Source organism: Polypterus senegalus, chromosome 1, assembly GCF_016835505.1.
Source record: "Polypterus senegalus isolate Bchr_013 chromosome 1, ASM1683550v1, whole genome shotgun sequence".
Classification (NCBI taxonomy): domain Eukaryota; kingdom Metazoa; phylum Chordata; class Cladistia; order Polypteriformes; family Polypteridae; genus Polypterus; species Polypterus senegalus.
Window position 1 is genome coordinate 36706910 of NC_053154.1, and position 144179 is coordinate 36851088.

At 39.3% G+C, this 144179-nt stretch overlaps 2 protein-coding genes across 4 annotated transcripts; both read left to right on the forward strand.

The window, feature by feature from the left end:
• The first annotated feature begins 20245 nt into the window (after positions 1-20245).
• On the forward strand, positions 20246-71817 carry rabggta (Rab geranylgeranyltransferase subunit alpha). Of its 3 annotated transcripts, XM_039746361.1 has the most exons (18): positions 20263-20279; positions 26963-27002; positions 29517-29548; positions 34054-34164; positions 46579-46703; positions 46850-47037; positions 48226-48426; positions 48502-48585; positions 51109-51191; positions 52162-52263; positions 53686-53791; positions 55867-55918; positions 56035-56123; positions 59054-59142; positions 64155-64271; positions 64382-64495; positions 65882-65969; positions 71061-71817. In XM_039746361.1, exons 3-18 carry the CDS (start codon positions 29546-29548, stop codon positions 71207-71209), a joined length of 1701 nt encoding a protein of 566 aa, XP_039602295.1. In that variant the 5' UTR covers positions 20263-20279; positions 26963-27002; positions 29517-29545; the 3' UTR covers positions 71210-71817. The 3 variants fall into 3 exon arrangements, with proteins under 3 accessions (XP_039602288.1, XP_039602295.1, XP_039602302.1); XM_039746354.1 differs by lacking the exon at positions 26963-27002 and having other exon boundaries at positions 20246-20279; XM_039746368.1 differs by lacking the exon at positions 26963-27002 and having other exon boundaries at positions 20272-20293.
• A 42836-nt stretch (positions 71818-114653) lies between these two features.
• LOC120524576 (protein-glutamine gamma-glutamyltransferase K-like) lies at positions 114654-136343 on the forward strand. Its single transcript, XM_039746411.1, has 15 exons — positions 114654-114862; positions 117470-117720; positions 118402-118593; positions 123418-123669; positions 124359-124477; positions 125766-125873; positions 125952-126129; positions 126235-126373; positions 127722-127825; positions 127969-128057; positions 128151-128304; positions 130529-130810; positions 130905-131065; positions 133284-133420; positions 135172-136343. The coding sequence occupies exons 2-15, from the start codon at positions 117471-117473 to the stop codon at positions 135317-135319; spliced, it is 2313 nt and encodes a 770-aa protein (XP_039602345.1). The 5' UTR covers positions 114654-114862; position 117470; the 3' UTR covers positions 135320-136343.
• Positions 136344-144179: the final 7836 nt, after the last annotated feature.

A 144179-nucleotide genomic window follows, 5' to 3' on the forward strand; every position in this document is an offset into this window, starting at 1 on the left:
CACCAAATTGGTTGGATTAGCTCGTTAAGCCTTGAACTTCATAGACCGGTGTGTCCAATCAGGAGATAAGGTTTTTAAGGTGGTCAATTGCAAGTTGTGCTTCCCTTTGACTCTCCTATGAAGAGTGACAGACAGCATGGGATCATCAAAGCAACTCTCAAAAGATCTGAAAACAAAGATTGTTCAGTATCATGGATTAGGGGAATGCTACAAAAAGCGATCTCAGAGGTTTAAACTGTCAGTTTCAACTGTAAGGAATGGAATCAGGAAATGGAAGGCCACAGGCACAGTTGCTGTTAAACCCAGCAGGTCTGGCAGGCCAAGAACAATACAGGAGCGCATATGAGCAAGATTGTGAGAATGGTTACAGACAACCCACAGATCACCTCCAAAGACCTGCAAGAACATCTGCTGCAGATGGTGTATCTGTACATTGTTCTACAATTCAATGCAATTTGCACAAAGAACATCTGTATGGCAGGGTGATGAGAGAGAAGCCCTTTCTGCACTCACACCACAAACAGAGTCGCTTGTTGTATGCAAATGCTCATTTAGACAAGTCAGATTCATTTTGGAACAAAGTGCTTTGGACTGATGAGACAAAAATTGAGTTATTTGGTCAGAACAAAAAGCACTTTGCATGGCGGAAGAAGAACACCGCATTCCAAGAAAAACACCTGCTACCTACTGTCAAATTTGGTGGAGGTTCCATCATGCTGTGGGGCTGTGTGGCTAGTTCAGGCACTGGGGCCCTTGTTAAAGTCGAGGGTCGGATGAATTCAACCCAATATCAACAAATTCTTCAGGATAATGTTCAAGCATCAGTCACAAAGTTGAAGTTGCACAGGGGTTGGATATTCCAACAAGACAATGACCCAAAACACAGTTCAAAATCTACAAAGGCATTCATGCAGAGGGAGAAGTACAATGTTCTTGAATGGCGTCACAGTCCCCTGACTTAAATATCATTGAAAATCTATGGGATGATTTGAAGCAGGCTGTCCATGCTTGGCAGCTATAAAATTGAACTGAACTGGAGAGATTTTGTTTGGAAGAATGGTCAGAAATACCTCCATCCAGAATCCAGACACTCATCAAAGGCTATAGGAGGCATCTAGAGGCTGGTACATTTGCAAAAGGAGGCTCGACTAAGTATTGATGTAATATCTCTGTTGGGGTCCTCAAATGTATGCACCTGTCTAATTTTGTTATGATGCATATTGTATATTTTCTGTTATTCCAATAAACTTAATATCACTGCTGAAATACTACTGTTTCCATAAGGCATGTCGTATATTAAAAGGAAGTTGCTACTTTGAAAGCTCAGCCAATGAGAAACACAAATCCAAAGAATTAAGAACGGTTCCCAAACTTTTTCATATGAATGTACTCCTGTTCCAGCTGGTAATGATAATGTCCGCTCTGAAGTTTAACAATTAAGTAATTGTAGTGAATGCTTGCTGCACTTGCTTTTTCTTCTTGGCACCCAGCCTGCCACCTGATTAAGTTTTCCATCCTGCTCTTGAAATGGGACCACTGAGTAGAAGTAGATGATATCATCACCAGTGACATCCCAGCATCAGGCCTTCATCATGTTCTATCAAAAGCATGGACACCAACACCACAGAACACAGTAAAATATACAGGGAGGTGCTGGCAGGCCATTTGGCCCGGATCATTTTGTATTGCCATTTCTTAATGACTGTAAGCCCCACATTTCTACTTGGAATCTGTAAAGGCATACAGAGAGACGCTTAAAGAGACGGATGCAATCACACGGCTGCCTGTTCAGTGCCTGCCACCCACTCACTGTGTGACCTGGAGGACGTTAATTGATCTGCTTAACTGAGCTGCACTTTTAGAAAAGTAAATGTAAACACAAGTATGATAGCTCTGCACCAGTACCATACTTTGAGATGGTGTTCACTATAGAAAGGCGCTATAGAAGATAATGTGTGCATTTCAACTGGGGTCTTATTTAACCTCCACTCTAGAATCAGCTGATCTTAGGTTATTTTTATATTACTATTTACTGATATTGTTTTACTCCTTTACAAACCTAATTTGAAAGTGAAATATCTATACATATATGCTTATTTTTATATACACTGAAGTGGGGTGCCTTGCTAGGGTAGTGCCTCCACCATGATGGCACACAGTAGGGACAAGTCCCATAAAGAACCTTCTCTCCTGGCAGTAGAAGCACACTTCTGTATGTCAATGTAGGAAGACAGTGGCCATCAGTAGGCAAAGGACCCCATTCTTAAGAAATGTGTCCTGTAAGTGCTGACTCCAAGAGCACTAAGTGAAGAATTGATTAGAATTCCTAGGATACAAGAGAGAACTGCCAGGTTGGTCTTTGCTGATGGTGTCTGCCACTTTCAAAGAGAAAAGGGCCATGAAAGCTCAGCTGGAGGCCACTGTAATGCTCTGCAAGGCAAAATATAGCTGCGGCTGATGGGATTCTGCTGTCGTGAGGAAATGGAAGAATGCTTGGGAGTTACCATGAACTACACGGAGCACAGCGACAAAGGGGGTCATAGAGGAGAATCTGGCCTGGAGCATGTTTTGCCACAGTGGGATGTCTCTGACGCCTTGTTAATAATTAATGCTGCATCAAGCCAGAAACAATCTAATGTGTTAATGGAAATATGATATTGTATATAATAACGAGTTCAATTAAACTGAATTCCTGTATGTGGTTGAGTAAGTCAAGTTCTCCTTTGTCACACATTTGGCACAGAATTACTTTCTTGAAAGAGCAGATGTTTCTAGGCTTTGGTAGAGTATCACAACACAAAAAAAACGGTCTTATCGTGAGTATGTTTAAGGTGAAGATGATTAAAAAGAAGTCTAAAATCTGCCAGGCTCATACAACATGCAATGTTAATACGTACAACATGCTACCAACAAGCAAAGCACACAATGGTAACGAAAGAGAGAGAAGAGCGGGCAGATGAATTAAGCAGAAGTAAACACAACCTGTAAACTGGATAAGAGCACAGGAAACGCACAGCCTGATGAATATACACTTCCATTTTATTCATTCATTTTATCTGGTTAGGGCAGGGGTCCTCAATCACAGTCCTGGAGGGCCGCAGTGGCTGCAGGTTTTTGCTCCAACCCACCTGCTTAATAAGAAGCACTTATTGCTCAAGTAACACTTCTGCTTCACTGTAGTGGTCTTGCTCATTAAGATTTTGAACCCTTATTTCTTATTTTAGTCTTAAACAGCTGAATTTTTGGTTTTTAGTTGCTCCTAATTAGCAATAACATGCAAATGACAAAAGACAGCATTTCTCAATTTAGCTTGTTACCATTTACATCCGTGTGTATTCATCATGCACTATTGGGTTTAATTAAATACTTGGAAGGAAAGTGAAGAGAAAAAAGTGAAGGACTGAGAATTACTCGTCCATGTTAGTCTTCAAATCATTTGGATGATATCCTTAGAAAGGGGAAGAAAATCTAGGATATGAAAATGGCCTGACATAGCAGAGTTAAAGCACTAACAAGCCATAAAATTAAATTATTGTCAATAATTGTTTTCTAATTAAGCCACCGGGTTAGAACAAAAACCTGCAGCCACTGCGGCCCTCCAGGACTGTGATTGAGGACCCCTGGGTTAGGGTCATATAAGCCCAGAGTCCTTATGGGTGCACTCCTAAAAAGGGACACCAGCCAATGACAAAGCCCCCTTTATGCACACACACGCTCATTCACTAAGAGTAAATTTAGATCAGTGGTACTCAAAGTATTTTGGACCAAGGAAAACTTTGCTGAAGTGACATTTAAAAGTAGACCACTTGTGTCTGACAGACACCTGTTAGAGTAATTCAGTATTACACTTACCAAATTTATTTTATGAAGGGTATTCATGTGATAAATACTAAGATTCAACTCCAAAATTGCTACATTTGCATTTCAATGTATCTGGTGTTAGTTTGTGATCCATAATAACACTATTGGCCATGAAGATGTGTTCATGTGCGCATCACCGGTGAAATGGAGTTAAAGGCCTGCTTCGACCAGATGTGGGCCATCTAGGTTGACATCAAAGTGAGTTTAGAAGAGAATCCACTACAGTGATCAGCTGGAAAGGACAGACACTGAGATGGAAGAAGCATTACATGATAGACAAAGAATGAGAAAGACTGAAGCAAACAGGAGCAGGAATACTTGGAACTGAAGCAAAGTTAATACAATTCAACAGAAAGTAAGAAGTGTGCCCCATGGTGGTAGTTTTAGGTCAATTTCTCAAGTATCTAAATATATTGATTTAGTGGTGCTGATGTCAGCTAGCAGCCCTGATTGTTACAAATGGATGATTAAGTGTAAGCATAACGGACTAACATATCTGAGAGGTATAAAATTAATTTTGCCCTGATGACTGTCAGCTTGTGGACCACACGTTTAGAAGCACAGGTTTAGATTTATTGATGTACTCTGAGGTATCCTTATGAAATGTGGGAGGAAGACAAAATTTGAAGAAGACTTTGGGGGAAGTCTCTCCAGTTGGGAGTTAAACAAACTCTACTCAATCTGACATAGAAATTCCATCCAATGTGTCACTGAGATGTTATTCTGAAACACAGAGCACCCTACATAAGATTTAAAATTTCCATGCTCTAGCATTTCAGAAAAATGTTATTCAGTCATTCTAAAGTAACTTCCATAATTAGAAATTCCCATTCTTTATTACACATACTTGTGTACCCGAGTGGCTGGATGAGGCCAAGTGGACACCCATGATACATCTGGCTGCAGCAGAGGGTGGAAATGGACCACGTGTCTGCCTGGGGGGTTCCCAATTGGGATGCCAAGCTGTTTCGTTATGTGGTGGGCACAGCAACGTGCTATACCAGTGCATCTCCCCGACCTGACATGATTATCCATGCAAGTTCTATGTAATAACTTTTCAAAGAATTATATTTTATTTAGAATTTTAAACATTGAACAGCAAATTTATTCATATTTTTAATATTTACACAGTGAATAAAGATTTTTTTTGTCAATCATTCTAATTCTAATTTCTCCAGTATAGAGATTTACAACTTCAAACAGATAATTATGTTACAGCACTGTCCGGACAGAGCCGAGTATTAAATATCTTATTGACTGGCACCCTGATCCCGACTCTTTCCTACTTCTGTGGATATAAACTCCGATTTGGGACCCTGACTGGAATAATCAGGTTGTTACATAAATAGCCGAAATAACTACTGGTCACATTTTAGAACTGCATTAAGCCCAGCCACTCATGTACTAAAACTCTCAATCCAGTTTTAGTGTTGTGAGACATGTCCTTGAAAGAGCTTTGTATAAAATAAAAGTAATATGTTTTACAGAATGGTGTGGCTCATTTATAAGCCTTATTTTCAAAGGTTAATATCTCAATGAATAATGTTTTAGTGTTGACTGAGACATTTGTGTGACCTTTTCCAAGCCCACATGGCCTATGACACCTTATAACAGACTGATGTGTCTGCTCTGTTAAGGTAAAGGCATCATCTTTAAAATCCTTTCACAGGATGCCAGCGACAATAAATTGTTTTTACACAGATATTGTGTACCTTCAAGAAGGTAAAGCTTCCTCTTGCAAAGATCCTTGCAGATGGCACAGTTTGATGCTGGAGAATCTGTCTGCACGCTTTCCTCGTGAGAAGTTTCAGCTTTAATTAGCTTTCCAACACTTTTGAAAGGCTTGCCATTCCATACTTTTATAGAATTCTCAGAAGGTATTTATATCTTTGGATCCTGGCTTTTTGAAAATAATGTGCCAACATCTGATTTAACAAGTGAGGTTTGTTCATCATTTGCATTTAACTGTTCACTGCTTCTAAATATTTAGCCCGTTGGTATATTCAGGATGACTCATACATATCATTTTCAAAGCAGTCTACTTTAGATTATCTTAACGTGCTTTTTTGTTAAAAACATGTCATGATATTTTAATGCTGATGGTCTCCTAAATGTTAAGGGAAAGAAACAAATAAAAATATCTTTTGTCAGGGATGCCAGGGGAGACGACCCGGCCGGGATGCCATGAAGGACCGGAAGAGGGCGTGCGCCTACTTGGGATCACGTGGGGGCCACCACCCTGGTTGCTTTGGGGGCCATGGGTAGAGGGCTTGGAAGCCCAACCCTGTAGGGGCCCGTGGTCACCGCCAGGGGGCGCCCCAATGCCTTGGGAACCCTGGACCTCAGCACTTCCGCCACACCAGGAAGTGCTGCGGGGAAGAGAAGCAGGGACACCCGGAGTGCTTCCAGGAGTACAGCCGGCACTTCCGCCACACTGCGGTGTGTCGGCGGGTGATTGCCGGGGAGCACCTGGAGCACATCCGGGTGTGGATGAAAGGAGCTGCCTCTCTTTATTCGAGGCTGGAGTCGGGTGGAAGCAGGACGAAGCAGAAGAAGAGAGTGTGGAGGCGGCCCGAAGAAGAAGGCATTGTGTGGCCAGGACTTTGTGGGGTTTGTGTGTGCACTGATTTTTGTAAATAGACATTGAAAATAAACGTGGGGTGGTGGAAAAACAACATGTCTGCCTGTCTGTGCCCGGGTAACGTTCACACTTTTTAAGTAGAAATACAAAATTGTCCTTTAGATAGAAATGAAAGGCACTATGTTGGATTGTCAAATAAAGTGACTTTCTGATCTACTGTATTTTTAGTCTCTTTTGCAACAGTCACCATTCCTCGTTATAACAAGCCCAAATACACACCAAAATTACTGGAATTTTATCTACGCTCTCTTTTTTGTCCACTCCAGGCTTAGGGTAGAGTGTATGTGCCGGTTGAGGGATTCACAGAAAAGTTATAACATATTCTCAGACCTACTTAGTCCATTTCATGGTCACAAAACATCATTGTGTTTAATGTAGAAACAAACCCAGAATGGAGAACCAGTCCATAACAGGGTCTAATAATGTATACATTCACATTGAACCAATTTGGAGTCACCAATAAACCTACCATGGAGGATGTGAGAGGAAATCAGGAAGAAAAACCCACCCAGACAAGAGGAGAACATGCAGACTCCCTGGAGATGGCGACCAGGTGTAGGCGACTGCACTGTCTCACTAAGTAAACTTCACTCTTTCAAGGGAGCTTGAATGAGTGAAATGTCCACCATATTGTCAACAGGTTTTGGTCGCTTACGCTCTTCAAACGAGAATCCCTTTTAGCTTGTTTAGCACGATGTGCACCTGTGTCATACATGGTGCCTTCTTGCTATTGCTCTTCCTGGGCTATTATCCTTTGCTCCTCCTTATCCTCTAAACACAAGACTCCCACCAAAACATCATCCTGGCATTGTTTCATAACTAAAGGGGCTTGGTAGCTTTCCATTATTCTGGTTCAAATGCTGGTGGCATACGATCTTCCTTGGACCTGAGCCTCCCTCTAGAGATTCTGCTGGGGTCTCATCACAGTTGAGGCTACACCTTAATGAGCACATCATACTTGAAGATTTTAATGCAAATTACTGGACACATGAAGTGACAAAACAAAGAGAAGTGAACTTCCCGGTGTCCTAAAAAAGAGCTGCAATATATTTTTGTTTTAATTCTAGACTGTCCCACTGACAACACATTGAAAAGGCTATTAATTGAAAGAATGACTGCATAGGATCCTGAACAACTACACCATTATGGAAGCAAAATGTTTCTATTTCTGTTTTAGATGTATAGAAAATGAGTGGATGGCTGATTTGATGGAAGACATTGATTTGTAACAATAATCCGCAAAAGAACAGTCATCAAAGCTTGAATGCCAAATCTTCATTAACATTTCACAGTGCGATTATCATCACAAGCTTTGTGACTGGCAGGCATCTTTATTAGAAGTTTATTCATTCTTACCGACAGCAATAGTGTAGCAAATATTCATTTCAGGAAGCATCAAAGGATTAGCAGACTTCAGGCTGAGAATAAAGAAAAAAGAAAGAGCCTGAGCTGGTGATCCCAACACTCATAATACAATAGCAATCGTCAAATTAACAAGCACCTTATTTGTGTGCCAAAAGAAGGATATGGAAGCTGTAATAGTCCAGGTTACACACAGGGGGTGCTGGGAAGCAGCTCAGCCTGATGCCACACATAAAGAAGAGTGCCATTTGCAACTCAGAAGTTGTCCCTGACAGAGCAGTTTCTCCCTGATGTGAAAACTTCTACAGCCAATGTCACATTACACAACTTTTAGTCATGGAGTACAGTATATCAGATTTGTTGACTGCAGGTGCTGATCTTGTCCCCAGACCAAGTCAATTTAAACAACTGAAAATTGCTACCTATGTCACATCGAACAACTGAGTGCTGACCTGCTGGTCCCTTTATAAGACAGTCAGTAACGTGCCACCTGTTGGAAATGGCAATGAGCTATGATGAGTTCAGCAGTAATCTTGGCTCGTTGTTTCTTTTTTCCCATTCTGTTGTGGTAGTAAAGCATGAAACATCAGACTGACAAGCTTCTCTTCTGTTTGTGAGGTCCAAAACACCCACGTTCCATGTTGCTACATTAAACACATTTTGCTTCCGGATGAGCATTAATTGGGACTGCCAGCTCTCATGCACATAACCCAACCGACCATGAGTGACGATAAAATCAAACCTGTTTGATGGTCTGGGAGTAAGTTGTTGGGTTGTCACGTTAAGCAACTACCTCTGACTTACTAAGTTTAGGTAAATGAAGGCTACGACTGAAAATTGCTAGAAATGTCATGTAATGTGACATGGCCTTAAATAACCCAAAGGTCTCTTGTTTGCAAGTGGCAGGGACCACTTAGCCTCAACTCCAAAGAGCAAATTCCAGACTGGGACAGAAGCTTCTTACCATTTCACGGCAGACGCCAGGTCCTGCTTATGAGCTGATTCTGCTCTGGCCATGCAATACACTGCTTTTACATCCTTTTTTAATTATAGAATGACACTTAACATTCTTAGCTGGGTTTGTAGGTCTGAACACATCAGATTTTCTATTCATGTATTCAGACTGTATTCTCGTATTCCTCTTTCAAATTTGTATCCATGTTGTTACTCAAGGTGGACACCCGTTAGCATGCATTCTACATAGAGGCAGATATCAGGGATATTGGAATATTGACACTGGGACCACGCATTTGTTAAACACATCAGCAGGATTCTGCCCGTCTCCCACATACATCTTTCGGCTGTGGATGGGAATACCAGTGCTTTCACCACATGATGTGTGGCCTGCCGTTTTGTCCATCTGGAGTGATGACACTTCCGTCTAATGGCTAGCATCATACTAAGGGAAGGCATGTCTAGTGTGTCAGAGAGCTGCATGTGTTTACCTACCAGGTTAACAAGTAAGATGTCACCACAATTGCTGTTTAGAAAATGGTATACTGATGTTGGAAAAGAAGAAGCATAAAAGCAGTACAGTCATTATGATTAGTAATTAAAAAATAATAAAAAGAGGCCTATATCCTGGATAATCATATCTAATGCCAATGGCACAGTAAATGTCAGTTATTTCTCCTAACTGCCAAAGTCTTTGTCTTCAGCACAGCAGGCATACAGAACCATTTTAGATAGAAGTCAGTCTTGAATTGGCACACCATGTCTAGGAAGTTGTAAGTATTCTCAGATAGAAGCTATTTTAACATCTGTGGCACAATGACTAAGGAAACTGCACTCCAGGCCCCAAGGTCACTTAATATACATGCATCACCACCATAACAAATAAATGTAATCTTTAGTTGTTGTGACAGATTGGGGCAGTTTCACTCCCTTGAACACCTATCCACAACTCCAGACACCAGATAAAAGTCCAAATGATGACTTTATTAATTCCCCACAGTGCACAAAGCACCCTCTCTTCCACTATAAATAACAATAATAAACAATCCTCCACTCCCAGACGCGTTGCCCTCCTTCCACCCAGCTCAGCTTGCCGTCTGGGAGCTCCCACAGTCCTTTTATTCTCCCTGACCCGGAAGTGTTCCCAATCCCCAGTCCACGTGCTTTTCTATCACTTCCAGGTCAGGTACATGTCCTTTTCTTTTCACCCTGGACGCACTTCCGGGTTATAGGGCACAAATGAGTCTTCGGTCCTCCCTGCAGCTCCCTCTTGCGGCCCCTGTGGTATCCAGCAGGGTCTTGTATAAAAACTGCATAGTCTATGACCCCCTGCTGGTCTTCAGGGCACCTCCATACTGCAGGGAGGGCTCCATCTGGCGGCCTGGGGGTATTGGCTGGGATGACAAGCCGGCCAAAGAATAAATACAAAGATTAAATACATTGGTACTCCACAAAGAGGACGATTCTGGCCCAGATATGTAGTTGGAACCAAAGCTGTTATGGTGTAACTTAAACAACCTGATAATTAAACACAAAAATGTGGCACTCTGACAAAAGTGGGCTGACAAATGTGTTCTGGAAAAATGTGCACAAAAGCAAATACACGCAGCTAATATTCTGCTATCTCCATCTCGGGCAGTTTCTGTGGAGAAATGTGCAAAAATGTAATTTAGCGGACATGTATAAAAGCAACAAATGTCTTGCCTGTTAAACGTTATTAGAATTGTGTCTTTCAATGACATTCCTGATGCTTTTAAAGAACTTATGAATACTTTTAAACATAAAGCACTTTACATCACAAAAAGGAAATGGGAAAATGTGATTTTATGTGTTTGAGACCTGCAGCAGTTAATCCCAACACATGGACAAGTGCCACTTTTAGAAAGGTTGTGCCGGATTGCAGAGTACAGGTAGCTTTTTACTTACATGGATTTGGAGGCACACACTTGTACTGTGTTTCTCCTTGCATTATATGTCAGGCAACATATACATTTCATGTATATTATTTTATTAAAAAAAAAACTTTCCAGTGTTTCTGCATTAAGGGCCAGTGGGCCACAGCCCAACCGGGATGTTGTGAAAAATAAGTAATAAATTTCCCTCAGTAATTTAACTTATTATTAAAATGATTATAAAAGCCCTCAACTTTTTGTTCTTAATCATTTTTTTCAAAGTTTCTATCATATATTCAATGTAATTCTATCTACTGCTTCTTGTAAAATGCAGAATTGTCTTTGTGCAGGGTGATGCCACCTGTTTCTCGGCTGAGGTGCTGGATCAGTTGGCCCTGCAGTGTTCTCTATACCTTTGGGGGGAGATATGCATATACTTGTATGTGGGTTGAACTTTCCAGTTTAGCACTGGGGCTTGATGGTCATTGTCTGAATTAAAATTGGGACCACCTGTTGTTGATTTTTAAATCACGCATTTGTACTTCCACTTTGAGCTTTTCCCAGTTGTGGCCACAAAGCACAGACCAGCAAAAAGGTATGAAAAGCCCAGAGCCCGAAGGAGATAAATATCAGTTGTTTACAAGATGTTACGCTGCATCTTGATTATCACTCACCTTGCTAAACCTGAAATGCCTCCAGGGCAGCCAGCAGTATGATGCTCCTGTTTCTAGGAGGCACAGAATCCTGGTATGGAAAGAACAGCTATGTATGCATATATCAAATATTTTTTCAGTTGTTTGCCGGTCAATGTGACGCCACCAAACTCTTGGCCACACAGCAGTTACGGTTATATTTTGAGTCATGCAAGATGTGTAGTCCAGATATTTTTTCTGTGCTACGGTGGGTTGTCCTTTTTCACCTGACAGTCACTTGATTTTAAACTTGTGGTGTCACCATTTCAGTTTAGTCAGTTCATAGCCGATGAGATTGAGAGTTGTTGTAAGATTCTCACTTTACTTAGCATCTAAATGTATACGGCTGTATTTTTTTCAGATGATGATGGTGTCACAGGGTATAACCATAACCTGATATCAACTGAGTCAGACGAGACACAGGCAGCCCATTTTGTGACGTCAAAGGCTTGTGAATTTGTATGTTCCTCTAGTCATTAGCAAAAGAGGGACAGGCATTATTAGTTAGGTAAGTTAATGTTTACATCAAAGAAATCTGCTCACCTACAGGAAACTTCAATGCAGAAATGCTTCTGCCAGCAAATGAAAGTACCCCAAGGGGGTTACTAGTGCTGCACATTTGTCGTTGCATGCTCTTTTCCTGTACACATTTGTTGGCCCACTTTTGTTGTGCAACTGCAGTGAGGCCAGTCCCTGCGCAACACTCAACTGGAACGAGGGGGTTCACATAATGGATAGATGTTTTTAGCTGTAAAACATCTTGTAATGGTGTACAGCATTAAAAAAATGGAATACAAATAATGTTATTCTGTTTTTGCTTGTCAGTGCATTACGGAGTCTGTAACTATTGAATCCACATGTTTTTGAATTTGTGTTTTGTTTTAGGGCTTCTTATTTAACTAATTTTCCTGTGTAAAAACACTTTTCATTAGCAGAAAAAATAAACCCTTAATTTAGATAGAACAAACCAGCATGAATTGTGCATTGAAATTCAGTACTTGTGAAATGACTGTTAAATATATTGTAATACTGCGGTGGGCTGGCACCCTGTCAGGGGTTTGTTTCCTGCCTTGCGCCCTGTGTTGGCTGGGATTGGCTCCAGCAGACCCCTGTGACCCTGTAGTTAGGATGTAGCAGGTTGGATAATGGATGGATATATTGTAATAGAAAGGCTTTTTAGTTCATAACTATATATCTAATTCTAAAACAGGGATTTGTTTCTTTTCACATTTATGTTGTCAATACGTCATATACAAGAAGAGATTGTACGGGCCAAATTGCTTCGTCTGTTGTTTTACTTTTGACAATGCGCAATATTGTTGAATAATGAAGGGCAGGCTTTCAGTGCTGCTGTTAATACTTTATGTGTGCCAAACAAATGGTTACAGACCTCTGACTGGGAAGGTCTAACGTTCCTGAGCATATCATCAACGGTTATACTATAACCCTACGGGGATTTAGGAATTTCTCACTGCAGGGTGAAATCAAACTGTCCTCCTGCAGGAAAGGTGTGCAGGGCACATGACAGTGAATTAAGAAGGCTCCTTGCAGAGTTAATTATATCATAGATCATGCAGAAGGGGTGTAGCACTAATTGATTTATGTTTTTGTTGATTATAAATGAATGGCGCAAACCTCTGGTTCGACAGCAATGATGCTAGATAAATCAGCTATGGCTTCATTGAAGGGAAATCTAACTAACAGCAGATAGGATTTACATACCACTGTGATGAAATGGGTGAGAATGAGGGATATTTTCTTATATAATGTTGAAAAATATTGGTTCCTGCCTTGTAACAAGTTCTGTAGGGCTCTTGCACCATATAAGCCTATAGTGTAATGAGTCGTTTGAGACAATGACAAAAATCACAATCACAAAAGAATTACTGTTTTTTGGGAGCACTTTTAATTTTGTATTATTTTCACATTTTGCAGATTGTTAGGTGAAGGTGTGGTTTTCGCATCCATGCAATGCGTTCAAGTTGGGAAGTAGCCTGCATAACACATAGCACAGGACATACACATTCATTTATTTGTATCTTACTGTTTCATTTTGATCAAATTCTATCTAGTTTTTGTGTGTCCCCTTGGGATCACTGTATATATCTCTATATGTATCAACCGCAGCCTCCACAGAACATAGACACAGATGTAGAAAGAAACTGCAGACTCACCACAGGGGGCAGCACAAGTTGGCAGTAAAGCAGGGAATTAGACCTGTGATACTGCAAAGTGGTCCACTGCATCACGGATATCACAGTTTCAAATGACTTAATGGAGTACATCTTTTCATTTGAACATATTTTGTAATGATATACAGTGCCTTGCAACACTATTCCTCCCCCTCAGTTGTCCTGTTTTCTCACATTACAATCTTGAAATAGATATTCATTTGGATTTTATGTAATGGACTTAATACAGTATAAATTATAGAGGTGGAATGAAAATAAAATACCTTATACATATATACATAAATAAACTGCTCAAAAAGATTAAAGGAACACCTCTTAATCAGAGTATCAAGTCAATGAAACTTCTGAACTATTGACCTGGTCAGTTAAGTAGCAGAGGGGGTTGTTATTCAGATTCAGCTGCTTTGGTGTTAATAAAATTAACAACAAGCACACTAGAGGGGCAACAATGAGATGACCCCCCCAAAACATGAATGGTTTAAAAGGTAGAGGTTACTGACATTTTTCCCTCCTCATCTTTTATGACATTTTTTTCACTGGTTTTGCATTGCTATGGTCAGTGTCACTACTGGTAGCATGAGGCAATACCAGGACCCTACAGTGGATGCACAGGTAGTCCATCTTCTCCAGGATGGCACATCAATACGTGCCATTGCCAGATGTTTTGCTGTGTTTTCCAGCACAGTCTCAAGGGCATGGAGGAGATTCCAGGAGACAAACAGTTATTCTAGGAGAGCTGGACAGGGCCGTAGAAGGTCCTTAACCCATCAGCAGGACTGACCTGTATCTGCTCCATTGGGCAAGTAGGAACAGGATGAGCACTGCCAGAGCCCTACAAAATGACCTCCAGCAGGACACTGGTGTGAATGTCTCTGACCAAACAATCAGAAACAGACTTCATTGATGATGGCCTGAGGGCCTGACATCCTCTAGTGGGCCCTGTGCTCACTGCCTGGCACTTTGGAGCTCGATTGGCATTTGCCATAGAATACCAGAATTGGCAGGTTCACCACTGGTGCCCTGTGCTTTTCACAAATGAGAACAGGTTCACCCTGACTGGTTTGGTGGTGGGTCAGTGATGGTCTGTGGAAGCATATCCTTGGAGGGACGCACAGACCACCTCTACAGGCTAGACAATGGCATCTTGAATTGCCATTAGGTATCAGGATGAAATCCTTGAACCCACTGTCAGACACTGTGTTGGTGCAGTGGGTCCTGGGTTTTTCCTGGTGCACAACAATTCCCGGCCTCATGTGGCGAGAGTATGCAGACAGTTCCTGGAGGATGAAGGAATTGATACCATTGACTGGCCCATATGCTCGCCTGACCTAAATCCAATAGAACACCTCTGGGAATTTATGTTTTGGTCCATTCAACGCCGCCAGGTTGCACCTCAGACTCTCCAGGAGCTCAGTGATGCCCTGGTCCAGATCAGGGAGGAGATCCCCAGGACACCATCCGTCGTCTCATTAGGAGCATGCCCCGATGTTATCAGGCATGCATACAAGCACGTGGGGACCATAGATACTACCAAGTATGATTTTGAGTTGCTGCAATGAAATTTCGGCAAAACGGACTAGCCTGCTGCATCACTTTTTCACTTTGATTTTCGAGGTGTCTTTGAATTCAGCCCTCCATAGGTTGATAATTGTGTTGAATGAGCAGTTGCTCACCGAGTCCTGAATGGGGCACATTACCTGCACTGTGAGGGAGAGTCAGTTACAGCACTACGGCCATGTGATGCGATTCCCTGAGGGTGACCTGGCTTACAAAATCTTCATTGTTGAGGACCCAGTTTGTTTCGGCATGTGGTGGGTGCAGCAATGTGCTGCACCGGTACATGCTCCCCAACCTGACCTGACCATAGTTCCTGTAACTGTGTACTGGAATAAGTCTTTTTTGGAAAATGAATCCATATCTTTTCAGAACCACCAGATTCAATCATGTTGACTATCACTTCTTAATAGCTACTTGCTCTGTTCATTTAGTTGTCTTTTTTGTCAGTTTTTCCTTGTGACTTATCATGCATTCATCTTACTCTTCACTTTGCTTTGTTTCTTTGGACCATTTTCATGTTTTCTATCAGACAATGTTTAAATCCATCCAGGCTGGGAATCGCTTATTCACATCCCAGGGGTGTAAAGCGTCTGAGCCTATTTTTAAAGAATCTTGCACATGACAGTTACAGCATGATAAAACGAAAAACGCATACAATTAGAATAAAAATAATATAATTAGAAACAAGCTCAACTTTTGACAAGACATTAGCTATTTGTAGACTTCTCGTCAGCTTTTTAACACCATCCACCTGCACCTTCTTGCAGAAAGGCTTATAAGAGATTATAATTTGGACTTAAATCTGGTTGGGTGGCTGATTGACTTTTTAACAGGCAGGACTCAAAGAGTGAAAGTCAATGTGACAGGCCTGCTGAAAATTTTTCCATGTTTAGATACTTACAAAGCGCTATAAACAACCTCTCAAATGTAAAAAAATCATTTTGGGTCTAATTTTAAGACCAGCTTAATGAACTGTGGGAATGTCCAGACATTTCTTTAATTATTTTTCCTATATTCTACATGGTCTATTCTTTTTCAAAAAAACAAGTCTTAACTTTTCTTATGTGAATGTTTAATTTTTATTTTCCATTCTAAATATGGGTTAAATTCACCATTTATCAGTAATGCTAATCACCAAGTTCTTCATCACTAAGTTGGGTATACGATTAATGGAAAAAAAAAATCACAGAGGCTCATTAAGCACAACACATGAACAGCAGCAGCTTGATTTATCATTAAATACAACACTAGTTACAAATGAAATGTTAACATCTTAGTATTGCAGCAGCAGGAATACATGTGAGCCATTTATGGCTCAATCGAAGTGCAGAGTGAAGGGCATCTTTGTCTTTGAGATCAAGATGGTACTGTAGCACCCCCACCCCCGACCGATGTAGGTGCACTAAGCACTGCAAAGAATCGCTATAATGGCATCCAACAAATAATGCCTTTAGGTGGCCAATGGAAAGATCGTGCAGGATAGTTTGGATGCATGAAACATATCAGGATGTCTGATTCCGCTTCACTCTTGTCACAAATCACACCAATCCAACATTTTTCATCACACATGCACCCAACATAGCCTCCAATAGGACACTGGTCTAATGTGAGGGACACATCTGATCCATCAGGAGGATCTCTGCTGCTGCTTCAGTAGTGATTATTCAGAGAGTCAATTGACTGTCTTCACCAGACACCCGGCTGACATTGAATTTGTCATCTTCTGCAGGGATGTTACAGTGGCATTCTCAAGTACCAGGTACTCTTTTGGTCATGGAGAATCGTATTCTCTGTTCAGCAACATGAGATAGGACATCGTCATTTGATGTGAAAAATAAGTTTATAACATTTTTGATAACTATTAAAAACTCTGATTACAATCATTGACACATGGTACATTCAGCCTTTGTTTAGGATGAAAAATAAACATGAACGATTTGCATAAGAAAAATAAGGTTTAGAATTAATAAAAAATATTTTTTAAATTATCTGCACATTCCCACATGTCGTTAGGGTGCTATGAAAGTGAAATGTAAAATGATTTTTTGGATTTGTGGGGTCTGCTGTTAAAACCCTGATACAGTTATTTTTCTAGGAAAAAAAAAGTCAGTGTTGGTTACAAATATGCGTTTCTAAGGCCTAAACATAGATAAGCCAAAAACTCAAATTAATTTTTTTGTTAATTTCAAGGGTCTAATTTGACCATGCAGGGTCATCTGTACCAAAAGTTTTAATTTCATCACATATAATACCAATTAGTGTACCAGTGTGCAAAGTCTGGGCCTGCTCAGTGGTTTAGTTCTTGAGCTATGGACTTGTGAAATTTGATGAAAGAATGAGGCCCGATAAAATCGACATCCCTGTCACCTCAGTAAACTGGCTGTATCGTGGAAAGTATTGACCTTAAATCAAAAAAAAAAAAAAAAAAAGGATGTCTCCTGGTTAACTTGGGTACACCTGGTAATTTTTCCAGCATTTTTTGAGTCGAAAGTGTGTGGGCAATTGGTTGATTTGACATGGAATGACTCATATGTTTTTTTTACCAGTCTGTAATGACCACTGTATTTTTCTATGTGGTAGTGTGGTAGGGTAGTGGCATTAGTGCAGGTGAGGTTAACATATTAAATAAACTGACTAAAAAAGACTAGTCTAATCTTGAGAGTAACAGAGGTCTCTCAGGAAGCTGCTTACTATCCTGGACAATGACTCTCACCACTTTTATGAAGTTTTGGCTAAACAGAGGAACACATTCGGTAGCAGATGGAGACAACTGCGCTGCTCCAAGGAGCACCAAGTAAAGTCATTTCTACAATAAGGCTCTATAATGAGTCACCCCTGGCTGAGGTGGTCTTGTTTCCTGTTTGTGGAATGTTACTGAAATGATCTAGCAGGCATCTTAACAGAGGGACAATAACACTATGTGCAATATATTGTGCCAATGACTGACATCCTGTACTGTAAAATTTTTAACTTTTAAGTATGTTTAATTCTGATCACTTTACACTTATAAATACCTACACTTTTTTAATTTGCTTACAAATAATTCATGTTATATATGTATTTGTATGTTATCAGCATACTTTAGATTATTATAATTATTGTTATATGTATATCTATGGCTTTTTTTGTATGCTGCTATAACCCTGTAATTTTCTTCAGGATTAATAAAGTTACAAGATTTATAACTGACATAGGATAGGTTGAATTAGCAGATAGATAGATAGATAGATAGATAGATAGATAGATAGATAGATAGATAACAAGGTAAAACAAAATATATAAAAATAACACACACACATATATATATATATATGAGTCTGTCTTTGCTTATACTCTGCTAGCCTGATTAAGTAATCTCAATGATGGCAATAAAAATTTTAAAATGGAGGAAAATAAAAAAAGAAAGTGTAAGCAGTCAAATTTTCCAGAATAAATCAAATGTAAAATGGAGCCAAACTTCTTCTTTTGGCTGCTGCCGTTAGGGTTCACCACAGTGGATCAACTGTCCTCTGCATCTTGCTCTGTTACGCCCACCACCATCATATCCTCTCTCACCTCTTATGCCTTCCTCTTTTCTGGAAATCCTTAACATCCTTCTCCCAATATGTCCAGCATATCTCCTCTGCACATGTTCAAATCAACACAATCTTGCCTCTCTGACTATATCTCCAAACTGTCTAACCATAGCTGACCGTTTAATGTACTCATTTCTAATCCTGTCCGTCCTTGTCACACCCAATGCGAATCTTAACATCTTTGTAACTCTCAACAGTCAAATATTCCAGACTTGTTTAATAAGAAAGTATTCCGGAAAACAGCATGTATTCTGTTAGACAGGACTCATCCAGTACATTCTCTTTTTTAGTTGTTGCCATCAGGTTACAGGTTTAAGGTTCCAAGGATAAAAGGTATCAGGTTTAAATTCTCTTTCATGCTAATGACTAACAATCTATAAATAAGTAATATTTAAACACATCTACAGGCTTAAATCCTAGGATGAACAGTAAGCATTTGCATCATTCTTTAGTAAAGTCTAAATGTTAGTTTAATTGTTATGTGTAATATGTTTGATCTGAAGGTTCGCCGTAAGTATCGTGTTCACTGATATATTTATTTGTACTAAGTTTATATTTGTTGGCTGTATTCTTCTTGATGCACTTTTATTGTTACGTTGTGGTCTGTTTACAAATCCTGCTGATACACCGAAATTCCCTTGTGGGACAATAAAAAATTTAAACTGTAATGACTAAATACAATAGGTAAACTGAAAGCAAAAAGCAATCTACTGGCATGATATAGGAAAGACGTTATATGAAATAACGAATCAGTACGCCTGTCAAATATAAAGTTAAACGTAAACCAATGTGAACTAAATCTCTCCTTGCTGAGGACTGGCGCCCTGATTATCGCTGTTGCTTCATACCTCCATGGTCAAAGTTTACTTCTTCAACCTCTTAATTCAGTTTGTTGACGGGTCGTTCCAGCGTTGTCCACGGAGTCCTAATGTAGCTTTGATTACAGTGCCTGCGTTTCCTACTGCGATTAAAGACCTCGCAGAAGAGGTTTGCAGGTAGCGCCACCAACTGGAGGTCACAGCCATATGTTGCCTTGAGGGCTCTGACAGGGACAACTCGACCACGCCAAAAAAATGGTAATGTGCTTTCGATTGACTCACGCGCCAGCTCCTATCCGGCCTCATGGTTTGGCTTCTTATTGAACCACCACCTATCTTTAAACAAATTTACTCTTAACGAAAGCATATTTTGGACCCTGAGCTGCCAGCACAGCAATTATCCCCACATTACCGTTAGCGTCCCCCTTTACAAGTGCATTTTCCCTTTAATCAGGAAACGCCAGCATAGACAAAGTAACTGAGCAACTACCATTGTGAGACACGGGGAAGCGTTTGCACAATTAAAAAATAACTAATACATAAGTTACATACAGGAAAGCAATAAGTTTTGAGTAAGCTTCAATAAATGAATCATATATTTCAATCTTTACTTACAATGAAGTGTGAATTTTATTTTTAATATCGAAGTATTTCACCCTCTTCACGCAGAGTGGTTTGATCCAGGTCAGACAGGAAGCTAAGGCTTGTCTTGTTACTTACCGACGTCGCCTGCAGGTAAACCTTTCCTGGTTGGTTCAAGATTACGTGAATTTATTTTGTTGAATTTATTGACGGTTATATGTAAATCAATTTGGCATTCTTCTTATTGGCATGACAAACGTTACAGAAAGGCAGTGGCGCGTTATTAACTTTGTATATCGGCGAATTGTAGCAGTTGTCTCGTCAGTTACATCTTGTTCATTGATGACTTAAAATTACTGTATTGCGATATTACAGTCGGCATTAGAAAAATCCCAATACGTGATGCTCAGCTGCACAATACGTGCTTTTATGCCCTCATTGTGTCTTGCTGTTATAGCTGTCGCTGTGTCATGCCGTGTCCACAGCGTTTCATATTCCGACTCCTGCAAAGCGCCATGCGGTGGACCAGCAATCGGACCGAGGGAGGAACCTCGCGTCACGCTATCGGCATGAAACCAAGAGACCTACTCCCATCAGATTATTTTTAAAACACTTTTATCCATTACAAGGCATGCATTTGAAAGCAACAATGCTGCACTAACTCAGAAGTAAGTGCACAAGTTGTGGATCTTATGAATCAAACTTATTATTAATGTAGGATATTAATGATCAGCTAACCCAGTACGTTCTACGAATTTTAATGAGATTTAATGTAGCATATTTGTAGGTAATTTATTCATGCATGCAGGTGCCTTATGTTGTGAAGTTTGATTTTAATGATCATTGCTTTATGGAAAAACCGTTACTAGTCTATAATGAGTAATGAACACAGCCTGTTTAGTAATTAAATTATTAATGGCTGTAATCACTTGCTTTGATTAATAATTCACATAATAATGCAGTCACAAGTCCCTGGATTGCCATTATTAATCAACAGCATCAAGTTCTCTGTCTAGTATTTAATATATAAATGAAATCACTCTCTGATTATTAAAGAACTGTTAAGTGCCTTGGTCACAATCTCTACTTGTTAACTGACATCACACAATTGTATATAAATAATTTGCAACCAATGAAGCATTTTCTTAGTTGAAGGTTTTAAAATTAATGAACTTTGATTTGTGAAGAAAACATTATGAAGACGTCACTCTGATAAATAACTATTTACTAACATTGCAACAATCTTCATTTGATACTGAAATTATTAATAAATCATCAGAGAAGCATCCTCTCTGCTTAATTTATGGTGCTGAGGCCAGTTCTTTAATTGTAATTTTCTCGGAAAAGTAAATAAATGTATTATATCCCAGACTTCAAGATAAATTATTATTCACCACAGCTATGTTTTACTAAAAACTGTAAAAACTAATTAGTCCAGTAACAATTCATTTAGCATTTATATGATATATGATTTATGTGATAGGGCGGCATGGTGGCACAGTTGGTAGCGCTGCTGCCTCGCAGTTAGGAGACCTGCGTTCGCTTTCCTGGTCCTCCCTGTGTGGAGTTTGCATGTTCTCCCCGAGTGGGCGTGGGTTTCCTCCCACAGTCCAAAGACATGCAGTTTAGGTGTATTGGCGATTCTAAATTGTCTGTAGTGTGTGCTTGGTATGTGGGTGTGTGTGCCCTGCGGTGGGCTGGCACCCTGCCCGGGGTTTGTTTCCTGCCTTGCGCCCTGAGTTGGCTGGGATTGGCTCCAGCAGGCCCCCGTAACCCTGTAGTTAGGATATAGTGGGTTGGATGATGGATGGATGGATTTATTTGATAAAAGAAAATGATTGCTGCTTCTGACTTGTTCATTAATAATACATTATGAAGCATTTTGGTGTTTTGTTGCTTCATAGTAAAAGAATTCCTAGTTGTACATGGAATTTACATGTTCTTATGATTATGCTTTCCCATTAAAGTCAAAGTTGGGTACTCAATGTCATTAGGACAAGTGAATATTTTTATGCTTGTGTGCTTATGGTTTATTGCCTTGCATCTGTTTGTGTTCTGTCATTGTTCCATCCAAAAATCAGCAACTTTAGTTAGTCCAGTTCAGGTGGCATCAAACAGAAAGTCTGTTGTGGGGCACATGTGTGTGTACATTCATGCTTTTCAAAGCAGGACAAATTTACAGCTGCAAATGAATTAAATGTGTCTTTTGGATGTGAGAGGTGAGAATATGTAAATGCTACAAATATAATAATGTGGGATTCAAACCCACAGCTCTAGAACATTCTTCAGTGTATCTTGGTAACCGACATAAAAAGCACTTAAAACAAGAGGCATTAAGCTACTTTGAAGGTGAACGCTTTAGCTACAAAAACAGAAGTTTTTTTTTTAAACATAAAGCAGTAAAGCATAATAAGTAGAATAGCATTTTCCTGCATGATACCATGAAAAATGCACTGATAAACATATCACTGACTTCACATTATGTAAATCTTCTGTTAGATAGATAGATAGATACTTTATTAATCCCAAGGGGAAATTCACATAATCCAGCAGCAGTATACTGATACAAAGAAACAATATTAAATTAAATAGTAATAAAATGAAAAAAATTAAAATAAAATTAATGTTCGCATTTACTCCCGGGTGGAATTGAAGAGTCGCATAGTGTGGGGGAGGAACGATCTCCTCAGTCTGTCAGTGGAGCAGGACAGTGACAAAAGTCTGTCACTAAAGCTACTCCTCTGCCTGGAGATGACACTGTTAAGTGGATGCAGTGGATTATTCATGATTGACAGGAGTTTGCTTAGTGCCCGTCGCTCTGCCACAGATGTTAAACTGTCCAACTTTAATCCTACAATGGAGCCTGCCTTCTTAACAAGTTTATTGAATTATTATTGTTAATGAATAAATGTAACTTTAGCACAGTTGTTCTACCTAAATCTTAAATACTCTTAATCCATTTCAGTGTCGCAGGGGTCTGGAGCCTTACTAGACATAAGATGGGAGACAGCAATGGACAATTTGCCAGTTCATTGCAGACTACACATGTACACCCACACTCATTCATGAGGCCTATTTAGAATTGCAAATTAATATGTATGATTTGGGCGAAACCCATGCACACATGTAAAGAATGTGTAAATTTCACTCCAGCAACAACTAGTCAGCAATAAAGCCAGAATTCAGTTTAAGAATTAGTATTATACTGGTAGATTAGGTTATTTGGAATTTCTCAATTGCCAACCCCCTGGCTGTGGCCTCACCCATGACCCTGATTTAGAGTAAACACGATGGAGAATGTTGTGTTATGTTTTGTTACTAAAATTGTTAATGATACCAGACCCAGATTATAAAATAAAATTGTTAAGGAAAAATAGTGCTTTGTATGTATAGAAGAACTTATAGAAATTCTTACCAAATATATAGTTGGCCTCAGACAAATAAAATCTGATGATGGCAGGATTTAATGTAAGTAAATGTAGGTAATACACATAGGAACTCAAAATTACTTTCTCTGCTTATTGTTTGGAATAATGGTGGTTTGGGGGAGTAAACACAGTCTAAATTAGACTTGCAGTTTATCATAATATAGTAGTGTCCTTAAAGTAGCATTGTCACCTTTGCTAAATATTTCTTCTTAACTGTGATCCGTGGTGCTTTATCTTCTTACACAAGTCACCTACTGTTTATAACAGTTACATACGCTTTTATCCTTAGCATATGCATCAATGCTTCTTTGGGTGCTGTTGTCAACGACTGTTATTCATGTGTGTAATGAACTAGCACTAAGCTAGGTGCTAAAGCACCTAATTACATTAGTAGAGAAGAAAATTAGAGTTCTGAGATCAAAAGCATCATGGGTATACATGGAGGCAACGATGTGATACAAAGAGTTTGATAGCACACATTTTTAACCTACTTAAAGCAATGGCTTACAGTTTACTGTATAGTTGTGCGTAGAGATGGCACAATGGCACGTTTTATTTTCCAATACAGTTATTGAAATGTAGAATCTCTGCTAAAACCAAACTGATTTTTTCTTTGTTAATTACCAAGCTTTAGATGAGTTACTTTATTTGAATGAATGCACTTCATTTATGATGATAATATAAAAGCAACAAGCTAAAAACGGTCATATAATACTATACCAGAAGAAACATAACTACATGATTGCACAAAACTTGTGCAACTGAAATCTTACAGAAAATGTATTACTTAAAGTATAAATTTAGCATAAGTGTAGCATTTCAAATAAAACAAATGCAATTCTAGTATACTTAAGCAATGTCAAAAATGAATCGCAAGAAAAACATAATACAATCTCCATATACTGCACCATTTACAAAAAAATACATATATATGACTTTATAACTTTGACATGAAATTATTAGAAAGAATGCAATATAATTATGAAAAAAGACATCTGTGTATAACTATTACTGATTTATCTGCCTCGCCTTTAACAACTGTAAAAACACAAATGACAATTTACTGGCTTATCTTGCAGATCCCTCTGTCTACTCACTGTTTCATGAGGGTCAATTTTGTACTTTACATGTTTTTTATATTTATACTATTATAGCATACCTGGTGCTGCAAGCAGATGGGGCACCAGCTAAATTTTGGAACAAAAACATAGGCTATGGTGTTCTGTACAAATGAGGAATCTGTGCACAACTTTACAGAATAGGTCTCTCTTTTTATAAAAAAAAAAATCTTGGGGAGGCAGACTAGGGAGACGTGATCTTCTCAGAAGTGACAAGTAAAACACGCAGCTCGCAGTAGATGATCCGACCACTTCTCCTTGCGTGCATTCAGCCACCCATACCTCACCTCTTCACAACGCGAGCAGCAGAGACACGAAGTGGCAAAAAGGACAGTGCCTGTACAGGCTTCAAAATGATCAACGGGCAGTGCGAAAGCTGCTGCTCCCCCTTAACAATGTAAGCAGCGTTATATGTCCTGCGAGAAAGAGATTTAACCATGCCGAGGCCAGAAATAAAGGACAAGTATTGTTTTTACAATGTCACGCGAGACAAGGCAGTGAGCCATCATTTAAAACAAGTCCACGGACATCTAACCTAGCAGTTGTTGGATTGCTTTTGGCAGACACGCATCATGTGCTCCCAGCTCTTAAAACAACGACATGCAACAAGTAGAACAGGCAGCTCGCCAATAGCAGAAAGATAGCAGATGATCCAACGGCATCTTCTTAGCATGCGTTCAGTCGCCCCCACACCCACCCACTACCAACCCCCCCCAGAATGCAAGCAGTGTTATACATCCTGTGAGAAAGAGATGTAACTACGCCTGTGGTCAGAAATAAAGGACAAGTATTGTTTTTACAAAAATTTTTAAAGTAAAAGTGAAAATAATGCATATGTAACAATTCCCGTGAAAATAACAGTCTCTTTAAATTGTATATCTGGTAAACCAAACCAGCGAGCAAAGCGAGCAGGGGGCAGAGCCCCCAGTTAAATTAAATATTTAACTTTATTAATTTATTTAACTTTATGTTAGTGAAGCATAAAGTGAATATGACTTGTGAACTGTTGCTTAAAAGGAGAGCATGAAGACTTCTCAGAAGGGGCTAATATTGTAAAGGTTTCAGTGCTAGGAGGCCAATAATGTCCACTATTCCACCTTGTTTGCATGATATGTCTTGCTGTAGACATGTAGACTGCATATTCAATTGAACCTGAATGTGTTTTAGGCATGAATAAGCTAGTTATGAGTGTTAAAAACAATTTTCCAACTGCACGTCTTCTGTTATCGTTTAACTCATTTTGCTTATCTTTCACGGTATGTCGTGCTAGGTGTGGCTGCAGGCATTTTCGTGATTTTTTCAGAATAGACTTTTTTTGGAAAAGTAGTTCAGATTCTTACAGCATTTTTTGCCAGTATTGGCTCAATACTGATACTGTGCATTGGATTGGTGCTACCTCCAGCTGTGTTTAAAGTTAATTAATTAAGCAACACTTACTGTCAAGTCTTTAAAAATGTATGGAAAATGATGGGGCGATGTTTTATTTTAAACTCTTACGCATGTTTATGAGTGGTGCACAGCATGAGTCCTTGTGGTTTGCATTTCTTGTAAAATCTGCACAATAAGTTGTTATGTCTACATTATGCGTCATTAGAGTGAGTCGTCCTGGCTTCATAACATATGAAAAGAAATTAAATATCTGAGCTGGAGTACAAAGCTGAAAAGAGCTTACAAGAATGCAGTTTTAAGTGGTTATTATTAGTCTGTTCTTGAAATGCAACTTTTTCCATGTAATATGGTATTTAAATTATATAGGTAATTAGAAAAATGATATACATCATTTGTCTTAATACAAAAGAACAGCTTTTACCTTGGAATAGGTTCTTAAAGTGTCTGGAATTGTATAGTAGAATATAACCATTGTTTCAAGAGAAAACATGTTTTATATATTCATGCAGAGGTAGAATGAACAAACAATAAATACAACTAAATTAATTTTTCCCAAAAGGGAAATTTAGCCTTTTAGAGAAGCTCAATTAATATTATAAAAGACAACAACAACACCCCCCAAACACCCACAAGAATTACAAAAAAAGAAAGAAAAAAAACTTCTGGCTTGACTACAGGTAAAGGAGCAGTCTCAGTGAGGCAATATGAAGATGTATTGTCATTACTGTAACGGAACCCCAATAGCATTTTATGAGACGTGGATTATGTGACACAAGTAACGCAAGATTTTGTTTCTTTTTTTCAATGGACTTTTTCTTACTGTTTACCATTGTATAGAATTCGTCAACTGACTTTATAATATCATACGTATTTTTCTCTCTCTTCTCTGTGAAAACATGAGATTGAAAATTTTTCTTGGCCATTACTACAAACTTTGTGGGGTAAGTAATATACAAAAAAAAATATTTTGGGTGAAGTATTGCTTTAAGGTCAGCTGCCTGGTGTAGACAGAGTACATAGTGTATATAATTTTCCTGTATTGCATTCCTTGGCCAGTCATACCTTGTTAATGAGTGCATTTTTATCCTGAAAGTTCCACAGCCATTAGGATTACTTCATCATAAATATGATCACTCAGAAGTGCTTTGTATTTATTGACATTTACATTGCCCACTAAGCGAAGTAGTAGACATAAACCATACCAGAAAAATGTACATAAATTTATGCACTGTTACCTCTACACCAATGTTTATGTTCTTTTCATTAAATTTACTCTCTAAGACTGGTGTCACACTATAGGACTTGGCATAACTTCTAGCATGTCAAATTTCATAATGGAAGCTACTGAATCATGTTTCTTCAGATCATATAACAAAAGGTCCTAGCGATTGACTGATTACACGATTCCCCGCAGCTTTTCATCACAGTTCCAAATCTCATTTTGTGTTGAAATAGTACCTTAAGGTTGCCTCAATTTGGCAGCTGATTAATGTGGAGCAGACACAGTAAGGAGACCAAGGTTCATGTACTGGGTCCTCCCTGCATGTTCTCCCCATGCTTGTGTGGGTTTAATTCAGCTGCTCCAGTTTCCTCCCACAGACATGCCGGTTGGGTGGACTGTCAATGCTAAATTGGCCCTAATGTGTGCTTTAGTGTGAGTGTGTATGTTTACCCTGCAATGTACTGGCTGCTTGTCCAGGGATTGTCCCTGCCTTGCACCAAATGCTTTTGGGGATAGGTTTGAGCCTTCCAGGACACTGCTCAAGATTAAGTAGGGTTAGAAAGTGTATGATATGTTTTTGCAGAATTCAGTCTTGGCTAATTGTTTTTATTTCTTTTTCCATTATTTTTTTATATGCCAAACATGAAACATTAAACAGACGTCTATTCTGGCCCCAAAAGTTCAAGGAGACTGTCCCATCACAGTCCAAAACACTCACTTTTTTCCGTCTGTATGCCTGCCAATATCCTTTACTGTTTGAGGGGATTGTATCCATTGCATTTTCAGCTCGTATTTTCATTGCTTATTGGCCGTTAACTCCTACAGACCACTCCAGTGACTTGCGACTCTATGAGAAAATCAAACATATTTGATTTTGTCTTACTGAGTTGTAGAGAGAAATGTAGGGGCTGTTGAGACTGCAGTGACTGAGCTGCTGAATAGACGGTCGGTACACAAAATCTTGATTCCAACTCTGACTTCTCACTTCATTGTACCTAAAACTCCAACTCTTCTATTTGTAATTTAAGCAAATACACAGTACCGGTCAGAAGTTTGGGTTGAACCAGACATTTTCATGTTTTTGATAGAAATTGAAGGCCTTTGTATCAAGATACCATTACATTGATTTACAAATACAGCCAAGGCATGACTATTGTTTCTAATGATTATTACTGCTTGAAATGACTGATATTTAATGTATTATTCACATATGATTCAAAGCCCATTTTCAGCAGCAATTCCTTCAGTGTCCTAATGATAAACTTCCTTAGCTTATCTTTAATGTTAACTGGTTATTACAGAAACCTCTCTAACTGCATCAGCATCACTAAACTTCTGTTGTGCTGCTCACTTGTTTACAAAGGTACTGGTATACTAAAGTTCTGTTCTGGATTAAAAAATGGCCAAAATGAAAATGCTTTGTTTAAGAAATGTGTCAGTCTATTGTTTATTTGCAGAGTAATGATTATTCTATTGCCAGGAAACTGAAAATTTAATACAAAGTAGTTTATTACTGTTTTGAGAAGAGGGCAAACTGGATCTAACCAGGATAGAAAAAGAAGGTAACAACATCATTAAACAAAAGACAAAACTTAAAAAATTGAAAAAGGTTATATTTTTAGCAAGTGGTTAGAGAAAATAGTTTATTTGAATTAGTATATATGAATTTGGAAATTGTTACACATTATATTACAATTTACATTGAGTCAGAGCCTGGGTCAGAGTCGGTACATTTTTACTGACTCTGGCCACAACTCCAGTAACCCAATTAATTCCTTCTGATTCCACAACTCCGACTTTGATCCCCCTGGTGCTTGAGCTGTCACACCACACAACTGATAATAATGGGCACGCAGTTTTTCTTTATATAAATGAAGGTTATGATTGGAAAACTTAGAATTAGTTGTGTAGTTGATGCTGACTTTAAAAACATTGTTAGATTAGTATGGGGTAATAGTATCACAACCTAAATGTAGTGTTTTTTTCTGTAAAGTTTTTAACGGATTGTTTCTGATTAACTAACCTTGTGTGTAGAAACAACTGCTTTCAATATGGTTTGCCTCCCATTTACTAAAGTACTTAATTTATTTTATCTTGTAACTGTGAGTACTATATAAACCATCACTACCAGTGAATGTTTATAGGTCTATGTAACCTTGATGAAAAGAAATATCTACCTGTCACACTGACATTTTAAAATACTTAAGCTTGTTTTTCTTTCTTTCTATACCAGGCTTCTGAACATCTCAATTGCTGGACATCATGGTAAGGATGAAAATTGTAGCCTCTTTCTGGATTGTTTTTGGTCTGTTTGTGTGCTGTTAGTATTATGTATATTTTTACAGCCATTATGTTAAATGTTTTTTACAATTTTAATATAGTTCCTGTCTCTGCTGAACTTTGATCTACAAACATTGCTAACATCCTAAGTACAGTATTTGCTTCATTAAAATGGCTTTGTATAAGCATTTAAGAACTTGGCATATGAAAAAAGTATACAGTATACTCACTATTGTGAAGTATTCATATGGTTGTCACTATCCAGACATTTGCTCAACTGGAACCATACTCTGTTCTGTATCCTCACTCATAGCTGCAGACCATGAACATAGGCAACTAGATTCAGTGCAGAATCCTGTACTTTTTAGCCAGTCAAGCTTAAGAGGAAGTCCTCTCTCTAATGATCAGTCAGGCTCCTCACTATGATTTCATTTTCTACTAGGAGTAGGCTGTCTCTGTTTCAATCTTGCTACACTAGTCTCCATAATAACACACTTCTTTTGGAGAATTTAACTTTTAACTTTTTTTAAAGATTAGTTAATTGCACTGTAGTCTCAATTCCTAGCAGGAACAAGATAACCAAATCAGTATTTGCTTTTAGTAAAGAGCAAGCTTGACAGAAAAGTGACCATTCCTACACAAAATTTATTCCTAAATAATAAGAATCCCACTGTTCTAGATGTCAGAAATTGGCATCCAAGTAATAATTAGCTCAATGTGTTAAAAGTACCTTAATCTATACTAATAAAAGGCAAAGCCCTCACTCACTGACTCACTCACTGACTCACTCACTGACTCATCACTAATTCTCCAACTTCCCGTGTGGGTGGAAGGCTGAAATTTGGCAGGTTCATTCCTTACAGCTTCCTTACAAAAGTTGGGCAGGTTTTATATCGAAATTCTACGCGTAATGGTCATAACTGGAAGCAGTTTTTCTCCATTTACTGTAATGGAGATGAGCTTCAACGCCGTGGGGGCGGAGTTTCGTGTGACATCATCACGCCTCCTACGTAATCACGCAGCACATAGAAAATCAGGAAGACCTCAAAAAAGCGCTGAAGAAAACATATAATTGAGAAGGCAGCGAAACAATAAGAAGCGAGCGAGTGACATATACAACCATATTGATGAGTTCTGCTACTTCGGAAACAAAGCACGATGTAAACCTACACTTTAAATTAAGTTCATAGACAGGCTGCGCTGGCGTTTGTAATTTAGTGCCTGCCCATATAAGGCCGTCCGTCAGCGGCAATCCAATAGCAAACTCCCACTAAATATTCACGGGTTAAGGACTGTGCTTATGCAGAGGAAGATGAGATGGTCAGCGTGGTGTTTGGTACAAACTCAGCGAAACTGCGAGAGAAAGTTTTAAGTGCCAGGACTAAGGTAACATTAAATAAAGCTATGGACATAGCACGAGATGGCACCAGCACAGCTGGGAACCTTCGATGCATGTACACCGAGTGGCTCACGTGAACTGACGAGTGCACAGATAAAAGCAACAGTTCCAAAGAGCGCTGAACAAAACCGAATTACACAATTGAAAAGGCAGCAAAAATATGAAGCGCCTGATAAGCATATTCATAAATGCAGCTACTGTGGAAACAAAGCACACGGTGGAAAAAGTCAATGTCCCGCTAAAGGAAGACAGTGTAAAAAACCCGTGCATGCAGTGTGTCAGGTCTCAGATAAAGAAGAAGACGAGCTGTTTATTGATGCAGTAAGAAACGAATCGATGAATGAAACCTGTCATCTTTACAATGATTGACAAACACGGAATGTAACTTGAACACAACACATCCTACAAATACGAACCTGATTGAAAGAAATAATGATAATCAAATCCTTGATGACAGCAACACTCAGTAACACTCACAAAACAAATACTGTATATTGACAGTCATGTTATGTTATTTTTAAAATGTTCCCTTTTCTTTTTCTACCTTTTTAACACACTACTTCTCCGCTGCGATACGCGGGTATATATATATGTATATATATATATCCCGATCTACATACTCGAATAATGGATACTTTATTCGCCATCAATGATTGTTTTGGTAAAGCCATACTCAGTGTATTCATTAGATGAACTGTAAAAAAGTAAGAGCGAGGGGAGGATGGCTTATTGAGGCATGCAGGCTGTAGTGCGTCAACTCTATCTGAATTGCGATCACATTTGAAAAATATATCTTTTCAAGTTCTATTTAGTCCATATGTGTCAAACTCAAGGGCGCGGGCCACATCCGCCCGGCGTGTAATTATATCCGCCCGAGATCATTTTATATACTGTATTATTGTTATTAAAGCCCGGGTATATGAAGCGCTGGTAACACAATAAACTACAGATCCCATAATGCAACGCTAGCTCACACGATGCTGAAGAGAAAAGTTGATTCTGAAAATAGAGCCTTTAAAAACCGATGGGAGGCTGAGTATATGTTTACTGAACCCGTGTGTCTCATTTGTGGAGCTATTGTGGCTGTAATTACAGAATTTAATCTAAGACGGCACTATGAGACAAAACATCAGGGTAACCTGAAAGACCTGAATGCAATGCAGAAGATACAGAAAGCAGAAGAATTAAATAAGAATCTGACACTTCAGCGGACGTTTTACCGTGCACAATCACAAAGTGATTTCAATTGAGGCTGCTTTTATGGGAGACACAACCACTTGCCCCACTTTCCCTGTTGCCAAGTAATGTTAAACCAAGTCGTCACTACGGTGTTCCCAAATATGCACTTTGCTGATAAACTGAGCGCACTGCGCACTGAGTTTGCACGGCGATTTGGTGACTTTGAAGAACAAAAAAAGTCCTTCTACATGCGGCTCGAACCTTGTGCATGTTTGGTAGCACATATCGGTGTGAGAAGCTCTTCTCAGTAATAAAGACTAACAAAACAGCACACAGGAGTCGCCTCACTGATGAGCACCTGCAATCCATCCTGAGAATCTCCACAACACAGAACCTCACACCAAACAGAAACGAACTTGTGGCCAAAAAAAGATGCCAGGCGTCCAGCTCTAAAATGACATATGAGCAAAGACAACTGAATGATTTGATTTGTTATTGCACGTAAGAGCGGGAGTCAACCGTTTTAACAAACAGCGTATTGCACTGATACGAAATAGCTGTGTGTGTATATATGTAGATATGTATGTATATGTATATATATGTTTATATATGTGTGTGTGTATGTATGTATATATATATATATATATATGTGTATATGTATAGATATGTATATATATATGTTTATGTGTGTGTGTGTAAATATATATATATATATATATATATATATATATATATATATATATATATATATATGACAACAACACTCAACACTCACAACAGTGACCAAACAATTACATTGACAATCAGGTTACGTTATTTTCAAAATGTTTCCTTTTCTTTTCATTGCTTCTTTAACACACTACTTCTCCGCTGCGGCTGGTATTTTGCTATACTATATAAAAGAAAAGGCAACTTTCCTTTCTTTACACCTTTTTCCTTTTATCCCAAACCAAAGCCTTTCTCTCTTAACACTGCAGAGGACACAAAACTAATTTTCTTTAAATGCCGGTAAGGCACATTACCAGAGGCACAAATTTGAATGTTCACATAGAAAATGTAATTTCAATGTACCTGTACTTCTTAAAACGTTAATGTTTTACTGTTTAATAACTTATAGACTATAATTTATTATTTTTCCCTTGCACTCAGTGACCAAACCTATACACACACATATAGACACATACAAACATATACACAAGTATATGTATGTGTATATATATATACACACACACACACACACACATACATACATACATACATACATACACACATGTATATAATTTGTGTGTGTGTATGTATGTATGTATGTATGTGTGTGTGTGTGTGTGTATATATATGACAGCAGCAATCCAAGCTGTGAGAAAACAGTAAAAAGGACGCATGTCAGACGTCGTGGTACATTTTCTGATGCAGCTACTGAAAACAACTTCGTGACGCTGCCGCCAAATACACAAAACAATTACTTTGACAATCATGTTACATTATTTTTAAAATGTTTCCTTTTCTTTCTCTTTCCTTCTTTAACACACTACTTCCACTGCCAAGCGGTATATATATATATATATATAGATAGATAGAGAAATATATATATAGATAGATATGAGAACAACACTCATATCAATGACAAAACAATTACATTAACAATCATGTTACGTTAGTTTTAAAATTTTTCCTTTTCTTTTTCGTACCTTCTTTAAAACACTACTTCTCCGCTGCGAAGCGCGGGTATTCTGCTAGTACTTTATATACCCTGATCGTCACCAGTGCATCCAAATGAGCAGCATGAGCATAGTCTTTAGTTGAAACGCTGAGTTCAGACTAATTAATTTCATAAAATTTATTGAAATAATCTTTAATAACGCTAACTTAAAATAAGGTTTTTAGGCTTTGCTAATGTTTCTCTCTTTTATAGCATGGACGTATCAAGTTGAAGACAACAGAAGAACAGGCTGAACAGAAGCAGAAAGAAAGGCTGAAGAAATTACATTTCTATGAGACCACAAGATCTGCGTGTTTTGCAAAGGTGAGGCTCAGTAGACAAATTACTTTTATTTTACTAGACACTGAAAAACCTTGTGTTTAATTAAATGCATTTTACTTAATTCAATGAAAATGGCATTAAAAAGCCTAATATAACCTCCTTCAGATTTATTACAACATTATTTTCCTGAGCCTCAACACGATATGATTTACATTCTTCCTGTGTCTTATAGAGTACCTTCCTGTTTGTTCAGATTTTTTTTACAGCTGCTTCTGTGATGTAAGTTTAATCACTCTTGTCGTGCTGCTTTTTTGAGATGACTTCTGTTACTAGCTGTGTTGGCATGCTGTACTATAGTGTTATGCCAATGAAAATAATATGAGCTATCAAGATGGTTTTGCAAATGGCAATATTTGTTGCATATGAGTCACAGTGAATAATGCTGATTTCAGCTTATATACCCTTCTTTTTTCTAGACAGTGCTAAAGTAAAAATAGCTCAAGGAAAAATAAGAAGAAAAGGTGTAGGTCATGGAAATATTACATAATTAAAGGAAATGTATGTGAAGCTATTAGTAGGTATGCATAATCCAGAATGGAGTTAAATGTGAGAGTCATGAATGTCATGTAACACCTCTCCTTCATGACATTGAGTCACACACATGCTGGATGGTGTACTGTGGCATGTGCATTCAAATATTGTGCTGCTGCTCATTCACTGAAGCGATGCATCACAGAGTAGAGTGGGCTGTACTTGGTGTCAGTGATTATCTCTGCTAAATGACTGAAAGAGCCCATCACAGTCTAGAAAATACTGCTGAGGTCAAATATGTGTTCCTGGGAGTTCATAGTAGACATATGTGTTATGTTGGTCATAGTAGAGGAGAGGAATAGATCAATTGATGTTAATCAGTTAATCAGTCACTAGCATTTCTACCCATCTGAGACGGATCGAAATCTAAGTAAACAGCACAGACCTCTGTGTTAATGCCTGCAATACATTTGTTTCTTATATGCCATTTGTTATGGGATTTGTAAAATGTTGTTTTGTGATGTGACATTTATTGGAATGACAAATGCAATGTATTTTATTACTAAAAATGTTTGTGTTGCTCCATCTTTTTAGAGCAACCAGAAGGACACAGAGATAATTTATCCTTGTATTCTGTTGGCACACCTGTTTAATACTAGAATCCCTGAAGCCTACGAAAATATTTGTAGTGCTGGGCCACCTTAAATTCCCTAGGGCCTCCTAAACAAAGTCTTTTTTTTTGATTTGCAAATGTGTCAATCAGCACAAGCAGCAAGCAGCCTGCTATCCCATCCCCCATTGAGGCAGCTGAAGTCAAGTCCAATGCAAAATTCTCACATCTGAAATCTCTTTATCTGGTAGTTCGGTGTCTGGAATTGTATAGGGTAAATAATATATCATTATTTGGAATACATACATTTCATGTTTGTTCCGTGTCTGCAACAATATGTGTAAATGTAGAATGACAGGAAATGCAGGGCAGGATATGTTGAACACATAATTAAGACAGAAACTTTTTTTGTGTTACGCTAATAATGACAAAATGTTGACATGAAGTGTATAATGTGTGGAGACTGAATTCCAAACATGTAATAAACACTTTCACAAAAGTTATAACAAAACAATTGCACTTGGCTGGTGCAGAGGTAAGAACTGCTATCTGTTAATCTAGAGGTTGTGGGTTTGAGCCTGGGTCCTTCCCCACATTTACCATTTTAAGTAGTAAGATGCAATTATTATTGTTATTATATAATAAAAACATACATTTGATTCAAATCTGTAACACCCGGTGAAAATTTTTGCTGCTTGTAAAAGATGTCGCTGAAGGGAAATAAGTAGACACAGAAATGCTGGTGAATTATGTCTTCAAGGTATCTTGTTGTCACTTGAATTTTTTTTATTCTGTTTTATTCTTGAATATAAGCACACTTGTTTCATTATATCTTTGTGAAAGTGTTTATTTTATATTCTGGTAACCCACTTGAATGACATCAAATCTGTCTCTGCCTCTCTCACTCTCTCTTGTATATATATATATACACACATATTCATGCATGAAAACTTCATTATTTGAAAATGCTATGTCATTTTAACATGTTTTTTTCTCCCGATCTTGCCCAGTATCTATGTTATGGTACATGGTACTGAGAATGCAGACAGACGTCTTCTTTTTGGGTGCATACACCATTAGAACGGCACTGCCATATTTAAACACTAGTGTGGAGAATTGCTTGTTTACTAAAGTGACTTTAGCTGCAGGTGGAAGTCTCATTTTACTTATGGTGCCGAACAGAGTTATGTTGTGGTGCAGCAGTCTATTAGCCAGTGAAGGCAACGTGAAGAAGTTGTTTGTTGTTATGGTTCTGCCTTTGTCCAGAAACGGCTCCATAAGCTTTATGACCACAGTCTCAGAAAGTCTTTCTTCCATGGGAAGACTGGGATTGTTTCCTAAATAAGGAGTGGCATTGTACATGTACTTTGTCTTCAAATCTGCTGCAATCCAAAACTTTATGCGAAATTTGTTAGGCTTCGTTGTGATGTATTGCAAGGAACAACAACAGACATTGGTTGGAAACAGTTGCTCATCAATCGTAATATGTTGCACTGGGTTGTAACTCAAAACACAGTTTATCAACAAAACATTGCCAGATGTCTGATATCACAGCAAATCTGTCGTTTTTCACACATTCTGCATGGGTGTCTTTGTTGTCAAAGCTGAAATGCTGCATGATAGTCAGATAGCGGTCACGGGACATCGTATCTTTGATTGCCTGTACAACAAATAGTTCTTTTTTTTTTAAATTGTATTAATTTTATTGTAATAATTCCATACAAATCAATCAGTTTTTACAAAAAGTAGAATTGAAAACAAGTCAACCCTCACCCCTGAGAGAGAGAGCAAGGCCAACGGAGTAAAATTTAAGGCTTGTAAACATACCTAAATTGATAAGTTTGATAAGCCAATAGAGATTAATGGAGAAGAAAAAGAAATACAGAAATAATTGCTTCCTCTGTGCTTTAAGAGCTTATTTTAAGATATTACTGATTAGATCCTGCCATGTTTTGAAAAAAGTCTGTACAGATCCTCTAACTGAGTATTTGATTTGTTTCCAATTTCAAATAGTATAACACATCGGATTCCCACTGACTTAAAAGAGGAGAGTTTGGGTTCTTCCAGTTTAGCAGAATAAGTCTGCATGCCAAAAGTGTAGTGAATGCAATCACAATTTGTTTGTCTTTCTCCACTTTAAACCCATCTGGAAGAACCCCAAACACAGCTGTTAATGGGTTAGGAGGGATTGTGAGACCAAGGCTGTCTGAAAGGTAATTAAAAATTTTGGTCCAGAATAATGTTAATTTGGTGCAGGCCCAGAACATGTGACCCAGTGAGGCTGGGACTTGATTGCAACGTTCGCAGGTTGGATCATACCCTGGAAACATTTTGGAGAGTTTTAGACGAGACAGATGTAATAATTTTGAGTTGAATAATTGTATGCTTTGCGCATATGGAGCTCAAGTAAATTCTCTGCATTGCTACTTTCCACTCCTTTTCTGATATATTAATTGAGAGATCTTTTTCCCATTGTCCCATTGGATCTTTGAAAGGGAGGGACTGTAAAATGATTGTTTGAGTCCTTGAAATTAAGCAATATTTTTTCCAGCATGGATGAGGGTGCAAGATGAGGAAAATCGGGAAGGTTCTGTTTAACAAAGTTCCTAATTTGAAGATAGTGAAAGAAATGTGTAGCTGGAATGTTAAATTTGGAATATAATTGTTCATAGGATGCAAAGACTTCTATATAAAGATCTTTAAGCAAGTTAATCCCAATTTTTTTTCCAGATATTAAAAACTGCATATGTTTGTGAAGGCTGAAAGAGGTGGTTCTCTTGCAGAGGTGCCACTGATAAAAGCTTCTCCATCTTAAAATGCTTTCTACTTTGGTTCCATATTCTAAGTGAGTGAAGCACAATTGGGTTATTAGTATATTGCCAATAACTTGTATTTATTAGGGTACAACAAATAGTTCTGACCAGGCATCAACCATAGCACCAACTATGGTCATTGCTGCTCTTGTGAAAAGAATGGTGATAAATGCCATGTGAGGGAGAGGCAAGTTTGTTATACCACATCTTCTTTATTTGAAAAACTAACAGTGTCAGATTAGAAGGAGCATGAATGTGACTGAGAGAATAAAATTGAATTAAAAAAAAAAAAGCTTTTACAAGTAGTACAAATTTACACCGGGTGTTACAGACTCAAATCAAATGTGCCAAGTGGACATGTCTACTTTGTGTTGATTGATATTTGAACTTCAGTTTTTACACATTGACGGTTCTTCAACATGTAAATTGAATAATTTATTTTTCTTCAGGTATATATACCTTTTGTGAAAGTATTTATCTAATATTTGGACTTCAGTCTTCACACATTATTTACTTCACATCAACATTTTGTCATTACTATAACATGAAAAAAGTTTCTGTCTTAGTCATGTCTTCAACATCTCTTGCCACTCATTTCCTGTCATCCTACATTTACCCAGATCGTTCTAGACACGGAACACACATGAATTGTACGTATTCCAAATTACGATCTATTATTCACCCTGTACAAGTCCAGACACCTAACTTCCAGATTAAGAGACTTCAGCTGTGAGAATCTGATGTCTAATTTGACTTCAGCTGCCTCCGTGGGGGATGGGATAGCAGGCTGCTTGCTACTTGTGCTGATTGGCACATTGCAAAACAAAGGAGGAGGTGCGAGGGAATTTAAGGTGTGCCAGCATTACAAATATTTATGTAGATTTTAGGGATTCTAGTGTTAAAAAATAGAATAATAAATTCGATTTATAAAGACAAGGATTGGAGAAATGTGGTTACTACTTTACATATTGACATAAAAGATATGATATAAGAGAGAAGAGGCTGACTGCTGTTTGTTTTTTTAAAGATTTTCTAAATTTTACAAAAAAATTTGTTTACTTTTGGAATTTTAGTATGACATCACAGTCTGCTTGCCCTTGCTCAGGTGCACAGTTCTGCTAGAGAGAGGTCAACTGCTGTATAGCAACTCAAGGTTCTTTTGTTTTCTGATTAAAGCTATGTCACATAATTAAACTTTTTCAGCAATTTTCATTTGTAGCCTTCATTCATAAAATTTTAGTGAGTAGAGGTCAGTGGCTAGAGGATCTGGGCTGGTAATTTGAATTTTGCCGGTTCAAAATCACAGCAGTGACATTAGGGGTGCTACTCCGTTGGGCTCTTGAGCAAGGCCTAAAACTCTCTGGAGAGTGACTTTAGGTATGTGAAAAATGACAAATTCCTAATACAAGAATTTGTATATGGTGATTAAAGGACTGCAAATTACTAAAAAAAATAAAAAATTAAGCCGATCAGCTATTGTGACATACCCGACAGGTTTGATTTTGTTTTTAGTTGTTGGAGCAGGCTCTAAGTACATAAGAGCAGACAACCAATGAATTCTCATCCAGAGATACAATGAAATGGCGGAACTTACTGTACCTATTAACCCTTCATATAGTGTTGGCTCAGTCAGGCAGCACATTATTGGCTGTCACAAGAAGGGATGAACATGGCTGTCAATAAAGTAGACAAGGGCAGCGATTTTCAGTTGTTTACATTGGCATGGTCCTGCAACAAGATCAGTAATGTGGATTCAAACTTGTTTAGCAAAACATACGTCCCTAAACCCCCCTCCCCCAACCAGAAGCTGCAGAATGTGAAATTGGCTTAAGTTAAAAGCTTAACACCTTGCAAAAGCTAAATGTTTACCTAGCATAGTTAATCAGTAACAATTCAGCATGAAAAAGCAGTTGATAGTTTACTAGTTACTACGAGTTCTAATTCAAGTAAGTTTAAGTTCTATTTTGTAGAACATCTGAACAATTTTGAGAAGAACTAGACATTCAGCCCAACAAGCTTGTTTATCCATTCTTGAATTAATGGTGCTTCTCAGTTTTCCCAGACTCGGCTCAACCACTGGCTAAGAACTTACAGTTGGATTTCAGCACTAGAGTTTGGAAGGATTTCAGAGTGTCCTACAGCAAACAGAATGGGCCAGCTTTCTGACTTTTTTCACAGCCCACACTTTAGGCAAATGATTGTTCTCTTCTGGAGTAAATGTCAGACCCTGGCTTGGCTGATCCTGGGAAAAGAGCTAAGAGCTAGTGCAGATAATGGTCTATAAAAAGAAGCAGGAGTTCACACTTTGTCTGATTTTTTTGAGTGCACAAAGGTCCAACCATTTGGTTTGATAACTGGTATTGTCTAACCAAGACACACACGTTTCTGTCAGTATGCTGTTTACCAATCAGGTGTTAATTGCATTGATGTCAGTGTTATTTCCTTTTGTTGTTCTGGTAATTATTAACCCTGAAAGAAAAGGGACACTTATTACTGAAGTTATCCAAATTATAGTCTAAGCCAGTGGTCCCCAAACTCGGTAATGGGGACCCCCTGTGGCTAAAGGTTTTTGGTCCAACCAGATTCTCAATAAATGATAATTGATAATAATTGATCTAATTTATTTAGCTGGTCTTTTTTTCTCTTTTCATATTCTGCCTTCAGAAAAGTACATCAGTGTGATTTTACATTATAAGACATTTACAAATATTTCTAGTTTTTTCAGTAGCTTTAAATGATTAACTCTTTTTTTCCTAATATTTTTCCCTTATTTCTTGTACTCTGCTCCTTAGTGACAATTAAAAACAAGCAAAGCAGACACCTGAGTGAACATGTGGACCTGTTTTCACTTAATGATGAAAGGCTGCAACTTCTTCAGCATTAGACCCACTAATTAGTCAATAATGGAAAGGCAGAATGGATATCAGGATGAACAGAAATCTTCTTTTTCTTTCAGCTGCTCCTGTTAGGGGTTGCCACAGCGGATCATCTTTCTGTCCTCTACATCTTGCTCTGTTACACCCACCACCTGCATGTCCTCTCTCGCCACATCCATAAACCTTCTCTTGCCTGGCAGCACTATCTTTAACATCCTTCTCCCAATATACTCAACATCTCTCCTCTGCACATGTCCAAACAAATGTAATCTCCCCTCTCTGACTTTGTCTCCCAACCATCCAACTTGAGCTGAACCTCTAATGTACTCATTTCTAACCCTGTTCATCCTCATCACACCCAGTGCAAATCTTAGCGTCTTTAACTCTGCCACCTCCAGTTCTGTCTCCTGTTTTTAGGTCAGTGCCACCGTCTCCAACTCGTATAACATAGCTGGTCTCACTATCGTCCCGTAGACCTTCTCTTTCACTCTTGCTGATACCCGTCTATCACAAATTACTCCTGTTACTCTTCTCCACCCATTCCAACCTATGTACTAGTGATCCCAGTTATTTAAACTCATCCAACTTTAGCCAAATGTACAACAGAAATAAAAAGTAAAACAAAACACATTATCCACATATAACTTGGATTTTTTTAAAAATGTATTAACACACCTTCTCTTGTAATTTCTTCATTGACTCCAAAACACAGAAACTAGGAAATAACAGGTTACTTATTTAGGCTACGAGTCCAGCTAAAAACAGAAGTTGTTTGGAACAAAAACTTGCAGCCTCAGGGTCTCCGCAGGACTGAGTTTGGGAACCAATTGGTCTAAACAATCTAATCCTGACACAATTCTAGGCATAACCTATAGTGGGGCAGGTAGGAAGAGGTTTACAGAATGGTAATGTGAAGAGCTCCCTACATTTGTGAATGGTCAACCTAATACGTGGTAATCTGTGAAGGGCACCACACAACTATGTCTAGATATTTTTCATGAACTTAAAAGTGAAAGCATTCCTGTAACTATATTTACTAGCACAGTCTCACAGTTGTAACTATAAGTTACTGTTGCGCTAATAGAATCCTTAGTTAATTATTTTCTGACCCTGTCCATTACCCCAGTTTTACGCTGACAGACTGACGCCCCTGTACTGGCTTTGATAAATATACTGGATGTACTAATTGTCTTATCGATCTACTAGTTTTTATACAAATTACCACTTTTGTTTTACTGCAATATTTTTATTTTATGTTCCAAGCTGACATCTGAAAAATGATTTCCTTGATATTACAAAGTTCTTAGTGGAAGCTATGCATGGGAATATTAGTTTTAAGTCTTGTCTGGGAAATAGTTTACCTTTATTATTATTTTGCTATTGTCATTTTTTGCGATGCCATTTTGTTTATCTTAAGGATGGTGGCAGGGATGTATGGTTTCGTGCATTGTGACATCTGACATCACTAACATGACATGTTAAATATCATTGCACACTCCTTTCACTATCTATTATTTGGATGACCTTTAGCTAAAAAAAAACCTTTATTTCATGCATTTATTTTTACTTCTCTGCTTAGAACAGTTCTAGCCTTACTGTTCTGAATATGAGTTTAGGTACAGTTCTGGTTTTAGTGTTTGTCTGTTTTGTCTTCCAGGTAACATCCTGTTTACTGATCTTGACCTTGTCTCATTTCCTTATCTAGTGAATTCAGTCTTTCTTGAACAGAATATTCTAATTTCTTGAATTTATTCATGTATTAAATCTTCTAATGGTTGTAATGAAATCACATGTTGTTGTAAATTATAGTAAATTTAAGTCAAAGTCATTGATACTGGATTATAGGAAAATGTGAAGGCTAAGTGACCAGGTGTATTATCATGGTCTCCTTCCCTGTACTTAATTTCACCAGGGATTGGTGAACTTACCAGGTTGGCTTACTCTTGTACCTTACGATTAACACACACACACACACACACACGCGCGCGCAGACCCTAACCACAAAAGTATCATATGAATGACATATACACAGCCAGTTACTCGCTAGCACTTTAACCCACACAAGTACCATATGAATAACACATGTACAGCGTCTTTCCCTGGTATTTCAAGAGACTTACTTATCTTTGGCACAAACAGCATACGGTGTCTTAGATCTTTTTCAGACCTAAATATTACTTTTGGTCTTCAAGAATATATTCAAACATACAAAGGCTGAAAACCCTTGGCTATAGGCCATTTATCAACAAATGAATGTCTTACTTGTGTTCAGTGTTTGATAGAGTTCTAATCCTCAGCCTGATAAAACCTCTCAGTTCGGATCATATGGCACTTTTTTTACTGGTCCAGTTACTCTAAGTATTTGCCGTATTGCTTCAATCACTCTAGATATAAAGACAAAGTATAGAAGTTAAAAGCAACTTGGTATTTATTAAAGAACAACAATACCAGTAGAGGATAGTATCAAAGAAAATGTAGATAGTAAAGTCTGGATATATAGAGCCTTCAGAAAAGCTTACAAAAAGTGTCAAAGATGAATGTCCTCGGGTGGCTTTTAATCTAGCAGTTGATACTGTTCATTAGATGCTTTATCTGATGATCAGATGAAAACGGTTGCACATCTCTTGCCCTCTCCTGACATCGCTTTGCCATCTCCTGATGTTGCTCTGTGGTTGTCGCTGTTTCTTCTTTTGGTGTTTCTCTTGGACAAAGCATATTTATTTTAAAATTCTACATGTGATTCTGGAAAATGTGATGTTACACACATTTAATTGATAGATAGATAGATAGATGAATTGGGACTATAACATAGATATTAATGTAGTATAGTAGGCAGGACAAGATAGATAGATACTTACTTACTTACTTACTCACTCACTCACTCACTCACTCACTCACTCACTAATTCACATAATCCAGCAGCAGTATACTGATACAAAAAAACAATATTAAATTAAAGAGTAATAAAAATAAAAAAGCAGACAATAACTTTGAGTAATGTTAGCATTTACTCCCCCGGGTAATTGGCTGGCTGTCACCAAAATAAATGACTTGGTTTAAAGTCTTTAATCTGTTAAGTATGTCCAGCATTTCTTCCTTTCCCAAACTGTAAACCAATTAGGCAATTTCTAATCCCAAGTGTGCCCATCTTTTTTCAAGTTATAACGTAATCAGTATAGCCTGCGGCATCATCCTGGTCTTCTACTTTGTTTGCACTGATGTTTTAAAAGTAAAGTAAACTCCAGGAAGAGCAGGTAATTTGTTGTTAATTACCTCCTTGTAAAATTAAGTTAATCTTTTTGTGGGCAAAAAATAAAATATAAGATAAAAAGTAAAATATAAAATTTTAAATCCATTTCACTACAGGATTTTATATTATAGGATATATTTTATTTTGTTGCAATAACATGGTGATTTTACATTCAGTGTGTTTTCGTGTGCTTTTAATAACTCGCTTATTCACAGAAAAGTGGTTTCTAAAATGCTATGTAAACCCTTATTCCGATTAGAGAAACTGGATTGTTGTTCCCTGAGAAACCAAGTTAACAGATGTAGACTTTTCCATGAGTAACACAAGGATTTTGTAGTCTGTGCATGTCTGTTTCTCTTTTGTCTGTGCATGTCTTAACTTCACATTCACTTTCACCAGCCACAAGTACACAAAGATAAATTTCCTCAGTCACATGCTTGGATGATCACTTTATTTCTTCACCAAGTAACGTAAAGCATTTCTTATTTTATTGAAGTAAAAATACTTGTTTTATTATTATCCCAGTAGCACTGAGTGTAAGACAAAATCACATGTACCCTTATTCTGCTCCTTTGCAAGGTTCAGTTGCATAGCAAAGTAGAACAGAGTGTGCTGCCTGCAATCTGCAAACAGAAAACTATAAATATACGTTGAAACAGTGTCATCAGGTGACTCGGTGGTTAGTGTTTGTACTGCAAAACATCAGTGGCTCTGGTTGAGGATATAAAAAGGGGCTGGAAGTTATTTACATCACAGCACATGAAGGACATAAATTATTTATCAAGGATAAGAAAATTATCAAAGGCTTCATTCTTGTTTTTGGATTTATGGTGGCCGGTGTTAACATTTAACTGTTTTTTGAGCAGTTTAATTACATTGGAGCATTTTGGAAAAGCAGTACTCCAGAAGTGAACTTGCCTATGTAAACCCTTATTTTTAAGAAACCTTAACTTACTTATTCCAGTTTTGTATGTATATATAACTCATGTACAGACTCATTTCCCAGTGATGCCACTGTCTCACATTTAATCTGCAATTCTACAATAAAACTATAAGGAATAATGGTTATTACCAAGTGCTATCTCATAACACTGATAAATAGAAGAGAAAGGCTTTATAATTCCCATAGACAATAATATTAGTTGAAATGCCATCAGTTCCAAGAAAAGTATACAATACTAATGGATCTTCAGCCTTGATAGAACCTGTCATATATTAACGGATCATTCTAGATTTTGAGAGCTGTGTAGCTTAAACTGTCCTACATTCAGTGATTTTATTTATTTGAATTGTAAGACAGCCTGCATCTTGTGATTGAGGAGTGGACTCTATAGTATATCTAACGGTTTGACATGAGGCAGTTTCACTGTTGCTACCCCCTATTTTGACACTACATTTCAAGGCCAAGAAGAAGAGAAAAGGGGTTAGTAACAGCAGGTCATAACTGTCAAGGCTGTAATCAAGAATTAACATATTTTCATGAAGAGGTCATACAAGTTAAAGTAAAAGAATATTTGTAAAAATATATATAGGATTAGAAAATCAGGCACAGAAACACAACAGTTTTTGTTAGCTGAATATTGTAATTCATCCATTTTTCTAACCCTAGTTTTCCCTAGTGAGGTTATTGTGGAACTGAAGCCTGCGTTAGCAACAACAGCCACAAGACAGGAATCAGTCATGGATGGCACAGCAGTTCAATACAAGGAATCATAGCAAGCTATTATTTTACTTAAATAATAACTGTTTAATAGTAACTGTTTCCTTTTCTGGTGTCCTTTTGGTGGTGGCTTGTGCCACCACCATCTACTCAAAGCACCGTGATGTTCCAACAATGATGGATGGATTAAAAGCCAGAAGTCTGTATGACCATCAACATCAAGTGACTCCGTGAGAGCCCTAACTACAAAGAGGACTATTTAATTTATGTTAGGTCGAATGCCCAGAGAGGACTGGGCGGTCCTGTGGCCTGGAACCCCTGCAGATTTTATTTTTTTCTCCAGCCGTCTGGAGTTTTTTTGTTTTTTCTGTCTACCCTGGCCATTGGCCCTTACTCGTTTTCTATGTTAACTAATGTTGTCTTATTTTAATATCTTATTGTCTTTTAATTTTCTTTTCTTCATTATGTAAAGCACTTTGAGCTATTTTTTGTATGAAAATGTGCTATATAAATAAATGTTGTTGTTGTAGTTAAATGTATTTGCCAATGAGTATCTAAGCTGGAGTCAATGTTACAGACACTAAATCAGAGATAGTGATGTAGTCTATAGGGAGATGTGTATCTTTTAAGTCAAGTAGATTAACTAAGAAAGGTCATTGTTAGGTTTTAACAAAAATGGAAAAGATTTTGTTTCACTTAGAGTTTTTCCTTCCTAGAGGAAAGCAGGAATCCTGGATGAAGAGGGCCTAATACTAAGTGGCCAGTTGCTTGCTGCAAACCCTGACTTCGCGACTCTGTGGAATTTTAGAAGGGAGATCTTCTTGCATTTAAAGGAAGAGAAGTAAGTTGGGGCAAGGTCACTTTGATAAAAAGGGTCTATCCAAGCTGGGTGAGGTATTTTACTTTGTTTAATCAGCATACACAATTACTCATCCCCATACAGTTTTTAAATCTGATCTCTCTCTCTCTCTCTCCTGTCTTTTGCAGAAATCCAGAGGAGCTTCAGACACTTTTTGAGAAGGAGCTGTCCTTCCTTGAGACCTGCTTACGTGTCAATCCAAAGTCATATGGGACTTGGCACCATCGTGGCTGGGTGCTGGATCACTCACCCCATCCTGACTGGAAAGTTGAACTGGAGCTGTGCAGCAAGTTTCTGCAGTTTGACGAGCGGAACTGTAAGGTTCTTTTAGGGATGTTAAATCTAGTGCCTGGAGGGTAACAGTGATTGTGTATTTCATCCACTTAACTAGATACTGTTTCAAGCTTGTAACTGACATGCTTACTTAATTGATCTGCTTGATTCCCTTTTTTGACAGCAGAGTGAACTGAAAAAGAATCATTGTTACCATCAAATGCACTGATGATTGCTTTAACAAAGACATAAATATTGCATTGATAGGGATTTCCAAGTTTTAAAATGTTTGAATGTTCCCCATAACATTTATTTATTTTTTCTAATTTTACCATGAATGATATGTCATTCTCCTATTGTAATCTTTTAGGCAGGGTAGAATTCTTTCATATGAGTAAAAAATACGACATGGTAGCAATATAAAGGAAATTAGTATTTTATATACAGTAAAATAAGGTGGTCAGTCACTTAGTGAGCACTCTGAGACAGTAGAATTCTTTTTACAATTCTAATAAATGCTTTTCACAGTAACATTCCAGGATTGTAACTGCATATCCAACCTGGTTAGAAAAGAGTTATTTCAAGATGAAGCCAACTTATTTCACAGTGTGGATTATTGTATGTAATGGAGGAGAGGTGGAGACGCTCATATGACATTCAGATCTGCATATATGATTGTGTAACTTGCACATGCAGACAGGCATTTGCTCATAGTTTATTTTGCAGCTTTATTTTGAACAACTACTACTACCAAAACTTAAAAAAAATATATGAAACAGAACTCATACATTGTTTATTAAATGTGTTAAAAAATTGGCAAGTTTTACTACCCAGAGTGGTATGCTGATGTGAAAAGGGGTCTTAAATAGAGATGTAAGAAACCCATATAAACTTGGATTAAATTAAGAGAGAAGAAATTAGATGCTGGCTAAACAATTGACTAGAACAAAAAATAAATGAAACACATAGCTCTCCGGCAACTGAGTCTAACAACTGTCTCTTCTAAATGTTCGGGAGTCTAGGTCTTTAATATGTATTCTATTCTCCAAAGCAGAATCCTTTTGTGATAGCAGGGTGTCTAGTGGGACATTCCCAACATATTCATTTGAGTATTCTGCTTTCCTTCAGAGTTGTGCAATAACCTCCTCCTGAAGGCCTGGCTGGGTCATCTGTTTGTTCATCCTCTTCCTACTGTTCTTTACAGTTTTAACTTACTTAACTTTCTTTCTAGTCCACTGCTGGGATTATCGTCGTCTGGTGGTACAACGTGCTGAAGTCTCTCCTCAGGAAGAACTGGAATTTACCCATAAACTGATTGGCACCAACTTTTCCAATTACTCCAGCTGGCACTACCGCAGCACCCTGTTGCCACTTGTTTACCCTGATACTGAATGCCGGGTGGGACGTGCTGATGAGGAGGCGTTATTGACTGGTAAGTGTCAATTATGAGTAATTTGTGAAGAAGGAAAGATGGTTTCATCTTAACTTTTTATATGCTGTTTTGCAGAATATGAACTGGTTCAGAATGCCTTGTTTACTGATCCTAATGACCAGAGTGCCTGGTTCTATTATCGCTGGCTACTGGGGAGAGGTCAGTACCTGCTGTTTAGGTCTTCTACCTAAAATATTTTTCTTTTTTTGTTAGGTTTTGTTTCTTAGTCTTCTTATTTGACTATCTGCCATTAATATTAGTTATGAGCTCACAGAAAAGTAGTTTTACTTCTAAAAGATGGCTCCTTGAATAAAACAGAAACCCTGCTACCATACAGCTTTCATTCCTTATCTATACTCAAGCCCAAGAAACCAATTCCATAATATTTTAGTGACACTTTACATTTAACAAATACATGGTAAATATACTGTACGTTCAAACATCAAGCACACCACAATTTACTTTTGGGTAAACTTTTCTCAGATATTATTTCTGTTAACAGCTGACTGTGCTGGCATGGAATGAACTTAATCAGTCAGCATGGTCTCCAAAAAAGAAACATGTACGTCTCTCCAGTTTTCTGTAACCTGGGTATAAATTGTTTTCCTAGTTACGTATCTCCAATATCTACAAGTACAAATTGTCAGATGTCAAGTAATATACCAATTCCCAACATACAGTGCATCCGGAAAGTATTCACAGCGCATCACTTTTTCCACATTTTGTTATGTTACAGCCTTATTCCAAAATGGATTAAATTAATTTTTTTCCTCAGAATTCTACACACAACACCACATAATGACAATGTGAAAAAAGTTTACTTGAGATTTTTGCAAATGTATTAAAAATAAAAAAAATGAGAAAGCACATGTACGTAAGTATTCACAGCCTTTGCCATGAAGCTCAAAATTGAGCTCAGGTGCATCCTGTTTCCCCTGATCATCCTTGAGATGTTTCTGCAGCTTAATTGGAGTCCACCTGTGGTAAATTCAGTTGATTGGACATGATTTGGAAAGACACACACCTGTCTATATAAGGTCCCACAGTTGACAGTTCATGTCAGAGCACAAACCAAGCATGAAGTCAAAGGAATTGTCTGTAGATCTCCAAGACAGGATTGTCTCAAGGCACAAATCTGGGGAAGGTTACAAAAAATTTGTGCTGCTTTGAAGGTCTCCAATAAGTACAATGGCCTCCATCATCCATAAGTGGAAGAAGTTTGAAACCACCAGGACTCTTCCTAGAGCTGGCCGGCCATCTAAACTGAGCGATCGGGGGAGAAGGGCCTTAGTCATGGAGGTGACCAAGAACCCGATGGTCACTCTGTCAGAGCTCCAGAGGTCCTCTGTGAAGAGAGGAGAATCTTCCAGAAGGACAACCATCTCTGCAGCAATCCACCAATCAGGCCTGTATGATAGAGTGGTCAGACGGAAGCCACTCCTTAGTAAAAGGCGCATGGCAGCCTGCCTGGAGTTTGCCAAAAGGCACCTGAAGGTCTCTCAGACCATGAGAAACAAAATTCTCTGGTCTGATGAGACAAAGATTGAACTATTTGGTGTGAATGCCAGGCGTCACGTTTGGAGGAAACCAGGCACCGTTCATCACCAGGCCAATACCATCCCTACAGTGAAGCATGGTGGTGGCAGCATCATGCTGTGGGGGTGTTTTTCAGCGGCAGCAATTGGGAGACTAGTCAGGATAAAGGAAAAGATGACTACAGCAATGTAGAGAGACATCCTGGATGAAAACCTGCTCCAGAGCACTCTTGACCTCAGACTGGGGTGACGGTTCATCTTTCAGCAGAACAACGACCCTAAGCACACAGCCAAGATATCAAAGGAGTGGCTTCAGGACAACTCTGTGAATGTCCTTGAGTGGCCCAACCAGAGCCCAGACTTGAGTCCAATTGAACATTTCTGGAGAGATCTTAAAATGGCTGTGCACCGACGCTTCCAATCCAACCTAATGGAGCTTGAAAGGTGCTGCAAAGAGGAATGGGCGAAACTGGCCAAGGATAGGTGTGCCAAGCTTGTGGCATCATATTCAAAAAGACTTGAGGCTATAATTGCTGCCAAAGGTCCATCGACAAAGTATTGGGCAAAGGCTGTGAATACTTATGTACATGTGATTTTTCAGTTTTTTTTATTTTTAATTAATTTGCAAAAACCTCAAGTAAACTTTTTTCACATTGTCATTATGGGGTGTTGTGTGTAGAATTCTGAGGAAAAAAAATGAATTTAATCCATTTTGGAATAAGGCTGTAACATAACAAAATGTGGAAAAAGTGATGTGCTGTGAATACTTTCCGGATGCACTGTAGATACCAGTTTGTTGGTTTCTACTTCATTTTCATTCCTTTTGTTTCTGATCTTGATGCCAACCTTTAATTTTACTTCTTTGTTTTCCTGTGATGTCTACATTCTTTACTTATAAAACTGGTACAATGCCTCCTGATTTCCGGCAATAATACGGTTGCTTCTAAAAGAAATTGTTCAGGGTTCTATTTTCCTAAGAAAGAACTGCCTAAACAGTTCTTAGGCTTAAAATTTAACTGGAATCACTGGAGAGCACTGACAGACTACTGTACCATATTTATTGTTATATGTATGTGTTTTGCTTTACAGCTGTCTCCCCAATAATTCCAAATTATATATTTTTTTTTTATCTTTCTTCCCTAAACAGCGGACCGGGAAGAGACTGTCAGCTGTCTGTACATTAGCAGAGAAGGGCAACGTTTAATTGTTTCTTTTTCTCATCCTGTCAATGTGAGTATGGAAGTACAAAAATGTTGTTTTTCTTTCTTATGTTGAACTTCTAAATTAACTATTGTACTCTACAGTGTACGGTACTATGAGAAAGTGTATGCCGCCTTCCCGATGCCTTCTCTTTCTAGTAGTGATGCTCTGATTAATTGACCACTGATCTTAATTGGCTGATTTTCACTAAAGAAGACTAAAGTGATTGGTAAATTGGTTGATCACAAATAACGATTTTTTCAGCACCTGCTTTTCTAAGCTTTGTTGTAATTTAATTGCAGTGTTCCTTTATGCAAAGTGTTAGGGTAGTTAAGTGAGCACATGTCTGTTTGCTGTGAACTTCCTATAAACCAAGAGAAGGAAGAGCAGACTTTACCAGAGAGAGAGAAAAGACTAGAATATTAGCCTTTACATTAAAGAAAGTGAAGTAATAAACTGAGAAAAAGGAATCAGAGGAGTTATTCTGTGCAGTTACACAAATGGCAAAAAAAGTTACTTGAAGGAATTCAGACCTTTTTATTTTGTCTTTTAATTAAAATGAACACTGCATGGCTGAGTTTGGACAGTAAGCAAGCTTGTGTTTAATACTGCAGCTTACAATTTCAATTAGAAAAAAAAGATGAAGAATTTGAAATTTCTGCTAAGTAAACAATAGGCCTGTTAGCTTGACAGCAGAATTTGTGTATTTCACTTGTAAACTTGTTAAGCATGTTAGCCTGGTATCTTCTTAATAAATATCTTAAGAACATGTCACAGATTTTTAAGCTTTTTAAAAGGTTTGTACTGTGTTTATTTGTATGTGTCATACAATGTATGCCTATGTTGAGAAAGAAATGCTGCATGATTAAAATTGTAAGCCATATTTATAATTACAATTCAAGAATTAGGAATGTCTGGCTTGAACACTGGAAAAAAAGACTGCATAAATATAGTTAACACTGTATGTGGTTGACCAGTTGCTGTACTCTTTTTGATGTAGGTGTTGCTGCCAAGAGATGAACTGATCCTGTTTGTGGATGGGCTGCCTCTTCGTGTTACCTGGAAGAGCCCTCATCCTCAGTTAAAACGCAGTGCAATCTGGGTATCCTTTTGCAAAGTTAATAAAAGCGGGACTCGTGTAACATACTGTACAAATGTAATGTGAATGTTTGAAAAGATAATTGCGTACTTTAAGGCTGCAGAACTACAAAACTGTAAATCCTTCTCCACTCTGTGAGTTATCATTGCCTGCATGTCATTGAAAAATGTACTAGTTTCAAATAAAGGTACACATCTAACTTTAATGCAAGTGCATTATGGGGTGGTACAGCACAGACTTGTATTTTGTACACCTGAAAAGAAGACCATCTAGGAGAATAAAATCTTAGGTGCTTATCATATACCATTTTACAAAAAAAATTCAAATTAAATCCTTCAGTGTGAAAGGTAAAAAACACCTGTATAATTGCATGTGCCATGTGAGCACTAAGACTGACAGCCGCCATGTTGCAGTGTTTCAAACTACTGGTCTGTCAGATTGATAATTGTGAATATTACCAGGTTTTATATGTAAACATGCAGTGTGAGTGTGAACCAGTCAAGACTTACTTTGAAATGCAGGAATGACATTCAGGTTTTCAGGCAGCTTTTAGAGTTGGGAACATTGCTGCTGCTAAACTAGGAAAAATAATCTTAAAGTTAGAGCTTTCATAGTTTAAAGTTAATATCCTGCATGCAGATAAAGTGAAAATTATTTACTGTATATTATAACAAGCAAGGTGAAACTACAGGAAGCAGCACTTGAAAAGGTTTTAAGGGTTTACTTTGAAGGAGCACTTTCAACATCTAAGCAATCTGCAGAAGCATTTAAAAAGGCAAGTAAAATATTTTTCTGTGAAAATAAAGAGATGGTATGAAAGGAATGTACAATCCACAAGTAAGACTAGATGTGGAGTCCTGGATGTTGTTCTGGGCACAAGAAAAGTAGCAGTAGAAGCTATCCAGAGAAGATCATTGCCAGATATCAGAAAACATGAACTTATTTTAAACAACAGAGCAATTGTAGCATAATGTGATCTGACATGGGAATTTTACAGGATTGAATATGCAATGCATGACAATTTTCAGTTTCTTTTGTTTCCTAGTTAGATTTGCAGGAAGTTGGCTACTGTTCCTGAAGTAGCAAATTCAAGTCAAGAACCAGCTTTGGAGAGGGTACCTCCCTTTATAGGTCATACACACAGCTCCTCTCACACATACCTGACACTTTAATGTTTTCAGCCAACTGGGAGCTAGCAAGTATTCACTGTGGACGGCCATGCTAAAAGAGAATATGCTGTCTCCACATTAAGTCAGTTTATTGAACTAGGTCCAATGAGATGTCAAAATAATACTTTCAGTAAACAATATATTCTTTAACTAACCATCATAATGAATGCATTGTTTTAAGTTAACCTTACTGTCTAAATGTTATTAATAAAAATGTACTGAATGGAGTAAGCAATTGTCCTTAATCTCTTCTATGATCTGTGAACTGCCCCCTAATACCATTAATGCTGCCTGCTCAGAACATAATTTTAAGGTTCACTGGCGAGATGGGAGGATCCAACGAGAGTGTATCCTGTATAAAGGTAAGTGGGCCCCCAGAACACGCTAACCATTGAGCTCATAACTAGCCAGAGCTGCTATGCATATCCGCCCTAGATACTAAAGGCAAAAATGTTAAAGTTATCACCACGTTGAAAAGAAATGACATTCTAACTATGTAGCCCATGGATGTCTCCTCATTTATTTTTTTCTATCACTGCCAAGAGTTAGAAACCTGATCACAGCAAGTGCCCTTGGGGATTCAAAAAGGATGGACTGCCTCACTTTGATGTGAGCTTAGTCCCTTAACATTTTTTTTCCTAGTGGGAGGTATAATTTTCCTGATTTTAGGAGGAAATAAATGTAATGTTGTCCTAAATTGAGCATATAGAATAAACTGACCTTTATATATCTAATAAAGTTCACCAAACTGACACAAAATTTTGGTATTCAAGAGAAATCCAGTGCTCTTATGAACTACATTTATTTTATGTGAGAAGGGGCCCTGGTGACATCTCTCCACACCAGTGATGATGCCAAGGACACCAAAAGTATATGGAATGGCATATTGGTATATCACCCATGGAAAATATAAATGCAGTGAGACACAAAAGTAGGAAGTAAACAGAAGCTAACAAAACACTGCTGGATCATTTACATTTAACTATTTGGCTGAGACCTTATTCCAAGGCGAATTACATTTATGATAAAACTGGTTATATTTCTTTTGGTTTTCCAGCTGGAGTACAGGCAGGTCAAGTGACTTGCTCATGGTCACTCAGTGTCAGTAGAAGGATTTGAACCCACAACTTTTTTGTGGTTTTTTGAAGTCCAAAGCTTTAAACTCTACACCAGAGACTTTCGCAGGGCCTGCCTTTATGGCTGTTCAATCACTGTCTATCTGCACACTTGCTGACCTTTAAAAATACCACAAAGCACTCCTCTTGCCTCACAACCTCATGCCCACTCCTCCAATAACCCTAGTATCTTTCTCCTACCAGTGAGTCTTTTCATGAAATGGTCCTCTCGACTCCTGACTCACTGGTCATGGCTCTAGTAGCCTAAAACCCCTACGGGGTGAGTCATATCAAGCTAAGCCCCAAGTTGCTTCTTGATTCAGGGAAGGCCTTCTTTTGCTACATGGAACACTCTCTAGAGGCTCTTGGTGTGCCTGTACCTCTGACTCTTTAGCTGGTTTTAAGGGCCATTTTTATTAAATGGCTTCAATGTTGCCCATCCCCTAAAAGAATGACTGTGTACTACTCTGTAGTGGTTAACAGGGGAGTACTGCCTTCCTTCCAATCCCTGAGCGTGCCCTAGAATTGGCAAAATGACTCCTTTCTCCCAACGTAGTGATGCATTGCCACCTGTTAACCTGGAGGTTTTATGGCCTCTCACTAGTCCTGCTATCTTAATATCTGGTTATCTCATGTCTAGTCTCCTTGGAGAATATTGTTACATTAACTTCCAAGTCACAATGCCCTCTCTCTCCCATAGTGGTGCCCCTGACTGTTCAATTCTGTATACCCAATATATGCACAGGGTTTACCACCCACGACCTTTGCATATGCTAGAGGAGTGCTGTTTCTCTCTTTGTCCCTCACCCTTCCTTTTAGAGGGGTGTTGTTGGACGTTGCCCTTACTAGTCAGACACCAGGCTGGTGTTCTATTTAACACTGCATTTTTAGGTAGACATACAATACTGAAGTTGTAACTAATATGCTGCCGAAAACATGCAAGTTGGAAAAATGCATCTAGATTGTGTGTCATAAATAAGCTTCAGAAGATTAAAATGACCAGCTGCGGATACATTCACTGAATTTTTATAAGCACTGTCCTCGGTGTGCTGCTTGTAATAGTTTGATTAATTGGACGTAGAGGTGCACAATAATTGTAAATTAATGTCTTTCCATTTCATAAAGCTAAATATTTGCACTGCATCATTTTAGATGCCATGTGATCTTCTCCTTATGATCTAAATTTATCATTTCTAACCCACGTTGGAGATTTCACACTAGACATAATTACAGTCTGAGCTGGAGAGCTAATGTGAAAGTAGCTTAAGTGTTTTCTTCATCACTTGTCTTTTTTGCTTCATCTACATGGTTCTGTTTTGCAGGTCGCTCTGAGAGTTGGTGCCGAGACAGTGCTACGGATCAACAACTCTTCAGGTAGTAAATTATATATTAACTGTCTTTGTGATTATGAGCTTTGAAGTGAGTGGCCCAAGGAAGAAGGAAAAATTGTATTAACAGTGAGTTATTTTTTTGTATGTGCACTCTTTCAGGTGTGATCTTTCAGTGGAGAAGACTACCGTTCTTCAGTCAGAACTGAATTCCTGTACCCAGCTGCAAGAACTGGAGCCAGATAACAAGTGTAAGTTAGCACTGGTCTCAGCCTCTGTTTACTTAGAAGGGCTTCCTCAATCTGTATCCTTACTGTTTTAAGCAAATAGCATTGCTAATAGTGGACAGGCGCCAGTTCAGTCCAGTTTATAGTATACATTTTCTAGTATGGTTTAGTTTAAAAAACCACACAATCATATGCAGTAAAGCACAAAAACACCCTGCTCTGTACTGAAATGCAATTTATGTATAGAGGCACACTACCAGTCAGACATTTTAGAACACCTAATTTTTTTATGGAAATGCATGCAGTTTAATGTTTTAATGTTTCCTGAAATTGAGGCATAGAACAAATAAATATCAAAAATAAGTCAAGGAATAATTATTACATGTACAAAATTTTATAAAAATTTTTGATTCATCAAAGTAGCCACCTTTTGCTGTTAAATATACATGTGGCATTCTTTCTGTAAGGGAAATAAAATATTAGTCAGAAAGATCATCCAAACACTGTTGCAGAAGTTCCCACAAATGTGTTGCTCTTGTAGGTTGCTTTCCTTTTAACCTTCAACTATCCAGTTCATTCCAGACTAACTCAATGGGGTTTAAGTCTGGAGACTGTGCTGGCCGGTCCATTTTTTGAAGTGTACCTTCTTGTTCTTTTAACGTAGTTCTAAAATAGGCTGGAGGTATGTTTTGGGTCATTGTCTCGATGTAGGATGAACCCCTGACCTACTAGACAGAAGGTATCGTGTGTGGTGCTGCAAAATGCTGGGGTAACCCATTCATTTCAGAATTACAGTCACCAACTCTGCCTCCTGCAAAAGAAGCCCAGACTACCCCACTTCCTCCTTCATGTTTGACACTGAGGAACCATCCTTTCGCCAACCTTATTCCCTACAAACACACTGCATGATGAACCAAAGATTTCAGATTTTGATTCATTGGTCCATAAGACTTTCTTCCAGTCTGCAGTAGTCCATAGCTGGTATTTCATAGCCCAGGCAAGCCTTGCTTTCTTGTTTTGTCCTTAAAAGAATGGCTTTCTTACTGCCACTCGCCATGTCAAACCTGAAGCACAAACTCTCTTTTCACAGTAGAAACTGAGACTTGCTTTTTTGACCACAGTTAAGCTGTGCTTTTGTGCTGTGAAGTGCCTATCATGCAAGCTGGTGACCCTCAGAAACTTATCTTCTGATTGGGTTGTGACTTTGTGTCAGCCAGATCTCTTCCTATTTCTAATTGCCTTTAGATTATGCAGGACACCACACTCACTGACGTTGATTTTTTTTTATTATTTCTCCAAGTGAAAGGCTTACACTTCTAAGAGCAATAATGCTCTCTTTCATTTAATTTGGTAATTGCTATTTTCTTGCCATTATCACCAGAATTTACAACTTTCTACAGTGTAGTATTGTCCAAGTAGTACTTCAAAGGGTGTAGTAACACAGTCTGTTCCAACTTTGCTTTAAGACGGACAGAGGGTTTTTAAGTAATCAATGGAATCTGGTACACCTGTGCAAGTTGTTGGCTTCAATTTGCAAGGCTTAAAATACTTTAATTACTGCAGAATATCTGCAGGTTGTAACCTATTAGTTGATCTCTGAAGAAGGCCCATTAGTAACATTTTAAAATTTGCATTTTTCAGTTTTTGCTAACCTAATCTTTAAATTTAAACATTTGGCAGTTTACTGCTTATCTTTCCACCATTTTAGGTAATTCATAGTATTTCAGCTGATTAAATTTGAAGAAAAATTGGAAAACTGAGGTGTTATCAAACTTTTGACCAGTAGGATATATCCATATATTTACTGACACTAGTGTGCGGTGAGCGTTCTTGCACTTAAGTTGTGAACAGTTTTGCCCACTTTAAGATGTCAAACTGATCATAAGTAAAAGAAATATAAAGCCTTTGACCATCTCCACAGCGTCCTCACCAGCTGCTACATTTATTAAGACTACTGCTGGGAAACATTAAACTGAATAGCCAAGATCGGTCTGGACCTGTTTCATTATACAATAAATGGCAACATGTGAAGCCATGTCCCATACACTTTGTAACATCCTGACACACTTCAAAAATACAAACTGCTGTACTAGAGTACTGTTTATAAGCTGCATCTCAGCATTTAACGCTATTGTTCCGTCAAAGCTAACCACCAAGCTCCTAGACGTAATGATACTCTTTGTCACAGAATTTTGGACTTAATAACTTTCAGACCCCTAGTATGTGCAGATTGACACTACTTCTGCCATGCTGATCTTGACCACAGGCATCCCAAAGGATAGTGTTGCTCCTCGTTCACCAATGACTGCATGATTAAGCACAGCCCCAACTCCTGCATTAGATTTGCTGATGACTTCACCATTGAAGGCCTCATCACCAACAATAATGGGACACCTTAAAGAGATGAGTCTTGCCCTCTGACATATTGGTTCCAAGAAATCAATCTCTCACTTGATACCAACAACATCAAGGATTTGGTCATAGACTTCAAGAAGAAGGGGATAAAACACACTCCTATCTACACTGGAGAAGATGCTGTGGAGGAGTACTAATACACCAAACCTTTGGCAGCTACTGACTTGGAAACATAATATGAAGTGACATCCATCCACTTTGCAAATATTTGTAAGCATGTGCACTTCATGTCCAGTGAAGTTTTTGGGAGCCCCAAAAATGTTAATAGAGCTCCTAAACAGTATTCAGATTTCTACCAGAATATTGCTTCTGGAAAAAGTAATGTATTACTGAATATCCAATTACTGACCTTCATGTAGGCTGGATATACAGTCCAGTGTGCAACAGCTACACTTGTTCTTTACAAATCACTAGGTTTTGTTGATAAGCTCAAAGTTTATTTTTACAATATATACAAAATACAGAATAAATAACTTTTAGACAGTGGCTGTATGTTTTGGCATGCTTTCTAAAAATATTTTGTTTCATCTTTGTTACAGGGTGTGCACTAACCATTATCCTCCTCATGAGGGCATTAGACCCCCTTGGTTATGAAAAAGAAATGTTACAGTGCTTCCAGACATTGAAGGTAATCAGTGTGACAAAGATGTTTTTGTTTTTCAAATGTCATAGGATCCATTGTAAAGTAATTGAAGAAACCACTGTCATTATAATTTTGGATATGGCGGACTCTTGTCAATCACTCTTTTTTTTGTTTTTTATTTGGTATACTTTATTAATCCCCAAGGGGAAACTGTCTTTTTGCATGACCTTTGGGAAGTTTAGTAAATTTACTGCACATTATTTTTACAAGTTGAGGTCTTTCTATTCCACTTGTAAGATTTGTCCTCTAAGTTATGAATTAACATATTATTTCTCTATTATCTTATGGTTGTTTGCACTCCTGCAGTCTCCCACTGTCAGTTTTGTTATTCAGCTCACAACATACAAAAAGCACTTTTATTCTGCCTTTTTTGTTTTGGCATATACCAAGACACACTTAAAGTATACATCTTGGCAGCATCCCAGCACCATGTCAGTGGACCCACGCTCATAAACATTAATAGTGAGCCCATGTTGAATCAACATGTGTATATATATATATATATATATATATATATATATATATATATATGATGACTGTAGATACTGATTTCTCAGATTTTTCCAGTAGATGGCAACAACTTGTAGTGCTTTGCAAAAGTATTCAGAAGTATACAGTGATATTAAAGGGCGGCATGGTGGTGCAGTGGTGGTGCAGTGGTAGCGCCGCTGCCTCGCAGTAAGGAGACCTGGGTTTGCTTCCCGGGTCCTCCCAGTGTGGAGTTTGCATGTTCTCCCCATGTCTGCATGGTTTTCCTCTGGGTGCTCCAGTTTGCTCCCACAGTCCAAAGACATTCAAGTTAGGTGCATTGGTGATCCTAAATTGTCCCTAGTGTGTGCTTGGTGTGTGGGTGTGTGTGCCCTGAGGTGGGCTGATGCCCTGCCCAGGGTTTGTTCCTGACTTGTGCCCTGTGCTGACTGGGATTGGCTCCAGCAGAGCCCTGTGACCTTGTGTTAGGATATGGAGGGTTGGTCAGTGACTGACTGACTTTGACAGTGATATTAGGGAATGATCTAAACTTGAATTTTTTTGAAGTTTTCACATGTGAAGTAGTGGATAACGTCCAAGCATTAACAGGGACTACTAAAAAGGTACTGAGTGATTTAGAAATTGTAGAGGGAGAAATGCTGTTTAGATTAAATATGCTGAAGTCTAACAATCACAATGACAAGAAAAAAATTATGCCAGAGTGTTTAAGGAGGTTAGTAAATACATATATATGCCGTTATTTTTTAATAACACATATTTTTAGAAAGTCACTGCAGACTGGGGAAAAAATTCTAAGGACTGGAAAAAAAAGCAAATATCATATAAAAAGGACAATCAGGCAGATCAACATAAGTGTAGGTCAGTAAGCTTAACATGTATCGTGGGTAGATTAATGAAAGGAATTATTAAGTCAAAGATTGAGCAGCACATAGCATGAACAGTAGTGTTTGCAAATAATCAACATAGTTTCAGATGGGGAAGTTGTGTTTTACTAATATTCTGGGATTCAGTGAGGAAGCAACGAAAGGATACGATTGGAGAGGTGCATATTATGTTATTTACCTGGTTTTTTAAAAGGTATTTGATAAAGTCCCACATGAGAGACTAGCAGTAAACCTCAGACAAGTGGGAATTCAGGGTGCAGTGTGTAGATGGGCACAAAATTGGTTATGGTAGCATAGGGTTATGGTTTGAGGAACTTTATGAGAATTAGCTGATTTTTAAAAGTGTTGTCTCTTAGTGCTTAGTTTTAATGCTGCAGTAATTTTTAATATATACATTAACTTGGTAGGACTATAAGCAACAAGCTGGTTAAGTTGGCAGATGATGCCAAGCTAGGTGGGATGGTAGATAATCTAGAATCTGTCAATTCATTACAGAGGGACATGGACAGATTTGTAGAAATGCAGAAATGTTAGATTTAAAGTACTCCTCATGAGAAAGACGTGGAGCTTGCCACAATCAACATCTAGACCAGTGATGGCGAACCTTTTAGAGACCAAGTGCCCAAACTGGAACCCAAAACCCACATATTTATTGCAAGTGCCAACATGGCAATTTAACCTGAATACTGAGGTTTTAGTTTAGAAAAAACAACTCATACATTAACATCTTTTGTCTTAAAAGAAAAACACAATAACAGAGCTTTCAATGATACAAACAACTTTTTACTGAAAGGTAAAAGTTTGCATTTGGCATGCTTTTGAACAATTAATGTGATTTTTGCTGTTGTATGCATGCTGATAATTTGTCTAACCTTGGCTCATACTTTGTAAGTTTGAGAGCAACACATGCAGCACTCAAATCATCTGTTAGTCTGTTTCTGGTGTCAGATTTGATATAATTTAAAGCTGAAAACAGCTGCTCACAAGCATAAGATGATCCAAACAAAGTAAGGAAAGCAATCCCAAGTGCTTTCATTGACTTAAAATTAATTGGCAGAGAATTACGCACTTTAAGGATTTCAGTTTCAGAACTAACTGTGCTGTCCTTTGTCATCCCTTCTATCTTCTCAAGTGTTTCACGTAGGTCTTCCCCATTTATCTTCGTTCCTGTTCTCTCTCTGTTTTTTTTACCCTTTCCATCTGCCTTACGCTTCTATTATATATTACGGGGACGTGGATCAGGTGTGGCAATTACCATCTCCCGGCAACAATTACAGATGCGGTCGACTCCTCACCTGTGCACTTAAGAGATGACCCACCTGCATCATGAAGCTCCCGGAAACCGCTCCGGCCACACTACCACACCCCCCCTCTAAGCCACGAGTGCGGCGATTATCTATTACGACTGGCCTTTTTAATTTTGGGCTGTGGACCCACTATACCACATCCCCCTCCAACCTAGCTCCTCTCCAACCCCACCACGGAAATCACCTTTACCACATGTGAGCCGTCCGTCTTACCCCAGTCAGGAAGGGAGGAAGTGCTCCCATTGGGCTGCTGGGCAGAGTGGCGGATGATGTCAGAAATGTCCTCAGGAACGTGTGAAGAGGGGGAATGGAGCAGACTGGCCCCGCGTCCCTCTGGCTTTCTAGTAGCGAACTCTGTGCTGGGGTGACGGCATGCGTGCCCACTCTGGCACGCGTGCCATAGGTTCGCCACCACTGATCTAGACAGATGTACAGAAGTAGTTTAGGCACAAGTCAAAAAAGGTTATATTTAAGCTTTATAACATGCTGGTGAGGCCTCACCTGAGTAATGTATTCAGTTTTGGTCTCTGGGCTACAAAAAAGACATAACAGCACTATAAAATGTCCAGAGAAGAGTGACTAGGCTTGTTCTAGGACTGCACGGTATGACTTATGAAGAAAGATTAAATGAGTTTAACCTTTTCAGTTTAAGCAAACAGAGGTTAAGAGGTGACATGAATGAAGTTTTCAAAATTATGAAAGGAAATTTCGGAGCAGTATAAAAATGTATAAAAAATTCCTGCTGATACAATGTTCACATACTCTTTGCCAGAGGATCTCCGAGGGACTTCTGGCATTCCCACCCAGTTTTGGCTTCATCCAGTGTTAATTTTTAGAAATCAAATTCTTTAACTTATGTTTTCTTAAGCTAGACACACAGTCAAAATCGCAAACTATATTGAAAAACTTTTTATAAAATCTTAAAGTGAGGTTTAGGATACAATAAAGAAAATAAGTTAATGAATCAGAGAGAAAATCACACAAGACCTGCTTTATGCTTATTTTTTTGTTTTAAGAATCCACTTTAAATTCCCCAAATGAATTGTAAGTAGATTAATTTAAAATATCACTTAACATAAAGTAGACAAAAATATAAATGAAACAGTAGCTGCCAATTCACTAGTGATAACAAACAGAATGTTCATTACTGGGCTACAGTTGTACGCATTAATTCACATTTTCAAAAATATATGAGAACATAATTTTAATCATTAAATTAAAAAGGCTGTTTTGTTACAGTGAATAAATCAAAGGGCAACATCGACAATTTGGATGCTTTTATAGACCAAATCTAGAAGCCACAGGTGTGCACACAGGTAGAACTTGAAATCTCTGGTTAATGTGTCATTAAGTGAGGTATTGTGATTCATGTAAATGGGTACACTGTCAGTCAGTCATTTTCTAACCCGCTTTTGTCCTAAACATGGTCGCTGGGTGTGGGGGGTTTAGGGGGTCTGCTGGATCCTATCCCAGCTAGCACTGGGGGAAAGGCAGGGAAAAACCTGGACAGGGTGCCAGTCAGTTGGAGGGTACACACACCCTAAGCACACACTGGGGCCAATTTAGGATTGCCAATTCACCTAACCTATATTCTAAAAAACCTAACCAGCATTTTTTGGACTGTGGGAGGAAACTGGAGCACCTGGAGGAAAACCATGCAGACACAGGAGAAAATGCAAAAACCATGCAGGGAGGACCCAGAATGCAAACCCTGGATAGGTACAGTGAACTTTCCAAATTAAATAAATGAATAATCCTATTTGTATATGACCTCATGTGCATATTTGTTTACTTGTACTGTACTGTATATCCTATTACAGCTTTTTAACCAAAATTTTTGAAAAAACAAATTCAATAAAAAAAAGTTAATTACATATTAAATGTAACATGTTAATCAAATGAATGGCACTACAGCAAACACCACTGGCATTTAAGAAATAATGTTCACATATGGCAAATATTTAAATGAACCAACTTTCTCACAGCCATTAAGTAAGTAGTCCTAAGTGAACTATGAACATGCCCTTACATATTCTGGGAGAGAGTTAGCAGAGCTTGCTCTCAAAGATGACATTTTACACAAACTCTGCCTTGCATGTTGACTTACTGTACATGCTTATTGTTTCAACCTTTGGGAAAGATTTATTTGTGTATTTACAGGTTATAGTATTGTAATTTAAATGCAGTATTTAGTCACAAGTTCATAATTCAAATGATGCTGTTAGTTGTCAGTTATAATTTCCTGCATTTTGTAACACAAATGCTTGTTTTTTGGACAATGACTGTTAATCCTGTGCATGTTCCTTTTTTGATTTAGGCAACTGACCCAATGCGCACTGCATATTTTGATGACCTACTGAGCAAGTTTATTATTGAGAATAGTATACTGAAGATGGAGTATGCAGAATCTCGTGTTGTTGACTTGTCCAAAAAGGCAAGTTCTCTCTGGCCCGGTTTTCACTAAATAACTTTTATGTTTGAATTCTTTTAAAGCTCAAGTTATTATTCATCCACATGTGACTGATGTTCATTGTTCTGTTATAGAATTTGACAAACCTCTGTCACTTAGACCAGATGCAGCTGGTTACACACATGAACCTGACAAGTAACCGTCTGAAAAGCCTGCCCATCCATCTGTCTATGATGCAGTGCCTAGAAGTAAGTGGGGCTGGACTTGTTGATCTGAGATGGTTTTCTGAAATACACACTGTCCTGCGTTTTAGTTACACTTTTAGCACTCAATATGTTAATTCAAAGTTATTTAAGCTCCTTGTGTATTCATTTTTGTTACTAATGGAAAGGATCAAAAAAACAAGCTGTCGACACTTCCCTTTATTTTTTATACTCTATATTTCCAACTGTTCCCCTTCCTATACATTCTTTGATTCTCCTGATAAAATGAATTTGCTAGAACACACCCCCTCCAAGCTTGGAAAGTGTTGTACCCATACTGGCTGCAGATTATAGGAAGGAAGCACTAACCAAACCGGTTTATTTTTTGCAATTGTTTTTGATGGATAAGTGTTAGCCAGTCAGACAGCTGTTTCCCCAGTCTACCAAGAAAAAGTGTAGGGTGGTATCCATGGACCATTTTGATTTTCTGATTGATTATTTAAGTTCAAAAATTCTTAGGGCTGTTTCTTTAAATCTCAGTGTTTAGTACTTTTTAACCCCTCTTTATTTAATACAGTACCTTTCATAGGAAGTACTTTCCAAAGGGAACATTCATGACACCCCTCACAAATAGGTCCATCAGCAAGAATACAATACAAATAGTGAATAATAGTATATTAAGCAAAAAATACAGCATATTATCGACTTTTCCACAACATAGTCTTTATCAGCCCAGTTGTGAGAGGTATTGTTAGCACAAAGTGTTGGTTTGACTAGATATTTCATTGTTGCAAACAGAGCAGAACTACCTTAACTGACAAGGTTGAAATAGTCATTAGCTTGTATTCCTATACCTTGTCTTTTCCTTTGCTACCCTATATTTCACTGACTGGTCTTCTGTTCTTTCTTCCATTACCCCATATCTGAGAGACGTCTTTTTTGAAAGACTCCCCAACGTAGCCACAGCGAACACCAGGCTGTGTTTCTGATCAGTGCTTCTTGTGGTTTTGCACATACTAGAGATTGTGATGAGCTGACAGACATTTGCTTGTAATTTTTAGCCTCACTGTCTGGTTAAGCTTGTTTGTTCTGTCGCATCTTTCAATCTATTCAGTCTGTGTTTGTTTTTTTTCTGTAACCTGTGCCACTCCCCTACACATTTTTAAAAGTCTTAAATGTTTCTAGTGTGTTTATGAAATTCATGTCCCCCCTCAAAAATAGATAATGACGTCATCTCAGTTAGTTCATTGAACAAGGCAATGCTTCTTCTAGGGAGATCTGCTGTCAGCTTTAAAGAATACAACATCATCACTCTAAGCTTTTGGGTGTGGTGGGCATGGCCCTGTACTCCCTACTCTATAGGAAAAATGCCCTTGGTGTTTCTGTTATTGCAACAAACAAAATGTTCATCTTTGTTTTATCCCTCAATAGGTCCTAGAGGCCAGTGATAATGAGATTGAATCTCTGGAAGGCCTGGTGCAGCTACCTCGGCTGCAGGAGATTTCCTTGCAAAACAACCGTATCCTTACTCCGCTTGATATCATCTGTGCTGTTCTTTTCTTCTTTTTTATTAGAGAAGTATAGTGAAGTGGTAATTTAAGTATATTTAAGTAGGAGCCTTATGATGTAGAGCTTTTTCAGTAATGAAGCTGTGCATGAACATACAGTTTTCCTCACAAACAATAAGTGTAAAAGAGACTAAACGTTTCTAAAAACCTGATAGAATTTTATTTCATGGCTAGTTTTTTAATTTTCTACTTTCATGAGGAGAACTGTTAGAAGAAAAGGTAAGGAGACAGAGATACTGAAATTATGTTTTCAACAACTTTTTTGGTTCTAGATACAGTTAAAAGCAAAGGTTCTCAGCTCAGTTCTTATGATTAAACCTTGTGCTTACCAAAATCGATGTCCAGTCTTTCTCTGAAATAGGTATCAGTTGCCATCTTTAATAAACTGTCTTGGCAATAGAACCATAAAGGTTTTGCTGTTCATCAACAAAGCGTGGGTTTAGTTATGAGCCCTGGTGCAAAGGAATATTTTGATCCCTCCAATCATATTTATGCTGTAACCACTGCTGGCTTATTTTTATTGTAAAGATCAGCCAAAAGTATACCCAGTGTGTGAGAATCTATAGGAAGAAAAGTTGGTGAGCTCACTAAGCACATTGGCATCATTAGGAAGAACATTTATTCAAAGTGCTCATTCAAGAACAGGTAGCCTTTCTTCTGGAGAATATCAACTGACAAGTAGAATGTTGTGTTCAGTATATGTTTTAGATAGTTGCTACACTAATGTAGGAGTGGGTTTCTGGGCAAAAGCTCAGATACAACCAGAGAACTGTGTATGACCTCAGGCTGAGATCCTGGCTGGACTGCCTTTTACCACTCACTGAGATGAGAGAACTATTTTGTAACCCAAAGGTCTCAGATTGATTAGGCTACTGGCAGGGAGCACTTAGCTGCAACACCATAGAGTGAATTCCCAGACTGAGATAGTTGCACAGATGCTTTTGTGTTGGTGACACTTAAATGAAAAAACCTTTTGTTATCAGCAATGTCCCTCCTTTTAGCTGCTTGTAGACATACTTTCTATGGGCCCAAAGAAAGTATTTTGGTTATTTTTGTGATCTAGAATTAAATATACTTGTATTTTAACTTTTAAAAGAAACTGCAATATGCCTAACAACAATCATGCAGTGCTTCAGTGGAACACACATGCACTAAGACCCATCTCATAAATAGACAGATATGTTGGAAAGGTTCTATGTAAGATAAACATAGAATGTTGGTAGGTACACTTACAGTACATAAATACATTATTGATACTAGAAGGGAAATTTCAGCATTAATACATAAATAACACACAGAATGCACTTGATGTGAAACAGTAAGAAAGATAAATAAGCAGGTACTGTACATAAATAATTATATTGTTCATTTAGGTAATAAAAGTTGCTAAATAATTTAGGAAATGTACTCATTGCGTAACATTCAGGTGCGTTTAGGGACTTTGATTTGAAGGTTGAAATTTTTTTGTTACTTTATCAATGAGTTAGTTATTACTTTTTTATTAAATATTTGTGTAACTGTGAGTCATATTCAAAAACAACTGAAAATAGAATTCCATGCATCAGTAGACTACATTTAATACATACTTTTTAACGGTACTTTATGGTGTCATGTAGTTAAAAATGTAACCCAAATAGGCTTGTAGTGGCTCAATAGTTTTCATTGACACAAAGTCCAATTAACGTGATTTAAAAATGACATTGTGGCGGCACGGTGGCACAGTGGTAGTGCTGCTGCCTTGCAGTTAGGAGACCCGGGTCCCTGCGTGGAGTTTGCATGTTTTCCCCGTGTCTGCGTGGGTTTCCTCCAGGCGCTCCGGTTTCCTCCCACATGCAGGTTAGGTGGATTGGTGATTAAAAATTGGCCCTAGTGTGTGTTTGTTGTGTGGGTGTGTTTGTGTGTGTCTTGCGGTGGGTTGGCACCCTGCCTGGGATTGGTTCCTGCCTTGGGCCCTGTGTTGGCTGGGATTGGCTCCAGCAGACCCCTGTGACCCTGTGTTCGGATTCAGTGGGTTGGATGATGGATGGATGGAAAAATGACATTGTTTGATGTGCGGTTATTGGTCGTGGAAGGTGCAGTATGTGACTACTTGAAGTTTAAATTTCTTTAACATAAAATCTTTTCAAAGAAATACCCAAAGAGTTAAAAATCAGTTAAGATCATGGTAAATTGTTGACCCTGATGGTGAGCAGGTCTTGAGTTTTGCAAATAAATTATAGTCAGAGAAATGTCAATTCAGTACATTGTGCAGATAATACGGCTGTGAGGTTGTTTTTAGCGTAACTTCAATACTAAGTACATTTTTGTTCACTACACAGTCACAGAGTGATACTTACATAATTCCTTTCCTCTTTCATTTGTTTCTAGGTAAGTGAGTTTTTGTCCCCAGGGGACACAGTTGACTCTAGGTCTTTTTTTATATATTTTCAGTGTTTATGAACCAATCCAAATTACTGTCCAGGTGCTCCCCCAGGTACTTTTATACTTGAACAATCTCAACTTTTACTCCTGAAACTTAAGATGAAAGCCAGGGAAACTTTCCTTTTCCTGGAATCCAAAAACATCTCCTTGGTTTGGCTAACATTGTACTGCAGGTGTTTCAATCCACACTAAAAACACACAGTGATCTATAGGGTCTCTTTACTCTTCCTTACTCTTCTTCCTTTTCACCACTTATACACCCCAGGACTGTACAGTCATTTGGAAATTTAATGCAGGTATTTCAGAACTGTACTTAGGCTCTAATGTGCATTGAGTGAATAGGAATAACGCTAGTCTTTTGTGATGACTGTTGCAAACTACTTGTTCTGACACACAGCTCTATAGCCTCAAAAATTGTGATCTGCCTATTGGCCAACCCTACTATTGGTAAGATGGCAACTGTTGCTGGTGGTATGTGCTTTTTATTTACTGTCACAAATCTAATAAATAATGTGTTCCAGTTATTTCACATTAGGCTATGTGATTAGGCCAGTCTAGCCTATATGTATGTAAAACAGGTTACATATTGTATCTAGTATGCTTCAAGTAAAATAACATTCTAATCTGATATTCAGTTGAGGTCACTGATTTGACTAATCCCCCCCAAGGGGACCCAAATTATTTTCCATGCTTCTCTGCTACTTTGTTGACTAGCTGTACATTTTTCAAGTTGTGCAATACCAAAAGTGCAACACTAACACTAGTATTGTATAATTGGTAACTCAAGACTTTGCAACAAATGTAACAACAGTTGAAACTCCGCTTTCAAAGTAATTTATTCTAAAGAGGGTCATCCTTAGGCAACGCACTTCATCCGTGCTTCATAATCCAGAATCTCCACAGAGTACCTACGGAGTATGGGTGCACAAAATATGACTTGTTTAAAAAGGTATTTCTTTTATTTTGCGTTCTTCACTTGAGTACAACTGTTGAACTTTCAAAGGTTTTGTACATTATTTATTGGTACAATATTGACTTCAGTAATGAAAAAAGTATCTAAACCAACAAAGTTTTCACACTAGAGTTGTTGAATCAGTTGTATAAAAAAGAGTAGTCATTACATTTAAATAAAGATATCTGTGATTAGAAATTACATTTGCAATAATGTTTCCTTGGGTACTTATTTATGTAACCATCTCTCTGGGCTGTGTTGAGGTGTACAAGAATGTACATTAGTTTAACATTGCACAAGTCGCTATCTATAAAGATTTAACTTTTTAATTAGGCTTACCTCAATGGTGAATGATATATAAAATGCACATGTTTTACCCTGACTGAGCTCCTGAAGGAAATCCGTAGATTGGGCCGGGAAATAATGTGTCTGGGTGCTTTGCAAAGTGGGAACATGTTATTGTTACACACAAATTTTAGAATACAGTGTCAATTACAGTACTACATTGCTGGTGTATTTTGGTGTTTAGAAATATATGTTGTTGGGTGTTTTCAAATATTTCAAACCCTGATTTAGACTGATAAGCATCCCTTCTGGATCATGTTACTACCTTGTTTGAACGTTTGCAGGGTTAGGTTCCACTTTTCTTTTTTCCTTACCCAAAAAGTCATGCTTAGAAAATTGGTGGTTGAAAAACTAAAGTTGTAAATGGTGTTGGCTTCGGCTTAAAATGGTTGAAATGACAGAATGTGGTAATCCGATGAGCTATCTAATAGACTGCTTCATACTTCCATAGTTTGAAGCACTAAATGTCTCCATTGTGGATAACTAAGAATGATGTTTCAGATCTACAGTGTTATTGTGCAACTTCATTTCTGTAAAGGGGAAAATATGGTTAAAGGTTATTTTCATACTGAAAAGGAAAAAGCAGGAAACACAAGGAGAAGGAGAGAACAAAGCCAGGGCAGATGAAAGTGGAAAAAAGGAGAGAGTAGGTGTGAAAAAACACTGCCATAAGAGACAATTGAGAGATTAAAAAGTTAGTCAGTCATTAAGATGTGGAGAAATGTGTGATCCCAGATTGAGAATGAGGTAAGCTTCTTCTGGTTTTCTTTGATAAGTGCCTCTGAAGCCCTGTAAAAGAACACAAACAGGGAAATTACTGTGTCTTTGATTACTATAATAGATTTTGTAAGGTTTTTAATTTTAATGGTTCAAATATGCTCTCTGACATGGTCTGTTAGCCATCTCCCATTTCTGTGTCCTACAACACCATGGGTTTGCACCCGCTTTCACAACCACAGATGTGAGTGCTCTGGTTAAGACTAAAACCATAATGAGAATATAAACTTGTGTCTTTAGTAAACCAAGCAGTGACAGTAGTTGAATCAAAGAGGTGCATAGACTCATGTCACTGCTCCTGAGATGGCCATATCTGCGGCCTGCACCTAGACCTGCTACTTAGGAGCAGGATTGCGAAGTTGGTCATTTTCATCTCAGCATAAAGGAAATTGTAGACTAAGACCATACTGAATTCATTTATGATTACTCTCAGGGTGATAGGAGCTTTTGAAAGCCAGAGTAGTCAGGTAGTAAACAGAACTAATTGCAATTAATTGATTTATTTTATTAAATCAGTATTGTTTCCTTAACAAATATTTCTTTCCAGGGATTTCCAAGATCGGTGACCTCCGCCCACTAGCATCTTGCCCTTCACTTATACTGCTTAATCTTAAAGGCAATCCCATCACTGAAGTTCCAGACTTCGAGTCAGAGCTGTCAGAGCTGCTGCCAAGCCTCAAGGACCTTATTGTGTGATGGATCAGAATGACTAACCACTCATATCAATAGACCTGGCAGATAACACACTCTCATCATACAAGGTTGTCTAAGTGCAGGATGTCATGTGGCCATCAGTCCCTTGGCAGATTAGTGTTTGTTCTGTATTTTGCCATTTGTAGACCTGACAGCTGCAGTTCACCCAGCTGTGCCTAGATACTCCAGAACTGGTGTGTCACTCACTTTTCATCAATTTGTCAGGCTCCCCATTAGCGCTCAGATTACCAGGGACCTGCAGTCCCTGCAATGAGAGGTACCTGCTCTGCCAAACTGGACAGAATGATCATTCATCTTTTAGCAGTCTGTTCAACCTAAATTTTCTTTACCAAAAGAGACAGTGAATACCACAGCCATGTAGCCTGTTGCTGGGACAAAGTATGGTACCAGTCTTACTAGTTAAGAACAACCACATGTATGTGACTTACAAAATCTGAAATCTTTCTGGTAATACTGAAGATCTACAATATTGACCTCTCAAAATTTGTTCTTGGTCCTTCAACACCATCAACTATGTTTATTTATTGCTGCAAGAAGAGACACTATCAATATTGTCCTGCTGCCAATATTTAATAAAAACCTCATGCATAGTTGTCTGTGCCTGCTTAAGCATCATTTGCTGATTCAGTATTATAACAATAGGATGACTGAATATTTGAAAGATTACCGATAATGTATGAGAGATAAGAACCAGGCTGCAGTCTGTCTAATGACCACTAGATGGGAGAAAATGCTCTGCAATCAATTAATGCCAGCTTTGTCCTGCCTGTTAAAGATTATTTTATACTTTTAGCAAAATTTCACACTTTGTTTCATGTGTGGTGAAACAACTTTTCAGTGTTCAGGATAAAGAAAAAAAGATATACGCGAATTAATCATAAGGGAAAAGTGTATTTGATTTTATTACCATTATCTCACTAGAACACTGGCCTCTTTGTATGACTTTGATAAAAGAAATTCCAGTGAAAGTTGTAAACTTGTTAAGCCCTGATGTGTAACACAGGAAAGGAACGGATGAATTGAAGGAGGGAGGAGACATAGACAGGTAAGTCTAATTATGTGCAGTCTTATTATGTGTCTGAAAGAAAGTAAATGGTGCCAGTAGACTGTTTCGAGTCAAGGTGTGGAACATCCTAGTCAAATACTTCAGAATGGCTGTCAGTTTATCTTGGCTAAAGTTAAGTCCATAGGTACTTGTAGCAAAAGACATATTCAATGCCTTACTTTCTTTTTTATCTAATATAATGAAATTTAGGATTACATTACAATGAATAAATTATTCATCAGTAATACATATAGCACTATCATATTCAAGTCATGTAAGTTACCCTCTCTCGGTAGACTGCGGTAAATGAAAAATATTTCATATGAAGTAATTACTCAAAGGAACTGTAATATCCAAAGGTTTAGCAGACATTCTGCATGTTTAATTATTTGAGGACAACACATGCAAATGTCTGCCTATTTCTAAAGCACTTTTGGACTTTTACTCGCAAAGTGTGTTCAGTGTGTAATGTTAAGTAAAACCAGACTTTCCACCATGTTAGGTGGGTTAGAATTATTCCTGTTGTACAAGATAAGATGACGCACAAGAAACGCACTATAGGTTAAAACATTAGATTATTCTTAATAAGTAATGCCCCCTTGGGTGTTACTCCAAACAGAGCTACTGGAGAGTTTGGGATTACTTGAGTCCAAAACTGTTTGATAAATAAGAAATTACTTTATTTCAATAAGATCTGAGCAGAGGATGTTTCCTAAACATGTGACTTTGTAAAGGAAGGTGTCTGACAGTGTCGCTCATGATTAGATTCACACACATTGAAAAGAAGTATCTTATGGAGGGAAGATATTATTGTATTATTTGCAAATCTAAATGAAAGTTCCCAGTCCCAAACCTGCCTCAGATAATACAGAAGTGCACTTTTTAAATAGCCATGGTATAATTTGGAGATAATAAAAGTATCTTTATGAAAACTAGAAAGCATAGGTATAACGTGAGGGAATATTTGGGAACTTGCTTAGTTTTTTTTTGTCTTTTTTTAAGTAAAATCAAACTTAAGATGACATAGAAGTCTATTCACATGATATACTAGGGGGCTTTGACCCCTGCTTGCTTCACTTGCCAACCCCTTTCTCCTCCCTGCCTGCGCTTTGCGCCATTGTGAAGAGTGTGGCTGAATGCACACCAAAGTGATGCAGTCGCTCCTTTGAAACGGTGATACAATGGAAAACAAGTAACAGTTGTTTTTTTTACCTCCTCTTTGCTTGATCAGCTACTGGCTTGCTGCTGCTTCCGTTCCGTGTGATTGGCATTTCAGGCGGCGCTTTGAACGTTTAAAAGCCTGTACAGCATCTGTCCTTTTGTCCTCAAACACTACACCATCTCTTTTTGCTTTTCCGTTATTTCACCGAGTAATATTTTCCGTTTGTTAGTGCTAATGTTATCTTTTCACTCATTTTTTTGAGACTTTCGAATTTTCCTACTTCCATTATCTAACCTGCTCTGCATGTGTGTCATGGGACTTGCCTACAAAGGTTGTAAGTATGACGTGACGTGGCTGTCTCACGGGATGTGAAAGTGTCTCTCTTCAAAAGATAAAGTCTCGTCCCAAGATTTTTTTGATTTAATAGAGACACAATTCTGTTAATCAAATTAATTTTGAACCCCAAAATTGTATACTGTATAACTCACTTTCATTTTCATATGCAACTTATCACATGCATATGGCTCAGCAATATAAAGCACAGTGACATCTGCATACATGATCATTTCTGTTGTTCCCTTATAATTCAAAATTAATTGAAGGAATTATTAAGGGTAAAATTGAGCAACACATGGCAATAACAGGAGTTTTACTGAACAGTCAGCATGAGTTCAGAAGAGGGAGGCCATGTTTTACTAACATGCTGGAATTCTATGAGGAATCAACAAAAGGGCATGATCAAAACGGAGCATATAATATTATTTATCTGGATTTTCAGAAAGATTTTTGATAGGGTGCCACATGAGAGGTTGGGCATCAAACTAAAAGAGGTGGGAGTTCAGGGTGATGTTTTTAGATGGGTGCAGAATTGGCTCAGACACAGGAAGCAGAGGGTGATGGTGTGAAGAACCTCATCAGAACTGGCCACTGTTAAGAGTGGTGTTCCACAGGGGTCAGTGCTAGGGCCGATGCTTTTTTTAATATATATAAATGATTTGGATAGGAATATAAATTCCTAAAAAAAAAGTTGGTTAAGTTTGCAGATGTTACCAAAATAAGTGGATTGGCAGATAATCTAGAATCCATTGAATCATTACAGAAGGATATGGACAGCATACAGGCATGGACAGATTTGTGGCAGATGAAATTTAACATAAGTAAATGTAAAGTATTACATGTAGGAAGTAAAAATGTTAGGTTTGAACACACACTGGGAGGTCTAAAAATCAAAAGTACAACTTACAAGACGGATTTAGGAGTCACAGTGGATTTAACACAATTAACTACCAGATAGGATTCAGAAGCCATTAAGAAGGCTAACAGAATGTTCGGCCCCCTGATGTGTGGAGTTCAAGTCACCGGAGGTTCTGCTCAACCTTTATAACACACTGGTGAGGCCTCATCTAGAGTACTGTGTGCAGTTTTAGTCTTCAGGCTACAAAAAGGACATAGCAGCGCTAGAAAAGGTCCCGGTAAGAGTGACAGGGCTGATTCCAGGGCTACAGGGCATGAATTATGAGGAACGGTTAAAAGAGCTGAGCATTTACAGTTTAAGCAAAAGAAGATTAAAAGGAGAAATGATTGAAGTGTTTAAAATTATGAAGGAAATTAGTCCAGTGGATCAAGACAGATATTTTGAAACGAGTTCATCTAAAACACGGGGACGGAGTTAGAAATTTGTTAAGGTTTAACTTTGCACAAACATTAACATCTTTACACAAAGAACTATAGACACTTGAGATAAGCTACCAAGTAGTATGGTAGACAGTAGGACTTTAGGGACTTTCAAAACATTACTTGATTTTATTTAAGAAGATCTAAGTGGATAGGGCTGGTGAGCTTTGATGAGCTAAATGGCCTGTTCTGGTCTACCTGTAGATTGTGCTAATGTTCTAATGATTCCAAATGAAATCAGTGAGAAAGGGCAACCCTATTTAGTTTCACATTTAAAAAAACAATCAGAATTGATTAACCTGAATGAAACTTTTTGGCTGGAATATAATAGTTTAATCCTTACAGATATTCTGGGTCAAAATAATAAATTTGTGTAATGCAGTAAATGTCTAACTCAGTTCAAATCTAATAAAATACTTTTTCTGCATTCAAAGACTGCAAGATCTCAGAAATCTCTGTTGGTGTTGGATTATATATCTTAGAAATTATTGAATATATTGTGAGGGTATGATAGCAACTGTCTGTCTTTAACAAATCCACTGTAAAACGTGTGAGACAATAGATGGTTTTAATAAAGGGTTCCAAATGCATTGTTGATTTTCCAATGACTTTTCTCCTACAGAGTTTTTAAAAATTTGATTGACTGGTGTTATATTAGCCTTTCTTTGTGTCCATGACAAGAATGATATATTCTTAGTAAAAGTTGTTATGTTTCTCTAGAATTCAATAAAATGAATATTCTGTGTGATGCCATTGTTTTTATAGACCTCAGTAGTGAGTGATCTTGCATAGTCGTCATCATTTTGACGATTTGACTAATTCATTCTGTAGACTTTCCAGTTTACAAATTATTTTTGGGTTTTCCAAAATGTTTTGTCCTGTATCTTTGGAGATATGTTTTTTGGTTTTTTTTTCAAAAAAAAGGTCAGTCTGTGTTAATATCGTTTTGATAAATTCTCATCTGCTAACGATAATGTTCTACTCTGCAGGGGGGTCCATATACCCTATTCTTGCAGTCTCCTTGATAGAGACCTCTCTCTCTGCTCTCTCAGAGAAAAGGCATATTGTACTAAGGATGTAATGTAGGAAGGTTGTCACTTGGCACACGTTAACATTTTCAGTTATCAGCAAAGAGCAGCAGTAGTTGTGGTAGTGTTAGTAGTACATACTTATATGCATTACACTGCCACTATTCAGGACCATGACAATGAAAAATGTTCTAAAATGCAGAACTGTATGTATTTAATATAAAGCATAAATCATTTAACCTGATGTACCCCATATTTCTGTTTCTATGTATAAGCATCCCATGGTTTGATGATGGCATGTCATGCCCTTGGCTTTTGAATTTGTACTTAGCGACTTAGAGAAATGGAGGATCTTGTCTCAGACATGTTGACTGAAAGTCTGGTGACTAAAGGCACTGTGAGTGAGCTTTAGCTTCCTGGGCAGTCTACTTTATACAAAATCCACCAGACAAATTTTAATTCAAGTTGTTTTCCTAACTCTTATTGGCTAAAACAAATGTTACTAGCTCTTCAACAGTTGCTTACCATCATTTATAAATGCTGTGCTTTGAAGAACCAAGCTGTTTTTCATTCTTTTCCAAAAAACATTTTTCAGTTAGAGTTCGTCTGAGTAAAAGCTTGAAGTCTACACCACTGCACATAATCCAGAATGGCAACCACTGACCAGCACTGCACTCAGGACAACAAACTAAGTTAGCACAGCACATTACACCTCAAATGGATTAAATCACTAATTACAAAATACTACTGCGAAATAAATGGCATTATTACAAGACTAGATTGTGTAGTGAAAAACTCTGATATGCTATATAGGCTCACACGGTATACCGGTACTGAAAAGCCCCAATTTTAAAATGCTATGGTACCAGATATTCACATAAACCCCTTCCCACCAACACTCGGCAGAGCAGCCAAAGAAAAGCCTGCTCATGTGTGCTGGAGACTTCACAAAGCCACGTGCTTCGACACAATTGAGACTTCATGGACACCCACCAAACCCCTCCACAAATGCTTTGACGTGATTGAGACTTCACAGGGCGTATCCTAGTACCGTTCTATCGCTTTGATGCCCATTTTATGCTATCATGAGGTAAGCATTGCACAGTGAAGCATGATGGGGCGTTGTACCAGGAAGGCTGGAATAACATTTGATATTGGGGGCTTGTGGCAGTCATCTGTTATTTGCTTTGAAGAAATTTTGGTGGTACTGGTACTGAGGTCCGAAAGCTGGTATTGAGTCAAAATTTTAGTACTATATTGCTGTTATGATTTGAGTTTTTTATCCGTAAAGAATTTTAATTTACTACAGTGATCCCTCGCTATATCGCGCTTCGACTTTCGTGGCTTCACTCCATCGCGGATTTTAAAGGTAAGCATATCTAAATATATATCAGGGATTTTTCGCTGGTTCGCGGATTTCTGTGGACAATGGGTCTTTTAATTTATGGTACATGCTTCCTCAGTTTGTTTGCTCAGTTAATTTCATACAAGGGATGCTATTGGCGGACGGCTGAGAAGCTACCCAATCAGAGCACTTATTACGTATTAAATAAAACTCCTCAATGATATACAATATGCTTCCCGCGTGGTGCTTCGCACACTTAAAAGCTCTAACAGCCCGTATTGATTTTTGATTGTTTGCTTTTCTCAGTCTCTCTCACTCTCTCTGACATTCTCTGCTCCTGATGGAGGGGACGTGAGCGGAGGGGCTGTTTGCACAGAGGCTGTTTGCTTAGAAGATACGGACGCCTGTAAAAAATGCTGAAAGACTTCCTTCACATTGATCCCTTCATTGAGGCCGCTTTATCGCGGGTGCTTCGTATACTTAAAAGCCAAACAGACCTTTTTGATTGTTTACATTTCTCTCTCTCTGACATTCTCTGTTCCTGACGGCGCTCCTTTGAAGAGGAAGATATGTTGGCATTCTTTTAATTGTGAGAAAGAACTGTCATCTCTGTCTTGTCATGGAACACAGTTTAAAATTTTGACTAAAGGGTGTTATTTCATGTCTGGAGGGCTCTAATAATGTTAAAAAAACGTATTTAGAAGGTCGTAAACAGGTTTTCAATGCTCTAACTGCGAAAATATTAGATTTATAAATAAAGAATACTACTTCGTGGAAATTCATTTATCTGTCTGGAGCGGATTAACCGTGATAAACAAGGGTTTACTGTATAACTGTGCGGAGAATATTTATAAACAGTGTGGGAGAGTTTCTAATGGCTTAAAATATATAAAAATAACCATACAAACATATGGTTTCTACTTCGCGGATTTTCACCTATCACGGGGGGTTCTAGAACGCAACCCCCGCGATCGAGGACGGATTACTGTATACATTTTATTATTTTCATTTTGAACTTGTTATTAAGTTTATTATCGTTTTGTGTGATTTTTCTTGGCTGCAGCCATGTTGTTTATGGCTACTTTGTGTTTTGCTTCCAAAAGTGACTGAAAGTCGTCAATGTCATGTGCCATCTCCTACTTAGGATGGTGGCACACAGTCGCAAATTGTAAAACGTAAACCTTGCGTGACAATTAGTCAAAAACCTTACTTAGGAATTTTCGTGTACTTTGACTTGATTTTTTGGTTAGTAATTTGGTTTTCATAACAGATCATTTTAACTCTCGATTTCAAATTGTGAATAATGTGTGACGGTGAGCCCTCTCTCATCTCCTGGTCCTTAAACAATACTCTCTTTCTGCTTAAATACTCTCCACCTTTCTAAATATTGTCAGTTTCCATGGTTCTCATAGTTTATGATCCTTTAAGAAATGTAAAATTATTGAGATGATGTTATTGCTGTTGAGTAGATGAGTAATCTAAAGCAGGGTTCTTGTAATACGTAATACTCTGTAATTACACATACTGGGAACTAAAGAAAGAACACTGGCAATAAGTTCATTATCATGACAGAGAGGTTAGCTGAAATTAGTCTAGTGTCATCCAGTTTCCCACTACAGTAATATAATGCTTTTCTGACTCACAAATTACCTCAAAGACCACAGAATTGCTTTATGAATTAAAAATCCCTCCTCTCGTCTTATTTCCATAACTGTAATGAAATACTGAACCTTTCCAACTCACCCTTCTGTAGCCTAGGTTGGTCTGACCTCAATAAAACTTAAGGTGTGAAAACATATTTTTCTCTTTTTAATAAGTGATTGATAAATGTAATGTATAATGAATGATCACAGTCACCCACTCTTTAGCTTTTATATTTCATGTTAGTAATTAGTAATTTCATTTTTAGGTTTTGAGTTTTCCTTAGAAGGCAGCCTACATTTAACTGTTGAAAAGTGTGAAGGGTAACCAGTAATGTGTCTCAGTAACAGAGGATAAGGAAGAAGTAAAATAGGAACAGCTCTGCTGCGTATCACTCCCACCCTCTCTAAATAAGGATAAGTTCCAGCAATTCAGAAACAGGACACACCACATGAACAGTCTCCTTCCGACAAGAACATAAAAATCTAGTAGAACAATCAAAAATAAACTTACTGATTCCTGATAAAAGTAACAATATTCCTCAAAAAATAATAACACTTCAATATTACTGATATTATATGTATGTAGTCCTGAATATAATCATACTTAAACTCTGTTATACCAGGGTGGGTCATTTATATGGATACACCTTAATAAAATGGGAATGGTTGGTGATATTAACTTCCTGTTTGTGGCACAATAGTATATGTGAGAGGGGAAACTTTTCAAGATGGGTGGTGACCATGGTGGCCATTTGGAAGTCGCCCATTTTGGATCCAACTTTTGTTTTTTCAATAGGAAGAGGGTCATTTGACACATCAAACTTATTGGGAATTTCACAAGAAAAACAATGGTGTGCTTGGTTTTAACGTAACAGGAAGTTAATATCACCAACCATTCCCATTTTATTAAGGTGTATTCATATAAATGGCCCACCCTGTAGAACAAGGCTAAAAGTAACAATACAGGAGCCATCATGAAAAGCAATGTTATTATTATCAAGATTATTAGCTACAGTATGATATTACTACAGTCTACAGTTACAAACAATTATTAATTTTCCTCACATTTAGAAAAAAATCAACAGTCAATCATCCTGAGTATTAATCCTTAAAATCATATTTATGTTATTAATATCAGCCAGAATTAACCTAAAAAGGGAAAAGACCAGCATCGGCCAATTAATCGATGAATAAGACACTTGGTAGAGCTAAGAGAGGTTGGGAGCATACGCTGATTACAGAGTTTTACTGCACCCACCACACGACGCGGGCGAACCACGCGGATTGAGATCCAAGTGCAGCCGTGCAACGGGTGACACCTCCGCACCACACTGAGACACTGTGAGGTTTTTTTATGGTGGCTGGAGTGCCAATCCTGCCATCAACCTCCAAGTTTTCCCTGTAAGTTGGAGAAGCTGCTTGCAGGACTGAATGCCGATTAACGGCTTACAGTAGTCAGGACGGAGTAAAATGACAGAATATATTAATAAGAATATACTATCAACAACATTCACGGGACATTGCTACAGAACAGTACTAAATCATTACCATTATGTAATAATATGGTTTATATTACTGTTGTTATGTTATTAAATTATTAACTAAAATACAGATAACTTAAAACTGCTACAGTGCCTCCGGAAAGTATTCACAGTGCATCACTTTTTCCACATCTTGTTATGTTACAGCCTTATTCCAAAATGGATTAAATTCATTTTTTTCCTCAGAATTCTACACACAACACCCCATAATGACAACATGAAAAAGGTTTACTTGAGGTTTTTGCACATTTATTAAAAATAAAAAAACTGAGAAAGCACATGTACATAAGTATTCACAGCCTTTGCCATGAAGCTCCAAACTGAGCTCTGGTGCATCCTGTTTCCCCTGATCATCCTTGAGATGTTTCTGCAGCTTCATTGGAGTCCACCTGTGGTAAATTCAGTTGATTGCACATGATTTGGAAAGGCACACACCTGTCTATATAAGGTCCCACAGTTGACAGTTCATGTCAGAACACAAACCAAGCATGAAGTCAAAGGAATTATCTGTAGACCTCAGAGACAGGATTGTCTCGAGGCACAAATCTGGGGAAGGTTACAGAAAAATTTCTGCTGCTTTGAAGGTCCCAATGAGCACAGTGGCCTCCATGATCCGTAAGTGGAAGAAGTTTGAAACCATCAGGACTCTTCCTAGAGCTGGCTGGCCATCTAAACTGAGCGATCGGGGGAGAAGGGCCTTTGTCAGGGAGGTGACCAAGAACCCGATGGTCACTCTGTCAGAGCTCCAGAGGTCCTCTGTGGAGAGAGGAGAACCTTCCAGAAGGACAACCATCTCTGCAGCAATCCACCAATCAGGCCTGTATGATAGAGTGGCCAAATGGATGCCACTCCTTAGTAAAAAGCACATGGCAGCCTGCCTGGAGTTTGCCAAAAGACACCTGAGGGACTCTCAGACCATGAGAAACAAACTTCTGTGGTCTGATGAGACAAAGATTGAACTCTTTGGTGTGAATGCCAGGCGTCACGTTTGGAGGAAACCAGGCACCGCTCATCACCAGGCCAATACCATCCCTACAGTGAAGCATGGTGGTGGCAGCATCATGCTGTGGGGCTGTTTTTCACCGGCAGGAACTGGGAGACTAGTCAGGATAAAGTGAAAGATGACTGCAGTAATGGTCAGAGACATCCTGGATGAAAACCTGCTCCAGAGCGCTCTTGACCTCAGACTGGGGTGACGGTTCATCTTTCAGCAGGACAACGACTCTAAGCACACAGCCAAGATATCAAAGGAGTGGCTTCAGGACAACTCTGTGAATGTCCTTGAGTGGCCCAGCCAGAGCCCAGACTTGAGTCCAATTGAACATTTCTGGAGAGATCTTAAAATGGCTGTGCACCGACGCTTCCCATCCAACCTGATGGAGCTTGAGAGGTGCTGCAAAGAGGAATGGGCGAAACTGGCCAAGGATAGGTGTGCCAAGCTTGTGGCATCATATTCAAAAAGACTTGAGGCTGTAATTGCTGCCAAAGGTGCATCGACAAAGTATTGGGCAAAGGCTGTGAATACTTATGTACATGTGATTTCTCAGTTTTTTTATTTTTCATAAATTTGCAAAAACCTCAAGTAAACTTTTTTCACGTTGTCATTATGGGGTGTTGTGTGTAGAATTGAGGGGAAAAAAATGAATTTAATCCATTTTGGAATAAGGCTGTAACATAACAAGATGTGGAAAAAGTGATGAGCTGTGAATACTTTCTGGATGCACTGTAAAATAACAGTTAAGGCTTGTAATTTTCCACATTAAAAGTAACACTATAAATGCTACAGTAGCTCTTAATTTTCCTACTGAGAAACTGAAAATACAATACAGTCTACTCATTATCACTAGTACTTTTAAGACACGATGGCACTAGAATTCTGCCAGCTATAACAAAACCAAGAAACAATTCTATATATGATATTAATAAAGTATTTAATAAATTCCACTGTGGTAAGTGAAATAGTTTTAGCACATGTATAATAATTTTAGCATTACTAAATAACATTTGCTAGACTTCATGTTTAATCTGAATACAGTACTGCAATATAAAATACTGTGTTATTATAACTGAAGTAGCATCATTTTTCACAATAAAATAGAATAAAAATCCTCTCTGATGAACAAATCAAGAATTTGCTTATCTCTATGGCTGGACACACAATGTTTTTCACGTGAGATGAGTCGAAGAATTTTTTTGCAGCAGCAGGGCAATAATCAAAAATGCAGGGAAAACAACAACTGGAAGGTTCAAGGAGAAGAAATGGACAATCAGAGCCAAAGTCCAGACTGAACTTTACTGATATGCTCACAGATAATTACTGCCCAGTGACTGAGAGGCAGACGAGGAAACACTGAGAGGAGTTTTCTTCTGACGACGCGAACACCACTACATACCCGAGCCAGCTGCACTCAGTTTTTCTGGTATTTCTTTAATTAAATAAATAATTATATACACAATCTTTCAGCACTATTAGGGCACGTTGATCTTTTGATGGAATTGAAAGACTAATTACAGGACTGCATCTTTGAATTATTACTATCTTATGCATTAAAGTCACATTTCCATAATCAACCATGTTGATTCACATACAGAATAGGGATTTAGGGCACATTAGGACCCTGGTTTGATTCCTAACCAGTGCCTCTTCTCTATGGAGTCTGCTTGTTCAATGCAATATAACAGTTCTCTAAGACTGACCCAGAGTGCTTGTGCAGATTTACAAATATTTAACAATGTGTCTGTGTAGCAGGACAAGAGATGCCAAGTTAGATCACTCTGTTCTGAGAGCCCACCTAGACTCTGTGCATGCAGTAGCAGACAGAAAGATGTTGGCCTCATGTACTCCGAACGAAACCCTGGTCAACCTACAGAGTACCTTCAGCAAAAGGCTGATTTAATGTAGGGGCTCAAAGCAGTACTACTGTTGGTCTTTTTTAACCACCTTCCTTTAGGCTTTACAACATAACATTTAGTTAGACTATGTTTTTCTGCCATTTAAATGTATTCATTTTAATTAGATTATGAAATCTATCTAACAGTGTCATCTCCAGACAGAGGAGTAGCTTCAATGACAGACTTTTGTCACCATCCTGCTCCACTGACAGACTGAGGAGATCGTTCCTCTCCCTCACTATGCGACTCTTCAATTCCACCCGGGGGAGTAAATGCTAACATTAATCAAAGTTATTGTCTGCTATTTTTATTTTTTTTTCATTTTTATTACTATTTAATTTAATATTGTTTCTTTGTATCAGTATACTGCTGCTGGATTATGTGAATTTCCCCTTGGGATTAATAAAGTATCTATCTATCTATCTATCTATTATAGAGTGTCTTTCAGACCTATTGTACAGTCAGTCATTTTCCAACCTGCTATATCCTAACTACAGGGTCACGTGGGTCTGCTGGAGCCAATCCCAGCCATCACAGGGTGCAAGGCAGGAACAAATCCTGGGCAGGGCGCCAGCCCACCGCAGGGCACACACACACACACACCAAGCACACACTAGGGACAATGTAGAATCGCCAATGCACCTAACCTGCCTGTCTTTGGACTGTGGGAGGAAACCCACGCAGACACAAGGAGGACATACAAACTCCACGCAGGGAGGACCCGGAAAGTCAACCCAGGTTTCCTTACTGCGAGGCAACAGCACTACCCACCGCACCACCGTGCCGCCTACCTATTGTACAGTGCCTTTCATATTTATGTATTGTATATAGTGCCTTTTATATCTATCTATTTATCTTAATGATTCACCTTGACAATGTTGTTGCACATTATTCAGCACATATCATAAACAGGAAATTAATGCCTCATGGGATTTGGGTTTTGAAATGAAGACAGGACTCTTGACCAATCAATGAAGGGGAGATGTGGGTCTTCAGTTCAAAAAGTTAACCCTGTGAGGTTTTAATTTCCTGTTTATGATGCATGCTGATTTTTCCCAGAAGTATACTGTTTATTTAACAATATTTTAGCAAACTAGCATGTATTTAGTTTGTTGTGCACACACGTCTGGATAACTGATACGTGGATTACGTAATTCAAGTAATGTGAGATTTATTTTTTTTTTGCATTCTTCACATTCTTTGCCATCGTGCAGCATTACTCACTATTGGCTTCTATGCTATCATAAAAGCTTCATGAAAACATGAGATTACAATTTCTCCTTGCCCATCACTTCAAACTAAATGGGGTAAATAACACATAAAAATATCATGTTTGGGTGGGGTATTGACTTGGTGAAACTTTATTGTTGTACAGCATTTCCACTATAATGTGCCTTTAGGTTGGATTTTTTTTCTCTTTGTGAAATTTTTTGTAGTGCAGAAAACTGCAAATGTTATACAGCAGGGGTGTCAAAATCCAGTCCTGGAGGGCAGGCCGCATTGGCTGCAGGTTTCCATTCTAACCATCTTTTTAATTAGTGAACAGTTTTTGCTGCTAATTAACTTCTCTTGCTTTAGTTTTAATTTACGAGACTCAGGCCCCTTAGTTGTTCCCCCTTAATTAGCAGCCTAACAATAATGAGACACAAAACAAGCCAACACATAACCAGCTATCCTGTCCTCATCACACAATAGCTACAAATAAAGAAATGTGAAGGTCTCAGTAAAGCAAACCCTGCTCAGGTCACCAAAACATTTTGTTAGTGTTGTTAGAAAAAACAGAAAATCAACAGTTTTGGAAATGTCTGCCGTGGCAGAATGAGAGCAGCAACAGGCCAAAGAATTAAATAATTTGAATTAACAGCAATAATCACCTTCTAATTTCACCTTCCTTAAAAACAGGGATATTAACACAAAGGGAAAAGAAGGTAAATAGCAGTGAAAAGTGGCCAGTGATTAGGAAAAGAGTTCAAATGAAAACCTGCAGCCACTGCGGCCCACCAGGCCCAGAGTTCAACACCCCTGCCATGTATACAGTAATTATGCCGTAGTTTTTTGAGTTGTGAACAAATATTATTGCTAAACAATGCATTTTCCTTTGATCTCTTGTACTGTAACTTAACATGTAAAAGACCATATCCATAATCAACATTTTTTCTCCATAAACTCTTTTGAAAGGCTCAGTAGCATTTACTGTAAATATTTCCCAGCTTTGGTTGGGAGGTGCTCTGGTTTCCTCCCACAGTCCAAAGACATGCAGGTTAGGGGCCTTGGTGATCCTAAATTGTCCCTAGTGTGTGTGTGCTTGGTGTGTGAGTGTGTGTGTATTTGTGCCCTGCGGTGGACTGGCTCCCTGCCCGGGGTTTGTTTCCTGCCTTGTGCCCTTTGTTGGCTGGGATTGGCTCCAGTAGACCCCTGTGACCCTGTAGTTAGGATATAGCGGGCTGGATAATGGATGGATGGGTTTGGGTGGGATCTGAAAGCTGTGTTTGGCGTTGAGCAGAGATAATGGGTTTTTGAGTCCATTCATTTCGTCAGACCAGTCAGAGGTTTTGTGAATGTAGTGTGAAGATTTGGTTTTGTGTTTAGTGAGAAAAAAGGGCGACAAGTTTCAGGAAATGTGTTCTAGCAATTATAAAATCTTGTTAATATCTATCCACCCTCTCATGTATTCGATCTAGGCCATTTTTGCAAATTAACAAACTTGATGTATTTTATATAGTTCCATTGCACAGTGAAAACAGCTCAAGGTGATTTACAGCTGAGCTGGTTACCGTTGATTTTGTATATCTTTTAAAATTAAAATAAGGCAGGTTAAGTGGATTGCAAATGGCCATAGTGGCAGCTTTCTGACTTTTTTACAGTCCATCTCCTTCAACACCAGATTACACTGCCTTTTTAAAAACTCTCTACATTCCCAAAATGTTTGTCAGGGCAGGCTTCGGGAGAATGCACTAATACTGAAAATTAAAAATATATATATTTGGGTGAATTTAGGATGCTACTAATAAGAAATGCAAACAAAAGTGGAGCAGACGTGCAGTTTTACAAAGTCTCACTTTAAATCGCAGGTCTCGTTACCTGAGTCAGATTGTACTGTGGAAAACTGTGTACATAAGAAAAAAGAAGCTCAATAAAAAAGGCCCCTCTTGGGATGGGCATGGATCGGCATTTCCTGAGCGCTCATGTTTCACCTCCTGAAATATAAAATCTACTTCACCTGCTACGTGACCGTTTGCTGTGACGTTCTGTCCCTGTGATTAACTGCACACTTGCCGCTCTGCTGCTCTCTGCGTCAGTTTTATTGTCGGGTCCGCTGTTTTTATTTGTAGCGCTTCTTGTATCCATAGTAACAGGATGTTCGAACTTTTTTTTTTCTTCTTTTCTTTTCATGCTGTCATAATTTCTTCTCTGGCTTGTACCTGCCTGCCTGCGCTCACATTAAGCGGGCGGCACCCACCTCTCTTTCCGTTAGTTGAGGTCGCGCCCATTATGACATCACGAGGTGGGAGTGTGTGTTGTGTGTGAGTGAGTGAGTGCGCCCGAATGACGTAATCGGCATTTAGGCACATGACCTGGTGCTAACCTCTGAGAGCAGGTCACCCATTCAGACCTCACCCGGCTTCACGCAGTCTGTGTGACTTTCTCCTTTCCGTACCCACCCTGCATTCTTTTGAGAAAAGTAAATGTTGATCTTGGGGTATTTGTGAGTCAGCATCAAGGAATCTAATACATTGAGGCTTCTGTCACCACTGGTTAGAAAAGGGAGCGGAAGGTATCCAGGGGTCCAAGGCAGGAATGGAGCGGAGGCTGAGATACACAGTTACAAAAGTTGCGGTCTGTTGTGTGAGACAGCAGCTACGTTCAGTGATGCTCCTGAGGAAGACCAGCCAATTGGAGGATAGCACCACCGGATAGAAGAAGAGGAAGTGACCATTTCTAACGCCTTGATGTTGAAAGCAAGAGTCATTAGTGACTTAATATTTTACAGTGGAAATGATGAGAAGCTGTAGATCACCCAGGAAGCACTAGTGAAATGAAAGTGAATGAGTATAGCGTGCAGAATTGTAAGTGAGCAGAGCTGTGGTTAAGCAGAAGCATGAGGTGATGCAATGCTAAAAGTGGTCCAAGGGTGCTGGTGTGACAATACAGTGGTGATAGGCGCTTGTGAAGTAAGGGATGTAAGGATACGAGTGAGAGGGCACTTGAGCAGTAAGTTCAGGTATTGCGCTGGTGTAAGCTTTCAAGGGTGCCAGGGTATAAAAGTAAGGGGAAGCAGTGGTGAAGGGTGTAGAGTGCAGACAGTGGCTTTACGGTGCACTGTTGTAGTGTTTCTGTGCTGCAGGAAGTGCAGGGTGGGTGCGGTGCGTTCAGAAAGTATTCACACTCTTTCACTTCTTTCACATTTTGCTGCTTTGCAGCCTTATGCTAAAATCATTTGAATCCATTTCCCCTCTCCAAGCAACAATCAGTTCAGCAGAGTAATACAACAAAAACAGGATTTTATACATTTTTGGAAATTTATCTATACTAATAAAAGGTAAAAGCCCTCACTCATCACTAATTCTCCAACTTCCCATGTAGGTAGAAGACTGAAATTTGGCAGGCTCATTCCTTACAGCTTACTTACAACAGTTAAGCAGGTTTCATTTCGAAATTCTACGTGTAACGGTCATAACGGTTGACAACATCCGCCATGTTAAACTTTCTTATTTATGGCTCCATCTTCACGAAATTTGGTAGGCGGCTTCCCTGCGCTAACCGAAACCTATGTACGTACTTATTTTGGTGGTATGACGCCACTGTCGGCCGCCATATTGAACTTTTCAACGGTCTTTGTTACTTATGGGCCCATCTTCAAGAAATTTGGTACGCGGGTTCCCAATGCTAACTGAATCCTACTTACGTACTTATATACGTCCATAGCCTGCAGCTCTTTCACCGTGTGAGGCGGCGTTGGGTCCCCCATCCCAATGCCTCCCACGTTGTTGGCTGCCTGCCTATATAAGGCCGTCCATCGCTCCGGTCTCTTCATTCCTTTCCTTGCTTCACCACGGGATTCACGTCTCCCTGCTGATAACTGCAGCCTGAGTGCCGCATTTGACACCATTAATCACAATATTCTTAGAAATCGCCTTAGTCAATGGGTGGGCCTCTCTGGCAGTGTCTTAAATTGGTTTGAATCCTACCTGGCAGGTAGAAAATTCTTTGTTAGTTGTGGTAATCACATCTCAAAGACACATGATATCCAATATGGTGTTCCACAAGGCTCTATCCTGGGTCCGCTGCTGTTCTCAATCTACATGCTTCCGTTAGGTCAGATTATCTCAGGTTACAACGTGAGTTACCACAGGTATGCTGATGACACACAGCTGTACTTATCAATAGCACCTGATGACACCGACTCTCTCGATTCACTAACACAATGTCTTACTGGTATTTCTGAATGGATGAATAGTAATTTTCTCAAACTAAATAAAGAATTAAAAACTTAGGGGTGATTGTTGACTGTAATCTGAATTTTAAATTGCATATTCATCAGACCACTAGGACAGCATTTTTTCACTTAAGAAACATAGCAAAAGTTATACCTCTTATATCACTGAAAGATGCTGAGAAACTAATTCACGCGTTTGTTTTCAGTCGACTAGATTACTGTAACACACTCCTCTCAGGACTACCCAAAAAAGACATAAATCACTTGCAACGAGTGCAGAATTCAGCTGCTAGAATCCTAACTGGGAAAAGAAAATCCGAACACATTACTATCTATCTATCTATCTATCTATCTATCTATCTATCTATCTATCTATCTATCTATCTATCTATCTATCTATCTATCTATCTATCCATCCATCCATCCATCCATCCATCCATCCATCCCACTACCCTTTTGGATTCTTCCATTTCAAGCAAGATCATTACTCAGCGTATTTCTAATGCAGTCAACAAGCAGTTCAGCAAAGAACAAGCTTGATTCTGCAAAGGAAGAAAATGCTTTGATAAGATTTTAGCACTGGGCAACATTATTGTGCAATATAACGAGTGACAAAGACAACTGTGCATAAACTTCATCAGCTTACAAAAGGCGTTCAGCAGCATTCACATGGAAGTCAGTGGCACATTTTACAAGAGTTCATTCACTCTACTCATCAAGAGTTTGTATACCAACTTCACCTGCGGTGTAAGAAAAAGCAACTTTTATTTTGAAGTGAAGACTGGAGTAAGACAAGGATGTGTGATGTCCACGTTGCTCTTCTACCTGGTCATTGACTGAGTAGTGCGGTGAACAACTGAAGATGAACCAAGAGACGCATTTAGGACTTTCACGCAGATACTAATACATGCAGGGTAAGACCAACTGTCTTAACATCTTTCAATGGCAAGTAGGACTGGGAATCAGTCAAACAGTAACTAAAATCATGACCCTTCAGTCCAGAATGAGTTAAAATCAATGGGGTGGACCTTTCCATAACAGATAGTTTCACAACCCTTGGAAGTCTAGTCAGGAAATGTAGAAGAACAAGTAATGGCATCCAGAGCAGATTACACAAAGCAAGAAACTTTTTTGGGACACTCAACAATGTTTGGAGGTCATCACAGCATAGCACAGACACCAAACTGAAGCTCAGCTCTTTGATATGGCTTAGGGGTCTTCAACTCCGGTCCTGGAGGGCGCCAGTAGCTACAGGTTTTCATTCTAACCCTTTTTCTTTATTAGTGACGTTTTTGCTGCTAATTAACTTTTTTTTTTTTTAAATTAAAAATGTTAATTTTTTAATTGGTAATGTTACATTTTTTGCCCATGGGAAATGCAATAGCTTAGTAATTTTAATGATTTGGGTATTTCACAACCTACTGTTTCTCAAATTGTGTGAGGTAATAAGCTGATTTATACATTTCCCCACAACTCAACATGAGGTGACATTAAAACAAGCTGCATTCGCGCAGATAACTGGTTTTCCTGGAGTTGTTGGTGTCACGGCATGCATATAAAGATCGTTGCCCCAAGTGTGGATGAACATGCTTATGGGAACTGCAAGCGAGATCACAGTATCAACACACAGCTGGTCATGGATGCAGACTGTATTGCAGTATCCAGCATATTACCCTAAAGATAGGTGGGGCAGGATGGGTGATTGACAGTGAAATGTCACATAGGTACCCTGAGCGTTGCATTCCAGAAATCCCAGGAATATTCATGTGACATCTTAGAAACCCAGGAATGTTCAAGAAGGCAAGCTGAGATTTCCATGGCATTGGATAAACAGAGCATTGCAGGAGGTAAGAGGGAAATATAGAGAAAGACATTGCATGTGACTCTGGAAGACAATTGGGAACACTGGAAGAGTGAACACAACTTTCAGTAATTGGTATGTTACAAGGTGTTTTACACAGTCTTAACAACAGGAAGGTGATTCTTCTGAAAGTATGACTGTGAATTATTTTTTGTTAAATAAACAGGTCTGTTATCAGGCTTAACTTTCATTGAGAGTGTCTCAGTATTTTCGTCTTGGTGCTCATTACTGTATTATTCTTGAAGTAGTTGTGAAGTGGCCAGGTCATTGTGTGACCCTAGAGCATGTGTGTCATGGGTTGTGTGGTTTGTCTAAGTGCACATTCTGTGAATAATAAGCCCCCTGCTATTTAGCATTATTTGCTGCAGTGCAGTATGTAAAAAATGCCGTTGAAGTATCAGGGAGAGAGTTTGTTTCTGTGGCACTAAATTGAAATAAGTATTTCCACCTCCCATCTCACAAGCAGTGAAACAATCAGACTGAGGAGACTGGCAGCAAAGGAAGGTGGAGAAAGGCAGAAATGACAGACGGGCTGGTGAGGTGAAGCGACCGTGGCGCTAGTTTGAAATGTCAAGATGGTGTAACACAAGGATCTGACGATTTTTGGGGTTTTGTGAAGGATGAGACAACAGAGTGATGTGGAAATGTTTTATACTAAATGAAGTTTCAGTGGCCATGGACAAGTGGCTCGTCCTTCATTGTGTGTCTCAGATGTTGTTGACCGTTATGACCGTTACGCGTAGAATTTCGAAATGAAACCTGCTTAATTGTTGTAAGTAAGCTGCAAGGAATGGGCCTGCCAAATTGCAGCCTTCTACCTGCACGTGAAGTTGGAGAATTAGTGACGTTGGAAAGTTCAATATGGCGGCCGACAGTGGCGTCATACAAACGAAATAAGTACGGACATCGGTTTCTGCTAAAAGTTCAATATGGCGGCCGACAGTGGCGTCATACCACCGAAATAAGTATGTACATTGGTTTCGGTTAGCGCAGGGAAGCTGCCTACCAAATTTCGTGAATATGGGGCCATAAATAAGAAAGTTCAATATGGCAGACGTTGTTGATTGTTATGACCGTTATGCCTAGAATTTCGAAATGAAACCTGCTTAACTTTTGTAAGTAACCTGTAAGGAATGAGCCTGCCAAATTTCAGCCTTCTACCTACACGGGAAGTTGGAGAATTAGTGACGTTTGGAAAGTTCAATATGGCGGCTGACAGTGGCGTCATACCACCAAAATAAGTACGTACATCGGTTTTGGTTAGCGCAGGGAAGCCACCTACCAAATTTCGTGAAGATGGGGTCAGCCTTCTACCTACACGGGAAGTTTGAAAATTGTTGATGTTGGAAAGTTCAATATGGCGGCTGACAGTGGCGTCATACCATCGAAATAAGTAAGTACATCGGTTTCGGTTAGCGCAGGGAAGCCGCCTACCAAATTTCGTGAAGATGGGGCCATAAATAAGAAAGTTCAACATGGCGGACGTTGTCGACCGTTATCGACCGTTATGACCGTTACGTGTAGAATTTCGAAATGAAACCTGCTTAACTTTTGTAAGTAAGCTGTAAGGAATAAGCCTGCCAAATTTCAGCTTTCTACCTACATTGGAAGTTGGAGAATTAGTGATGAGTCAGTCAGTCAGTGAGTCCGTCAGTCAGTCAGTGAGGGCTTTGCCTTTTATTATTATAGATTGATAGCCTGAGCCATTGCCATGTCTTCCTCTTTTGCTTGAACAGTTGTTTTAAAAGTGAGGTATAACTGGGAGGAAGACATGCTTTGATTTGTCCTGAATGTAGTTCATTTGTTGTCTTGAGCAAAATAAAATGAAAATGTAAACCAAAATGTATAGATTTTGTACCCCACAACAGTTGTATTTTTAAAGAGTGCTAACGTGTGAAACATAAGTGACTGGCAGAATCCAAAAAATAGCTGGGGTGCCACCCCCTTTAATTGTGACCAACAAGAAAAATCTGGCAGCCAAATAAACAGTTGCTCGGTGGTGCAAGCATCAAAATGGCAACAAAGGAACATTAGCCCGAGATGGTCCTTTGAAAGTCTGTCTGTCTGTTGAGCTCCGCCCTGTAGCAGGGTTGGGTCAAGACTGAGACATCTCATTCTGGGAATGGCTGCCTCTATACAACTCGGACTGGAAAGGACAGGACATCCCAGTGTACTGATGGCGGGGTCACTTGCCTTCTTGCGGTATCTACTGTTAGCAGCTGTTAGCGACAGCTCTCCCTCTCGTGCTGGAGTGGTATTGCATACTTGATCTGAGCCAATAAGGTGATCCACAGACACTCGTGCATGACATGGACTACCCTTAATCTGGCTTCCGTGAGGTCATGGAACCAAAGGAAAGAATTAACATTAATGTGTAAGGACCCATGTCTGTGCTGAACAGTGAATTTATAGGGCTATAGTGTGAGGAGCCACCTGGTGACTCAGGGGTTGGTGTTTTTGTGGGAGCACAGCCACTGGAGGGGGGCCGTGATCCATCACCAGAGTAATCTTGCATCCTAAGACGTAGTACAGCAGCTAGGAAATCACCCATTTATGGCCAGGGCTTCATGCTCAGTCGTCATATATCTTGTCTCCCGGTTCAACAGTTTTTGGCTAAGGTATCTGACAAGGTGTTCAGCTCCTTAATCAACCTGGCTTAGTACTGCACCCAGGCCGGTGTCCGAGGCTTTGGTCTGGAGGATATAAATGAGAGAAAAGTTAGGGGAGATCAAAATGGAAGCTGACATTAAGGCTGTTTTAGAATAATATTTTGCTATTTTGGACTCCATGCCAACTTCTTGTGAGATTTCTGATAGTAACCTATGAGCCCCAGGAAGGCTTGTAATTGCTTTTTATTTGCAGTTGGAGCCAGTGGAATGGTAGCAACTTTGGATTGCTGGGGCTTGATGCATCCACCACCCACCATGTAGCCTAGATACTTAGCCTTGGTCAACCCAAAATAACACCTTTTGGGGTTGATCTGTGAACAGATGGTGTGGAGAAGGGCTGTCGGTGGTCCTCCCAGATGCAGGAATAGATGACCATATTGTCCAGATAGGCTGCACTATTGGCATTATGGGACTGTAGCCATCTGTCCACCAGATGATGGAAGGTGGCCGGAGCTTCGTGAAGCCCAAAAGGTAAGAAACAGTACTGGCAACGACCTCTAGTGGTACTGAACATGGTGTGTTCTTTTGCTGTTTCATGGCAGGCATGGGGAGGTTGTTCTGTTACTGGCATGGGATAATCATGAAAGTGGCAGACTTTATTAAGTCAGTAGAAGTCATTGCAAAAGTGTCAACTTTTGTTGAGCTTAGGTACGAGTACAATCAGGCTGTTCCAGGAGCTGTGGCTCTCTTCAGTAGCCCCAAGATCCAGCATATGAGTTTGACTTCGGCCTTCTTGGCTTCTGGCAGTCGATAAGGGCGTTCTCTGACTCGATCCCTGACTGGGTAACAAGATTGTGGGCAATTAGGCTTTTTTCATCTCAGTAATCAACATGAACAAGCACTTATCTGTGGCCCTGTACTAAGAGAACATTGATAATCAGCATGGGGATAAGAGGTGCTCTGTCCCGCTGCTGTAATTGAACTAATTGGCACTCTAGACAGGACTTGCAAAACTGATGCAGTGATCCGCTCTAATGTTTTTTTAATGTCCAAGTGAGCCCCCAACATGTGGGCATGAGCTAATTAGGCTAGGCCTCCAATCCATCACTTGATACAGCAGATAATTATCTAGTTTCCAGTAGGTTGCTACTGCATTTCTTGCAAACTTCAGTGATTTGTTGATCCACTGTTCACGTTTAACAGAGACAGGCGGGGAACAAAAGCAAAGCTACGGAGAGGCAATGTGAATTGGTGTGGTAGCGTCTGAATTGGGAGTTAGGAGCATCTCCAGCATTGCTACTGTATCAGCATCCAGTCCTGTAACCTCGCTCAGACTGGATAGTCATGTCCTTACCTGCTCGTTTGCATGGTGGGGTATCACCTTGTAAAGCTTGGTTTTCATCCATGGCTAGGCTCAGTTGTCTGTTTAGGTGCAGCCTGTCCCATCTGCCTTTGCTTGGAGGCCAATCATGACCTACTATCATGGCAAATAGGGAGTGTAGCATTACCACCACTCATAATTGCAAGAGCACTCCGTGTGCCCAGAGCCAACAGAAAGTGGCATAGTAACAATGAGCTTCACTTTGTACAAGTAAGACTGGTCTTCTTGCCATCCAAGTGTTGTGGTGGGACATATTGGTCAGCAACAATGACAGGATTGCTGCCAGAACTGAAGAGAGTGTGTGGAGCTGCACCTGTAAAAAGAACTGTGAGAGGGTGAGGTGCAGCCACACAGCAGTACCTGTTCACATGCGTCCATCTGCAGTCCATAGAATGAGCAAGCAACTGGATAACAGACATGGGGATTATGCAACACCAGCAATGTGAGATTTCTTTTTTTTTTTTTCCCCAAGGACGATTTTCACGTTGTTCGCCATTGTACAGCACTGATCATCACTGAGTTCTATTATGACATAAATTTCTTTCTGTCCATTCTGCATGAAAACATGAGATAATTTTTTTTCTCAGCCACCACTACAAAGCACATGTGCTAAATTACATATAAAAATATATTTCTTTTGGTGGAGTATTCCTTTAAAGACTCAGAAGCTAAAAGGCGCTTGCGAGGAGATTTCAGTGTTAGGATGTTTATTTTTGCTTTGTTATTTGACTTTATTATTAACTTTGCATGTTGGATTTGGCCATTTGATTCTCTTTCTGTCTCACAGAATTTTGTCTTCTGACCTGTTTCTCGACTAAGACTTCACCTTCCGGCCCGTCCTCCTCTCCTGAACACCCTGCCATGCCAGAGTTTTGAATCATGTGGCTCACACCAAATCAGACCAAGTCCTTGTGCGTTTATGTAAGGCTGGGCTCTTCAAGCTGCTCTAGTGGCTTATCATAGGGACTCATTTCGGTGTATGTGAGGAAGTGACGACTACCCTAGAATTGTACTATTTTTCTCACCGTGATGTGTATCATAATACATTTGTAGTACAGCCTGCTGAAACGGAATTTAAATGAAAAAGATGGTCATGTAATTATAAACTAAAACACTGGAGAAGAACAATGAAATGTGCAGTAATGGCGCACTGCACTTGACTTGAGCATTCCTAGTTTTCATCCTCTTTCTCTGTACGTTTATCATTCGTTTCCTCAGAGGTTGATGCGCTTGCTGCTTCCCGAGCAGCTCTTCTTTTCTCCACCCTAGCGGCCCGCTTCTTCTCTTCTTTTGTCGCCATTTTTTCACATTTAAACTGATTAAGTCAGTGTTTGTGTTGCAATTACTTACTATGTTTTCCTTAATTTTTCACTTAAGCTGGCACTCAAGTCTTCAATCTGCGTCAAGAATGATTTAAGATATGAAGACGTAGGGGAAGTACTGGCGAAGGTAGCAGGGATGAGAACGGCACTTGTATGCATGCGCCACACGGCTGCCCTGCTGCTTGCTGCCGAAAGTTGCTTTTACAATAAAATAAAATAAAAATAAAATGAGGAATAACCTTGGAGGCCAATTATCACCCCGGAAGCAGATAGTAGACGTCACGTAGTATAGGTGCGCCAAATTTCAGGTCAATAGTTTGAGAGCTACAGGTGATTTCAAATCCTGGACAGACAAACGGACAGCCACATTAGCGTATTATATCTAAAGATTGCCCTTCCTTAGATCAACGACTTGCTGTTTGATTGACTACAGACATTTAGGATTGGCACTATACTCTATACACTAGACAATGTGAGTAGTATTACTACTACTACCACAGTACTCCATTCATGTTTATCAGGACACTGGAGAATGCGGACGTGCTGCATGTTGGCCAGACATGTAATTAAGTATTTTACTGTACTCCTCTGCGTATGTCACTGTACTGCTGCAGACGGGGCGCCATCACCACACAAGTACTCACTCACAGGCCCAATCTATAAAACATCAATTAAGCTATTTACAGTATAAAATCAGGGAGGAAAACCAGAATAGCAGAGAGTAAAAAAAAATCACACAGATAGTTGGCCAATGTGCAGTTCTACACAGGCCGCAAACAAGGGCTTGAATAGTCCAGTGCCACCCAAAACAGAAAAAAGAGGAGTGCATCAATATGCTTAAAAAACTGTGCATTTTGTCCATCCATTCACCCAATTTCTGTTGCTTATTCGGGTCTGGGTTGCTGGGGCAGAGACTCCCTGACATCCATTTTTCCTGCTGCCTCTTCTGGATTGCCTGGGACAGCCTGTCCTGGGTCAGCCTTGAGGTCCCCTCCTGGCTGGACATGTCAGAAACTGCTTCCCAGGGGGGCATCCAGGAGACATCCTTATCAGATGCCCAAACAACCTCAACTGGCTCCTTTCAATGTGGAGGAGCTTTGAGCTTCTCCCGAATGCCTGTGCTTCTCTCCCCGTCTGTAAGGCTGAGCACAGACACCCTTCGAGGGAAACTCATTTCTGTTGCTGTACTTCGTTTAGTCACTACACATAGCTCCTGACCATAGGTGAGGGTAGGAACGTAGATTTACCAGTTAATCAAGAGCTTCGCATTTCAGTTTAGCTCCATCTTCACCACAAGTGACCCCATCACTGCGTTTGCCATTCTGATCCTCCCGTTGATTTCCCTCACGAACAAGATTCTGAGATACTTAAACTCTTTTGCTTGAGGCAGCACTCCATTCTCAAATCAAAGAGGGCATTCCCCTCTTTTCTGGCTGAGAACCATAACTTCAGATTTGGAAGTGCTGATAATCATCCCAGCTGCTCCACATTTGGCTGCAAACCACCCCAGTGCATGTCCAAGGTCACAGCCCAAGAAAGCCAGCAGGACCTCATCATCTACAAAAAGGTTCAATCCTGAGGCCTCCAATGTGGACACCTGACACTCCTTGGCTCCACCTAGAAATTCTGTTCAGAAAAATGAAGGACATGTCCTACTGTGACAGACTTGGAGAATTAAATTTATCTCAAACAGAAGAGACTGCATGCGGACCTAATCCAGGACCTCAAAATTCTCAAAGGCTTTGATAAAGCAGATCCAGATGAGTTCTTTCAAGCTGATAGTGAATCATGTACTTGAGGACTCCATTCAAAATTAAGGAGAAGTGCATTGAAGACTTTAGGCAAAGAATTGTGGGAATCTGGAACAGACTACTGAGCCATGTAGTTAAAGCAGAAACCTTGGCAAACTTTAAGAAGGTCTGGAGGAGACATTGGGACAGCTGAGCTACTAGCTAAACAAGCAGGCTTGATGGGCTGAATGGTCTCCACTCATTTATGAAATTTCTTATTTTATGTTCAAAGAAGAAGACATTAAAAAGTAAAATTAGACCATCAATTCATGAATCTCCCTCTTAAAACTGCGGCAAGCCAAAGTCTATCCTGGATGGGCAGGTGCAAAGCAGGATCCATCTCTGAAAGAAAGATGAAGGCCCAAGTGGCCAGATGTATTGAAGAGCACACTCACGCACAATTCTCTTACACGGGGGCATTTCTCCAATTAGCCGAACCTGAACATCTTTGGCATCTGAAAGGACATTTGGGAGTTCTTGGAGAGACTTTATATGGAAAACGGGTGGGAATGATGCAAACATTGTAAAGACGGTGATAGAGCAGGTATTTGAGCCCAGTTTGATTCACTTGTGAGAATGCACCTCTAACTGTTGTGCCCCTGTGCCACTCTCATTAGTTGCAATTCAACTTAATTTTGAAAGCAATCGCATTTGAAATAGGAAGGCACATAAGGCCAGCTAATTCACTCCATGTATATAGTTTCTTGCAACCCATAAATCCTAAATGAGTAAAAGTGAACATTAACTTTTTTTTTCTCTTCAGAGTCTTTTAAAAGTTCGGTTTAATTTTTTGTCAGTTTATCACGGGTTGTTTAGGCTTCTAATGCGCGCTCTTCTTTCCTGCTATGAATCTGCTTGCCCTTCTCTCAACGCTGGTTATTAAAACAGAGGACACTGAAGATGCTACTAAGTGCTACCTCTCATAATTTGTATCATCAAAACCTCACTGGGGGGTCGCCATACAACAGACACGTGTGCCAGTAATCTCATGAACACAAGTAGCTGCTATGTCTGTCACTACTATGTAAAATATGTGCCCCACCCAGCCTGCCATACTGTAAGCCTTACTAGTTTGTGGAAGAAAAAAATCCTCCACTAACAAAAATAAAAGTCAGTGAGAACAAAAAACAGGTTCAAGAAGTTCATTTAAAGGCAGAAACTAGGCCTGAGGGGCACAGTCATGAGTAATGGCACAGAAAGAAAATGTGCCAAGAGAACAGTCTGACATCACATCATTTGTTACAGACGTTAGTTCTTTTTTGTTCAGTAAAGTGCTTAGTGACTGCTACTTGATTAAAATGGGATTGATTGAAATCTTCAACTTTGTTGCTTGGCATCTTGCTGTTAGAGCCAAAAATATTGACAATGGAAAAATGAAAACATAGCATAATAAGAACATCACCCTTCATTCACCATTCACCACAGCATTACTGTCCATGCAGCAGCACCAATGACAAAACAATGCAGCGTAAATAAAACCAATACATGAATGCATAAGCAGTGTTGGAGAATAGAGAATAGTAGAATATCATTCATTCTTGTACCGTATTTCTTTTGGTCCTTACAATGAAATTTGGCATCCTCTATTATGGGGGTTTCAGAACTTTTGATTGACCACTGTTTAAATGGCCAGTGAACCTCATTCAGAGGGACCTGTGATGTTTGTCCAGTGGTACAGTCCTTTCTTAACAGTCTCATCCCATTTCCTGACTCGAAAGGTGAATACTGTAATAAGAGCAACCGTAAGATCATAAACCTTTATGTCTTCCCAACAACTCGTCGCAGCTGGCGCTCTTAGTAGGGAGATCCGTATCCAAAACTCAAAATGGAGGAGGCTGGGATCATCTCAACGGTCATCCAGCAAAAGTGGATCAGCACTGACTAAGACAGGTGACGATGTTGAAACAGACTAAAGGTAAAGTATTTATCATAGTGTTCTAAGTGAATGAAATGGTGCTTTCATCTCAGTGTAGACTGCAGAAAAGAAGATGCACAGGAATCCAAAGGATTCTGCATTGCTGAGCGCAACCATCTTTGATAAACAGGAGTTCTGGGGAGGTGAGGAGTGTCGCTGTCACTTTCAGAGCGTTCTCTGATCCACCTCGGTCCTAAATTACACTATGTCTCCATGTGAAATGAGATTTTTTACAATAGATTTTGTGTAAATTATATCCGGTCCACCTTCATTAATGCACAGGGACAAGACTATTTTAAACATCCCCTCCATTTACTGTATCTATCAATTTTATACAAAGCTTTTCTATAGATAGATAGATAGGAAAGGCACTATATGATTGATAGATAGATAGATAGATAGATAGATAGATAGATAGATAGATAGATAGATAGATAGATATAAAAGACACTATATGATAGATAGATACTTTATTAATCCCAAGGGGAAATTCACAGATAGATAAATCTTTATTTGTCAATTTTTTGTTGAGTTCAAAAGAATTAGAAGGCTAATAGGTTTTATAGCCTGATATGTGGAATAAGATATATAATAAGTGGTGTAGGGGAAGCACCTACAGACCCCATGAGGGCTTTCTTACCCGACTTAAACTAAACCATCCACAAACATATATATTTAATTTTTGAAAACAGAGAATATTTTAAATACATTCCATGTATATCGGGTCCACCTTCATTAATGCATACAGTGGTGTGAAAAACTATTTGCCCCCTTCCTGATTTCTTATTCTTTTGCATGTTTGTCACACAAAATGTTTCTGATCATCAAACACATTTAACCATTAGTCAAATATAACACAAGTAAACACAAAATGCAGTTTTTAAATGATGGTTTTTATTATTTAGGGAGAAAAAAAATCCAAACCTACATGGCTCTGTGTGAAAAAGTAATTGCCCCCTGAACCTAATAACTGGTTGGGCCACCCTCAGCAGCAATAACTGCAATCAAGCGTTTGCGATAACTTGCAATGAGTCTTTTTCAGCGCTCTGGAGGAATTTTGGCCCACTCATCTTTGCCGAATTGTTGTAATTCAGCTTTATTTGAGGGTTTTCTAGCATGAACCGCCTTTTTAAGGTCATGCCATAGCATCTCAATTGGATTCAGGTCAGGACTTTGACTAGGCCACTCCAAAGTCTTCATTTTGTTTTTCTTCAGCCATTCAGAGGTGGATTTGCTGGTGTGTTTTGGGTCATTGTCCTGTTGCAGCACCCAAGATCGCTTCAGCTTGAGTTGACGAACAGATGGCCGGACATTCTCCTTCAGGATTCTTTGGTAGACAGTAGAATTCATGGTTCCATCTATCACAGCAAGCCTTCCAGGTCCTGAAGCAGCAAAACAACCCCAGACCATCACACTACCACCACCATATTTTACTGTTGGTATGATGTTCTTTTCTGAAATGCTGTGTTCCTTTTACGCCAGATGTAACGGACATTTGCCTTCCAAAAAGTTCAACTTTTGTCTCATCAGTCCACAAGGTATTTTCCCAAAAGTCTTGGCAATCATTGAGATGTTTCTTAGCAAATTTGAGATGAGCCCTAATGTTCTTTTTGCTTAACAGTGGTTTGCGTCTTGGAAATCTGCCATGCAGGCCGTTTTTGCCCAGTCTCTTTCTTATGGTGGAGTCGTGAACACTGACCTTAATTGAGGCAAGTGAGGCCTGCAGTTCTTTAGACGTTGTCCTGGGGTCTTTTGTGACCTCTCGGATGAGTCGTCTCTGCGCTCTTGGGGTAATTTTGGTCGGCCGGCCACTCCTGGGAAGGTTCACCACTGTTCCATGTTTTGCCATTTGTGGATAATGGCTCTCACTGTGGTTCACTGGAGTCCCAAAGCTTTAGAAATGGCTTTATAACCTTTACCAGACTGATAGATCTCAATTACTTCTGTTCTCATTTGTTCCTGAATTTCTTTTCATCTTGGCATGATGTCTAGCTTTTGAGGTGCTTTTGGTCTACTTCTCTGTGTCAGGCAGCTCCTATCTAAGTGATTTCTTGATTGAAACAGGTGTGGCAGTAATCAGGCCTGGGGGTGGCTACGGAAATTGAACTCAGGTGTGATACATCACAGTTAGGTTATTTGTTAACAAGGGGGCAATTACTTTTTCACACAGTGCCATGTAGGTTTGGATTTTTTTTTCTCCCAAAATAATAAAAACCATCATTTAAAAACTGCATTTTATGTTTACTTGTGTTATATTTGACTAATGGTTAAATGTGTTTGATGATCAGAAACATTTTGTGTGACAAACATGCAAAAGAATAAGAAATCAGGAAGGGGGCAAATAGTTTTTCACACCACTGTAGATACAGAACTATTTTTTAAGCATCTCTTCCGTTTATCTATCAGTTTTATACAAGGTTTTCTTAAGATAGATAGATAGATAGAAAAGGAAACAAAAATATTACAAGTTAAAAATTTAAAAATGGGCAGCATGGTGGCACGGTGGGTAGCGCTGCTGCCTTGCAGTTCGGAGACACGAGTTTGCTTTCCAGGTCCTCCCTGCGTGAATGTTGCATGTTCTCCTCGTGTCTGCGTGGCTTTCCTCCCACAGTCCAAAGACATGCAGGTTAGGTGCATTGGCGATTCTAAATTGTCCCGTGTGTGTGCCCTGTGGTGGGCTGGTGCCCTGCTCGGGGTTTGTTTCCTGCCTTGAACCCTGTGTTGGCTGGGCTTGGCTCCATCAGACCCCCGTGACCCTGCAGTTGGGATATAGCGGGTTGGATAATGGATGGATGGAAACTTAAAAAACAAATAAAATATGAAATTGAAGAGATTAAATATTTTTTTGCTAGCTTTATTTGCATTATTTCTCCTAATGTTTTATTTTTTAATTGCTCACCATGCTGATTATTGTCAATATCTTGCTTGAAGTATTTTTTTATTTTGTTAATCAACTTTCTGATTTACTTCTGAAACTTCAAGAATGTTCGGCTGTTTTAGCACAACACTTCAAAGATGTGGAATCCCCCAGAAATTCCCCTGGAATTCCCAGAGATAAACAAACCTATGAAATATGGTTAGAAAGATAGCACTGGACTTTGTCAACTACCAGGCTAAATGTGGCCCCAAAATGCCAGGCTTGGCAAAAGTGGCAGAAACACGAGACTCACGAGTGGTCACAAGCAGTACATGAGAACAGGAGCAGCACATTAATCACAGGGTGCTTCCTCTCACATGTCATCCTGCAGTGCTCTTTTTCCTGAGATGGGTGTAGCTAGCATTATACAAGTGATTATTACTAAAAGTTATTTCCGTTTTACTCTCTGATAACGAGCGCAGGCATTTGCAAAGACCGGACATGGGAGGGACAGGTGTTAGGACAGCATCAGGTCCATCCATGCATGGCACTTCATCACAATGCCATAATGCCATGAAAGGTGATCAGTCTAATAGACACCTGTACCCTTCTCCCGCATACACTCTTTCCAGTCATGCACCACACATGTGCTCCAGACAAAGCAGTGCGGCTTGAATATTTTGGTGTAGGTAAGCCTTCTGCATCTTGATTTCTTAAACAGCACACCGTCCTGAATGGGCTTTAAAAAAATGATAGGTTTCTTTGGGAAATTACAGTGGGATTGACCTGGGATTTATTTATCTTTAAGTGCTCTCGGAGTTTCCTAGTGACGTTCTTTGCTCTCTTTCTTTGATAAGGGAAGTCATATTTATTTATGCTTAAATGATAAATAGATTTCCTGTAGTGGCTTTTGGGGCCCCCTTAAGCATTAATGTGAAGGGAAATTATTTAATGGAAACACATCAGTGTGATTAAATAAGCAAGGCAGGCTAAAGACTCTTGTTTAAGGTTTATTTTAAAGTGGCCCTGCAAAGGTGAATGAAGGTGGGTGGGTGCCCTGTACCATACCATGGGTGCCAGTCCATCACAGAGGTGGCTTGTAATCAAGGCTGATTCCTGCATCTTACATTCACATATACTGTACAGTACAAGCATCCTCAAACCTGATTAACCTCTGATTAATGGAAATGGATAATCAATCGGCCACAGGGCACCCAAAATAACATGCCACCATTTAAAACTGGGGCCATTTTAGTGAACCCACTTACTCTAACCTGAAAGTCTTTGGGGATGTAAAATGGAACCACTATAGACATTGAGAGAATAAGCAAACTTCACATGGACAATGGCCGGGCACAAAATGTGAACCCAGGATCCTGAATATGTGAGCCTGATGTTTATCAAAGTTCTAATGTTCTTGTATGCGGCATAAGCTCTAAACCAGGGGTACCCAAAATGGGGTGCCCACTCCCCCTAGGGGAGTGCAAGATGGCATTTCAGGGGGTGCAACAAAGAGGGTGGCTGAATCGCGATTTGTGAAAATTGAGTAAGGTGCGTTGTCCGACTTTATCATGGTGCAATCAGTGTCTTGCAGTGTGCCGCCATTCGTAGATCTGTTACTAGTTAGTGCTCTTGTTCTGTGATATGAAGAGAATTAAGTGTTTCAGTTGTCATCTGTGAATGCCCGTTCCCGGGGGTTCCTTGCTGTGAGATAATGTGAATAATGTTTTTTTAAGAGGTTGAAATTTGGACCTTGCAATGGTCCATAGAGAAGGGCGATGTCTATTATCGATTTCTGTGCAAGACCTGATCATGAAATGCCATCAAATTCGAGGTGTGATTGACATTTTTGCCAACCCTTTCCAAAGGATGCAGACATAAATCAAACATTTTCTAAGGGTGTGGAGCATAGAAAAAGGTTGTGAACCCCTGCTCTAAACACTGTGCCACCATGCCACCCCAATTATTACCTTATGGTCACAATGCTGTTGGGATAGGCTCTGGTTTCCTTTCACCTTTTAAGTGGAAAACATGAGTACTTGATGAAAAGATGCTTGGGTGCTTTTTAAAGTACATTTTAATTTTTCACTCTTGGAAAGCTGATGCATCAAACAAGGATTGATTGATTCTTCATAGCTTTCAAAATAATTTTCTTCCCAAAAAGCAAACAAATATACAAAATAAAAATCCTATTAATTCTGTTTGTATTTTTTGGAAAGCGATGTAAATCAGACATTTATCATATGGGTGATATAACAAGAAATAGTTACACAAATAACAGAAAAGCAAAACAAAAATTAGAAAACAAAAGAAAAACAAAATGGTCACAGGAACTTATTCTTGCAAAGCTGGGCCAAGTCAGTAACAGCTAACATTTTATAGAACTGATATTTGAATAGTATAAAGAGAAAATAAAAATATCCAGACACTCGTTCATTTTCTTAGTGTCAAGGTTGTGGGATGTAGGATTAAATAATATTTTAAAAAAAGTACATTTATTCATCTCTGTCACCATGATGTCTGCATTCTGCCTCTGCCTGTCTGACGACTGTCCCTTGTCTTTCTAAACACGTCAACGCTGGACGCTGCGTCTCCGTTCTCACTCCAAAAGCTATGGAATGATCTCCTGTTTGGCTATTCAAACTGGACCCAACTTCCTCACGTTTAGGCGTCTTTTGAAAATGCACAGTTTTATTTAATATGCTTAGTTTCTCTTCTTCAGGATAGCTGCTGTTATAATGACAGAGAGTTTGTCTTAGACTAGCAGAAGGTATGATTATATGGTAGATGAAGCAGCACTCCCTCTTGCTTACTTATCATGTTCTCTGTTGCTTTTGATGCTTGAACCTTCTAATCACTTATAACGTGTCTTGCATATCGCCTTGGACAGGGCCGGATTTAGATGAAAAGAGGCCCTAGGCTATTCCACTTATGAGGCCCTTTCACCTCCCATTTTTAAGTTTGTAAATTACATGAGAGATAATAAAATACATCATTACTGTGATAAATATCAATATGTTAAATGAAACATGTTGTGATTGGTACTAACCTTTATAAAAAATGTCGCACGGATAATAAATAAAAAAAGTCGAGAACACTTATTTGGACATTTATTCTCAGCACCATATATAGTACTTGTAAGAATAACTAATCATTATTTATTAATTATTGTGCATAAATAAAAGTTAATTATTTATTATTAATACAAAAAATAACATTTTCCGTATTTGAACTGTGGTAAGTTTTCTTTTGTTTATCGAAATTTTCGATAAACAATTCATTTTCGAATAATAAATTGAAGTAAAACAAAAACTCATTTCCGTGAATAGCGCGTCTCTTATAATAGTCATTGTTTATAAAATAATAAATGTTAATTTCATAATTTCTGAATTTCAAACACTAATCAATTTAAAAAATATTTCCAAAATATCTTTAATTCAATAATGAAACTAAATTATCATTTTTCAATCAAGATTGTATGGAACTGTTATTTTGTCTCATTGAAAAAAATAGCAATTATGAATAATGAATTATATATATATATATATAATCATGAAAATATAAAATAAAGCACGTAATATACATTTTAAAATATACAAATTAAAACATATGTTAAGAACTTACCTAGAATTCCGCGAAATGAAGATATTGTCACAAAAAATTTTTCAATAGTCTATAAACACTTCACTAAAGTATTGAACCTACTGAACTCAAAAGGCGAGAATCAAATGATCGTGTGCGCAATCCTAAAATAAGAATCTTTTCTAATAACATTAACACGTGTTTCATATTATCGAAGTAACACGAATATAACCGAACGTCGGGATATCAATAGGTCTGTTCGTTTGTCTGTTCCAATCTACACCAATCTGCACTTTATTTATGCAAGAACAAACCAGAGCTTAGTAGCAAAAGGCACGTCAATATTTGCCATAGCAATCAGTGAGCGTATGAACTATACTTTGGTGCAATCTAGTATATACAAACGAACAGACCCAATGAGCCGAACGCGTTGATCTTAACCAATACATTTTTATGTTTGTTTATTAGTCATATGCGTAGAATTTCTCCTTATTTTCGGTTCAGTGTTTTAGTGTTCACTGTTTTTAGAATACATGTAGTGATCTTGAGGCCCTAGGCTGAAGCCTAGTTAGCCTATAGGAAAATCCGGCCCTGGCCTTGGATAAAGACATCTGCTAAATAAATAAATAATAATTAATTTGCAATAGCATTTCCTGTGACCCTTAATCAAATTAGGTAGGTCTGAGAAAATTATATTATGTTATAATATGCTATGTTATTTTATTTTCATCAACCCTAAAGAATGAGGTGGAAAAATGTGGAAAAAAAATTAGTAAATTATTATCCCCAAAAGTGTCATTCTATGGTTCTGGTTGCTGACTCTGTAAGTATCCCAAATACTTTTCAGCACATGTTTTGGTGGAGCACAAGTCATGAGTCTTCTTTCAGGTCCTTCATTTCTGACTCTCACTCTTGCTCTTTGATCTTCTTGATTATTTTACATTTCTCAGCCCAAATCTTTGTCCCCCTGAACCTCTCTGCTCTCCTCTTTACTTTTGTACAGCATAGACTTTTCTCCCAGGCCCCCACAGCATTTAAGCTACCACTGGCATCTCGCTGGAAATCCCCTAAATATCTCTTCTGATGTCAGGATAGCCTCTTTCTATATTAGGGGTCTTCAATCACAGTCCTGGAGGGCCCAGAGGCTGCAGGTTTTTATTCCAACTAGTTTCCTAATTAGAAAGCAGTCTATGCTGATGATGAAACTTAGTATTGAACTATTTAGCCTGTTAATGCTTGCATTCATCCAAGAGCAATTAATTGCACTGTAGAGTTTCCTTCTGTGAGAACATTGTCCATGTTATCATATTTAAACTTAATGGTCCTTCCAATTCCCCTCTCATTCACTTTTTATAACAGATACTTCATGGTAAGCACGTTAGCTGGAGAGCTGCTGGTTTATTGGTTATCAGTATCTCATTATTAACTAATGTTTGATTAAGAAAACAGGCAACAATGAAAACTTAATAGCAGCTGCTAAAATATAAAATAGGCAATTAAGGGTTCTGAATGGTAACAGACAAGAGAACTAAAATTAAGCCTAAAAATGTATTGCTTTAGTAGTAATTAAAAGGGTTCTAATTAAGAAACTGGTTAAAGTGAAAATCTGCAGCCATAGCAGACCTCCAGGACTGTAACTGAGGACCTCTGATCTACAAAGTAACTAAATTGTGTCTTTGATGAATAAAGGCACTAATAAGGCAGAGAGTTAAATACTAAGATTCATTATCAGAAAGGACTGAGTTCTAATTAGGACAATGGCTGGAATGAAAACCCGTAGCCACTGCAGCCCTTCAGGACCGTGACTGAGGACCCCAATTCTACATCCTGGTTCTTCTCAGACTCTCTGTTTTGTGAATCAGCACATTATCCAGTGCCAGTATCAACAAGTACCAATCTGCTGCTCATCTGGTTAGGGGGCTGGATTGCCATAGTGACAGAGGGTCTTTTAAGTTTTTTAGCCATTTATACTTTTGAGGCCCAGAAAAACATTAGTGGACCTCCCTCACATGTATCTTTCCCTTTCTTGTTTTATTTCTCTTTTTAGACCTCTGCTCACAGGCCTGGATTGTTAAAGCAGCTGAAATCATTTTGCTACCTATATTTCTATTAATTTTTAAAACATTTATAATAAGAATGGCCATTCAGACCAAGAATGTGCTGTATGTCAAACTCATTTGCCTGATTTCTCCAGAATAACTTTGGAGATGAGTTTTGAAGGTCCCCAAAGTCCTACTGTCTACCACACTACTTGGTAATTTATTCCATTTGTCCATAGTTGCCTGTGTGAACCGTTAATAAGACTCCATCTATTTCCACATGTTCTTGTTGAAGAACTTATTTTAAAATAACAGATGGGACTCACTGTGCTAATTCCCTTCATAATTTTAAACATTTCCATCATGTCACCTTTGTACAAATCTTGACTGTATATATATATATATATATATTTATATTTATGATAACACTAGTTGTCAATTGTTGTACCTTTGTTTATTTTATTGAATCTGATCAACAATGTTTTATAAAATTGTACTTTCCTGCTGCAAACAAATGTCCCTCTTGGATAATAAGGCCTACCTAACCTCACTAACCTAACCTCTTAATCTCAAATTACTTAAAATGAGGTTTAACTCCTCTAATCTTTTCTTATAACTTACCCACTGGCATAGTGCAAAATGTGTGCCCCTCCCTCCACAATATTGAAGGTGGTCCCCACCTGATAAAAAGCATTTACAATGGAACCCTAGCTTAAAATTCCCATATTTAGTGCTTTTACACATTTAACGCTTTTTTGGATGCTGATGTTGAACATAAGGCAGTTATTGTCAAGAAGAAGCACAAATCTTTTAAGGCTACATTTACACTGCAGCTAAAAGTGACTGTATCCTGATTATTACCTTATTTTCGATTGTTTTTTTGGTTTTTTTTTTGTATTTTTTGAACTCATCAAATTCATTTTGTGGCTATCCCAAATTTTACAGAAGTACAAATGTCTATCTTTAATGTGCCCCACGTGAGCAAAATAAATAAAACAATTTTGTCAGGCAGATTCAGGTTGCTGCTTTACTTCATATTGTTTTAGTGCAGAACATCTGCAAATTCATAAACAGATGATGTTAAGGAATCGAAAGAGGAAACAGAAGATCAGAGCTGTTGGTTTGTGCACTTTATCACTGCCAGGTGTTCTGCACGTAGACAAATGGCCCAAAGGACTAGCGAAGGTGCAAGGGGACAGGTTTGGATGCAAAACAGTTGTTATGAGAGCAGCACAAATCCTTTCTATAAAGTCTGATTTCATATCTTTATTGCTAATCACACTTCTCCAAAAATATCAGATCTGTATTATATATGAGTGAAAAAATAAGAATGAAGTTGGAATTTAAAAGGAGCCTTTTTGTTTGTGCGCAGTGGTTTAGCAATGGAGCAGTTGCTCTAAACAATACAGTCACATTCATGAAAAGGAATAACAATCTAAAGCGACAAAAATGACAACAATAATTCCACAAATTAAGTTGACCAAATCAGGACACTTCAGACTAGATTATAATCATAATAAAACCATCAGTGAAAATATATTCTAAAAAACCTAAACACAGTAAACCAAAACCTGTAACTAATGGGATTCTGAGACATTATTGGCAATTTCCTGCTTTTAACACTTTTTTTGTTGTCAGTTCCGAGAAAAATGCAAAATTGGTTTTCTACCATGTTACAAATTCACCTGCCTTTCTGCTGAAGTCAGTAGCTATTCAAACAAAAATTTACTAAAATATCAAATTAAATTTAGCCCATCTGTGCCTGGCCAGTTTGTTGCAGTTCAGATGAAAACTGATATTGCATTTATTTATGAAACATTTTGAGAATCCAATGTTATTAGTTACTTTTTTATCTAAATACAACATGTTGCTATTTCTACCTGGGTCTGGTGCTGTCAGGTTTCTCTGCACATCTTTATTAATAGCCTCATGGTCATCTACAATGGGAAGAGGTAGACATGGAGGACAACGAAAAGAAGCCCATTTCTGTCGAGCCCTCCGCAATGCTGGATTTGCCTGGTGTTCAGTAATCTCCAGTTATGGCACTTTGTGGTAGCATTTTGTTTTAATATAAAAATGCACAAATAGTCTTTCTGTTTTCAAAAATTAAATATATTTGTTTGTGGCGTAAGTCAGGTAAGGGAGCCCTCATGGGGTCTTTTGGTGCTTCCATAATGCCATTTAATACCCCTTAGTCCATATATCAGGCTATAAAACCTATTAGCCTTCTAATTCTTTTGAACTCAACCAAAATCTGACAAATGAAGATCTATCTATCTATCTATCTATCTATCTATCTATCTATCTATCTATCTATTATATAGTGCCTTTCTATCTATCTATCTATCTATCTATCTATCTATCTATCTATCTATCTATCTATCATATAGTGTCTTTCATATCTATCTATCTATCTATCTATCTATCTATCTATCTATCTATCTATCTATCTATCTATCATATAGTGCCTTTCTATCTATCTATCTATCTATCTATCTATCATATAGTGCCTTTCTATCTATCTATCTATCTATCTATCTATCTATCTATCTATAGGAGTTAATTCGTTATAAGAAATAAAAACACTACATAATGTTGTAATAGTACACACTGCTGATGTCACAACCTGTGTTTGTGTACCTACAAATACTGCAGGAGAATTAGAAGCCTGCTAATAGAGATGCTGCTGAAGAGGTAAGTATTCATTTATGTCTGCACTTTGTGTGAGTAAGATGACAAAACCAGACACAGAATATTTGGCTAAAAAGCTGGAAACTTTTGGGCAAATGAGGGCCATAAAATGTATTAAAAGCAGGAGTTTCCTCTCAGGTGTGGTCCAGTGATAACAATGCCCATGTGGCCTAGTGTCTATTGTGTTGAAATGTAGTCCTTTCTATACACTAATTGTAAAAAAAAAAGTAATGATATTATTCTTAGAATGATGCTGTTCAGTATAGGAATATGCAATATAAAGTGAACATTGTTAAGGAGGCAATGCTCATTCTATCATATTTAGGATCATTGGTGTGCTGTGAACTGTTGGCAGGCCTTGTCAGCTGTTATTATGGCTTACACTGAGTTGGGGTGACTGTTGCTGTGCTTTTGGCTGATGTTTCAGTGGTATTAACAACATCCATTCAAGCAGAGCAATGATCTTGGCATGAAAATCCAAGGAAAAGATGGAAGCAGAGTTGTTCATTCCATAAGTTCCAACTGTTAGTTTAAAGAAGAGAACAAATGAAAGCCAAGTGACAGCAAATTTCAGTTAAAGACTCAGTCATAGTATTTCATTAACAACAGCCTATTGCTAAGTCTAAAGAGAAACATAATAAAGTCCTCAGGTAGCAAATAATGATGCTGGTGATCATATAGTAAAGGTAGGGTAGATCTAATGGCCAGAGTGCTTTGTCTAGTAATGAAGGGTTCTCTTGGTTTTTAATGGTGTGGTGGGTATTTTCCTGACATGGCTTAGGAACCTTATAACAGGTCTTATTCGTCCAAGCTATGCTTTAGTCAGTTCTTCTCCAGGATGTAGACCTGTTCTTGCCTGGCAAAAAGAAAGGGCATGCGTTGCCTAGAAAGCTTGCATACTGTAATCTTTTTAGTTTGCCAATAAAAAATTTACTTTTCACTACATCCATAATGGCTAACATGGTACAACACCCTAGTACTACTGGTTTTATAGAAATGTACCACTTTTATGAGAAGAACATTTTGTAATCCTGTTGCGGGGCTCTTCCAGAACAGTTGCACATTGTCATAAGTTCAGTTCTAAGCAGTAGTAGTTAATGATGTGAACAGTCTCCTATGGCCCACTTGATGGTGTTTCCCTCCTGTCGACAGTGGCATCTTCTGGGAGAACTGGGCCCATAATCACAGATCATGTGAAGTGGCCAACTAGTGTGATGAACATGATAAGAAGTTTATGTATCATTTTAATGTCATATTTCAAATCATCTTTCCAGGTAGTAGGAAAACATTTAGCCTTCTTCAGAACAGTTGTGGGTCATGCCAATAACATTATCAGTCTTTCATGGTTTTCAAAGTGCTCTGATCTAAGCCCAGTCCAAAGTTATTGAGACATTGTTGAGCGACATCAAACACAGTGTATTCAAGCACACATAAAAGGAAAATGTGCTGTAGTGTGATTTATACTTAATTTTAATTCCAAAATGAAACTATATAGCAAAATTGCAGTTTTAACTTCACTGCCGTAATGTAGTTAGTGAAGCTCTGTGTCAGTGTGCATCTACAAAATACAAAAACAAAGTGTCTCGAATCTTATTTGTATATTTCCGGCATTGAAATAACCTGTACCTAATTGTTTCTCCACTGCATACAGTAAATTAGTAAGAATGTACAAATTGAATATTAAATGATAGTTTTTTTACTCTGTGGCCATGGCAAATGAGTAACCATAAGAAATGGAATTGAATTCTTCCATCCATCCATTTTCTTAACCCACTTATTCCAATTGCTGGGTAGAAGAGAACTAAATGAATAAAAAGTGCAGAATGGGACCTTTCAATTAGATACACTCCTCATCATTTTGTGCAAAGCAGGGTATAATGTACCTAAAATTGTACATCACACTCACTTATCTCAATTAACATTATAAAATATGAAAATGATTAATATATCAAATCAATTATAGAATAAAGGCAATTACCATCACACATCTATAAATTATTTCTGCCAACCTTAACCTATTTAATTCCTGGAAGTCACTTATTATCGGAACCCTTAGAAAGTTCGATATGATGAATATATTGGCCACCTTCAAACAATTACATCTTTAACACATTTATTTTACTGAGTATAGGTTAGAAACTTTGTTGATAGAATTCTGCCCAGCATTCCAAATCTTCTGTCAGCTTCTGTGACTGAAACTTTATTATCTAGTAACAATGATAATTTGAGTGGATAGGCTCCACTATCTTATTTCAGTGTCAACCTACAGGATGAGAAGCAATGTTTGAATGTCAGATAATGAATGGAACTGAGCCATCGACAAGGTACACTCCTCATCAGTTTGTGCATAGCAAAGTATGGTTCACATAAAACTGTAAATCACACTTGGGTATCTGTCTAAAATGTATTCAAGATAAGACAATATTATAACCTGATTACTAGAGTATATGTTTCAAATCAGATTGTGAATAAAATCTGCTTAAATGTCAGACAGTTTAGGACTCACTGTTACATATGAGACACAAACCTGAATCTATCACACTCATGCCCGTCACTCAGCTGGCATCAATGTTGACCACCAACATCCTTGTGGTAGCTCCATGCAGATTCTTTGGGTTCAGCCTAGCTGGCCACAGACACCATCAGCAGGCCTGTTCAGATGATCTTTGTTCTTCCTGTTATTGCAGTCTTGTTTATCATGACACCAAAGACAGGTGATGTGTTGCCTGTTATTATTTTATTCAAATTCAAATAATCCTAATCCATCCTCCATAACTCACTGGGAAAATGTTTCTCTGTAATAAATGAGTCATAGTTTTTTTTCAAAATCAGTCAGAAATGTTTTTATAGTATAATGAAATAAGCAAGCAGGAGTTTTTACCAACCATTTTACTGCTTTAATATCCCTAGGGTGTTTCTTAATATTAGGTTTTCTGATTATATACAGTAGCTCTCCGATTTGGTTAGAGGATAGATCCTGAGATTGATACAAAGCTGCGCAGAATGTACTGCAATATGATATGTGATATATATATATATATATATATATATATATATATATATATATATATATATATATATATATATATATATATATATCGTATGTGCTGCAATATATGTGTCTTATTGTTTAGAATGTTATTTTAAAATAAATAATAAAAAGTAATAAATAAAAACACACCAAAACAGTGCTAAAATAAATAGCGTACGCGTTTAGTAAATAATGGACGTACAGGAATGAGAAATGACTCACGTCATTCAAAAAAATGTATGAAACAAACTATAAAGCGAAATGCGTTTACAGCAGGGATTGGCCAACTCCGAAATCTGAAAGGAAGGGAGCGTTTTGGGGCAGGGGTGAGGCAGTACACCACGCCCCTTTTTTCGAGTTGACTTGTCAGTCACGCCTTAAAGCACCACCCCTCCCTGTCACTCATTTCACAACATCGCAACGTGCTGTCAGTCAAGCACTCAAATCCCACCCCCTCCTTCATTGACCGGAGAATGCGCTCTCAAGTTGAGAGGTCTATCGCAAAATGAAACCACGCCTCCTACCAACCCCGCCTTCCTCGTGGAATAAAAGCGCTTGCCTCTGGTAAAGGCGCAGAGAAGCTCTGCAAATATCTGAAAGCGATTTACTGGGTAGCACCCGCGGGACCGGACTGGCAGGAACATCCAAACTTTAACACTATTAGAGTGCTTTTTGTACGCCATTTGCGTCGTGTGTCAACACCCAGCGCTTTTATTAGAAGGAACATTCCGTCTCTAGCCAAGATTTTTTGAAGAAGTTTGCGAACTCTTTGGACAGAAGTGCGCTGCAGGTGAGTAGCGGGTGTACACAGCTCTTAGCTTTACGTGCAATCAGTTAGCCTTTAAACTGTATATTTTAATTGACTGATTTTATTTTCTAAGGTTTCACTGTGGTAGATACACATTCACAAGAACAGAAGCAATGTTACAATAGTAGACATTTGCACTTCCTTTTCTTATGCACTGGATCTGGCATTTCGTTGTGCCATGGTTCAACATAAATTTCCATTAGACCTCTCTTTATTCGATACTCTTCTGCATCCGTTTCACTTTAGTCGACCACACCCCCAAAACTTTTCGTAAGCTCTGTTCCTTGTAATATTAAGTGTCTCAGGCCTTATGCAACTTGTCAGTTTACAAAATTATAGTAAGTCCATATTTTGACAGTCGTAGTGGCTGCAGATAATGAGATATCAAATAAGCTGTGGAGCATGTGCTGTGATCCAGACCCGATGAAACAAACTTCCATGCTTTGTTTGGGTGTTTCAGTACCGCGCTCCTTGTATGCTGTTTTCTTATATAGATCTAGATCTACTCAACAGATTTAAAGAGATCTCCCACCCGCTTTTTAAACCATTTAGCACCCATATAGATCTTATACTTGATGTCTTGTGCTGCTGTCTGTACGTTTATATAGTATGCACAGGTTGTGCACTTTATTAACTTTGTCTGACTTTACATTATTCACAGCCTCTTTGCTCTCTTCAGTTTCATTTCCGGTTCTCGTCACATTTTTTGTTTTCAATCTCTCACATGGCTGAGCTGTCATGTTCGTCTTTCAAGTATTGTTCTTGGTCTTTTAAAGTTCAATACTGTGCCCCATGTGCTTCAGCATTTCTTCCTCCAATGTGAAGTGTTCCAGTTTCACACATTCCACCTAACATCAAGTGATATTTCTAATTTCCAATTGGCATCAATGTATGTGTGCAATGTGGTGTGGAACAGTCCTGAGTCGGCCTATTCGAAGATCTTTAATGTATGGCCACTTGCTACAACATAGAAAGTAATCTGAGCCTGTGAGCTCAGTAAAATCTAGACTGTGGCATGAAGTGCAAAGACAGAGACACAGTTTTAGAAACTGCTTTTAAACATTGGCATCCTTTTTTTAAATACCAAAAAACGTGTTCACATCTTTTATATGAAATTGTAGGTTGTTAAATGAGCATGGCATATTATTAAGAGTAATCATTTTTTGTGGGGTGTCCAGCAGTCTCCACTTTACTCCCGCAGTCTAACATGCTTAGACAAACTGGAGATTGGCATATACAAGCAGTGTGTGTTTGCCGCACTCCACTAAACTGTCTTGTATTGTGAGAATAATCTCTACAGCCTCTTGGACACACTGAACCAAGTATAGACAATAACATCTATTTATTTTAATGTATGAAGAACCAAACTCAATCACAAGCAATGACTCTCTGTGCAAGCTTGAGGACATTACTTAACCTGCTTATGCTGCAAATGGAGGAACAGATACTGTTATACGCACTTGTGATTTGTAAGCTCTTTTCAATAAAAAGCATCAGTTAAATATAGTTGTGGTCTGCATGGATGGTTGTGTTCTGCATGAAGAGATGTTAAGCTAGCTGTGATATTTATTCCTTCACAGTGAGACAGTCAGGTGGCACAGTGGCTCAGTGGTCACAGCAGTTAGACCGTTTGATTCCTGGCAGGAGTGTGTATAGCTTCTTTGTTCCCTACATAGCTCAAAATCATGCAGCTAGGCTTACTGACCGCTCTAAATTGACTATTCACTTATTTCTGCTGGCTCTACACAGACCTACTTTAACAAAATGGTTAAAAAACGGAGGGCATTAGAATCCCACCTCACTACTTTTAAGTCAGTGGGTGACTGATGTCCTATGCTGTTTGAAATTGAAAAAAAAAATCTAATTCTCACACGGGGAGGATCTGTGCAAAACGTTTTAAAACTATGGCAGGATCTAATGAATAAACCTCTATATTAGGGAAAAGGATACTCTTCCTTACTTGCTGTTTCAAAGATTTGCTTTGATGGTTGGCTCTCTACTCTTTTGGGGGTGGGGGTTGAATTTTGGTTTGTTAAGTTTGATTTGATTGTATCGATTGTTATTTATTTGCTTTTATGTCAAATCAATAAAAAATGGATGGCAGTGATTTATATAGAATCATTCATGCCAAGTGGTGTTCAAGCACTTCCAGGCACGCTATGCGGTGTATCAGATTTTTGAGTGCACCATGCATTGTGCAGAGGGAGGACTATGAACTTGTAATCTTGTGGCATCCAGTGTAACCCCTTAACTACCAGAGCAGCTGGCAGTTCATTTGGCAGCTTTTGCAGTTGCACCATAGTTATGGTCACAAGGCATTTTTCATCATCCTGTAAGTTTGCGCCAATTTCTGAAAGGCTTTTTGTCTGGTTTCTTAATCGGTGAGCGTGTGCCTGTAACTTTGGTCAAAAGCTCACTGCCTTTAAAGACCTGCCCGGTGGCTATCATCCATCCATTACTATTTAGCTCTATTGAGGACTGGAGCTTCTCCTGGCAGCACTGGAAACAAGGCAGGGACCATCTGTGGACAAAGTATCTGTCCATCAGAGGGCAAAGTCAAGTAACCATAAATCTTTTTTTTCTTTTCAGTATGTCATCATCCCGCCACAATGAGGTGGGCCGGTGGCCTGCAGTTACCCTCTGGAGTGAGGACATTGTTCAGGCTGACCACGACAACCCCTCTTCCCCTCGGGAGGTTGAGAAGAAGCAAGAAGGCAGATGCCACCGAATACTGCGGGCACTCTGTCCTTGTTTGTGCTCTGAAAGCTACCAGCCAGTCCAAACTTCAGAGAGCAAAAATGATGTGAGAAAACCAAAGCCAGAGGAGATGGAGATGCCTGGTGAGTTCACTTGTTAGCGTGCTTATTTTTGTCAGTTTTGGTACCATTGTGGGGCCTACCTTACTGGTTATAATTGATATAGCTCAGCAAAACACTGAGGAGAATTTGGAGGTAAGTCTGCTCTTCATTGTAGAGAGATCCGCTGCTGGAAGGGGAAGTGGAGTTTGGCATTCTCATAACTGGAATGCCAGCTCTGCCTGGAATGTGGCCTAGTTTCAGTTGCACTACCTTGCAGATCGTCCTCCCTTATAATGTAGAATCTAACAGCAATGTGCTTTATTGATTTTTAAAATGGGAGCAGACAGAGGTGAAGATGGCAGTATGGGTGGTGTGGTGGTGTGGGGGACGTTGAAACAGCTCATTTTTTGAGTCAGTGGTGACTCAGTGGTGTAGCAACCCCAGAAGAACGTGAAACATTTTTACCAGTATTTCCAGCTTAACATTTGGAATCTGAATGAAACTGAGAGGAACAGAGCCTACTTCTTAAATTTTTATTATGAAATAATTTGATGCCTTTGAAATCCAAACAAGGGAATCTGATTGCTTGATCTAATTCTACCAGTTGATTTCATAATAGCTGGGTACAGATACTTCAGTTTTATATGTAAAGTACTCTTTTGAGCAGTTGATGAATCTATCCCAGTTCCCAAGTATCTTTAATCACTAATGTATGTCCTTCAGATCTCCTGCTGACCGTCCGGCATGTTGACCTCCTGAAGTCAAGAAGAGACATCAACAGGAAGGAACACCACACTGATGAGTTTGAGTGTGATGAGCTGGTGCTGCGGCGAGGCCAGCCTTTTAACCTCGTTCTTGAGCTTTCCCGACCATTTAACCCTGAAACCGACACGTTACAGCTGGAACTACAGATCGGTAAGTGGGTACTCTTCAAAAGAAAAAAGCACCCACACAGTTGCGACTGAACATCTGGAAACACTTGAAGAAACTAACTAGCTTGCCTTTTAATAAGCAAGTTATCATTTTTATAAAAGCTTTACAGAAATCTAAATGTGGACATGATTAGAGAGTGGCAGGAGGGAGTGGTGGTGGGAGGTGAGGCAGGCAGGAAAGAAGAAAAAGCCGACAAGTCGGTGGGCACAAAGTAGACATTCTTAAGGGGGTGAGGAATTTTCAGACAGGCCGATCCATCCTCTCATAAATGTTGGCACACACACACATGATCTGTTCACTGATGTGCTGCTCCTCTCGTTGTGAGATACTTTTCAAGTTGACCATGAACTCCTCTCTAGCCTTAATGGAAATGCCAGAGATCATAACTGGAGATTTAATAGAAGCCAAAGACTGCACCGCTTCACCAGAAGACTGTCACATTACCAGCTGGGGTACAGCTGCACTCTGTCAGTATATGCCTTGACAATATGATGCCTATTCTGGTCAGGCCTCTTTACAGCATGGTGACTGTATGAGAGTTTTCAGATTCCAGTTGTCCTTCAAATAATGCTATATAGTGTCAGCACTGCCTTTTTTTTTCCCAGCACATGGTTTCAAAATGAACATGTGTTTTTAGACATGGTACCAGTAAGAGCCCATCTAAATTTATCCTGTGATCTGATCTACAGTATTTGAAGGCATTCCGACATACAGTTCTAAAATTAGGCCTCCACTTCACTTGCTGCCCCCAAAATAGTATTGGTCACACCCAGCAGAGCCAGGCAAGCAGACACAAGAACATAACTATTATGGATTAAAGACCCTTTTCAGACAGCAAACAATTACTGGTAAGAACAGGGACTGAAACACTGAGAGGTGGACTGAATGTCTACTCAAGGGCAGGATGAACCTCTTGACACAGACAGGTGGTTCCCTGTAGTATGGGAACAACTGCTTTTTAAATTGCATCTCATTGCTAATTTATTTTTTTTAGATTTAATTATGTTCCTCCATGGTGGTCAAAAAGTGACTGGCCAAGTCAAAGCTTCCCACCTAGTGGTTAATGCAAGGAGGTGTGTAGGAAATTGGGCAAAAAATATAATAGAATGTAAATGGCTGATCTGACACCCTCCTCTGCTCAGGTTAAGTGCAGAATGCAGTTAAAAACTCTGATGTCACACAGTTACCAAGTGAGACAGGATGGATGTTTTGATAAACCACTTTAATTGTTTTTTTATTTCTAAATACATCAGAAATTGACGTTTATTATTGTAGTGGTAATGCCACTGCTACACAGTTCAAATCAGTTCAAATCCCACTCCCATTTTGTTGTCTATGTGAAATTTACATTTTTCTCTTGGTGTCAGCATTAGGTTTTTCTTTGGGGGTTTTAGTTTTTACCATATCCACAAATAGGTGTGCGTTTGGTTAAGTGGCGATTCTAAACTGGCCCTTTTATTAGCATGACTTTGATGTATGTATGACTAGACTTTGCAATGGTCTGTCCAGGGTAGGTTCTGGACTTGTATACATTGCTGCCTACTGTAAAACCCATCCATCCATCCATTATCCAAACCGCCACATCCCAACCACAGGGCCACGGGGGTCTGTCAGAGCCAATCCCAGCCAACACAGGGTGCAAGGCAGGAAACAAACCCCGTGCAGGGCGCCAGCCCACCGCAGACTGTAAAACCCCTTAACCTGATTTGAATTAAGTTGTTGTGTAAATGTTATGTTAGTTAAGATTGATGAGTATGTTACTGTGCTGGTATTGTAGTTACCATTGGTGCCTTACAGGTCCTGGGTACAAATCTCAGCCTACTAACAGTCCGCGGCTATGTGGGGCTTTCTCTTAGAGTTCTGGTCTTCTTCCATATTCCAAAAATGTGTATGTTAGGTTAATATGTTGACTATGAGTTGTCCCAGTGAGTGTGTGTGTGTGTGTGTGTGTGGGAATGTGAAATTTGGACCAGTCCATTCATTGTAGTTCCTGCCTTGTATTATACATTGCTAACTTCAGATCAACTTCAGGCACTTGTTCTCTCTAAAGTGATTTCGACAAGGACAGTTTAACATCTGTGGCAGAGCGACGGGCACTAAGCAAACTCCTGTCAATCATGAATAATCCACTGCATCCACTGAACAGTGTCATCTCCAGACAGAGGAGTAGCTGCAGTGACAGACTTTTGTCACCGTCCTGCTCCACTGACAGACTGAGGAGATCGTTCCTCCCCCACACTATGCGACTCTTCAATTCCACCCGGGGGAGTAAATGCGAACATTAATTTTATTTTAATTCTTTTAATTTTTATTACTATTTAATTTTAATATTGTTTCTTTGTATCAGTATACTGCTGCTGGATTATGTGAATTTCCCCTTGGGATTAATAAAGTATCTATCTATCTATCTATCTATCTATCTATCTATCTATCTATCTATCTATCTATCTATCTATCTATCTATCTATCTATCTATCTATCTATCTATCTATCTATCTATCTATCTATCTATCTATCGGTGGTTTAATATTCACAATCCAGCTACAATGTTAAGTGTTCAGGCCAAACATTTCCTTTATCCAATGTAAACCCCTTATTCATGGATTGTATTACGGGACCAATATAAAGGATACGAATGAAACAGTAATGCTTAAGGAATATGGCAGCACTCCTCATTCACTCCTCACTTCTTTGAATCAAAGTGGAATAAGTGAATTCTGTGAACAAGGATAACCCATGATCCTTCAGGTTGCATTCACTTGTCTTCATTTGTTGATACAGCCGTTGACAGATTATGTCTGTAGGTGTCATAAAGGCAATAAACACCCACCGATATTATTGACTCAGTGGAAGTGCCAAGATAAAGTACTGTCCAATGAAACCCATAAAAAGCCGTTCTTTTGTGTTGTGCCAATGAGCATCTAAGGCAAGGCTCTGGTGAGAGTATACACTTATGCAACTTTGGGTTAGCAAAGACTACATCAAAGTGCATCTGCAAAAGAAAAATAAAAAGGTAAAAGTTATTCCCATGTTGAAAAAATGTGAAAATGGTTTACAATCACAATGTTTCAGTTGTGTAACCTTTGTTAGTCGCAATGAAGTCTACATAGAATAAAAACATGCACACACCTGACAGACTACATGGCAGAGAAGTGTTTTGACCTTCTTTTCTTTTTGTTTTTCTCAAATTTGGAATAACCTTTGTGTTTTTCCAGTTATGCAAGAAATTCTGACAGGGTGTAATCAATTAATCAGGACATTTTCCATATTCTGTCTAAAAACAGCCAAGGTAGATATCCTGATTAGATCCATTCCACTGCTGAAAACCTCTTAAATGTGAATTTCCTTGTCCCAAAGTGCATCACTTGAATTGCACAAAGCCTCATCCATCCATCCATTCCTCATGAAGCCCACCTACTGCAAGCTCAGAAGGAACATGCAGGCCTCAAGGACTCCTTTGACAAACTATGTAGTGAGAGAACATACACAGGTTATTAGAACAGCTTCAGATATCGACAGTGGATTGGTACTTTTCAATACTCAGTATGATACCACGTTTTTAAAGATAAGGGCTGATGTTGTGCGAAGTTGCTGCTTTTGTTGCTGCTGTGGGTTCAAGTGGAGGATTCTTCTTGCACTGGACTACACTGTTTCTTTGTCTGTGGTGTGCAGTGCTTTTCTCATTTAGGCCCTTTGCTGTATTGTCTGCAACTTCAAAGGGAAAAGGCATAAATGTTACTAGCACAAGAGTTTAGATGCTGAAATGTCCTTCTTGAAGCAATGGCTACTTCTCAGTTTTTTCAGATTACTGGCAGCTATGGCTTGGCAGACTGATTCTCAGCTTTCTGGTCCACAAAGAGAAAAGACGTTATCAGTTTCAGCTTGCTAAACAAAGAAAGATACTGCAGAGGGGTCTCTGGAAAGATGTCCCTTCAACTCTGATTTAGACCTTTGTTATAATATGAAGGAAGTACATGCAGATCCAGGAATGAAAAGTTCAGTCCCTTACTTTGGAGTGTAAGTTGGTGAAGGCATAGCTGAATGTCTGTTAGATATGCTGCCTTAACAGGCCGGGTGAGCCACTGAAGCCTAGCAAAATATGCAAAGTCCACTTTGCCCTACAGTAGACAGATACAGAAATGTTTTTTTGGCCTGGTTGGCTAATATACAAATGCACAGAAGAAACAAAAGCAGCAAGGGAATTCTAATCCAAATATATGTCAGCCATGTCGTTCAGCGTGTTTCTGCTCTTGATAAACTATCAGTGATTGCTCTGAGGGCGGACATCAGAATTTAAATGTGTGTTATACTGGTGTCAAATTCGGAGTAAGAATTCATGCTTTGACTCCCAAGTTACCACATCCTGCTGTGAAATCAAACGTAGCCATTACTGGCATTGGTGATGTATTTTATTGCAAAGAATACACCATTGTTATCATCCCAAGAGTAAGGAGTAATGGGCTAATGTAATGATGTAGAAATGTGGTGCTTTGAATCTGAGAACCTTTAGTCTGAGGTTTGGAGAATACAACCCTGCTATGGCTGAGCCAGTGAGCAGACAGAAGTTAGGGTTATGGAGCAGCAGAGCAGCACAACTCAGACCTGCTGAGCAGAATTCCTTACAAGAGTTTGTCAAGTAAATATTTTGAGCAGTAGTTGAGCTTGTCATCTTAGGAAGCAACAGAAGATGAGCCTGAAACACATCTTGCACTGCTGGATGCAGTTCTGAAGGTTTCATTATTTTACTCTGTTTTCTGTAATCTTCTGTACTTGCTATGCCTTCATATTCCTTTTTTTTTTTTCCAGGGCCACTGCCCCAGGCTGCCAAGGGCACCCACATAGTCATCTCTTTCGTAGATGAGTTTAATGATACGGAATGGCAAGCCAAGATAATGGAGAAAGATGGCACCAAGCTGAAGGTGACGGTCAACTCTCTGCCCACTGCTGTCATTGGCCAATATCAGTTTTCTGTACAAACTCGGTGCCCAGCTGGTGAATTTAAGACTGAGCATGACCCCAAGAATGACTTCTACCTGCTGTTTAACCCTTGGTGTGAAGGTGAGTCTGTAAAAGAACACTTGGGTCCGGGTACAGATACATGCAGCGTCCCCTTGTATACAGGAATACCAGATGTTTGTTTAGTCAGATTTACATTTGCCTTTCTGTTCCAGTTTTTCTTGGAACACATTCCAGCTCCGAGTCTGCTATAAAAGTCTGTCAAATAGATATCTGTTATATTCTGGTGCAGCTGCTTCCTGTGTCAGGAGATAAGGCTGTCAGAGAATGGACCTCATATTCAAACTCATAAGCCCAAACAGCTGAAGAGCAAATGGGGAGCCCCTTGATATCAGACATGGCTGTGCAATAGCAATTCCTTTTTGCACATTCCTTAACTTTCCTGTGCACGCAGGTTTAATTGTCAACTTTTTATGGCCCTTGTTGAGAAATGGCGTTTTCACTTAAGACACAAAGGGAGGCGTGCTAGTGAAAATATGCACTCGCTGCTTTCCAGCTGCATATTTCAATCTGATGGAGGCCTAGGCAGTGTACAAAAGGGTCAGGACATTGTCTAGTTGTGCCTTTGCTTATTTTGACAGGTTTTTGGCAGCAAACTCTCAGCTGAAGTCTCCTGTGCCTCGCTTTTTTGACACCGTCCGTGTTCTTCCATTGATTGTGTTTCGTTTTGTGTTTATTGTTTTTGGAAACAGAAAATCAGATTTGTTAACTTTTCTGGTCATGTCTTTCAGATGATCCGGTGTTTATGGAAGAGGAGGAGCACCTAAAGGAATATGTTTTGAATGAGACTGGAAGGATATATTATGGAACAGAGAAGCAGATTGGAGTGCGCACCTGGAATTATGGACAGGTAGGTGTGCTAGGAGATGGAAAGAGTGACATCAGTGACCTGACTGCAGTCAAGCCAGTAGCCTGTCCATGTTGCTGATTGATTGGCTAACCTTTCTTAGAAGTTCCATTTATATCAGACAATCCAAACAGAGATTAGTGAGTTAGGTGCAAGGGAGGCATCCTGGCTATCATGTTGCTAGACAATTACAATTGAATACAGTTGAACTGAAAATTCTGTAACAAAAAAAAAAAGATAACATTGAATGTAACTGAAGGTCCAGACAGGAGACTCATTATTGTTTAGAATTGTCTCATCTGGACTTAAATCAGCCGAGGCAACTCCAGAGGGCGTGAAGTAAGCAGTGTTGCCATACATGGAGGATCGCAGGAATCATTGGGTAGAGGGGTCCTTTCATCGGATTGGCTGGCCCAGAGCTGACACGGCTGTGGAATGGCCAATGGGGGAGGCAGCTTGATGGCCGAGGTCTATGTGACTATGAGGACTATGTGATATCATCTACTGTTAAATTCTGCTCTGTACTTGTAATATTTTTTATTTTACTGTTATACTGTATTGAGGATTACTTGTGTTTTTTTTCTGTATATTGTATTGTATTGACCCCCTTCTCTTTGACACCCACTGCACGCCCAACCTACCTGGAAAGGGGTCTCTCTTTAAACTGCCTTTCCCAAGGTTTCTTCCATTTTTCCCTTACTAGGGTTTTTTTGGGAGGTTTTCCTTGTCTTCTTAAAGAGTCAGGGCTGGGGTTCTGTCAAGAGGCAGGGCCTGTTAAAGCCCATTGCGGCACGTCTTGTGTGGTTTTGGGCTATGCAAAAGTAAATTGTATTGTATACTGATCTTCTTTAGTGTCTTCACCATCATGTCATGGTATTAGCCTACTATTCTGTACTCTTAAAATGATAACATTTGTTCTTTTTATGTAACAGAATGTATAACCACTGCCAGTATTGGCTACATTTGATTTCACAGTAGTATGCGACAACCTGGAGTCGAGAAGTGATTAGACAACTCCTTATTTTTGACAGTAGTATAACATACATTTAAATTTTGAAGTGCAGTGCATTAAGAGTGAGAACACACTGAACCACATGGCCGATATAGATTTGGATTAGGATTCTCTTCCTGCTTTTGTTTCTTTCAGACATTTGTTTTCGCCAACAAGGATAAAATAAATTTTTGCTCACTCTTGAGACCGCTGTAGCTGTCACTTATGCAGTAAAGTATTGAGCCACTGATGGTGTCTGATACCACACTAATCACCTGTGTATGTTCTCTCCCTACATAGTTTGACAAGGGGGTCCTAGAGGCCTGTATGTTCCTACTAGAAAGAAGCGGCACCCCGCATGCTGGCAGAGGAGACCCTATCACTGTTGTTCGTGTCATCTCTGCCATGGTGAGTACATCACAATAAAGTTGATCACTGAAATGTTTTATTTGTTATTTCTGTCTTAACTTACACCTTGTAATGCAGATAAATGCACAAGATGACCGGGGATTGTTGGTAGGAAACTGGTCTGGAGACTACTCAGATGGGACTGCTCCTACAGCGTGGACTGGCAGTGTGGATATCCTAACCCAGTACCACAAAAGCAAGGGCACACCTGTCAGCTTCGGCCAGTGTTGGATCTTTTCTGGAGTCACCACCACCGGTAAGTTTCTTGTGTTGCACAGGTTCTTGTCTGTTTGCTTTTCTGCCAACTTGATAATCATCCAGTGATTCTTGTGACTTCTGACCACCATCTCCTTTATCGTAGTTTTACGATGCCTGGGGATTCCAGGACGCAGTGTCACCAATTTCAGCTCTGCCCATGATACAGATGTATCCCTCACTACAGATCTCTACTTTGATGAGAATATGGAGCCAATGGACAGCCTGAACACAGATTCAGTCTGGTGAGCTTAACACACCAACACACACACACACACACACATGCACTTGGGTGTCAAGAGAAAGCCTTGGCAGTTGCTCTCCAAGATTTTGCAGTGTACCCTACCCACAGCTGTTAATGCATTTTGCAGTCCTCTTTTGAGAGTCACATATATAATATGTCCAGAGCTCAGCTCACGCACCATGGCAGTTATCAATCCTGTTTTTGTTTTTTATTAACTTTTATGTATCAAATTCCCTTGTTAGCATTGCTGTCTTACGCTTCCATAGACCTGGTTTAAATTCGAATCCATTGTGGTGCTAAGATGTCACCAACTGCACTCGGATTCCAATCCAGGTTGATCGTCATGTGGTGGGTGCAGCAAAGCGCTATCAGCGCAAGCTCCCAGCCTCTCCTCTCTTCTCCTCCTTTCTATGTAGCAAGGGTTTTTGCATTCAAACTGTGTCCATTTGGAGAGTATGCTTATATTCTGGATTCTTCCATATCTGAGAGATGTGCGTATTAGATTAACTGGTGAATCTAAATTTGTCCAATGAGTGTACCCTGCAATGATACATTATCCTGGCAGTGTGGCCTAGAGCCTAGGATTTTGAACATTAAACCAAAAGACTGCCACCTTAGTCTCTGCCTCAGAGTGATAATGCAGACACGAATAAATATTTGTCTGACCTGTCCATAAATGTTAAACAGTTATGTAATAGTAATGATAAAACTGCAGTTGTGAAGCGATGTGAGATGCTGTTTAAAAAAAAAAAAAAAAAAGTTGTTATTTTATTTGTGATGAACAGGTGTGTCCCATTTTTGGGCCCATTGCTGCCGGGACCGGTTCCTTTCAGGCCTGTACTGAACAAGCTGGGTACAGATGAATAGATTACAACTTCTGCTGTCAGGCTTCTGACTTTGGTTCTTATTATTAGATAAACACACCATTATCACCATTTTATCCTATTTGTTCCTCTGTTTAGATGTCATTCATTTTTTTGTATAATGCTTTGCATGGCAATTGTAACTCCTGAGTGCCCTATATGTAAATTAAATTATAATGGGCATGTGTCACAATTTTTAAGGATAGGCAGGTTTATGTGATTTTTCTCAGCCTCACCGTTCGTGCTTGTAGGCATTTTCATGCGCAACGTTGTGATTTGAAGTTCAAGGCCTTAGTCCCCAAGGTACACTGTCTGCCAAGGCACTTGGCAACGCAAAGGAATTTCAAAACTCAGTCCACAGCAACATAAACAGCTGAGGCACTCTGTTTTAATTGTGTATGTTGACTTGTTGCTTCTGGGTAGATTCAGCTTTACATTACATCATGAGGCCCTCGCCTACTCATCATCGTCATTACTGTCTTTCAGGAATTTTCATGTTTGGAATGACTGCTGGATGGCCAGGCCTGATCTTCCTCCTGGCATGGGAGGATGGCAGGCGATTGATGCTACTCCACAAGAGACAAGTAGCGGTAAGTTGAGAACGAAACCAGTTTAATGACAGATGGGACAGGTTGCGTCAGAGAGGTTTGGGATTTACTTGTGAACAGGAGAGTGCTGGACAGTATTGGCGGAAATATACCGGGGCTCATATTTCTCTTTTCCTCTTCTGTAGGTACTTACTGCTGTGGTCCCGCTTCAGTGAATGCTGTCAAGAGTGGGCTAGTCTACTTGAAATACGATGCTCCCTTCGTCTTTGCTGAGGTCTGTGTTTCTATATCATTTGAGAAAATAATTGAATCTTTCGCACAGTGTGAACATGTGAACAAACTCGCTTTTTTTAATTTTGCTTTTCAGGTGAACAGTGATAAGATCTACTGGCAGCAAGGGCCAGATGGGAAATTCAATAAAGTATACATTGAGAAGAAAGCAGTAGGACGATTTATCAGTACAAAAGCAGTGGGCTCTGATGAACGGGAGGATATTACAGAAGTCTACAAGCACCCAGAAGGTTAGTGTTAACATACAGACTCTTAATCAATGCTTTTTATATAGTAACTTCTGAAGATAATATATTGTACTGTACTGTATATGCCTAACAAGAGAAGCAAAGACATCAGAGTGTCTAAGGCAACGCAAAAAAAGAATACTGAAAGTGAAAATGCCCCATGCTGAATGCAGGCATGGCTTTAGCCCAAATGTAAATCTAACAGGTCAGGTCAGGTTGGGGAGCATGCACCGGTACAGCCCATTGCTGCACTCGCCCACCGTGTGACGAAACCGCTCAGGATCCTGGGGGACCCGAGTGCGACCGTTCAGCGGATGACACCTCGGCGCCACACTAGTTCTGATTCCCAACACCCATTAAAGAGTCCTGTCTGTCGTCTCTGAGCTGCGTGAAGGTTTTTTATTTTTGATGTGACCGGAGTGCCAATCCTGCCACCAACCCCCATGAATTCCCTGCAAGTTGGTGGACCACTTGCAGGGCCGGATGCAGTTTTATGTCATAACATTTTATAAATAGCAGAATAGGAAAAATTGATAAGAGAGCATGAAGCTTTGTGACTATTTGTGAACAGGTATGCACTAAAGCTTTTTATTTTCTCTGTGGTAATGGGGTCAAAAATGAACTTTGAATTTTCAATGGATTTCTCAGTTTTAGGCATGCCTGAGCACAACGTGAGAATATACAGTATGTTGTCTGTCTTTCTGCACATGTGTCCAACAGAATAACGGATTGTCCTAAAATGTGTTGTTCGTGTTACATTCCTTAAGTGCTTAAGTGGTCAAAATTGGCTGATGAGAACATCCATTATACTTTCCAATTCCAATTACTGTTTTTTATGTAGTTGACCTTAAAAGTTCCCTTTGAAAAAATTTCTAACTAAAGTATGTAGAAAATTAAAAGGTGTACAATTCAAATAGCCTTTTAACATTTTCTTCTATTTAAGTTTAGCAGTCATTTTAAAGGCTTTGCTGCCTATGACACAGACTTTGTTTTAATATCCATCCATCCATTTTCTAACCCGCTGAATCCGAATACAGGGTCACGGGGGTCTGCTGGAGCCAATCCCAGCTAACACAGGGCACAGGGCAGGGTGCTTTTAATAAAAAAGTTTATTTGTAAGTAATTAGGAATTAAAATATCTATTTATTTAAATCATGTAAATTAAATTCTCAGCCCCTTTTGCGCAAAAAAACAAAAAAAAAAAATGAAAACCCTGCAAAAAATGTGCAGAAGGTCATACCGAGTCAAAGTAGGTACTCGTGATTTTATTTGTATGTGTGGACCATGGAACATAGTGGTGCTGATAAGAAGAGTGTTCATCGTCTGCAGAAAATGATCCCCAGGCCAGATGAACAACTTCAGAGGGATTCAGATTTATAGTTTATACAGCTTTTTTGTGGTATTCATCTTCAGGATATTGCATGCAGTAGTTATTGAGTTATACGATGAGTTATGAGACGGATTCTGGAACAGATGGAACTCAGTCTAATGTCGCCAGGTAACGGTTTTGTGTTGTGATGTTTGGCTCGTGCCGACATTGTAGCAGCATCCTTCTATACAAAGAATTCTTAGCAATATTTACAAGAAGAATTATTTGCTTGGACAAAATTGCTAGAATTCCTTTAAGTACAAAATAAAGCAATACATATTTGACAAAGGTGGAGTGTTGTGCTATGATGATTAAAAGGAGATCTTTTGTGGAAAACTAAATCATATTGCACAGGGTCAGCCATTGTTCAGAGGCCTTGGTGCAATTCGTAATTGTAGTTACAAAGTGTGCTAAAAGCCTTTTTAGTGACGCCTGTGATGATGGTCACTAAAGAGAATGGAATAAACCGTGCTAAACGCTCAAATGAACTCGTCCTGGAGAGCTTCAAAGTTGCCCAAAAACAATTGCCGATGTTACGTCATTGCAGCAAAAGACACTTTTGTAAAGTGCATTCATGACCGACCATCCCGTAGAGTACTACACGTCCTCACAATACAAGTGGAACAAGAAGGCTTTTTAATCGACCTTGTTGCTCTTTGAAATCTCAGAACATGCAGAACTGCTCTTCTTATTCAGGTTCAGGGAAAACTCTTTCCTTTTGTGGTATACTTAATGATCAAGGGCAATGTATGAAACTGTTGATCGGTTTGTGTGGATTGCTTTTAACCAAAATAAGCTGGTGCCAGGAATCGATGAACTAAATTTTTTCCCTAATGTCTGCCTTTTTCAACCTCACAGGTTCAGATGAAGAACGCATAGCTGTGGAGACTGCCTGCCGCTATGGAACAAAACCCAATGTGTATGATGGACCCGAGGCAGAAGATATTTTAGTGGAGGTGAACACAGAGGAGTCTGTACAGATGGGCAGTGATGCCTGCATGAAGATTCTTTTGAAGAACAGCAGCTCCACCTCACGTACAATCCGACTGCAGGGTCATGTTGCCGTTATGTATTACACTGGTGTCCTCAAGGGAACCATTAAGAAGGAAAAGACAGAAGTGGTGCTGCAAGCTAACGAGGGTAGGTACCTGCTTAGCTGCTTTCCTGTCTGTTGTGGTTTGATTGATGCGCTGTAGTATAATGTGCATATTTATTTTTCTGATTGTTTCCACAGAGAAGACAGTAGAATGGACACTAAAATATAGTGATTATCAGGATGAACTTGTAGATCAGGGAGCACTGATGATGACAGTGTCTGGTCGAGTAAACGAGACAAGCCAGGTTCTGGCTAAACAGCACACCTTCCGACTCCGGACTCCAGACCTTCAGATACGGGTAAGAGCCTGCGTTGACTCATCGCATACGGAAGCTTTAGAAAAGAATGTAAACTGCGTAGGTTTTTGTTCCACATCGCTAGAGAAGCGTCTGTTGAGTCAGTTAGCCCCTTGTAGGTTTATTTGTGAACGGGCCTAATAATAGATCACTGGCCTGTCTGGGACTGTTTCCTTCTGTGCACCAAATGTTTCTGTTGGTAGGCCCTGGCCCCTCCATAACCCTGAGTGCTGAATAGTGGGTTTGAAAATGTATGAATGCATGTACATCTGAAATTCCAAATAGAAATATTTTACATAGAAATTAAGAGAGGTGAGGCTTACATGTGCTGCTTCAAGTGAACAGATAATTATTTACAAAATACATATTTAATTGTTGACGTTTTGTTAGTTGTTAGTTATATACTGTTCACATACACAAAGTTTATGTAAATTATAAGACCCATCCAAGCTTGGTTCTTACATTGCACCCAGTTAAGCTCAGACAACCTGATATGGATAAACAGTTTAGGAAAATGTTGGCTGGATCAATAGATGGATAGTACTGCATGATTATCTGAAATCATTGGAAGACTAACAAGTGAAAGGAATGATCAGTACTTGAGCTCGGCTTTGACTGCCATCTTGACAGAAGAGGAGGAGGAGGAGGATATCCAGGTTCTGTGTGAGATTATTGGAATCCAAGAGATAAATACAAATTGGCAGTGGATGTTGATAGTCCTAAAAGAAGTCTCTAAGGCATTTGTTATATTGATTTGATTGGAGTGGGAGACTAGACACTATTTTCAACCTTATCTTTTAATGGAAAATTTATCAGAACATTAGAAACATTTTGGCAAGAACAGGCCATTCAGACCAACACGCTTGCCAATCCTATTTACTTAATTCTTACAAAATAACATCAAGTTTGAGTTTTGAAGGTCCCCAAAGTTGTACTGTCTACCACACTATCTGGTTATTTATAATGTAGAAATAAAAAGTTGTGAACGTTTGTGCAATTTTGCCCTTAACAAGTCTGCAACCATGCTGCCTGTTCTTGTTGAAGAAATTGCTTTAAAGTAACAGTCTGGATCCACTATACCAACTCTTTTTATAATTTTTAGCGTTTTGGTCATTAGAACGTAAGAACGCTCTAGACGAGAACAGGCCAGAAATACATCAAGTTGAGTTTTGAAAGTCCCTAATGTCTTACTGTCTACCACACTACTTGGTCGCTTATTCCTAGTGTCTATCATTCTTTGTGTAAAAAACTTCCTAAAGTTTCTGTGAAATTTACCCTGACAAGTTTCCAACTGTGTCCCCATGTTCTTGATGAACTCATTTTAAATGAACATTCTCGATCCACTGGACTAACTCAAATCTTAATTTGAAACACTTCAGTCATGTCACCTCTTAATCTTCTTTATCTTAAACTGTAAAGGCTCAGCTCTTTTAATCTTTCTTCATAATTGATCCCCTGTAGCCCATGAATCAGCCTAGTCGCTCTTCTCTGGACCTTTTCTAGTGCTGCTATGTCCTTTTTGTAGCCTGGAGACCAAAACTGCACCCAGTACTGCAGATGAGGCCTCACCAGTGTGTTATGAAGTTTGAGCAGAACCTCCTGTGACTTGTACTCCACACATCAGGGTGCTTTATAACCTGACATTCTGTTAGCCTTCTTAATGTATTTTTTGGTACGCAATTAAGAAATGTTGTCAAATCTGGCATCACCTCGTACAATGTAGGAACTCATCCTGGATGGAGTAGAAGTTCCTATTAAGACACCTACTGTATGTACATCAGACTAGGTTAGATATGCAGCTCACCCAGCCTCGCATGGCACCATAAGTGCTGTGGGTTGGTGATGTTACTTGCTGCTCCATTGTGCCACTTCATCCTTCCTCTGCCTTCTATAAATTTCCTATAAAGTGAGTAAGTTGTTTTTTTCCTTCCATTTGGCCAGAAGGACTTAAAACAAAATCACTTAATTGTAAACAGCAAGCAAAATGCTTGTATTTATAGGATGACTTGAGGGCCATCTCAGAATACTCCAAACATTAGCTGCTCACAACATTTTGTTGTAAGGGGCCTCATGAGACCAGGCAGTCAGGGTGTGTTATCTTGCTGCTGTTACATAAACAGCTTTTGACAGTAAATTGTGAATACAAAATAATTACAAATTGAAGTCATCGCATCTGTCAGCTGATTGGTAACATATTCCATTTTGGACTTTATTTCTCCAGCCTGAAGGGGCGGCTGTGGTGGGTCGAGAGATGACCGCCAAGATTATTTTCACTAATCCTCTGCCAAAGACATTAAAGAATGTCATTCTCCGACTTGAAGGACCAGGCCTCCAGAAACCCAAGAAGATCGCTGTCGGGTAAGTGTGTGCGTTGGCTATATCTCTGCCTAAGCCATTGTCCCATTATGTGAGTTTTAGTCGTGGGGTATGTCAGACTTGCCACCTGCAGGGGACCATGTCATTTTAAATGTCTGAAAATCATTGGGGATGTCTGATTTACTGACAGTGTGCTGGCAGTCATGCTTGGCCCTTTTTGGAGAAGTGTCCAGCTGCAGTCAGGACAGTTTTAGGCCTCGGACAGATCTGAGCACTTCACACACTTTGAGGTCCCCCTCTAGAGCCACTCCCCTGTTTGGTTGGTGAGCTGATGCCCCTCTTGACGATTTTAGTTCCCTTTAGCTTCTGCACCCAAATGTGTATTCAGCATTTATTAAACGTCTAAATTATCGAGTTCTCACAGTTCTGCATCTGAAGCAGTTGTTTTGGTGTTTTATATTAGAAATAAATAGAACAAAATATCTTAACATTTTGTATTTTATAGTATATGTTTTATATCTACGTTTCCTGCGTCTTTGAATATGTTAGTTGTATGCTGCACTCAACGGAGTAGTGGCTGTGTGGCTAAGGATCTACACTGGTGATCAGAAAGCTGACCCCATATAAAAATGGGAAATGCTAAGGAAGAAGACGAAGAAATTAGAAAATAATTATAATTATGCTGCACTCAGCTACGATTAACACTACATATTCTTATAGACTCTAAATCGAATCAATCATATAATTTGTGTAAACAGTCAAAATCTGTGATACTACGTGCTGGACATTTAAGAGCTCTTCAGAGTTCTGTCTTTGTGGTCCTCTCTGTGTTAGTTCATTAGTTCTGGATTATTTCTAGTGTACACAATTGTAATATTTATATTAACGATGCATTAAGTGTGGCAGAGTTTATGCTCCAGAGGAATGACGCACTCGCCCTCAGAAGCACAAAGAGATATAAAGTAGTCGTTCAGAGTCGCCCTGCTAAGACCTTCTCTGTTAGCCGAGCGGCTTTGCGTACCCATTGGGGATGATGGCTGGCGACCTCTCAGCAAGTACGACGAGACGTTCATTACATTAGCACGACAGTTTCATCTTGCAAAGCTTTTTTATTTATTTATTTATTTATAATGAATATTTTTTTTGTAACACGTTCAGTTTGCCACCATTAATATAATAGTACATTTAGCACAAAAGTGTACCACTAATGTGGGGGGGTGCCACTGACAGCGGTGTCATCTTACGGGCCTCAGAATGTCTCCGGTCGCTGAATCTGTCCGAGGCCTAAAACTGCCCTGACTGCAGCTGGACTCTGTTGGTTTTTTGTGACACCCAGTAGCGTGCTGCCTGATGCGCCATACGAAAGGAGGGTTAACAATCTCTGCCCTTTCTTTTTGCCATTCTGTCATGGTACAGACGGGCTTCTCTTCTGTTTGTGAGGTCCAAAACACCCGTATTTCTTATTCTCCATCATTACCTTACATGCATTGTACTTCCAGATGAGCATTCATTGATTGTCACCTCTCATGCACACAGAGCCTGCCCTTACGACTAAAGTCAGAGTGCATTATGGTCTAGTTGGCGTGAGTTGCTGGGTATGTCACGTTACGTAACTGACTTCACGGGACTGCCTGTGACTCACTAAGATTATGTAAATGAAGGCTACGACTCAAAATCACTAAAATCGTATTGTGTCACGGCCTTTAGAAACACTGCTCAGGGTCTTCATCACTTAATGAATCTTTTATGCTTGATTAATTTAAAGATGTATATATATATTTTTTTTTTTATAGTGATGTTGGAAAACATTCTACACTGACCCGGACGGAAACCTTTATCCCTGCCAAACCAGGACCCCGTAAGCTCATTGCCAGTCTGGACTGTCGCCAGCTCACGCAGGTTCATGGAGCTGCTGAAGTTGTCGTTGGCGAGAGCAACTGAGGAAATCTCGATGAAGGACACGAATGGCCAAGGGCCTGGGACTATTGTAGCTCCCGTGGTTGCCCCTAAGCACACTTTCCATGGCCCAGGACTGCTGCTGATCTTTCAGAAGTATATTTTGCCTCAGTCCTTTTTAACCACATCAGAAAGTAACGGAGAAGCAAGGGGAAAATATTATAAATTTTGAAGAAATTCTCAGTTCCATGGAGACATCAGGAGGTAGAAGATTTGACAGTCTGCTACATGGAGATGAAGGCCACAGCAGTGCCATCTGTTTAGATCTCATAAGATCATTGATTGTGCCAACTGGTAAATGAAGTGCTGACCTAAAATATGTTCTGCTTTCAAGAACATATCCATATGTAGGAATAAAGCTGGCATATTGTTTAATTCGCAGTTTCTAAATGTAGCACCCCTTTGCTCATAAGAGCAATACAAAGATAACAGAAAAGGCCGTTTGGCCTTTTTGAGGTCAGGCTATTACAAGAGAGTATGAAATACTCTCTACGTATTTTATATATGTATTATTTTTATACTTCTGTGAACAGTTCAGCCTGCTGTAAACTACCCAGATGCATCCTGGGTGTCTGTGAAAAACAATCCAAAGTCTTCCAAGAGGTGAATGAATCATCACTGGAGTCACACTGCGAATCTCCAGGGAGTGCAATGCTCAGATTAACTGAAAAAAAAACCCTGAATGTCGTGGTGCCAACTGAAAAGCGTTCACTCCGAACACTAGCAGGCCTCCCTGGGGCTCGATGACCGCGCTGAACACGTGGAGCGTCTGGCATTAGTGTGTGTCGATAAAGCCGAAGGGACGAGCCAGACACACACCTGAATCTCAGTATTAAAACTAAGCTTTGAAGAATAATTTAAACTTTTTATTCTTTTGTATTTCTGTATGTTTAAAAAGTATAAACGTTCTGTATGACTGTATTTAAATAATAATCTTAAGATGACTGTGATATTGTGGCAGAGAATTGACTTTTTATTGTAATGACAATAAAGAGCAAGTGAAAGAGAACGTGTTGTTTGTCAGTGCTTTGAGTCCAGCGGTAGCTCTGGCCTCTCTCCTCGGAGGACGTTTCAAATTTTCAGAAGCAACACCAGGAGTGAGGGGTCATCACTTGGAGCAGTTGGTGCTGCTTCAGCAGTTTCTGGATTTCTCTATCCAAGTGCTCTATCCCGAAGTTCTGACCAAGTCTGTTTAGGGCTCTGTTTCTCCGACTTGGCTCAACTGGTCATAACTCCAGCCATATGATCCTTGAATTAATTACACATAACACATTAATAGACACTACTGGAAGTTTACAATCCATAGTAGTGTGTGAACGTAGACCACATGAGATGATGTAACAGTTTCAAACATGTTTTTAATTCAGTTTAGAAGGTTAAAGCCTATCCTGGCAGCACTTGAGTTAATGGAGGAACCTACCCTGGACAGTGAGCCGATTCAACAAAGGGCCCACTCACTCACACTCACACAGGAGCCAACTTGGAATCTCCAAGTAACTGAATCTGAACGTTACATGAAGACCATCCATCTCGGGCCCAGTAATACGCACAGGGATAATCAACAAGTAAACCCAAAGAGCCACACGTCCCATACATTTGTTGTTGCGGATGTAATCCAGCGCATTCTGTTTGCTGCCATCCAAAGACATGCTTGCCAGCTTGTGCATTGCTTAGAGAAGGTATGGCTGACACTAAGAGTATTGATGCTGCAAAACATCAGTAGCCATTTACTAGTTATTAATTAAGTTGTCTGAACCTATCGAAAGCAAATTGGCCCTTTCTGTCCATATGCTACTTTGAACTGAAGTCCCCCATCATAAGTTTGGTGTTTCATCGAGGACATCCTGGAGCTGGTTATGGAACTGCCCTCTTTCATCATTCCTGGCAATCTCAATCCACATGTAGACATGAACTGGAGTGACTTTCACAGGCTTGCTTTGTGGACGTGTTCATTTGCAGGCTGTTAACACCGATGTAATGCATCTTTTCTAAAGACTAGGGGGCTCCACCCCCTGCTCGCTTCGCTCACCCACCCCCGGTTTTGGTTTACCGGATATACAATTTAAAGAGATTATTAATTTCATGGGAATTGTTATATGTGCATTATTTTCACTTTTATTTTAAAACTTTTATAAAAACAATACTTTATTTCCAGCCCCGGGCGTGGTTACATCTCTTTCTCGCAGGATGTATAACACTACTCGCATTGTGAAGAGGAGAGGAGGCAGCTGAATGCACACTAAGGAGATGCTGTCGGATCATCTGCTGTCTTTCTGTTGCTGGCGAGGTGCCTGCTCTGCTTGTCTTGCTGACCGATCATTTTAAAGCCTGTACAGCAGCTGTACTTTTTCCACTTCGCATTTCTGTCGCTCGCGTTGTGAATAGACGAGGGTTAGCTTGGCTAAATGCACGCTAAGGAGATGCCGTCGGATCATCTGCTGTCTTTCTGCTGCTGGCGAGCTGCGTCTTTTGCTTGTCGCTTGTCATTGTTTTAAGAACTGGGAGCACATGAAGCATGTCTGCCAACAGCAATCCAACGCCTGCTAGGTTAGATGTCCATAGACTTGTTTTAAATGATGGCTCACTGCCTTGTCTCACGTGACGTTGTAAAAACAATACTTGTCCTTTATTTCTAGCCCTGGGCGTGGTTAAATCTCTTTCTCAGGACGTATAATGCTGCTCGCATTCTCGGGGGGGGGCGGCTAAACGCATGCTAAGGAGGTGCCGTCGGATCATCTGTTGTCTTTCTGCTGCTGTGGCACTGCTATCAGTCTTCCGTGCTGTACTCCACCCTCCCTCAATCGGACCTAACAGTCACTTAAAACAAAAAAGGCTTCAACCTGGCTGGGATGCTACAAATCTGTCTAATTCTACTGCTTTCATATTTTTTACCTTTCTCTGCATGTGTATCACACCATCGTTTGTTTGAGCCTTTTCGATTTCCATTGCTTTCATAATCTCTTATCTGCCTTTTTTTCTCTTCAACGCTTTTGGGTCTTTTTTCTCTGCGCTGCTCTTTCTTCTTTGCTTAGTTGTTGACATTTCATCTTGAACGTATTGTCCTTATATATACTCAGCAAAAAAAGAAACGTCCTCTGACTTTCAACTGTTTTTACTTTCAGTAAACTTAATGTGTAAATATTTGTATGAACAGTAAAAGAGTCAACACCATAAGACATAAACTAAAAATGTTTCACAATGTGTCCCTGAATGAAGGGAGGCTCAAAATCAAAAGTACCAGTCAGTCTCTGGTGTGGCCACCAGCTGCTTGAAGTACTGCAGTGCATCTCCTCCTCATGGACTGGACCAGATTTGTCAGTTCTTGCTGTGAGATGTTACCCCACTCTACCACCAAGGCACCTGCAAGTTCCTGGACATTTCTGGGGGGAATGGCCCTAGCCCTCACCCTGCGATCCAACAGGTCCCAGATGTGCTCAATTCCTTCAACGATAAACACGAATCCGTCCATCACCCCTGGTGAGACAAAACCGTGACTCATCAGTGAAGAGCACTTTTTGCCACTCCTGTCTGGTCCAGCGAAGGTGGGTTTGTGCCCATAGGCGGCGTTGTTGCTGGTGATGTCTGGTAAGGACGTGCCTTACAACAGGCCTACAAGCCCTCAGTCCAGCCTCTCTCAGCCTATTGCGGACAGTCTGAGCACTGATGGAGGGATTGTATGTTCCTGGTGTGACTCGGGCAGTTGTTGTGGCCATCCTGTACCTGTCACGCAGGTGTGATATTCGGATGTACCGATCCTGTGCAGGTGTTGTTACACGTGGTCTTCCACTGCGAGGATGATCAGCTGTCCTTCCTGTCTCCCTGTAGCGATGTCTTAGGCGTCTCACAGTGCGGACATGGCAATGTATTGCCCTAGCCACATCAGCAGTCCAGTTCTCATGCCTCCCTGCAGCATGCCTAATGCACGTTCACGCAGATGAGCAGGGACCCTGGGCATCTTTCTTTGGGTGTTTTTCACAGTCGGTAGACAAGTCTCTTTAGTGTCCTGCGTTTTTAGAACTGTGACCTTAAATGGCTACTTTCTGTAAGCTGTTAAGGTCTTAACGACCATTCCACAGGTGCATGTTAATTAATTGATTATGGTTAATTGAACATGCATGGAAAACATTGTTTAAACCCTTTACAAAGAAGATCTGTAAAGTTATTTGGATTTTTAAAACATTATTGTTGAAATACACAGTCCTGAACAAGGGACGTTTCTTTTTTTTGCTGAGTATATATATATGCTGAGAGCACACGATCTGTGTGTGCTACGGGCCTTCACACGACTGAGTGCTCTTATTTGATATTGTTTGCGTCTCGTGGGTCTTTTAAGTGTCTTCCGAAAACTCCCGAGAAGATCACGTCTCGTCGCCCTGCTTTTCCTTTCCAGGAGTTTTTTTTATAATAGAGAGATTATCCTGACTTCACAGCTTTGATGATCTTCTTTTCTGCAAGGGAGACCTGTCATGTCATGATATCTAGAATGTCCTGCCTGTTTGTAAATTGTCATATTACTCCATATTTGCTCAGTCTGCCCAATTTGTGATAGAACTCATGCAGTAGAACCCAAATTATCTGAGGTAATGTGGACCAATGCTACCTCAGATAATAAAAATTGGATAAAATTGATGACCACAGCCATTTCGGATTGAAATTTACAGATATATGGTACAGTATCACTTTTAAGCCTCTTTTCATAGCCCAGTGAATTCAATGTTTCTTGCTTATTTGCCACAATGTTCCGCCGTCACCTTCCAATCAGGTGGAACTGCAGGGAAAAATTGGATTTTGCATGTTTTCGGGCTAACTTTTGAAAAACAACACTGTTATTTTATTATACCCTCCTATGCCTTATTTGTCATTTTTTTGATCTGTACCTTTATATGTACTTTATCAATCTAAAATCTCTGGTGGGGGACACCCCCAGGTGTTCTATTGTATATACACCACTCAATTACTCTTCGATGATATGAACCTAATCCATCGCTCTCACTGCTTCCCCCTGCTTTCCAGTGTGACAGCTTTGTCTGTGTCAGGTATTGGGGTAGTTTTTGGCAACACGACGCAATGTTTGAGCTCTCCTCGGGCTACGCCTAAGAAGTCTACCATCGACCGCATCCTGGCTTTGAGGGTTCTCATGGAGTTTCTTTGCAGCCTTTGTCGATTTTCGCAAAGCATTCAACTCAGTTGATCGAGCTGCCTTGTGTACATCCTGAGGGTTCCAGGGATCCCCTCGAGGTTGCTGGCTATCATGGCCGACCTGTACACTGGTGCTGTGAGTGCTGTGCAGAATGGAGGCAAGACCTCTGCGTTTTTCCCAGTTGATTCTGGAGTTGAACAGGGGTCTGTTTTGCTCCTACTCTGTTCAGTGCTTGTATGGACTGGGTATTGGGCAAGGTCGTGGGGTCTAGCGGCTGTGGGGCATCTGTTGGTGAAGAAAGATTCACTGATCTTGACTTTGCTGACGATGCTGTGATCTTCGCTGACTCAATGGAAACTCTGATCAGGGCGCTTGAGAGACTGAGCGAGGAGTCTGAGTGTCTGGACTTGCAAGTGTCCTGGATAAAAACCAAGATCCAGGCCTTTAATGACCTCTTGGCCACAATAACAATTAGCAGTGTGTCTGTCAGTGGAGAGAGTGTTGACCTTGTTGAGAGGTTTACTTACCTTGGCAGTGGCATTCATGTCTCTGGTGACTCTTGTTATGAAGTCAGTAGACGGATTGGGAGAGCATGGGGGGTCATGAGGTTGCTGGAAAGGGGTGTGTGACACTCCTGATATCTATGCAAAAGGACGAAGGTCCAAGTCTTTAGAGTCCTGGTACTTCCTGTCTTGCTATATGGTTGCGAAACATGGACGCTATCCAGTGACCTGAGACGAAGACTGGACTCCTTTGGTACTGTGCCTTCTGGGAATCCTTGGGTACCGCTGGTTTGACTTTGTGTTGCTCATGGAGTCCTGAATGAGGCGCATTACCTGCATTGTGAGGGAGCTTCAGTTACGGCACTACAGCCATGTGGTGCGATTCCTTGAGGGTGATCCAGCTCGTAAGATCTTCATAGTTGGGTACCTGAGTGGCTAGGCCAGGCCAAGGGGTCGTCCACGTAACACAGATAGATGGTCATTTCCGAGGAGTGGGACTGGACCGCATGTCTGCCTCGGATCCTGAGCTTTTTCTTCATGTGGTGGGTACAACAACGTGCTGTAGCAATGCACGCTCCACAACCTGACCTGACCTTGGGCTATAAATTGGGCTTCCTGATGGCTTCCCCCCGGTCCTGTCATATGTATATCATGCATTGTGCCCTTATTGCTTTGCTGATGTGGGTTTGAGTTTTGTATTCTCAATGTTCCTGTAGCAAAAACAGTTTTTTTTTCAGGGTTGGATTTTGTCTTCTTTCTCCAGCCAGCCATGGGACTGAATTTGGTGGATCATCCATCATGTCTCCTACCAGTCTCAGTTTTGACATGGACTCCTACCTTTTCCCATTAAGAGGCCTCTAACACATTAATGCCTCACTAACACTTAGCAATTTTGGCGGAGAGGTCAGAGGCAGAGTTTATTTTGGGATTCTGTGTGAGCTGGAGAGTCCAGGATAGGCTAGACCCTCATGTCTCTGGACCCCCTATAAACCTACATTATAAATATATAATCTTAGAGCAGTCAGACAGTCATCAGTCATTGTCTTACCCACTTAGTCCTGAACAGGGTCATGTGGGGGTGTTGGAGCCTAACCCACCTAGCACACCTAGCATAGGGCACAAACCTTGGTCAGGGTGCCGGTCCATTGCAGGGCGAACACACACACACACACAAAGAGGCCATTTTAGGATCACCAATCTACCTAACCTGCTTGTCTTTGGACTGTGGGAGGAAACCCACCAAGACATTAAGGGAGCATGCAGACTGCATTCAGGGAGAACCTGGGAAGGAAATCTACGTCTCCTTACTGCGAGGCAGCAGTGCTACCACTGCACCTCCATGTTGCCTTTGATCTTAAAACAAAACAGATATATCTAAAAAATGAAAACATGTTAAAGGAAAAAAGTGCCATCCCTCTATCATCATTACACGCAGAAGCCATTATTTTCTTCTTTAGGGTGCCACACTTGCCATCATCATCACCATCATGGTTTTTATTTCTTAGTGGCCCTAAGGATAACAATGTTAGTTCAACATTTTTGCCTTTTTTTGTTATGATAGCAAATATTTGAGAGAATGTCTAAACACAAAGCAGTAACGGGAAGTGTAACTTAACACAACATTCACAAAGCCTCTTAAAGCATTTCTGGGAAAGAGAGGACTGGAGATGACCCCAGACACACGAAACGGTAGTCCATCACAAGCACTGATGTACAACACACATTCAGACACGCTGGAGACAATCTGAACCACCAAATAAACTAGAAGACAGGAAGGAAACTAAAACAGACTTGGGGAGCAAATGCAAAATCCACACAGAGAATGTCCTCTGAATAATGGCCGTCCTAACCAGTGAAGCACCCACAGAAGCTGTTTAAGAAATGAACTCAGTGTCAGCCCACAATGACCCAGTGGATTTTGACTCATTTGTGCTGCTCCTTTGTAGCTTGCTCTCCAAAGAAGGACCTCTCACTCAGCAACTGGCCTTTTATAGGCCCCCCCGCTATGGCTGGCACTGCTCTTTTGAATAACAGTCCGCCAGTTCACTCCGCTATCTTTTCCTGTCTGGGCGCTGCTGCTGTTTCCGTTTCCTGCTCTTCCATGCTACTGCTAGTGCCAGAACCTTGACAGTATTATTATAGTGTAAAGAATTGGGTGAATTTTGACATTAAAATTTTTCACTCCCTTGGATGTTTTCTCATTTTCCTTTTATATAACATTGCATCACAATGGATGCCATTCGACTTTTTCCAACAACACTGACCAGCAGAAAAGGACTCTTTAATGTCAATGTGGAAAAAGATCTCTGAAAAATGGTCTAAATTAATAGATAGATAGATAGATAGATAGATAGATAGATAGATAGATAGATAGATAGATAGATAGAAAAGGCACTATATGATAGATAGATAGATAGATAGATAGATAGATAGATAGATAGATAGATAGATAGATAGATAGAAAAGGCACTATATGATAGATAGATAGATAGACAGATAGATAGATAGATAGATAGATAGATATGAAAGGCACTATATAATAGATAGATAGATACTAATTCACATAGTCCACCAGCAGCATACTGATAAAAAACAATATTAAATTAAAGAGTGATAACAATGCAAGTATAATAGACAGACAATAACTTTGTATAATGGAATTGAAGAGTCGCATAGTGTGGGGTTTCCTCAGTCAGTCAGTGGAGCAGGACGGTGACAGCAGTCTGTCGCTGAAGCTGCTCCTCTGTCTGGAGATGATCCTGTTCAGTGGATTCTTCATGATTGACAGAAGCCTGCTCAGCGCCCGTCGCTCTGCCATGGATGTCAAACTGTCCAGCTCCGTGCCTACAATTGAGCCTGCCTTGCTCACCAGTTTGTCCAGGCGTGAGGTGTCCCTTTTCTTTATGCTGCCTCCCCAGCACACCACTACATAGAATTACAATTAATTACAAACATAAAACATAAAGTACTCACCCACTCTAATGTGACACCCCTAAATCGTCACTGGTGCTGCCAGTTGGTTTCAGAGCTCCCATAGTTAGTTCAATGGAGGTCATCTGTCTGGGGTTTCAGTTGATTGTAGTCTAAATACTCGTTAGATAGATAGATAGATAGATAGATAGATAGATAGATAGATAGATAGATAGATAGATAGATAGATACTTTATTGATCCATCGTTATGTGGTAGGACCAACTTGTGGT

What these genes read in the sequence shown, in the direction of transcription:
- LOC120524576 (XM_039746411.1), top strand. Translation starts at nt 117,471, where the DNA reads ATGTCATCATCCCGCCACAATGAGGTGGGCCGGTGGCCTGCAGTTACC. An exon ending in ACAGCTGGAACTACAGATCG is followed by an intron (nt 118,594 to 123,417) that starts GTAAGTGGGTAC and finishes TTTTTTTTCCAG; the next exon opens with GGCCACTGCCCCAGGCTGCC. An exon ending in GTTTAACCCTTGGTGTGAAG is followed by an intron (nt 123,670 to 124,358) that starts GTGAGTCTGTAA and finishes CATGTCTTTCAG; the next exon opens with ATGATCCGGTGTTTATGGAA.
- rabggta (XM_039746354.1), top strand. An exon ending in CTTTTTCTCATCCTGTCAAT is followed by an intron (nt 51,192 to 52,161) that starts GTGAGTATGGAA and finishes TTTTTGATGTAG; the next exon opens with GTGTTGCTGCCAAGAGATGA. An exon ending in ACGGATCAACAACTCTTCAG is followed by an intron (nt 55,919 to 56,034) that starts GTAGTAAATTAT and finishes GCACTCTTTCAG; the next exon opens with GTGTGATCTTTCAGTGGAGA.